Consider the following 144,179-nt stretch of genomic DNA (forward strand, 5'->3'; position numbering starts at 1 on the left):
CTACATCAATCTGTCTTACACCTATACTATAATCAGTAAATATACAATACATACACTATAGGGCCTACAGTACAGACTAATTTTACAAATTACCTCACAAAACTCAGTATCTATACTGTACAAATGATCTATTCTATATTTATTAACAATACTATGCACTGTACTTTTACTCTACATGCTATATACACTATGCACTCAATAATATTACACTCAGTATCTATAATATACTTATATACTAGTAGGCTACGTACATATACTATAATATAGGCTACTGTATACTATCCTACAATCTACAGTAATGCACTATAATAATATATATACTACATTCATACTAAATATATAATTTTCATACTATATAATTTATCCATTAATATCTACTCAAAATAAACTGGCTACACTATCTATGCTATAGCCTTTTCAATATACTATAGCCTATTGCATTGGATACTACATATTAAGTAGCTATACTCATAGGCTACTGCATATCTTTCTTTTTAAACTATGTATCTTACATATCTTTTAAATTATATATACTATACTTAGTTTTTATGCTAGTATAGGCCTACTTACAATAGACATACTAACAGTACTGAACTAATAGTTACTGTATGTAACTATACTGAATTCAGTAGTGTATCTATACCATGTATTTAAAGGCTATTTACTAACAATACTACTGTATGATGTGTACCTTTACTATGCATGCTATTTAAGCTATACTACTGAAATATACTACACTGACTCAGTAAATACTCTTTCAGTGTCTGATAGTGAAGTTACCGACTGACTGATACAAGCCAGACCCGTCAGACTGGTCTAGTGACCGCTTGGTGCCGCCTGTGGGGAAAACACGGAGGAGTTCATTCAAGGCGCTTGAGGAGCGTGGGTTGTGGATACACAGACACACGTACACGAGTATTCTCCCGGTAAACATGCTCCCGTGAAGCTTCTCCAATGTGCCTTCGCGTTTTTCTCTCTTATTTCAAAGAGGTTTTACATGGAGATGTCTGGACTTATTTTACTGCATGGACTGATTCTCGCTTGTTTAACAGTTCACCCGCTTGTGCTCGCCGAGAAACCGGGTAAGTGAACAAAAGGGATTTGGGTCTGATGTTTGGAGATCTGCGTTTCGAGGCGGTTAAGGTTACTGACTGAGGACTTTTTTGCTGTTCATTTGTAACATCCATCGGTACTTTTGTATAATTGAAAGTGCACTTACAACAGCCGCCTATGAGGAGTTACGGTGTTGCAAACTTTGCTGCATTAGTTTCAAAAATTCCGGTTAGAAATAGTGTAATTGGATGAACCATTAAAACAGGATCTGTGTTTGTCTTTTTGCTTACCTTTACCAGCTGGTACATGGTTAAAGTGTTTATGAACAGTGACTACTGTATGTTGCATGTTGCTCCTTTAAACTCAAGCTTTGCTTCCAACCGGTAAACCTGGGCATATAACATGTAAACACATCTAAAACCTTTAAACCTTCTCTTTTTTATAACCTCACATTTTTACATTTTCATTTTAGAGTAGATTTAGTGCTTGAAAGGATAAGTGTCAACTTTGGCTGGTAAGAAAATGTGCTTCTACACACCAGACACAGCAGTTGACACAACATGCAGGCAGTGGCTACCTACCCATGTGGACAACTTTCCCTGAAATCACACTCTCAGTGGACTGCATTGCCATCAAAGTGTTCGGAAACGTGCCTGGATGTTCCCTTGACGGATTAGATAGTGCTTTGACCATGCAACTTGAGGTGATCTACTTAGATGCTCCTATACTACTAATTTGTCATTTAGCCAATGCATTTTTCCAATGCAACTAACATATTGCATGGGAGTCCCCTCTAAGTGGAATTAAGTGTCTTGATGTAGTTGATGGGTCTATCACCTTAAGAAGTTTGAATCAGTTGCATTTTAGCTACCAGCAGATATTTAACCATTATGCTTCATCCATCGCCAAAAGAGCAGCTGTATTCTTAGTTTACTATTATGGAGAACTATCCTATTAGTATCTCTTGGTGGCATTATTGTTGCAATGCAGCATGTGTGATAGTGTGAATGGCTTCAACTAGTGTGAACTGATATTTGATGTGTATTAGGAGATTGTTGCATTGCATGTACATGCAGAACTCTCAGTGTTGTGAATATTTTGTTTGCCGCCCTGGGGCCAAAGACAGCCAGGTGTTCCTGAGCATGTTGAAAGGGGTGGTTTTGGAGCTGAGCTGTGATCTCTTTCGGAATGAATGGAAAAGCAAGCTATTTTTGCAGCAAAACATTTGTTGCTTATTTTGGCATATTTAAAGGGATAGTTCACCCAAAAACATGTGGTCACCATTGGGTACATTGTGGCCCATTGTTTGTTTGTATGTCCGTGATTAAGGTGTGATGTAATTTCCCTGCCACCTCTCCTAAGGTGGGACCCTCCACTTTACATTTTCCATGCATACATTTTGCACAAACCAGCCCTACATCTGGATTTCAGCCGCCACCACAATGGACACTGTGTGTTTGCTAGAATTTATCACTGACGTGATACTACCTAAGGGTCAAAGAAAGCTTAGTTTCCCTGGTTAGTGCACCCTGGCTAACATTCCCGTAGAAACACTGTGTTTTACATGTTCTACAGAGCTATTTATGGGGTATGTCTGTTCATTCTTCATAATGTCATTTTAGAATGCCTTCAATGCCACAAAAGTCTTGGGTCTCTGGCACTGTTATGTGCATACATCAGCGGCATGTTCTTGCAGGGCTGTTGGTGACCCAGCTGTCTGGTAGGAAAGGAAGAGTTGGTGCTGCTGTGTGCTGTCACAGGCATGAGTGCCTTTACTGTGGGAGACAGTGGCATAACAGGGCCATAACATATTAGACCTGTACATCTGGTATGAACATCAGTTTTGTGCAGTCAGATTACTTGTGGACAGCGCTAAAAACTGGGGATGCATGATATACCGGCATCATATTGGTTATCGCCTGATATTTATTATTTTTTTTTAGCGCTATCGAAATATGTTTATCGACCGATATTGGAAATTTAACTGCGGATCCTGCATGTTTTAGATTTAGATTTTGTCATCATATTGTGCTAAATTAAGTGTTAAAGCACTTTCAGGGTCCCTCTGCTATTTTTGAGGACTTATATTTTCTCTCAACCAATATGCTTTTGCCTACAACAGATTTTAAAAGGAATAGGCTTTACATTATAATGTTTTGATGCACAAAGTTTACTTGTAACATACAAAACTATTTATACAAGTTGTTATTGTGTTTTTATGTTTTTTTATCACCCATTTATCGGTTATCGGACAGAATTTCAATATTAATGCATCCCCCTAATAAATACAGGTGTACATGGGGTTCAAAAAGTTTTTTGATCTGATCACTCAAACTACATTTGGAGGTAATTTAAAGATATTGTACCACATGCATTTGTAATGTATTGCATCTGTCCTGATGTGTTTCGGACAACAGTGAATGCCCACTTATTCATCTGTCAATCAATCATTGCGCTTTAACAAGAGTTTTAAACTTTTTAGGATATGTACAGCTTTAGTGACTGCTTTAAAGACAACATTTTGATGGAAATTTGACTTCTGCATGCTGCTTGAAATGTCACATTTGCTTTGAGAGTAAAATTTGGAAGTTAATTTGGAAGCAACAGTGCGATGACTTTTCAGTCTTCTTTGTTTTGACTTAACATGCAGTAACAAATGGTCGACCAATAAGGGTTTTTTTTAACCCTTGTGCACTGTTCGGTCATTTTTTATGATATTCTTTCTTTATTCTTTAATAAAAATGGCACATGGAGTGGCTCAATGCTTGGTTACTTTTCCTGTGTTTGCCATTCGATGAGTTTAGGCTGCGTGACCAAAAAAAGAGACACCTGTGTTGTTCGAGGTTAGATTTGACCGACCATAGGAAATGAATGGGTGAGACTATAACATAGAGCAGTTTTTTTGTTTTGTTTTTTTTTTTTTGGTAATTTGTCAAATAAAATCAGTAATTCAGCCCCAATACAACACACATAGACAGAAATTAAGAGGTGAGACTATGACACATCCACAATGCTGAACATATGCATACACACACAAACACACACACACACAACTTATAGAAGTGTAGGTTTTTACTGTGGTGAAATTAACATGCATTTGCTTATTTTTATATACAAATTAATGGTGTCTTTGAGAAATTTCAAGGTAGATAAGATCTAAATAGCATAAAATCCCCCAAAATGCACAACGTTAGTGTTTTTACTATATTAAAGTTAGTGTTATTACATTTCTTTCAAAAAAAATGAAAAAACGCTTTTATTGTTTTCGTTCAGATTTGACCGCCAGCAATACAAGTGTGAGTCTAAAAATAACAGTGCACAAGGGTTGAATAAGATGTACATCAAATTACTAAAATTGAATGAACACTTAATTATTACATTATTAAAAAAAAAAAAAAAATAAATAAATTCTCCCAAAATATTTGAAAAAGAATATTTGAAATGTATAAGAATTAATTTTAATAGTGGTGCATTGATCAGGAAATTTGCTGATACCAATCACTGATATTTTAACACTGTGATCGGCCGATACCGATCCAATCACCAGGGGCGGACTGGGAAGAAAATTCAGCCCGGGATTTTACATAGAAACTGGCCCGAGGGGTGGGGGGTTGCTGTCCTTTTCTGCATATCGTGGAGCCGTTTTGTGGCGCATTCTGCATAACCCATGGCCCCATTTCATGGCCGGCCCACTGGGAATAGTCCCGGTTCTCCCAATGGCTAGTCCGCCACTGCCGATCACCGATATTTATTTTTAAAGTGCCCATGCCACACTTTTACAAGTTATATGCTGCAGTTATGTTTATGCCCCACACTGTAAATGACATATAATTTACATTAATTGTGAAATGCTAACACTATTAGTACTATTTTCAACAATAGTTCTGTTGTCACTATCAAAGATCATTGTGACATACTGGCAACCAGTAAACACCAGGAGAGCATCACACACAGTAGAGATACATTAAAAATAAGAGAGATATATCCATTACAAGCTCAAAAATATCTATCGGTCTATCACTAGCAGTAACGCACTGTCATAGTAAGTGATGTATGTAGTTACGAATCACAGACCCTCCGCTCAAAATCTGATCATAAGTGGTCACAGGAGACACATTTGAGACATATGTTACTACCAGGTGTAAACAGGACCTCAGTGAACAGGGGCCAAAGTGTGAGACTCTGACACATATATGCACAAATGCACATAAGCGAACACTAACCCCCCTGCGTGGGAGCCCTTAACATGGGCTCATCCACATGGCCTGTGACTGGCAGCTGAAGGTTTCTAACACCCCACCTTTGTGAGCATGTGTGAGCAAAATCACATTTCCTCTCTAATGAGGGTCCTGTCTTATCTCATCACCAGTGAATAAGTCTTCTTTTGCTTCTAGTTACAAAACTTAAGTTCAGGTCTGCTTCAGTAGAGACTGCATATTGTGTTTGGACTTGTCTCAGGGGCCAGAGGCATGTACGTGTTGAAACACTGATTTAATTAAACTTTCTGCTGGCCTTTTTCTGACTAGTGACACTACACAAAATTAAAAGAATTATGAGTGGTTTCTCTAATACTTACCTCGTCTTCCATGGATTCTTAATGCTTGTGAGTTCTGTTCCTCCTAAGTTTGAATTCATCATGGTTCATTGCAACAGTGTGTCTAATGTCATGATCTCTGTTATTTTTCTAGATGATGGTTGTGGTCATTATGTCCTGGGTCAAGAGAGTGGTGTCCTGTCCTCCAAGAACTACCCAGGAACATACCCCAACAACTCGTGGTGTGAATGGCGAATCCGTGTACCCATCGGCCACACGGTCATCCTCAAGTTTGGAGACCTGAACATGGAGAAAAAGGACTGTGAGACGGACTATTTGAAGGTTCTGATAGGATCCTATGGAGTGGAAAATGGTGAGCTGACTGAATCATTGACTTGATTGAAACTGGTGTTTAAATATTAGGTATAGATGTTGCTTTCTCAGATATGAGCTGTTCTCCATGATGGTAAAGAATCACTACCCATTTCTGTTTTAAAGGTGCCCTCTCTAATATCTACCTTAAAGAAGCTTATTTAAAATATTTAAAAAAATATATATAAGTGGAATATTTTAATGATAACAGTATAAAAGAAACATTGTTAAGACTTTGCTCAGGTTGTGATCTCTTTTGCAATGTTGACATATAGAGTTGATCATATGGTGTTTAGTCAGTCTACTGTCCTCCAGATAACATTTCTGTGAGGAAATCTTATTAACTTGCCTCAGATCAGAGCCTTACCATGAGCTGGCATCAGTCACCGATTGATAAAATTGCTGTAAAGGAGGAGGAAACCACAGAATCCAGGATGTTTCGGAATTTATTGTGAAATACGACATGCTGTCAGTTCCTACTTGGCTTCACACGAGTTCCTCGTTTCCCAAATTATGTTGTCACTTGATATCAACCACTTCTGGTATCTTTCTTTAGAAACTGACATCTTTGCTATTTTTTCGTAATTCATAAGAATGCTGCAACCATAGAATATGTATATTAGGACTCTTTTCAACATCTAGATAGATAGGTCCATCCATCCATCCATATCATGCATCCATATACATCAACCATCCATCCATCTTTGTACATCATCTATCCATCCGTCTGTCCGTCCGTGTACATCATCCATCCATCCATATCATGCATCCATATACATCATCCATCTTTGTACATCATCTATCCATCCGTCTGTCCGTCCGTCCATGTACATCATCCATCCATCCATCTATCATTACTCTTTCTTATCCATCCATCCATCCCTCTTTCTTATCCATCCATCCATCCATCCTGTTAAAGTTTCTTTGAGCTCTGTGTCTGTAACCACAAACATGAAAATAATTTAAAAATTATGCGTGAAATAGAAATTTTCAGAAGTTTAAGAGAGTTTGATTTGTACATTGATAAATTATTCATCTTGATAAACTTATGATGCAATGAGCACTTATACAGTTTATATAAAAATACTCCCCTGCAGAATGCAAATTTTTAACATCAAGAAAACAAATTCCTTGTCAAATTAGAATGATATCTTAGTTTTACATGCTATATATATATATATATATACACACACACACACACACACCACCAATAACATTAGAGTAACAGCAGTAGGAATGCACAGTAGAGACATACAGTACAGGGACCAGCAAAACCAAGCAATAATGTTGCTGCATGTGTGAACAGGGCTTGACTTTTGAGGCTATCATCTTTTGGCCCTGTCTGGTATTGCGGATCCACGCCTAAACCTAGGGTCTTTCTTCATTGCCCCTGCAAAAAAATGGCACAAAACACAAGCTGCCCTCTCTTGTCTTGGACCCACAGATGATTAACTCTGGAGGAACCACTTTACTGCCTGTATTGAAGGGCAGGGAGGAGATTCAGATAACACTGTGCGATGGGTCTTTATTAAAGCCAGAACCATCGTGTTGACGACCTCTCAATAGAACATATGGCACCAGAAGACCCTTGAGGGCATAAAACTTCTCACACTTTGTCTGGTTCCTCCCCTGCCAACCTTTTAACCACAAAATCCATCAGTCGAGCCTGAGCCACATCCAATGATCAAAGCGACCAGCCAGGGCATGGCTGGAATTCCTCGCTGAGTGACTCCTAAACGATGGTTGAGATACATTGGATGACTAAAGCTTTGTGCTTGTGCAAAGTTTGACGGTTGCGTCATTCGCACTTCTCAGTGTTTTGACCCTTCTGTGCGTTTGGTTGTTTAAGAAGTTCAGAGTGCTCTGATAATCATCAGAACTTATTAAACACCCTTCAGTCAGAAGAAGTGTCTGAAGTTTTTCACAGGAATCTGTCTTTGGTATCATAAATGATCACACCTACATCTTTTGTGCAGAGCAGGTTTTCCTGATTTAAAATATTTAGTATTTGCTATACAACTGTGCTGTTGCATTGATTTCTTTTATAACTAGATCTGGGTGCAAAATTAACTTCCAAAACTTCATGGTATTATTGCCACAAAGCAATCAATATATAGTTGATACAGATATAGTTTTTGGATTTTTGATGGCTAAACAGCGAAAGCGTCTTGCCAGAATAGAGTCCTAGACTTATGACTATAAAAGAAAAATGGCATCTTATAGTATATTCAATTATAGAGTTAAAAGTTTTAAGATGCACAACAATTACTCAGCTTTTCCTTAATAGAACAATTGAATTTTCAATTTGATTCGCTTTTGTCATTTTTTTTTTTTTTTTATTTATTTTTTTTTTTCAATTTGGAATGCCCAATTCCCACTACTTAGTAGGTCCTCGTGGTGGCATAGTTACTCACCTCAATCCGGGTGGCAGAGGACAAGTCTCAGTTGCCTCCGCTTCTGAGACCATCAGTCTATTCATCTTATCACGTGGCTCATTGTGCATGACACCGCGGAGACTCCCAACATGTGGAGGCTCATGCTATTCTCCGCGATCCAAGCACAACTTACCACGCACCCCACTGAGAGTGAGAACCACTAATCGCGACCACGAGGAGGTTACCCCATGTAACTCTACCCTCCTTAGCAACCGGGCCAATTTGGTTGCTTAGGAAACCTGGCTGGAGTCACTCAGCACACCCTGGATTCAAACTCACGACTCCAGGAGAGGTAGTCAGCGTCAATACTCACTGAGCTACTCAGGCCCCTATTTGGTTTTCTTTTTATAGGATTAGACAATATTTATGTTGTGATATACATCATGTATGCTGCATTTGTTGCACTAAAATGCTAAATATTTTGCTAAGAGTGCAATTGCTAAAGATTTTATCAGTACAATTCAATATGTAAAAGCTGCTCAAAGATATGCAACAATCTTGGACCCTGACTTACACCTTCATGCAAATGCCTCAACATGAATATAATTCCTAATGTAAGTGAAATTTTTGACTTTTCTAGTATTCTGGGAGTACTGCGGTGGTCCAATGCCCAAACCTACTCAGATACACACAGATTCCAGTGAACTGACTGTTCACTTCCGTAGCAGCCAGCACATCTCTGGTAGAGGATTCCTGCTGTCATACTCCACCGAAAACCACAAAGGTAACATTATTTTCAAAGCAAAAGGCTGGTCAAACTAATGCGCAGCACATTCTCGAGTAAACATTAAAAAGATGAATCTGTTGATATCTATTAGTAACTGAAAGGCGGCGCTTCCATTCCTACAGCCGCCATATTGAGCATTGCGATGCCTCAATCAAAATGGTGACAGTAATGGTGCGTTCCAAACAACTCAGAACTCTGAATTTCCCACCTTCTGTTAGAAAATAATGACTGGAACACCGCTCGAAGTCGAACATCTGACTTGTGAAGTCGGGGTAGATCGATCAACGCTGAACTCAACAAGAAGCATCAATTGACATCATTTCCAAGATGGCGGTGCCCAACGAGCATAAGGCGGAGCTGGGTTTTGTGAAACATAAAAACAAACTTTTAAATATTTTCACTGCACGAAATCTATAAACATGCAATATACAAACATACAAGAGGATATTAAGAATAATTTGTGTATCAGTCACTGCCTACTGCTACTCGATAGCCAGCTAGCTAGCTAGCATCTGGAAGACTGTGTATGCCATTATATTTAATGTGTGTACATTTGACTGCAACGTGTGATTGACTGGAAAGCATTGAGGTCGGAAGTAGGACATTTCAACTCTGGGATTCCCACCTCCGACTTTGTCTGGTACGCGGCATAAAGTGGGACTACAGGTGCATCTCAATAAATTAGAATGTCGTGGAAAAGTTCATTTATTTCAGTAATTCAACTCAAATTGTGAAACTCGTGTATTAAATAAATTCAATGCACACAGACTGAAGTAGTTTAAGTCTTTGGTTCTTTTAATTGTGATGATTTTGGCTCACATTTAACAAAAACCCACCAATTCACTATCTCAAAAAATTAGAATACATCATAAGAACAATAATAAAAACATTTTTAGTGAATTGTTGGCCTTCTGGAAAGTATGTTCATTTACTGTATATGTACTCAATACTTGGTAGGGGCTCCTTTTGCTTTAATTACTGCCTCAATTCGGCGTGGCATGGAGGTGATCAGTTTGTGGCACTGCTGAGGTGGTATGGAAGCCCAGGTTTCTTTGACAGTGGCCTTCAGCTCATCTGCATTTTTTGGTCTCTTGTTTCTCATTTTCCTCTTGACAATACCCCATAGATTCTCTATGGGGTTCAGGTCTGGTGAGTTTGCTGGCCAGTCAAGCACACCAACACCATGGTCATTTAACCAACTTTTGGTGCTTTTGGCAGTGTGGGCAGGTGCCAAATCCTGCTGGAAAATGAAATCAGCATCTTTAAAAAGCTGGTCAGCAGAAGGAAGCATGAAGTGCTCCAAAATTTCTTGGTAAACAGGTGCAGTGACTTTGGTTTTCAAAAAACACAATGGACCAACACCAGCAGATGACATTGCACCTCAAATCATCACAGACTGTGGAAACTTAACACTGGACTTCAAGCAACTTGGGCTATGAGCTTCTCCACCCTTCCTCCAGACTCTAGGACCTTGGTTTCCAAATGAAATACAAAACTTGCTCTCATCTGAAAGAGGACTTTGGAACACTGGGCAACAGTCCAGTTCTTCTTCTCCTTAGCCCAGGTAAGACGCCTCTGACGTTGTCTGTGGTTCAGGAGTGGCTTAACAAGAGGAATACGACAACTGTAGTGTCTGTGTGTGGTGGCTCTTGATGCCTTGACCCCAGCCTCAGTCCATTCCTTGTGAAGTTCACCCAAATTCTTGAATCGATTTTGCTTGACAATCGTAAGGCTGCGGTTCTCTCGGTTGGTTGTGCATCTTTTTCTTCCACACTTTTTCCTTCCACTCAACTTTCTGTTAACATGCTTGGATACAGCACTCTGTGAACAGCCAGCTTCTTTGGCAATGAATGTTTGTGGCATACCCTCCTTGTGAAGGGTGTCAATGATTGTCTTCTGGACAACTGTCAGATCAGCAGTCTTCCCCATGATTGTGTAGCCTAGTGAACCTAACTGAGAGACCATTTTGAAGGCTCAGGAAACCTTTGCAGGTGTTTTGAGTTGATTAGCTGATTGGCATGTCACCATATTCTAATTTTTTGAGATAGTGAATTGGTGGGTTTTTGTTAAATGTGAGCCAAAATCATCACAATTAAAAGAACCAAAGACTTAAACTACTTCAGTCTGTGTGCATTGAATTTATTTAATACACGAGTTTCACAATTTGAGTTGAATTACTGAAATAAATGAACTTTTCCACGACATTCTAATTTATTGAGATGCACCTGTATACTCACCATATTTGGCCTTATAATTTTTCCCATTCCCTTGTATGTGAGTGGGCCGTCTCACCCCCTTAAAATGTATCTGATTACATTGTTACAGATTCATAGATGGGACGTCTTCATTTCGGCCAAAATACGGGGTGTCCCGGGTAATATGGGCAACCCTACAGATTCATAAAATAATCTAGGCTGAAATGTTCCACATAAACAGTTAAGATCTGACTAAAATTACCTTGTTAAAAAAACAAAAAAACAACACTTAATTCGCTCGTTTTTATTTATTGAATCCTCCAGAAGGATATGCAGAGCGGCAGGTGCTACACACAACCAGAAACAGTTCAAACTTTGGTGAACTTTATCATATTTTACTTTTGGTGTTTAGAAATAGTATCTATCTGGCTTTCTCCTTATTACCCCAATGTGATTTGGCAAGCTAAGTTTCTGATCACCCAGTATGGACAGTCTTGTGAAAATATATTAATTTGAAGTAAGAAAGTTGGGGAAGTTCTGAACAAGTCATTTTTCAACTTTGTTTCAATCTGTCTTTTTGGGCTATGTAGGAAGTTACAGGATGTTTTCATAGTTCATCAAGCTCTTTTATCAAAAGATGATGTAAACTTTGATTTCTCTTGATATGACCCCTTTAAACTCTCTCTTCATGTGCCTGTGACTTCTTGTCATCTTTTCGTTTTGGTCTTTATTGTGTGTGTGTGAGTGGGCTTTATGAGTGGGATGTGTTTGTTCATCCCAGGCTTTGAACAGGAAGTGGGCCTGTCATCCTGTTGTGATGCTTATGTCCTGTTGTTCTTGTTGTTGTTGTTAAGTCAGTGGATCTGTTTCCTTTTGGAGACACTTCTCATCTGCTCCATTTTTACCCTCATTGTGTGGCCTCCTCTGCTTTCCTCCACAGAGCTGCTGACATGTCTAGACAGAGGCAGTCATTTCCCTGCTTCAAAGTACAGGTAAGTGTGTGTGTTGTGAGAGACTGAGAGTGTGTATTAGCTTGTACGCCTTTGTCGGGACATACCGGTGTGGAAAAAAGTCTGCTGTATGCACAATTCAAACTATGCAATGGGAATGTATCCGATCCATCAGACATTGCATAATTAAAAAGAAAACTTGGATAATGGTCATAATTATGCAGACATTTGTGCTGTTCCAAAACCTAGTGAACTGCCTGCCTAGGCTGCTTTTTAAAGGGATAGTTCACCCAAAAATGAAAATTCTGCCAATGTTTACTCACCCTCATGTTGTTTCAATCCCGTATGACTTTCTTTCCTCAGTTAAACGTGATGCTATTTGGTGTGTTGCGTGCATTTTCTACCATGTAGTCACTTATGTCAGTTACTTACGAGGTTCCTTAGTTGCCGTTTAGACAGAACACATTCTTGGGCTAAAAAAGTTAGGTGCAGCGCAACAAATAGAACAGAATGCAGGTGATTTGATATGCGTTTTTTTTTTAAGTTTATGATGCTGTGGCGCTCCTGCGTGAGATGCTGAAAAAAACAGCGAGACGCGAAGCAACAGTCAAAGACGTCCGTGTAATGCATGTTTACATAGAAAAACAATTGAAAAACCGCGCGTGAAATTTTGGTAACCATTCATTTGCATTGTGAGGACCTACAGAGCTGAAATATTCTTCTAAAAATCTTTGTGTTCAGCAGAAGAAAGTCATACACATCTGAGAAGGCATGAGGGTGAGTAAATGATGAGAGAATTTTCATTTTTGGGTGAACTCTTCTTTCAAAAATAAAAAAGTTATTTTTAACGTGACACAGGGTTTGAAAAATGCAGCACTCCTGCAGAAAACAAAGAAGAAAAAACAGTAAGACACGGAGCAACAGTCAAAGACGTTCATCTAGTGCATGTTATCATTTGAAAAACAATCGAAAAACAACAAAGATGAATGCAAAAATACGTTCAATGTGAATTTAGCTGCATAGATCAGCAGCATGATGCTACAAGGGAGCTGACTAGGCTTCAGAACAGAGCTTCTATCTCATTCTATCACAATGGTTATAATCTTAGTTTTTCATTCAGCTGTAGTATTGTCAACAAATCACTATATTTTTGTCGTCAACCTTCCAGATCCGCTGGCTAGAATTGACTGACATGCTGTGAGCAGATATTTTGCTTTGTTCTCCCTTTGTGTAGGAAGTACTGTCCAGCTGGATGTGCGGTGGTGACGGGAGATGTGTCTGGGGACATTTCTCTGGGCTACAGACATGTGAGTAACATCCCATTGTTTTTCTCAGGTGCAGCCGGCACGCCGTGGCTCATTCTATAGATTTATTAGGATGGGATTAGGTTCGGTACATTCATGTTTCATAACAAAATTATTGAACAAATAACCTATTGTTTTTCCTACTGCATCTCGGTGGGGTCCATTTGAGAAAATAATTCAGTCTGGATAGGTATGCCTGTAATTGCTATATATTACCGAGGCTGTCTGGCTTTGACACAGATACTTGGCGGGGTGCTTCCCAAACAGGTTGCAGATGCTGCCGTGATTCTGTGCTCTGTGGCCAGGAAAAGCCGCTTCTCTTAGCAGATTTTCCCACAGGTGCTCAGGCCTCTGGGGTCTTCACTGAGAATGTTTAAGCGGGCCAGAAGTCGGGGGAGGAATGTGCTAATGGCCCATCCCATTGTCTGCCGTGCATTTGTTGTGACAGGTCTTGTGTGTATCTGAGCCATGCAGAAGCTGTGTGTGTGGAGGGCCTGAGGATATGCAGTGGCAGATCATTTGTGCTGGCTCCATTGTTTTCCCTGGTCACTTAGTGGGCAGTGAAGTCTGAATGGAAGGCGTTTATGTAATTATACATACCTCTGTGGTGAATTTGGGTTAAAGATTTGGATTACAAATGGGAATAGCTGAGCTGTAATGGCTAGTTTGATGTTTGTGTTTGGAAAGAATCATGTGCTTGAGCTTTGAGCTATAACACAAGATGTTAAGAGCTGTTTCTGAAGGCTGTAGCTTTGTGGTTAAATCTCTTTCTGTTTGTGAAAGCTAAGCTTTTTATTCGTGTCATGCCAAATTCTGGTTGCATTGATTATGTGAGGGTAATTGAAAGGCTCTTTTGAACAGAATTTTTTGGTGTTTGTTACATGTGCTTAAATACCAAGAGTAGTGTAAAAACTGTGGGAAGGGAAATTGTTGTACTGAAGCAGCAAAAATAATGTTTAACTACAACAGTAATATTTTATTGGTTAGTTTATAACTATGAATTTACAATACATAAAGATATATAGTTTGTAAGGGATAATGTACTGTCTTTTTTTGCAATAACAACTGACTGACTGTACATTACTCTTATTACACGGCTACTAACCAAATAAATGAATACATGGACATAAAATATTGATTTGCTTTGAAATTATGTAATAATGTGAGAAGAAATAAATCGCTGAACAGCTGAAATCCACCTCCGGTTTGCGTCGGAGTTCGTTACACATCTTATTACAAGACTACTTGCCAAATAAATAAATAAATAAATGCACATGAAACACTGATTTGAGTTGAAATTATTTTATCAGCTTACTTGTAGAGATTGCACAGTGATCTGAGAAGCAGGAAAGATGGCTTGCAAATACCCGGATGAGCGGTGTGATACGTGGATGTGCGGTTGTTACTGAGAAATATCAGACCACTAGATGGTGCCATTGACCAATCAGAATGGAGTATTCCAGAGAGCCGTGTAATAGAAGTATATAACAATCTAGTCTCATAGAATAAATGTTACAATAACTATATTTTTGCAAACTGATTTTTACGTGCCTTATTCTACGTTAAGTCGCAGTTTCCTCTTGAAATGAACCCAAGAAGCTCTACAGCAGCTGTGCATTTTATTCACTTTCGCACAAACTACAAGTACAACAGCTAATTATGATTTACTAAACACTTATTTTTCTCACTATCACTGAAGCACTGCTTTGTTGTGATATTGAAACACTTTTACTAAGTGTTTTACTTTTACTTTTTTTTAAAACAATACACTTTAATGCTTGTATTACAGACCCATCTACATTTACACACTTATTTCACTTCTGCGGCATCTCACCTGATATTATTGGACTTTGAACTCTGTGAAGCGTGCAAGCTGACATGTTAACGAAAGTTTAATAACACCAAATGGTTGCTTCAGAAAATATGTTTTTCAAGTCGAATTTGCTTTTACGACACTATCGATTAGGTTTAGGTGTTGGTAAAGGGTAAGGGTGTCTGTTTTGTTCACCTCTCATTTGTGTTTAGGACACTTCTGGTTAGGTTGAGGTTAAAGTTTCTGGGTTAGGGAGGTACGTTTTACTTATTAAAACCTCCAACTAATATTTACCTTAAAAACCTTGTCTGATTACAATGCCATTTCACTTGCTTTTGGTGCCCCCCACTGGACATTTCACTGGGAAACCGCAACAAAACGTGTAATAAGGCAAGTAATTTTGCTCTGCAGAAAGTTTGCCACAGTCATGTAACGTTCATGAGATCAGTCTGGTATATAAAGTAATGAAAAATTTGTAAAGTTCAGAAATTACAGACAAATCAAATGTAGATCTTAGTTACAGTAAAAGTTTGTAACTAAAAAGTATAATTTACAATTTATACAGAGAAATGCAAAGTGTCAGTTTTGCAATATACAGAGATTACTATGTACAAGAAAAATAGAGATCGTGGCTATAACAAACCTATGACTATAAAATAATTATTTAGCAATTATGTATAATAATAATTACGTAGTTTTGATCTAAAAACGTATAGATCGTAGTTTAAGTAATAGTTTACAACTAAAACAATAATAGTTTAACAGAAGCATGTAACTAAAATAAAACATACAGGTAGTTATTTTAGTAAGTTTACAACTAAAACAATAATAGCTTAACAGAAGCATATAACTAAAATAAAACATACAGGTAGTTATTTTAGTAAGTTTACAACTAAAACAATAATAGTTTAGCAATTGCTTATAATGGCAAATAACGTAGTTATGATCTAAACATACAAATCGTAGTTTTAGTAATAGTTTGCAACTAAAATAATAATAGTTTAGCAATAGTGTATAACTAAAAATTACATAGTTCTGATCTAAAAACATACAGATTGTAGTTTTAGTAAGAGTTTACAACTAAAACAATAATAGTTTATAATTGCTTATAACTGAAAATAATGTAGTTATGATCTAAAAATAAAGATCGTAGTTTTAGTAATAGTTTACTAAACCCCTAAACTAACTAAAGTAAGTTTAGCAAAAGTATATAACTAAATGTTACATGTTATAATGTAACGACTTAAATATAGTAGCTTTAGCAATAGTTTACAACTAAAATAATAGTAGTTTAGCAATAGTTTATAACTACAAATTGACAATATACAGAGAAATACACAAAGAAGTAGAAGTACAAAAACAAAAATCTGTAAAGTAAAGAAATTACTAGATCAGTTGGTTTATAGAGTAACAGTATAAATGAAAACAACTGTGGAAATAAATAACATGTTGTTTCCAACCTTTCTCGTCTTCTTCATCTTGTTGCATTCCCTGTGAAAACGCAGGCCTCAATTGTCATCAATTACAGCGTTACGTGCTGTTGATCTGCGTTCACCTCATAATGCAGGTTCTAAATGTGGGAAAAGATGGTATCAGTCTTCTGTCTATCAGAGCGTGACTATCTGTCAGTATTGTATTTTACCAGTGTTACATTTCCAGACACACTCAAGTGATGGTGGGGAACTCTCCTAACCTCGATCACAGATTTTGTGTGTCTGTGTGTGTGCACAACAAAGACAACAGGTTCAAGACAATGGCTTCAGGCTCAACAAACACAACAAGACCTTAAATGACAATTGAAAACAAGCGGGCACATTTCCACCACGCTGCTGTCTGCTTTGATATGCGAGCGTGGAGGGCTTTAGAGGGGGACAGAGCAGTTGATTACTTCACATTGGCTTTCCTTTAGATCGGGTGGAGCAAAGGACTCTGGGATTAAAGATCAATAATGCCACTGCAATGAGGGTGTGGATCTACCCACCAAAGCCATTTAGACACACACAAACACATACACATTTATCATTATTTTGCCTAAGCTCTAGGTTTGTCAATACCTCAGTACACTCTGTTTTTACAGTTTGTACTAGTCTCCTCCATGCAAACAAATGAAATGGAATTCCCATACAGTGAGGGATATTGTCACTAATATTTTTATTGGTACTTATTACATCTTATAATGTAGATCTCAAAATGTTGTAGAGAGATCCATTTGTTGTTTTCTGGGGGGTTCTTTGGAGTGTAGCTGGAATAAACTTGAGACTGTCTTTTCTCAGATTGGCCGTCCAATATATAAAAGCATTACAATAACCCATTATTACCTTCTGATTTTTCCCCTTTTTCTCCCAATTTGGAATGCCCAATTCCCAATGCACTCTAAGTCCTCGCGGTCGCGTAGTGATTCGCCTCACTCCGGGTGGCGGAGGACGAATCCCAGTTGCCTCCGCGTCTGAGACAGTCAACCCGCGCATCTTATCACGTGGCTTGTTGAGTGCGTTGCCACGGAGACATAGCGCGTGTGGAGGCTTCACGCCATCCACCACGGCAACCACACACAATTCACCATGCGCCCCACCGAGAACAAACCAAATTATAGTGACCACGAGGAGATTACCCCATGTGACTGTACCCTCCCTAGCAACCGGGCCAATTTGGTTGCTTAGGAGACCTGGCTGGAGTCACTCAGCACGCCCTGGGATTCGAACTAGCGAACTAGCGAACTCCAGGGGTGGTAGCCAGCGTATTTTACCACTGAGCTACCCAGGCCCCGGATTAAGTTCTTCTTATGTAAAGCTTTAAGCATTTACATTTGGAAGGATCTGTGGCCCCTTTTGCCTCATCTACTCAAATTAGTGAATTCTGCAAATTTGTCTCTAGTCATAATGCAAACTTGACGTCCACACCCTTAACCGTCCTTACGAGGTCCTTTGCATAAGTAGCTACATCTGAATGACAGTGATAAAGAAGAGTCAGTTAATAAATAAGTACTCCAGTAAACACATTGACAGAAAAATGCTGAATATTCCGGGTTCAGTACAAGTAAAGCTCAATCGACATGCTTTTGTGGCATATTGTCGAAAAAAAGGCAAAAATCGGTTACGGAAAGGCACTTACAATGGAAGTGAATGGGGCCAGTCCATAAACATTAAAATGTACACTGTTTCTAAAGTATAGCCACAAGACGTAAACATTATACGTGTTAACATGATTTAGGTGTGAGAAAATTGCTTACTAACCTTATCTGTGTAAAGTTAAATCCAATATTATTACTTTGTTGTCATGATGACGTAATGCTGGTAAACCCTGTAATCTTCACCCAGTAAATCCTTGATTTTATCACACTAAAATGATGTTAACATGTACAATGTTGTTGTCTTGTGGCTACACATTTTTGAATGATGTATATTTGAATGTTTATGAACAGGCCCCATTTACTTCCCATTACTGTAACTGCAATAATTTTTGTTTGTTTATATAAATGTGGGACAAGTTTAAATTATTTTTGTGGTAATCAACATTATGCCACAAATGCTGCCGATTGAGCTCAAGTTATATTGAACCCTGAACATTATTTTAAACTTTGTTACATACCTCAAATTGTTCATGAGATCTAGTTAGTTGGCTATTGCGTAGTTGTAAATCAAAGGTAGAGACTTCAGGCAGGCCAGATAGATTAGGGCTGTATTTGTGGTCCTGACTGGTGGAAACCAGGTTAATGAAGCATCTCAGTCTGAATGTAGAGCAGCTGTCTGCTAATAAGACACAATAGGTCTTCTGTTACCTCATCAGTGTAATCATTCACAAGTAGCTAATGATGGGCTCAGTGCAAAACACCAGACCACCCCAGAGACCGTAAACACTTTCCTTTGCCACAGTCCATCATGTTGCTCAAGCAAAGTTTAAATTATTTGAAACTTGAAAGCACTGTAGGAATTGTACACTATTCTGCGAATAAATTATTTAATATGAATGAAGTCTGTAGCAGTTCTTTGAGTTGGCTAATCCCACTTGCATCATAGCTGAACTGAGTAGTTCAACTGAAAAAAACAACAATTCCATCATCATAAATACAGTCATGTCACTCCAAACCCACATGACTTTCTTCTGAGGAGATATTTTGAAAAATATTCCTTTCCATTCCACGAAAGCAGACAGAATGACAAAAAGCTCCTTAAAAAGTAGTTTGTACGCTGTTATTCACTAAAAAATCTCCTCTGCCATAGCTCTTCTCAGATCTTCACATTCCACATATTTGTACTTGCCGTGTTGCAATTCACGAGAGACGTGAGATCCAATGGCGTTTGGCGTCAAACATGGCGTGATGCATCATGACTCGCCAAGTTTGAAGTTTAATTTTTGGGTGAATTATTCTATTAAAGTTATTCATCGTACACTCACATTTTTTTAACATTTTATATGAAATGTAAGGTCATAATTGTGTTGAAAGAACCTTTATCTTGTCATGGCCATGTTACCTGGCCCAACCTGTTAAATATCAACTTTTAAAAGGTTGTTTGTGTGAAGGCGTTTGCTGCGACAAAGTACTAGTATTAGCAGTGCTAGCTGAGGAATGCTAAGCATTCACTTTGGCTGTTACAATTACTGGAATTGATGTTGCCTCTTAATTAAATTACAAAGCCCTTCTCACTCAGAAATTTTAAATTAATCTATGTTGTAAGTAAAAATGCATGGTTTATGGTCGATAGAGGCCTGTTTCTGCAATTATGAAATGCCAGAGCAAATTGAATTAAAATGCCTATGCTAGCAGGGTTCATATGAGCATTTTATGGCAACCAAGATTGTGCTTACAAAATCCAAGAGGTCAGAAATGATAATGTAGGAATGAAGTGGTGGAATCCAGTGTTTATTCGTTGTTTGTTTATCTGGCCTCTTGGGTCTGCACAATGTTTTACAGTAACATTAAATCCTTACACAAGCAAAAAAAGTGCCAAAAAACAATAACAATGGTATTACAATTTTTTTTTTAGACATGGAACCATGTTAATACCATGTCATTGATGTTTTAACATGTATCTTGGCAATACCATTTTTTGGACATGTATATATATATACCATGTTTTTTTTACATGTATCGTGATAATATCATGTTTTTGGATATGAATCATTGAAAACATTTTTTTACATTAATCATGGCAATACCATGTTTTGGCCATATATCTTGGTAATACCATGTTTTTTGGACATATATTTTGGTAATTCCATGTTTTTTGGACATGTATCATGGTAATTTGTTATTTTTTTTTACATCATAGTAAAACCATGTTTTTTGGACATATATTTTGGTAATACCACTTTGAAAAATGTTTACATAAAACATGGTATAACCATTTTTTTGGGACATGTATCATGGTAATACCATGTTTTAGGATATATATATATATATAGGTAATATCATGTTTTGTACACGAATCATGGTAATACCATGTTTTTGGGGCATATATTTAGGTAATACCATGTTTTTTGCACATGTAACATGGTAATACCATGTTTTTTTGGGGGGACATATGTCTTGGAAATGCTATGTTTTTGACATGAATCATGGTAATACCATGTTGTTGTTTTTTTTTATTTATTTTTTACATGAATTATGCTAATACCATGTTTTTTGGACCTGTATTATGGTAGAACCATGGTATTATTTGAAGTACCTTGTGGTACCATGAAAATAACATAGTGCTGTACATGATTATAAGAATCATTCAGTAGGCCTACCATGTTATATATCTAAGTATCGTAGTAGTATCATCTGATACGATCACTGTACCATATTATACCATAGTACTGTTTTTTGTAAAAGTATTTAGCTACCTTGGTCATGTTTCGTTCACTGCTGAAATATTTAGAGTAAGACCTAAAGGTTGTAAATGTGCGGAAACTATCTCTTCTTTCTTCTCTCTCTCAATCCCTTTGTTATTGTATCTAAGTGTTGTCTCTACTTTCCATTTCAGACATCAGTTCTGTGTAAAGCAGCGGTGCATGCAGGAGTCATCATGGACCAGTTTGGTGGACCAATCACAGTGGAGGAAAGCAGAGGGATCAGTCATTACCCATCCATCAGAGCCAACGGCATCCAGTCTAAAGAGTGAGTTTTTGTCTCTGAGGTCTTTCTGAATGACAAAAGCTAGAAGCCTTATATTTAGTGTATGCTATATGCTATGTGCCTATCATGAATTGTTTTTATTTTTATATAGTTAATTGTAGATGTAAGGCTGTTTGGGTGAAATGATGATTCTTCTGATTGGACAAAAACACTCTTTTAAGCCATTTCAGAGAAAATACATAAACATTAAGATTATGTATGTATTGAATATGGTCACAAGGTTGCAAAATTGAGGGATACATTTTGTTTAGCTAAATTGCATGGTCTTCAAGGAATAGTTCACCCATAAATAAAAAGTTAATCATAATTTATTCACCCTTATGTCATTTTAAACCTGTATGACTTCCTTTCTAATGCAGAACACAAAAGGAAAACATTTATGAAAATCCTGGTCTTTTTTTCAATTGCATTTGATAGTAACGCCCAAAAAAGCACCAAAAAGAATCATAAAAATAGTTCATACTACTCATACATCATATTCCAAGTCCTCCTAAGGCATGCAATAGGTTTTGTGTGAAACAATTCAAAATCTATGTTATTTTTGGATAAAATCTTGATGTCAGTTGTCATATGGGTTTGGAATGACTTGAGGGTGAGTAAATTATTATTCTTTTTTTGGTAAACTATTCTTTAATTTGGCATCCTACCTCACTAAGTAAAAACAAATAAAAGCATTGTTTTTTGCCAAAACAGTTAGATGCCTGTTGGAAAAATTGTAATAGTCTGTCTTGCAAGTTCTCCTGACAAGTCTCAACATATCTTATTCTTGAACGTGTACTCACGGCCGTGGCTGGTTGTGACCTTGCTTGGTTCCTTCAGCGCTATTGCAGTTATTACTGTTGTATTTCTGTCCTCTTAGCGTGATGGACGTTCCAGGCACTGCCTGATGTCAGGGACACTTTGGATTGTGGCTGTTCTTCAGATATGTCACATGGGAATGAGGGGCAGATTGAAAAAGAATTGGCGATTGCCTCTCATTATAGTCTCTGAGGAGTGTTTGAGATGTTCAATGAGGACTGATTTATTATAAAGACAACAGGCAACTCTCTAGAGCCAGAGCTGCTTCATTGAATCCATTGAAAACCTGGAAACCAATCAGAATGAATCATTACTATACATTAATTAATTTCCTTTCTTACAAAATGTAAGGGGCCATTCACACCAATACAACACATTTTGCATCAATCTGCACTGGCGTTCTATTGTTTTTCTGTGTAAAAATGCACTATACGGTCATTTTTGACTGTTGCAGACTGTTTCTTCATTTCTTTTTTTTTTGTCAGTATCTTGTGCAGGAGTGCTGTATTTTTTAGATACCATTTCATGTTAGAAAAGCAACTTTTAAAGGTGTGCCTCGAGACATCTGCATGTTCAATCTGAAAGGTCCCTTAGACACTATAACCTCTATTAAAGAGCAATGTGTAAAATCTGTCTGATATTTATACCTGGTGATTTGTAGAGTTTGAAGGGCTTTAAATGATACCGCAAATTATTTTGGAAAATAATATTGAATATGAATGTGAATATAACATATAACATTTGGGTGAACAACCTTAAAGGGATAGTTCACCCAAAAAAAAAAAAAATGTGTTGGTGCATTTACTCATCCTTATGTCATTCCAACTTGGATGACTTACTTTCTTCTATGAAATGCAAAAGGACATTTTTTTTTAATAATCTTACATCTTTTCACCATACAATGTAAGTGAATAGTGATTCTAGGCTGTCAAGTTTAAAAAGGACAGAAAAATGATTCTAAATCTCATCAGCCTCTCTTCAAATCCTGAATGTCTGTCCCCTTCAGTTATTTGGCTGGTGGTTGTTCATGAGGCATTATTAGTCATTCAGAGTTTTAGTGAAAAAGACACAATAAAGAGGTCCAAGATTAAAAACTCACTAAAAGTTACCAAAATGTAATTTTTTTTTATCTGTTTAACAATAACTTACAATAGTCAAAGATGATTATTATCTGACAAATTTAAAAAAAAATGTCTCTCGTAACTATGATTAGGCAAAATAAACGGCTTTAAAATGTAATTTTAATTTCTCAAAAGTGTGGGGTAGGACATTATTTTAAAAAAAAGTGAGAGGGACATGCCCCCCACCCCCAAGTTATAATGGTTACTGCGCCCCTGCATTTTAATATTATATTTCTGTCACCAGCGGTTTATTGCTTATATTCCCAGGTTTTTTGTGGGAACAAACTTCAGTATATTCCATTTATTTTTATTCATGCTGTCATAAACCACTTTGCACTGTGAACTCTGCATTGGTTTGCTTAAAGTTAAACGGCATAAAAATAATGAAAAAGTATCCACATCCAGGAAGCCTGTGAAAATGACAGGTTTTAAGTAATGACGGACAGAGATGTAATTTCCTGGCCCATTCCCCTTTAATTAACACCACACTGCTCTTTTCACTGGCCCAGCTGTACCCCATTCATCCTGTCAGAGGGGGAGATGTGGGATGCAGTGAGGGAGCTCTTCTGGAGGCAAAGGCCCACAACATAGCTGTGATTTGGCAAATGAACAGGGTTGACAATGAGAATCTCCCTTTTAGCACCAGTGGGCATTTCTGTCACATGACAGGATGATAATTAATCACTGTACAAATGATCTTTTGAGCCTAAAAAGCTCAGTGCTGACTGATATCTTTCTTTTTCCATGTCTTTCAGTGGCTCCTTGTCTGAAACCCTCTTTACGTTTGTAACAAACGGTAAGCACTTCTCTTTTTTTTGTCTGGTTCAGTGGTGATGATGTGAAATGTACACATATTGGTGTGGGATTAATCCTGTTACTTCCTGGACCATGATGACATTAGTTTTTGCCACCTGCTGTCTGTCCTGCTGCCACAGTGTGTAACAGGGTTTTTATTTACAGATTTTTTTATACCTTTGCAAAAAAAAAAGGATGTGGCTTGAAGGGATAGTTCTCTTAAAAATGTACATTCTGTCATCATTTACTCACCCTCATGTCTTTACAAACCTGTATGACTTAATTTCATCAGAGGAACACAAAAAGAGATGTTTTGAAGAATGTTCTGGGCGCAACCAAATTTTGCGTTCACATTAGGGGTGTAACGGTTCAAATTTCAAACGGTTCGGTATTTGTTATGTTCAAGGGGAATTTTTGTTTACTGCCAAATCCAAAGTAAAAATATTCTATTTGGTAACAGACACTTCAAGAGATTTGCCCTCACTGCTAATCACCATGGTTTTACTGCAGTAACCATAGTTTAAACATTGTAATTGTAGTAAAATCATAGTAACCACATAATTAACATGGTTACTGTCATGGTTACAATACTATAGTAAAATCAAGGTTACTATATGAAACTACAGTATTTCTGTTGTAAAACAATGGTTAATTTTCTTTAGGGTCTTTAATTAAAAACAACCTTCTCTAATACCTGCATTTTACGCTACATGCATCAACATAAAATGCATTTCAAACTCAACTCAACGTATATTCAACGTTAAGAATCTGTACATCACTATAGAAGAAATAAACTTGCTATTAAAATGAATACGAGAATGGATGTCGTAACGTGACTCGAGTATTTTAATCATACGTGGAAATCCCACATCTTCATCAACTTAGAACGGGCAGCATAACACTGGGAATGAACACCCCAAGCGCTTTAGTTCTTGTTTCATGTCTGTCCGAACTAGCACCGAGTGCCTGTTTAAAGACGGAAGGTAGTGTGTTTGTGTGCAGGCTATGTGCTCACCTGCGGCTCTGTGCACTATATATCCTCGGGTGATGTCAGCGTAAATAGCTAATCAAATATCGATGTATTACCAGTATACGGCACTCACGTCGAGCATTGTTTGCAAACAGTGCCTGTTTTGTAAACTTATTTTGACCATCGCTGTTGTAATTTACTACATAAAGAAAAAGTTCCCAGACAGGTTTAGTGTTAACTGTTGTCTTCTACGGTCAGTTTTCGCTTTCAGGTCAACTACTATTATGTCAGAATTTATGGGATAGAGTTTGACAAGAATCTTAATGAGGAGTTTAAAGTTATTATGTTTATAGCAAGCTACCGGACAAATAACACATCCAGTTTAGTGGCAAAGTCATTTGAAGGTAACTCTTATCATCCCCTTGAGTGCTGAGGTTTGTTACCACCACAGTAATGCAAGAATACAAATAATTTTTTTTAACTGGACTGCACACTTGCATGTGTTGGGCAGTATTCACTAGAGGTCGACCAATAGTGGATTTTGCTGACACGATTACTAAGGTGGTGGAAAAGGCCGATAACTTATTAATTGGCCCATAGTTTTTAAAATCGATTTTTTTGAATGGAAAAAAACCAACAACTTAGTATTTCCTTAATATGACGGGGACAGACAATGATGCTACAAGAGTCCAAAATGAACAAAATCCCAGGTGCAGTTTATTGTGCCACCAAAATCCTAATAATAACCTGAAAAAATGATTATTTAGTGTGTAGCGCAGGACTAGACCTGTCGAGACTATTGTGCAATTTAAATTCCAATCACATGTAACTGTCCAAAAAAAAAAGACTGAACAGAGTGTTTGAGTGTGTCATTCAATTGAACTCTGATTGTCACACAAAGCCCCGCTGCGAGTGCTTCTCCTTAAGAGCAAAATATAAATGAGTTTGTGAACGCAAAGGGCTCCGGTTTCACTTTAATTGAACAATTGTGAGTTCACAGTGGTAAAACAGTGGTAATGACACGCAGTGATAGAGGAGCCCTGTGTCATGCCCACTTACTCTATTTCTAAGTAGATGATAGAAGAGGTCTTTCTTCATGTGAAATAAGTGCTCATGGGTTTAATCGGAGAGCCAAAGTAATGTGTGAAAATGAATATTTTACTATTGCATAATTGCTATTCTGCTTTCATACATTTCATAATCGTGACAGCCCTACGCAGGACTTTAAACTACAAACAAGCCCGGAATACACTTACTTATTTAGAGACAATTATTTTGAAATGACGGACACTTGGCTCCATTACAGTGCTTTATATTTAAGTATTTTTATAGCCTATAGAGATAATCCTCCAGCGCCGGTCATAGAGGAACACGGAAGAATAAAAAAAAACTATCTGCAGCAATCAGCATTTTTGCTGATAACTGATAGTTCCAAAAACCAAATACTGGCACTGGTTTATCGGTAAAACCGATATATCGGTCAACTTCTAGTATCACATTTACGTTTATGAACTTGCGCAAAGTATGTTCCTTGCCAAATGAGTTGAGCTCACCCTACATATCGAATGTTCACCTGTGCCAACACTAGCTCCAAAAGTTTACCTTCTCTGTTTGGTTTTACTACCTCTGGTGTAAGTGTGGAAAATGTACTACATCACTTGGACTTATTGACTGTTACTGTTAGCTTTAGTGAAATTAACAAGCCCAGTCAGTTATTATGGATTCATGAATGTATCCTGAGGAATCAATAGCACCATTAATCTCTTCTGGTCCAGAAGTGGATCTGTGTTCAGTGTGGATTGTTGATTGTCCTGACAAGAGTTCTTGGTGACAGTAGGTTGATAGATGTGTGGAAACCAGTCGATGCTCATCAATTGATTCCCAATAATTCAATTAGCTTAAAGCACAGTCTTGCATTCAGCAGTGACTACTAGCACCAAATGAGCACCCTATCCTGACCAACCAACCCCTAACCAAGTCAACCTCCATGACTGTCTATAGCAAAGACAGCATATGGAGGAGACTGACCAGTGACCACTCATGGAAAAATGAATGGGAAAAGTCGCAACGCTCAAAAAAGGAAGTCCCACCTTTCAAAGTTATATCACCTTTTTGGTCTTTTTGCGCTAGAATGGTCATACACATTAGCTAGACCAACCTGAAAAATATAGTTTATTATGAAGTATCTTTACACATTATTTGGGGGTCTTTTTCAAATTCAAAAATGGTGACTTGATATGTTGCAAATGCTTACATGCCAAATGCACACAGTACTTGACAAAATGGTTGATGGTATCAAGTAGGGCTGGGCGATATGTCGAATATTCACTTTATTATCGCAATTTTGTTGGCAATATTAAATAAAGCAATATTGTGAATATCACAATGATTGTAGTGTCCTTTTTATGTGTTTTTTATTTTATTTTGTGCTTTTATGTTTCCTTAAGAATACATAATTGGATTTCATGATCCTTCAGTCTGCACAATTATTAAATAGCATAAAAATCTCAGTATTGTCATATGTGATTATTAAACTGCAAAAGGCTGCAATTAAATTCAGTTCAAGTGCATTGTGAAAGCAAAGCACAGCAGGTTCACAGATTCACGAAATTTCAAACATTTACAACCGCAACAATTTGTTGTACCAAAAAAAAAAAAAAAAAAAAAAAACGTGACACGCTATCAAAGAAAAGAACGAGGTGACAGCATTTAAAGTAAATATTGCTTTTTATTATTGTATTGTTGTATTGGTGCATCTAAATGAAAAAAGATTCAATATCATTCTTCATTGTTTTAATTTACCAAAAAAGAAAAGAAAAACTCTTTTAATGCCATTTCAGAAAAAATACATTATTATCGAGATATACATTCACAACTTTATTAGGTAAACCTGTACACTTACTTATTCATGTGATTGTCTAATCAGCCAATCGTGAGGCGGCAGTGTAATGTATCATATCAAGCAGATACGGGTCAGGAGCTTCAGTAAGTATTCACATCAACCATCAGAATGGGGGAAAAAATTTGATCTCAGTGGTTTCAACCATGAATGTTGGTGCCAGATGGGCTGGTTTCAGTATTTCTGTAACTGCTGGTCTCCTGGTATTTTCACGCACAACAGTCTCTAGAATTTACTCAGAATGGTGCCAAAAACAAAAAACATCCAGTGAGTGGCAGTTTTGTGGGCGAAAATGGCTTGTTGATGAGAGAGGTCAACAGAGAATGGCCAGACTGGTCCAAGCTGACAGGAAGGTGACAGTAACCCAAATAACCACACGTTACAACAGTGCTATGCAGAACAACATGTCGAACATTGAGACGGATGGGCTAGAGCAGCAGAAGACCCCTCCGGGTACCACAAATGTCAGCCAAGAATACGAAACCGAGGCTGCAGTGGGCACAGGCTCACCAAAACTGGATGGTAGATGATTGGAAAAACATTGCCTGGTCTGACGAATCTCGATTTCTGCTGCGACATGCAGATGGTAGGCCTGCTGCAGCCTCAGCTATCTCTTCTTGGCTGACAGATGTGGAACCCAACGTGGTCTTCTGCTGTTGCAGCCCATCTGCCTCATGTTGTGCATTCTGAGATGCTTTTCTGCTAACTACAATTGTACCGAGGGGTTATCTGAGTTACCGTAGCCTTTCTGTTAGCTCGAACCAATCAGGCCATTCTCATCAACAAGGCACTTCTGTCTGCAGAACTGCCACTCACTGGATGCTTTTTGTTTTTGACACTATTCTGAGCAAACTGTAGAGACTGTTGTGTGTGAAAATCCCAGGAGATCAGCAGTTACAGAAATACTTAAACCAGCCCATCTGGCACCAACAATCATGCCACAGTCGAAATCACTGAGATCACATTCTGATGGTTGATGTGAACATTAACTGAAGCTCCATTATCTATATGCATGATTTTATGCATTACACTGCTGCCTCACGTTGTAGGTGTACAGTTGTACCAAATAAAGTGGTCTGTGATTGTATATTGAATATTGTCAATAAGCTGAAAAAAATATAGAGAATTGAGATTTTGTTTACAGCCATATCGCCCAGCTCTTGTATCAAGACACAATTTTGTGACATAGTCTGTTCTAAGACTAGCCTTCTGTCTTAATACATACACAAAATATGTACTTTCCCATCACTGGTTAAGTACATACTGTATAGTTATAGTGCATAGTACAAGGATGCAAATTAAAATGCAGCCACTTCACACAGGAGATCTTTTCCTATCTCCTCCTGAGATTTCTCCCTGTGTTTTCCTAAATTTCCTCTGCACACATGCTGGAGGTGTGGAATGTGGTAATGTTAGCTGAATCGGGGTAACGCACAGGGTGTGTTCATCCCTCTTTGTTTCTCCTTAAAGGAAGTGGGTGCCTTTCCCACTTTGTTCATAGCACATAAGTCTCCTTTTAACTGTACATATGGTGGGTATTTTAAGAGCTCAGGGCTTCCTGTTGAGTCAGTGTACACGTAGCTGAGTTTTTGCTCCACATGTGTGTGTTTTATACTGTCAAATAAATGCTTGACACAGTAATAACTTGCATACCCTCTTGTGATGTTCTTAAAGGAATATTTAACCCAAAAATGAAAATTCGGTCTTATTTACTCAACACTGTGTTGTTTCAAACCAGTATGCTGTTATTTTGTTTGTTTGTGTGTGTGTGTGTGTGTGTGTGTGTGTGCGGTGGGAGAGAACAAAAGGAGAAATTTTGAAAAATCTTTACACAGACCTTTTCCTACAGTAGCCCAAGGGTGCAGAACACAACAACATTAGCAAAGCAAGCAAAAGTTGACAACACAATGGAAATAAACCACAGCAGAACACAATGAAGCCACAACACAACAGAAAGGCCACAATGCAACAGAAAAAAGCCACAACACATCCAGTGTATTTTTCTGTAGTGTTATGGCTTAATTTTGTAGAGTTGTTGCTTTTCCGTTATGTAGTGTTTTAATTTTGTTGCTTCATTTAAATATTGGTTGTGCAATAATACTTTTCCATACAATAACATTGTTCATAGTCATATTCCAAGTCTTTTGAAACTATACAATAGCTTTGCCCGTGGAACAGACAGAGATTTCATTCCAGATAGCGTTCAGATTAAAAAATGATGCCTTGATTTAATGTAATTGAGGGCAAAACTCCATTGGTTTTTGTGAGTCATAAGCGAACTCTGCCTTTTACCTTGCTTTAAATGTCTTTCTAAATGTAATGCTTTCTTTTTGGCAGACTGTAGTAAACAGACTGTTCTTCAGCCAGTGGGCACCACTACAAGCTCGTCATGGCACAATATCAGCTCTGATGGTTCTGAAGTCGACTGGTTTCCTAACAGCACCCAACCAGCCATCTCTGAGGACCCCTGGGCTGCTGGGGTTAATAACCGTCCACAATGGCTTCATATTGACCTTGGAGAGAAGAAAAGGATCACAGGTAATACACATGTAGCCCTCAAAAACTAGAGGCCAACATAGGCAGCTGCCATCTAAGGCACCTCATAAGTGACTGATTTAGAACCCTCAACATAAGCAGCCACACTGCGCAAGTATGGCACTTCACACAAAGCACATGTGACTTAAAGGGAAAGTTCACCCAAAAATTAACATTCTCTCATCATTTATTCACCCTCATGCCATCCCGGATGTGTATGACTTTCTTTCTTCTGCTGAACACAAATGAAGATTTTTAGAAGAATATTTCAGCTCTGTAGGTCCATACAATGCAAGTGAATGGTGGCCAGAACTGTGAAGATCCAAAAAGCAAAAAGGCAGAATAAAAGTAATCAAAACAACTCCAGTGGTTAAATTTATGTCTTCAGAAGTTATATGATAGGTGTGGGGGTGAAACAGTTCAATATTTAAGTCCTTTTTTACTCTAAATTCTCCTTTCTGCCCAGTAGGTGGCGATATGCACGAAGAATGCGAATCGTCAAAAACAAAAGAAGAATGTGAAAGTGGAGATTTATAGTAAAAAAGGACATAAATATTTATCTGTTTCTCACCTACACCTATCATATTGCTTCTGAAGATATGGATTTAACCTCTGCAGTGGTATGGATTACTTTTATGCTGACTTTATGTGCTTTTTGGAACTTCATTGTTATGGTGACCATTCACTTGCATTGTATGGACCAACAGGGCTGAGATATTCTTCGAAAAATCTTTATTTGTGTTCTGCAGAAGAAAGGAAGTCATACACATCTGGGATGGTATGAGGGTGAGTAAATGATAGAATTTTCTTTTTTGGGTGAACTATCCCTTTAACTCAGATTTTAATCCAATAGAGTTTGATGTTAGAATATTGCAAAGCTAATGGTACAATACTTAGCCTAATTAATAAAATGGAAGAAGCCAAAATGTATTCTACTGAACAACCTAAGCAAACATATCCTGCTTTTATATGACGTGCTGCATCATTTAAAATAAATAAATAAATAAAATAAAATATATATATATATATATATATATATATATATATATATATATATATATATATATTGTATTTTGTATTTTTTAAATGTAATATTTTTATTACAATACTTAGTGAGCCCTGACGCCGTACAAAGAAACTTCATTTTGGCTGGCTGTATTCGCAATCTTATTCTTTTGGTCACTACCCAAAGCTTATGACCATAGGTGAGGGTTGGAACGTACACCGACTGGTAAATTGAGAGCTTTGCCTTCAGGCTCAGTTCCTCCTTCACCACCACAGTCCAATACAGCAACCGCATAACTGCAGATGCTGCACCGATCCGCCTGTCGATCTCATGCTCCAACTTCCCCTCACTTGTGAACAAGATCCTGAGATACTTGAACTCCTCCACTTGGGGCAGCTGCTCTCTCTCCCTACCTGAAGAGAGCAATCTACTCTTTTCCGGCATTGGACTACATTGTTTAGTAGTCCACTGTAATTGTTGAGCAACCTCCAGAATGTAGATGGATCAGTGGATTGGTAGCACCCTGTGTTGGCTTTGGTCCCTAAACTCTTTTTGTTCTGGGATTAGATACCAAAACACACGCAATCATGCAAGCGACTTTCCATTGACTTGGTGCTAATTATATTTTCTATCCCTTAACTCTACCTATAAACTTAACCCTCACACAAACTATTTTGCATTTTACAATTTTCATTAAAGACTTTTAGTATGTTTATTAAGCCAGTTTGTTCCATTAATAGCTTAACAAACATCTGCTAATGTCATAGACTTTTATAAAAAATGATTGTTTTTATATAATGTTAATTATAAATAATCCCTAACCTTACCCCTAAAAGAAAGAACTTTTTAGAACTTTTATTAATCAAATTTCTAGTTGAGGATGTTCCTGAATGTCCTCAAAGGGATGATTAGATAGATTTAGCTCACTTTTTTGGACAATTTGTCCCCAGACTGTAGCCAAATATGTCGGAAATACCCGAGGATGGATCACAGCAGTCCTGTTTCCCGAGGGTATTAAGGGGTAATTATCCTTACAAAAGGTCTTTCTCGTGATTGCCTCTGGAGTTTCGAGCTTTATATACTGTGAGCACATGAGCGCAGACCCCTCCCCAACAACTTACTGGCATCTGCATCTTTTGAACAGTTTCTGGTAAAACATAAAAGCACAGAAAGGCCTTCTCTGTGTCCATTCATCACAAATCCAAACCCTCTTACAAAAGCACATTTAAATAAAGGAAGACGCCGGACATGGCGTTTATTTTGAGGCATGCTGTGTGTAATCAGCACAACAGAGCTAATTTCATACAGCTCAAGGAGGTACACCCGGCGCGAGAGAATGCTCACTTTGTCTTCTGTTCGCAATCTTTCTTTCACGATGACCCTGATTGAAACTGACCCGTTTCAGAGTGGAATCTATGTGGTGTTGGCTGCAAGGTTAAATCAGGCTGATGAAAAAGTATCTCTTTTTATATGCAGGGTCAGCACCCTATGTTTACACAATGCTTTCTACAAGCTGGATTACACTACCTGAAGTTATACAGACTTGAGTTGTGGAGTATCGCTCACTACGAGATTTCCTCAATAGTCAGCTTTAAAATATCAAACATGTTTGAAATCCTCTGACTGGATGGAATCGTAGTCTGAGAGTAAGAAGTCAGAGTCTGTACCCACCCATGATATACTATGAAATGTGAAATCTGTCAGCTCTGACAGGCCCAAAATCTGCAGACTGGAGCCGATTTGGCCCGGTTGAAAATCAGGGCTAAAATCTGTGTAAAAGTTGAGTAGTTAATCCAGCCTTAAAGGTGCTATATGTAAGATTGACAACAAGCTTCCACATTCAGAATATTGGAGAGTTGTCTGCCCCGCCCCAGACTCGAAGCACATGCAGGTTGCCAGAATGTTGACACACAAATTAGCCAACTCAGCATCTGTTTTAAAGGATTTCTGGGCTTTAATCTTCCAAAGGCATCTCCAATATTTATCCTTGTTTTACTACACCTCTGGTCATGGTGGTTTTAGACGGATGGCGAGGCTTTTTAGGTCGGTGGAATCTGTTATCTCTGATCCAGTTCGTTTGCTGGCCTCCATGGCTGAAGCACGCAGTGTTGTTTGCCTGCAAGCTTGTTCAAATCTGGCAACCCGGCGGTGTCCAAATACTGTTGGTGAGTGGGCAGTGGGCGGGATCACACAGGCCAAAACATAAACAGAAATTCCGGCCCGGAATGGAAACTTTAAAGTAGAATATACTGGCTGTAACATTGTTATCGGAGAAGACAGTATTTCAACTTAGCATGTTTCCTAATTCTCTAATGACATATTGTGGTCATTTTATGATTTAGTACAGTAAAAATATTACATATAGCACCTTTAAGAGTGCTGTTGTTATCTTTATAAACAAGAAACAAACAATGAAATACTTGCTAGTACAGTGCTAAGAGAACACCGTAAAAGAAAGCAAAAAGCCATTTAAGGCCCTGCATTGCCATGGTCTTATCACGGTTAAAGGGTTAGTTCACCCAAAAATGTGAATGTATCATTTATTCACCCTCATGCCATCCCAGATGTGTATGACTTTCTATCTTCTACAAAACTCAAACGAAGATTTTTAGAAGAATATTTCAGCTCTGTAGGTCCATACAATGCAAGTGAAAGGGTGCCAAAATTTTGAATCTCCAAAATCCACACAAGGGCAACATAAAAGTACTCCAGACGACTCTGGTGGTTAAATCCATATCTTCTGAAGCGATATGATAAGTGTAGGTGGGAAACAGATCAATATTTAAGTCCTTTTTCCTTCACTTTCTCCTTCTGTTTTTGGTGATTCACATTCTTTGTGCATATCGGCCCTTACTGGGCAGGGAGGTAAATTTATGATAAAAAATGACGTAAATATTGATCTGTTTCTCACCCACACCTATCATATCATGTCTGAACACATGGATTTAACCACTGGATTACTTTTATGCTCCCTTTATGTGGATTTTGGTGCTTTAAAATTTTGGCACCCATTCACTTGTATTGTGAGGACCCACAGAGCTAAAATAGTCTTCTTAAAAACGTCATTTGTGTTCTGCAGAAGAAAGAAAGTCATACACACCTGGGATGCCAGGAGGGTGAGTAAATCATGAGAGAATTTTCATTTTTGGGTGAACTATCCCTTTAAGGGCTGCTTTTATAAAACACTGGCAACTAAAATATAACAAAAGGCATAAATGTATTACATGTTTTGAATTAATTAAATGTTATTATTTATAATTATTTTATCATTATATATTGAATAATTTTTAATTGGGGGCCTTTCTCAGCAAATATTTATATATGATTAATTGTGATTAATTTTGTTAATTAATTGGCATGTTATGTAATTAATTCTATGAAAAATGTTAATCGATTAAATAATTATAAATGTAATATGTATAATATATAATAATTAAAATGCATTTCATTATTGTGACAGACAAGTACAGCATTGCTTAGGCCAGGGGGTTTCAAACTGGTGTCCGGGGACCCCCAGGGGGCCGCCAAGGGGCACTAGGCTGTCTGTGGAAATTTCAGAAAACAATAACTGTAAAAATAAATAAATAAATAAATAATTTTAATAACATCCTAATGAAAAAACTATTTTTTTTTTCACACACTATAAATGGGTCTTTGTACATGAAAATATATGCAGTAGATGCCTTTATACTTTAAGAAGGGGGTCCTTTGCAAAAGGACCATCATATTTGTGGTCCTTGGCATCAAAATGTTTAAAATCCCCTGCATTAAACAAAACTTGATATAGAAGGCAATATATTGTTTATTTCCATACCATTGATCAACATCATTGGCCTGCTGTCCATGTCAATCCATTTTGCATTTTAAATCGTCAGTCTTATCAGAAGGTCTTTTCTAAGCTACGCATTACCTGTACAGCTTGATTTGCACTTACTGCCCCCTGCTGAAAACATGAAGGTGATTCTTCAAGCTTAAATGGCTCCGATGATTGGAATATTATTGGAATGAGGGGGCATGAGACCTTAGCAAGTGCCTAACAAGCACCACTAGTAATTAATTTATTAATGATAGTATTCACATTAAACAAATAATATAATTATCAAGTAATGTACGTCATTACCCTAACTGATTTGTTAGAACTTGGCACATTGATATAGAATTCAGTTGATGTGTGGTGGTCACATTTGTGCGCAAATCTGTAGTTTTGCAACCGCTTTGACTGTGGCTCATCCAATCAGATTTTAGAAACCCAACTATTAGTTTTATAATTCACTTCAACTGCTTGTTTAGTTTTCTTTAGATTAATTTTCAACCACAAGAAAAGATGAGATTGTCTTTGGAAAAAGCTACTTTAAAAAGACACTTTGATTTTGCTGCTTTGATTCTTTACTCGGGACTAGCTTTGCTTCCCGACTCGCTTTATATAGTGGCATCTCTTTGAACTGTTTAAGCTTTATTTCCTTTTACAACTCTTACACACTTTCAAGTCATCACACTTCAATTTCAGAGTTTCACGCTTTGAATTGCTCTCTTATGATTGAGGTGGTGTCCTCGCGTCTTTGTGTGATGTAGTCTGTTGATGTTTGGAGGTAATAACAGGCCTTTGGGTCTCCACTCAGTTTGGTCTGTCTGTGCCTGCTAAGAACATGCCACTTGAGTCTTTCCCTCGGGAATGTGGTTTGTAGCCGAAAGAGGCTAGCCACGGTTTTCCGCTGTGATGCACATGATGAGCCGCACTCTGAACTCTTTAGTCTGCATGCTGTCACATTCCTCAACTGAATGAGCACTTACATCACTGTCCAGAGAAGAATGACCTCAGGAGCTTTTGAAGAGATAGTTCTCCCAAAAATGAAAATGATGTCATAATTTACTCACTCTTATGTCGTTCTGACTTTTTTCTTCTATGGAACACAAAATTAGATATTTAGCAGAATGTCCAAGCTGCTAGATAACTCCTTTCCATTCAAGATAGTAAGTCACATGTAAATGATGACAGAAATTTCATTTTTGGGTGAACTATCCCATTCTCAAGACAAAATGTTGATCGTATGACTAGACATTTAGTGTAGTTTTTGTTCATTACTAATACAATAGTGATAAATTATGTGTTTGTTTTATAGGTATAGTGACCTCAGGCTTAACTACTGGGGGCTTTGAATATTTTGTGAAAAGCTACAAGGTTGAGTATAAAGAGAGGAATCGCTGGCAGACATTTGTCCAGTACAACAGCTCTGAAGATGTGGTAAGACTCTTTTTATATAAGTACATTATTTTGAATCATTCCTTTTAGTTTTTCACCACCTGTTGTATTATGTTTTTAATACACAATGATTTCTTTTCTCTCAGATTTTTGAAGGAAATACAGACAGCTTTCACCAAACACGCAACACCTTCCATCCCTCCATTGTAGCACGAAGTCTTCGTGTCGTACCTCAACAATGGCACAGAATAATTGCCATAAGAGTGCAGCTATTGGGCTGCCCTTACGTTAAACCCATGGCAGGTGTGTGTGTGTGTGTGTGGAGAGAGAGACCGAGAGTCTTTCTCTTTTTTTCCATTTCTCAATAAAACTGTTCACTAAACCTAAACTTCTCTCTATGTAGTGAATACATCTTTTCAGGTGACGCAAGAGGCACTGCCTACACCGACCATTCACAATGATATGACGAAGGCAGTGGCCTCTCAGGCTGACCTCGGTACAGTTTCATCACCAGTTCACCACACACTAATCACAGTGCAAGCTGAGTTTTTACCACTTTTGTTTTGTTTTTTGTTCACTGAATCTCTGACTTTTTTTTTTTTATCTCTTTCCCCAGTTAATCTGTTGTTAATAATTGTGCCCACTGTTTTGCTTGGGGTTTTGCTTCTCATTGGAATCTGTGTGGTTAAAATACTGTACAAGTAAGTACATTTTATTACATTTTTAATATTATATTCTTCACTTTTGTAGCTTTTAATTTTTTACATTATAATGTTAAAGGTGCACTCAGTAAAATTTCCGTTTGTGTTGCGCTGTTATCAGTCAGCCATGATTTATTCTGCAAGTGAAAGCATCCAGGGGTTATTGAGATAAAGAAAATATTCTGCTGGTCATGTGATCTCTAGATGGCAGGGCTCATTAATGTTTATATGTATAATGTAGTGTATGTATTATTACTCTTCATGGGAGTGTACATCACTGTAAAAAAAAAATTCAGATCACTATTCTACTATTAATATTTCCTTCTGGTTAAAAGTTTAGCAATTTGCAAAAAATACAGAGTGCACCCTTAATCATTATATAATAACAATACTAAGAATGTTTCTAATAATATTAATATTATAATGTTCTTATAATAAGGATAACTAGATAGGTCAATGGGATTTTTCAGATATTTGATCATCCACTGTGTGAAAACTGTAAGTCGGATCATTTGTAAAAGACACAGCACACTATTCCGGAACAGTCTGAAGGTCTGTGCCGAGTTTGGTGGATGTAGCTTGAAAGCGAAATTAGTGTTAGAAATTTTGGTCTCGGTTTAGACAAAGATTGTAGAATTGCGGAATGTTTGTCAAGCCAACATAATACGTTTACACTATGGTTTCTTGAATTTTTAATGACCATTTTCACTCTATCTGTTTTGTTACTGTTGTTTTAAGACCACTAGATTATGGAGCCTGGGTAGCTCAGTGGTAAAAGACGCTGGCTACCACACCTGGAGTTCGCTAGTTCGAATCCCAGGGCGTGCTGAGTGACTCCAGCCAGGTTTCCTAAGCAACCAAATTGGCCCGGTTGCTAGGGAGGGTAGAGTCACATGGGGTAATCACATCGTAGTCGCTATAATGTGGTTCGTTCTCGGTGGGGCGCGTGGTGAGTTGAGCGCGGATGCCGCGGTGGATGGCGTGAAGCCTCCATACGTGCTAAGTCTCCGTGGAAACGCGCTCAACAAGCCACGTGATAAGATGCGCGGGTTGATGGTCTCAGACACGGAGGCAACTGGGATTCATCCACCCGGACTGAGGCGAATCACTACGCGACCAAGAGGACTTAAAGCTCACTGGGAATTGGGCATTCCAAATTGGGTAAAAATAAATAAATAAATAAAAAGACCACTAGATTACTAGTAAGGGCTTATTAAATTACTCCGTTTTGATTGGCTAATATTTTTGCATGTGAAAACTACCAGTGTATTTCACATTGTTGTTCATCAGGATGGGCCATGTTCCTAAATACTGAATAAGCATCAATAAATATAGGCGGTCATATGTTAATAAACTCATGGTTTATTAACATATGACTATTTAATTATAAAAAAGCAACGAAAATCCTGTTGTTGTTGTTGTTTTTATTATCAAGGTTCCTACGGTCATGGAAAACCTGGAAATATCAGGGAGTTGTAAAATTGTGGTATCCTAGTTTGGAAAAGTCTGGGAATTCTTAAAAAATCATGGAAAAGTCATGGAAATTTCCATAGAGAATATAAATGTTTTCTAAGTTATGCTGTTGTGTAGAGTGAAACATGCTCGCACGTCATAGTGATTTCTGATTTGTGAGTGAATCATTCTTTTGAGTCAATACATAGGTCAAAACGGTTCACAAATTGTTCTAAATGATTCAGTAGCGAATTGGTCTGAACAAAAATAATGTTTTTAAATCTCTATCCAGCAATCCCAAATGACCGAAAGGGTCATGGAATTTCATTGGTCAAAAAGAGTGGGAACCCTGTATTATATTTCCCCTTTAAAGTAGCAAGGATTAAAGCACAAGTTGGCAAGTATTTTGTTTGTTGTGTCTGACGTGTGTATGTTAACAATCACTGGAGAATAGCCGGCTTATCACAGTTTAGTTACTGTCTGTTAGAGCCATGTTATCTAACCCAACAGATACTTGTGCATGCAACAGTAATTCCCAGTCTGCTCTAATAGATATTGCAGCCACCATAGGCTGATACGAGCGAGCCCCTTGTGGCTTGTTGTGATTCCTTGGCAACACATTGCTGTGGTGTTGCAATTAATAAAGAATGGACATATTGAGGGAAGAGGGAGATAACGGAGCATTTAGGTTCAAAGATCAGTGTCCGGGGATGTGGCAGTTGCCTTAGTCCCTTGAGAGAGAGTTATGGGACTGTAGGATGGTGAGGAAATGATGACGAATGAATACAAGCCTCCTCTTGTGGTGTTTCAAGGGAATACTAGGGTTTTCTCCTAGTCTGAGAGTGATGAAGTTTCTGGAGATCCTAGATTTTGCCACCTGTGTCTCTGACGCTGGTGTTTGTCATTGTCCCACAGTAAGAAGACAAAGGGGAACACGTACGGCTCTGCAGATAAGAATCACACAGGTCAGTGAAAACACCCCCTTATTCCTTTAAAATTACCTGACTAGAAAACACTTGAAAAATTACAATTTTGTCAGTTACTCACCCTAATGTCACTCCAAACCTCTATAACTTTCTTCAAATGGCATGAGGGTGAATAAATGAAGACCACATTTTCATTTATAGGTAAACTAACTTTAACATTGCTTGCGTAATGATATAAAATGCAGAAAATCATGGACAAAACTTGACCAAATCTGGATTTTGGAATGTAATTTTTGTTTTGGAATGTCTTTTTTGCTTCCTTTAAGTCTCCACAAAGAATTTTTAGTCATAATGATGTATCCCCTCTTCCAAATACACTCATGTTCGGCTGTTTCAGACATGTATAATTTAAGGCTCAGCAGCTTGACTAGCACAGGGATAAAACCAATCTTTCACAGCCTGACAGTTTAATGATTCTCATTTACAGGCTGTTGGAGACAGATAAAGCAGCCCTTTGCCAGACACCAGTCCACAGAGTTCACCATTAAATACACCTCTGAGAAAGACCCCATCCACAAGCTGGACCTGGTAACCAGCGTCATGGCAGGTAGAGATTGAATTCAAAGCACTTTTTTAATCTAATTTCTTACACCTTCTTTCACTGTATATCATTCAGGTGCGATATGACAAGTTTTTTTTCTGTCCTTACTGATATTGAAAATGCTGCTCCAAGTGAAAAAATCACAGCCAATCAGAACATATTTGATGTTTAATAGAGCGCAACAGTACCCGCCCACATTTTCAGCTGTCTTCGTTCCGGAAGTATTATTCCCTTTAATCTTTTCCATAGGGATTTCATAGAATCTTTCATAAAAGGGTTCTAAGCCATGAATCAAAGGTGAACCATTGCACCATTAAGGCCCAGGTATACTTCGTTTTTCTACGTTCTGGATTGGATCGCGCCCAGTCGACCACGTTGTCTTTCAAAGTATACTTTTCCCTTTACAAACTTTAAGCAAAAAAGTATTTGAAAATCAGACAAAATGATAGAGATACATTAGTCTGGGAAGTGTTACAAAGCTATTTCAAAGGCTTTGGGACTCCAAAGAACCACAGTGTGAGCCATTAGCTCCAAATGGAGAAAACTTGGCACAGTAGTGAACCTTCCCAGAAGTGGCAGACCTTCCAAAATTCCTCCAAGAGCATAGCGATGACTTATCCAGGAAGTCGCAAAAAACAACAACCAAGGAACTGCAGACCTCTCTTGCATCGGTAAAGGTCACTGTTCATGACTCCACTATCAGAAAGACATTGGCCAAAAATGCCATTCATGGAAGAGTGGCGGGACGAAAACCTCTATTAACCCAGAAGAACATTAAGGCTCATCTAAATTTTGCCAAAACACACCTTGATGATCCTCAAACCATTTGGGAGAATGTTCTGTGGACTGATGAGCTGAAAGTGGAACTGTTTGGAAGACGGGGTCCCGTTACATCTGGCATAAATCAAACACAGAATTCCACAAAAAGAACATCATACATACGGTCAAGCATGGTGGTGGTAGTGTGATGGTGTGGGGATGCTTTGCTGCTTCAGGTCCAGGGCGACTTGCAATAATTGAGGGAAACATGAATTCTGCTCTCTACCAGAAAATCCTAAAGGAGAACATCCGGTCATCAGTCTGTGAGTCAAGCGCAACTGGATTATGCAGCAAGACAGTGATCCAAAGCATAGGAGTAAGTCCACGTCTGAAAGGCTCAAAAGAAGATAAATTAAAGTTTTGGAGTCGCCTACTCAAAGTCCTGACTTGAACCCGATTGAGATGTTGTGGCAGGACCTTAAACAGGCAGTTCATGCTCAAAAACCCTCCAGTGTGGCTGAACTAAAGCAGTTCTGCAAAGAAGAATGTGCCAGAATTCCACCACAGTGTTGTGAAAGACTGATCTCCAGTTATCGGAAGCGTATGGTTGTAGTTGTTGCTGTTAAAGATGGCACAACCAGCTATTAAGTTTAAGGGGGCAATTCGTTTTTCACATGGGTGATATAGGTGTTGGATAACTTTTTTGCTTCAATAAAAATATATATATATAGACAACTGTATTTTGTGTTTGCTCAGGTTGCCTTTGTTTTGTTATGTCGTTTGAAGATCTAAAACAATTTAGTATTAAAAATACACAAAAATAGAAGAAATCAGAAAAGGGGGCAAATACTTTTTTCACAACACTGTACTTATTAAGGTCTGGGGACATGATTAATTCATATAATTTTTATTTTAAAATTGTATTGCTTCTAAACTGAATCTCCCTTTTCTTTTTCAGCCGAGTACCAGCAGCCACTTATGCTCGGTACGGACACTGTGTCTAGAAAAGGCTCGACGTTTAGGCCAATGGACACTGATGCCAAAGACAAGGACAATGAGGCTACCTCTCACTACGACCATCTGCAGACAGGGATTCAGTACGCCTTGCCACTGACCAATCAGGAGCCAGAGTACGCCACGCCCATCATAGAGCGCCACGCCTTCCACAAAGATCCCTTCCATCCAGATCCCAGCTACAGCGTTCCAGGGGTGGTACTAAACAAAAGCCCGTCTTTTCGAGTGGTGGAAGGCAGTAATTCTAGGAAAGTTGTGGGAGGGCTGGCTGGGGGCTACCAGATGCCCCAGGTCAAAAGAGACAGAGGGAATCACAAAGAGGACATCTATGACAGCCCTAAAATCCGGAAGCTTGTCATGCAGAACGGGAGTTGTTCAGAGTACCAGAGACCCCAGATAAAAGCCCCAGTGCAGGAGTGCTATTCGATTCCAAGAGATTGCATCAGATTGCCACTCTCTGGACCCAGACCGGACCCAGAGGGCAGTAGATCAGACCCAGAGGGAAGCAGCTCAGACGGAACCTGAGCAGAACCATACTGTGATTTGCCTGATTGACCTGATTGAACAAATTCACCTCCAGACTCCTCTGTTAATTTATTTGTGTGTTTAGGGAGATTACATTGTTTTGTACCTTTTGCAGTAAAGGCAGTATGGGATGTTTTTAAAGGAATGTTCCAGTTTCAATACAAGTTAAGCTCAATTGACAGCATTTGTGGCATAATTTTGACTACCACAAAAAAAATTAAAAAGAAATACAAATATTTTTTTATAAAAAAAATTTTTATAAAAAAAAAAAAAAAAAGAAAAAAAAAGAAACTTGCAGTTACAATAAGGCACTTACAGTGGAAGTGAATGGGGCCAGTCCGTAAACATTACAATACACACTGTTTCAAAAGGATAGCCACAAGACGGTGGGAATTTTTTTATTTATGGAATGGACCCATTCACTTCCATTTTAAATTGCCTTACTATGACCATATTTTTTTGCTTCTCCATTTAAAAAAAAAACAAAAAACAAATTGTAATCAACAATATCCTGTCGATTAACTTGTATTGAACCTGGAACTTTCCTTTAAGCATTACTTTCTCTGCACAAAATAACAGATGCTGTCAGTTTATGTATTTAACTGTTTTGTATATACTGTACGATGAAATATCTGAAAGAACCTTTGATTTTCTTTTAAACTTTTTCTTATGTTCATTTTGAGGGAGTGTTTTTATAATTTCATTCTCTACTCTGAGACAAACTGTGAATGTGAGCTAGATTTTCCTGTATTTTACAATGAGACCACCATCTCCATGTTCTCAGATTCTCTGAATGTCCAGAAGAATCAATAGATTGAGATCCACAGGCAGACAATGAGAATGTCCTCCAGAAGCATTTATGAAGCAGATATCCCTCTCCCCTGGTGCATGTTGGGAGATGTTTGGACCTTCGTGGATGGAGGAACTCAACTGTGCAGTTACATTTCTGTGCCTCTTCTAAAAGGTGTTGTAGGCCATGTCCTCAGTAATACGTTTTAGTTTGAAAAAGCTGTAGTTTCAAGTTTACGCCACTCGTTTTAAAAAAAAAAAATTCATAATTTTTGTTTGAGAACACATTGATTTTGCTACGTTTACACCTGTCATCTACACAGGAACAGCGTTTTCCTCCGATGAAAATGTTTCCGAAAATCCTCTCCATTACCGCATACTTTGGAAAATGTTGACATTAGGAAACTGAAACCGTAGTTCATACGAGAAAACAAATTAGTGTGGATGTCGCCTAATCCGTTTAAGTCTGAAACCTCAGTTTTCAGTTTCCTATCGTCATCATTTTCCAAAGTACATGGTTATAAAGAGCGTTTTCAAAAGTCCCCCTTTTTTTTTTTTTTGGTGGAGGAAAACGCTGTTCCAATGTGAATGACAGGCGTAAATAAATGTTTTTAAGTGAAAACGGATTATTGTGGACGTGGACTTAAAGGAATATTCTGGGTTCAATACAGCCTTATGGCATAATGTTGATTACCACAAATAGAACTTTTGACTCGTCCCTCATTTTCTTTAAAAAAATATATATAAAATCGAGATTACAGTGAGGCATTTACAGTAGAAGTGAATGGGGCCAATACGTAAACGTTAAAACACTCACTGTTTCATAAGTATAGCCACAAGATGTAAACAATATGTGTTAACATGATTTTAGTGTGATAAAATCACTTGCTAACCTTTTCTGTGTAAAAGTATATCCAGTTTTACAACTTTGTTGCCATAACGACGTAATGTTGTAAATCCTAAAAACGCTGAATTATTATTTTTTTCTTCCCCTATTTGGAATGCCCAATTCCCAATGCACTCTAAGTCCTCGTGGTGGCGTAGTGATTCGCCTCAATCTGGGTGTCGGAGGACGAATCTCAGTTGCCTCCAAGTCTGAGACCGTCAGTCTGCGCATCTTATCATGTGACTTGAGCGCGTTACCGTGGAGACGTAGCGTGTGTGGAGGCTCACGCTATTCTCCGCGGCATACACGCATAACTCACCACGCGCCCCACTGAGAGCGAGAACCGCATTATAGTGACCACGAGGAGGTTATCCCATGTGACTCTACCCTCCCTAGCAACTGGGCCAATTTGGTTGCTTAGGAGACCTAAGCACGCCCTGGATTCGAACTCACGACTCCAGGGCTGGTAGTCGGTGTCAGTACTCACTGAGCTACCCAGGCCCCCCAAGTTTTAACAGCAAAATTAATGTGTGCTTTTATAAAATTAGAAGCTTCACATGTCTGCCTTTAAACCCTTCAAAAACTGGCCCCATTCACTTCCAATGCAAGTACTGTAACCTCGATTGTTTTTTAATTTTTTTAAAATTTTTTTTTAAAGAAATAATTTTTTGTCGTCATCAACATTGTCACAAATGCTGTCAATTGAACTTGTATTGAACCTGGAATATTCCTTTAATTGTATCCATGTGCCGCCACAATCTGTGTCAGCTTTATTTCTGCAAACAGAACAGTAAAATGGGTGAAAATGTTTCACGTTGCCTAACACTGTATCTAACACTGTAAGCAAGCATTGCGACATGACAAAACTTGGTCAACGAAGCTGGCTACACTGTAAGGAGCCATTGAGACCAAATCAGTTCTTGCTCTTAAAAAAAGTTAGATGCAGCCAAAATAAAAAACTTTAGCTGCTTGCAGTATAGACAGATTTGTTGATTTTAATGGAAGCTATCTAGTTTTGTCCAGTATCAACAAGTTTAGATTGGCGTAAGGGTTTTTTGTCTACTTTAGATTCTGCTGTAAAGTCATTGTCATCCCTTGATGTCACGGTTTAGGACATCCTTTGTTCCTTGTTCAAGTGGACAATTAAGTTACTACAAGCAATATCAGACTGAAATGTATTATTTGGTCCTGTTTTGTTCATTACTTTTTTTATTATTAAGGATAGGATTTTACAGATGTACAGTTTTGAAGTTAAAAAGCAAGACTATAGAAATGTTACGTGTGCTGACTATTATATTTTAAAGCATCTTAAAGATCTGCGAATTTGCTGCTGTATTTGGGGGACAATCCCTGTTAAAGATTACTGACTGGTCTTAATTTCTGTGAAATGTTTTGGGGATTTGCTTGGTGGACTGATGGTTAATATTTGATATGCCAATGCTGGTGTGTTGAAGTGCTGTGCCACTGAGAATCTCAGTGCTGTGTTTATGCTTGTCTTAACCCTGATTAAAGCACCAGTAGTTGAACCTGCCCTGTGAACGTCTCCTCGCTTTAAAGAAATGTGCATGTCTTGGCAGAACCAGAGGGAATGGGGGTGGATCTGCATGAAGGGATTATGTAAGTTTTCGGTGGAAGCAGGATGACACATGAGAGGTGTCCCAGAAAGTCCCTGTGTGTGAGGGGAGGTGAATGGGGGCAGAGTGAATGGAATGTGACAGTGGGGTGTTAGTCATGGGGTAACAGCTGATAGTGACCCCCTTCCAAATCTACTGTGCAGGCCAGGCTAATGGACCAGTCGTTCATCCATCAGACCAGCTAAAGGCCATCTTAGGATGGTTTAAGATTAACTTTCAGCGGGCTAATACGTTAATAATTAACAACAAATATTGTCACTGTATAATGTTAAACAGATGATTAGTTGCATATTCATATTGAAATGTCATTGTATATATTTTCATATTCATATTTGAATGTAGCCTACATACAGTATCCGTTAAGCATTAAAAGTTCCCTAATAGTCTATTTTATGTGTGTTAAAGGAATAGTTCACCCAAAAATGAAAATTCTCTCATTTACTCACCCTCAAGCCATCCCAGATGTGTAAGACTTTTTCCTTTGGCTTAACACAAATTAAGATTTGTATAAGTATTTCTCAGCTCTTTTGGTCCATACAATGCAAGTGAATGGGTGCCAAAATTTTGAAGCTACAAAAATCAGCATAAAAGTAATCCATAAGTCTCCAGTGGTTAAATCAATGTCTTTAGAAGTGATATGATAGATGTGGGTGAGAAACAGATCACTTTCATATTCTTCTTGTGTTTTTGATGATTCACATTCTTCATGCATACCGCCCCCTACTGGACAGGGAGAAGAAATTCAAGCAAAAAAGTACTTAATGTATCTATTTCTCACCCACACCTATCATATCACATCTGTAAATATGGATTAAATCACTTGAGTGGTATGGATTACTTTTATGCTGCCTTTACGTGCTTTTTGGAGCGTCAACATTTTGGCACCCATTCACTTGCATTGTATGGACCTGCAGAGCTGAAATCTTCTTTCGGCTGCTCCCTTTAGAGGTCGCCACAGCAGACCATTCGTGATCCGCATATTTGACTTGGCACAGGTTTTATGCCGGATGCCCTTCCTGATGCAACCCCCAGTGGCTGGGGGAATTTCACTCACACCTATGGGGCAATTTAGAGTCTCCAATTCACTTAACCTGCATGTTTTTGGAAACCGGTGCACCCGGAAGAAACCCACGTGAACACGGAGAGAACATGCAAACTCCACACAGAAAGGCCCATGATTATTTTTATTGCCTGTTTTTTGTTTCTGGTATCGAGATATGTAAAAACTTCTGAAACGAGCGATTCAGATGAAGAAAAACCACCATTTTAGTTTTTTTGGGAGTAAAAATACATTTCAGGCTCAACTTGTGTTGTTGTTGGCTGTCATAACTCAGAGTAGTTAATGATATCACCGTAACTAAGCTCGGACCATCTACACACTCAGGTGAGGCACTGTCAATAAAAAACGGTCATCTGAACTCTGTGAAGTAACGGCACTATACAGCCACATATTTTTTGTTTTTGTTTTTGACCATTTTGCAATGTGACACTCTAAACATCACATTACACGCTAAGAATATATGGTGATGGGAGTGAAAACATTGGAGACTGGAAACTGAAAACAGTCAAATCATGGAACACTTCCAAGTTCAGAAAAAAGGTGGATTGACCTGTTTTATGTGACGTCACTGTATGACCGCGCCGCCATGATTGTGACCAAATTTCATATACCTTCAATGTGCTGCACTGTGGGATGCAACAAAAACCTTCTTCAGGAGTTAAAACAAGCTCTTACATTCACGCATACAGGATCATCACACGTCACAATCATATGTTTTTAATACTGTGACTAAATCAGACCAGAAAACAACAAAAACATTTGTAACTTCTGAATGAGAGATGTTTACGGTGATGTGCCGGTGGGCATGTGTACTCGCCGGTCACACATCAGACCCGCTGCCGAACGGATATTAATCGTGGATAAAATATCTTTAAATGTTCACGAAAGTTCAATTTGGCAACATTTGTGCTGACCTCTATGAGCTTTTCCTTGGACTTGGCACGGATCAAAAGGAATTTTTGATGTTTTATTTGATTTAGTTTATCGGGTATTTTTCAATTCACCGCCATTGTTTCCTTCCGCTGACGGTCACAAATATGGCGGCTGCGTTAAAAAAAAAAGTGACGTCACTGAAACAGGTCAATTGACAACCGTCAAACTGACCACGGGCCACTGCCTTTAAATGTTAAAAAAAATTTTTTTATAGAGAATAGTGCTAGCTGTCACATATTCAGGTGTAATATTTCATTGCACATATTTCATTTATATTTTTCAGGGAATAGGGACATTTTTTTCTGCTTTTCATTTATTTTATAAGTCGATTACAACACCTTTAAATAGCAAATCTTACAATAACTAGGCTTAGCTTATGAATATTAATAAAGTCAGTGCAGCCTGCAGTCACTTGCCCTAATTAATATTCATGATTGTAGGACTCCTTAATACGATTCGTCAGCTGTTTCACACCCATTTACCAACGTCTCCCCTTTAGCCAATCTGTTTGGCGTAGTCTCTGGCGAATGTCACATTACCTAATTATCATTAATGATTCATAGTAAAATTCTAGTTTGTTCTGGGCACTGCTGAGTTGTCATCTCTCTGTGTGCACATAAAGTCCAGTAATGACCTTTTACTCCGTCTACATGTAAGCTGACAGAATTCTTATTTCTGAGTGGATTTAAACTAAATGGAGCGTGTTCGTGTTGGGTCATGCAATGTAAGTGAATGATGACCAGAACTTTGAAGGTCCAAAAAGCATGTGGTTTAATCCATGTCTTCAGATGTCATTTTGATATGATAGATGCGGGTGAGAAACAGATAAATATTTAAGTCTTTTTTTTTTTTTACTATATCTCTCCACTTTCACTTCCACATTCTTATGTTTTTGGGCAATTCACATTCTTCGTGCATATCGCCACCTACTGGTCAAATGTGGAGATTTATAGAAAAAAAGGACTTAAATATTGATCTGTTTTCACCCACAACAATTATATTGGATTTAACCATGCAAGTCATATGAATTACTTTTATGTTGCCTTTATAGGCTTTTTGGAGCTTCAAAGTTCTTGCCACCATTCACTTCCATTGTATGGACCAACACAGCAGAGATATTCTTCTAAATAAAATTGTGATTTCTAGGCCTGGAAAAGTCATGAAAATGTATTTAAAAATCTTACAAAGTCATGGAAATGTCAGTGAACTTTCCAGTTATGATCAGCTCTAAAATATTTCTTCAGCTAGAAATTGCTGATTGAAAGTGTGATCACTAAAAATGTGCCTTTTTAAAATAAAAAAATAAAAAAAATAATATATATATCCTTATTTCAGGAATCATGAACGACTGGAAAAGTCATGAGAGAGAGAAAAAAAAAAAAAAATGGGGAAAGTCATGGAAGTTTACTGGTTAAAAAGAGCTGGATTCGAGCCCTTTCAAATTCTGTCATCATTTACTCACCCTTGTTCCAGAACCATAATATGATTTTATTTCCATTCTTTGCAATGGCATATAAAAACGACCAGTACATTATTCAACATTTCTTTCGTTTTCTACGGAGTAAAGAAAGTTGTACAAGTTTAAGACAAAATGATAAGAGAATTTTCACTTTTTATAAAAACTTAAACGGCTGCTTGAATTTCTGTTTGCAGTACTGCCCCCTCAAGTTTATAAGAGGTACTGCATCAGTTATTAGAGAAAATTTGTCAAAGGTTGCTTAACTGTTTAAAAAAGGCCCTTGTAACAACACCCCTTCAAATCAGCAATACTCTGAGCAAGTAAATTTGTTTATTTAAACATTTAATATCCTACATTAACTACATGTGGAACATTCACAAATCTCCTGTTTCAGAAACACATTTCTTCTGACACTAAAACAAAAATTTGTGTTTTGAAAAAATATATTCAAATCCCAGTAGAGAGAGGAAAAAAAGGGAAATGGCCAAAAAGATGGATATATTTGACCTGCAGCTTAAAGTTGCATCTGTGCTGTGCCATGCACTGGCAGTGTGGGAAGCAACTGGTGCCCTGCAGGCGCACATCACACCCAAATAAACACCACCCTGATAAACTAATCAGTAACAAGAATATCAAAGTAACAACAATAGTCCACTGAACCAGCCCACATACTGATAAGAGAAGACCATATGGCCAAATGAGTTGATTGTCCCAACTGCCCTCATCTACCTAAAAAAAACATATGTGAAGACAACAGTGGGGTGATAAATAACAGACTAACAGTGTGTTTGTGAATAATTTACATATATTTTATATTATATATAGCACTTAGGCTACACTTAAGCATGTTTGGGGAAGGTTTTTATTGCTATACAGCCCATATCTTTAATTTAAATATAGTATTCAGTGTACAGACAGTCAGATTAGTGCATATGATGACTCAAGGTGTTATCATATAATGAACACCTTTCGTGGAGAAGATCTTGAGATGCAGTCGAAGATGCTACCGAGAAATAGATGTTCAACAGGATGAGAGTGAAGCATATTATGTTAAATAACTTAATGGAAGGAAAGCAACACTGATGATTATAGAAACCTCTTTTAGAAACCTATACAGTAATGATTACAATTCACAGATTTTAGGCACTAGCCATGATAATAGGGAAGAGAGTTGTTAGAATCCTCTAAAGCTCGTAAAACAATGCTTGTACCCTTCTTTAGTTTTTCTTCGTAAAATATAAGGAGTAAATTGGCTTGATTAAATACATTTAAATGTGTGTTGCTCTCTAACAGTGCAAGTACATTTAACCCCTAACTAGATAATATCGTAATCTCTTCCAAAGACACTTAATACAGTTGGTTCCTTGGCACTGTCTATATGGACACTGTTCAGCATAGAAGTTCAAAATACTCTTCTGAAGATACTGTATGTAAGGGTGAATGTCATAAAAAAGTGAAGAAATATTCAAGTCATATCTCACCCTAAAATCAAAATAAAACAGGAAATTATACAGGAATTTAGTTGTTGTTGCATTGTGACATTATTTAATGATAAAGGTGCTGTAAGCGATTTTTTTCATGGAAAGGTATGCAAAAAATGTTACTACTCCCTGAAAGATATTAATGAAATAAGTGTCATGAGATATCTCACCGGTCTCTCTGACAGCTCTAGACTCTGTAAACAGCAAACAAAAATGACGCTTTCTGCCTGTCAATCATTTTGCGCATTCTCATAGCGTTGTAGCTGCAGCGAATTATTGAGGCATGGTGCCATTTTTATGCCATGTTGCTCATAACAGCTGTCGGTTGAGGGCAATATTTTGCTGTTGTTTTTGACAATCTTTCCTGCTCGTGTCGGTCTCAGTAAAGCTAATTTGGTATCTTTGGAGTGCGGGGTTTTGGAAAAAGGGGTGTGGCTAATCCAACGGCTCAGCTTGTGGAAATTCTAGAACGGCTAAATTCGCTTACAGCACCTTTAAAGGAATGGTCCGGGTTCAGTACAAGTTAAACTCAATCGACAGCATTTGTGGCATTATTTCTTCCCCGATTTAAACAAAAAAAAGCAATAAATCAAAAGCAAAAATCACGGTTACAGTAAGGCACACACAATGAAAGTGAACGGGGCCAGTCTATAAACATTAAAATACTCACTGTTTCAAAAGTATAGCCAAAAGATGTAAACATTATACATGCTGACATGATTTTAGAGTGATAAAATCACTTACTAACCTTCAGTGTAAAGCTTCTATCCAATAAAACAGCTTCATTGTCATGGCAACGCAAAGCCGTTAACTCTGCGAACGATTTCATCACTCTAAAATCATGTTAACAAGTATAATGTTAACTATTTGTGGCCATACTTTTGAAACTATGTGTATTTTAATGTTTATGGACTGAAGCACTCACTTCCATAGTAGGTGCATAACAGTATTCACAAATTTAAACACACATTTTTTTACAGTATGTTTACTTTCGGTATACTTATAGTGTACTTACCCAAGAAAGTACTGAGTAATTTTAGGTAATTACATGTCCTTAATATGGGTTAAGGTTAGAGTTAGGTTTAGTACCTAACAATTACTGTAGATGTTGTAATTATACAGTACATAAATGTAGAACAGTATCGTAAAATAAAGTGCTACCGAAATCATTGTGTCTGGACAGGATTATTTTCATTACTGTATTACAGTAATAAGACTGAGTAGAGAATATGGGGACAAATATGCTTAATTGTCTTGAAAATAATGTAAAAACAAATGCACAAAAAATGCACAAAATCTTATGGGTCCTAAACAGGCTTCATTATCTTTATGTAAAATATTATTTCTTATTTTATTTTATTTATTTGTTTTAGAGTGTAATATGACGTGGACAATTCTTCTTGAGATTTATTCATAACTCTTTAAAATTCACTCTAGATTATTCATCTCATCCACCAACTACATAGCACCCGGAAAACTGTCGGTTTTTGCTTTTGGACTGATAAGTGAAGAATTCAGAGAAATATAAAGGACATATGGATGTGAACCTTATGACTGCCCTGTCTGCAAAACAGGAAGTAACATTATCCTGTTTACCTTTGCTTTAGAGGATGGCTAAGCAGCACTGACTCACACAAGTCTAAAACGGAGGTCAAAAACTAGTGGTTTTATATGAACACACACTGAGTGAACAGTAATTCATTGCTATATCCATCTACTTTAGTTGTACGAGAGAAGAAGTCTGAACCCTACATTTCAGTTCAAATTCAGCTGAACTACAGAGGGCCATTAGAGGAACAGTTCACCCAAAAAATGAAAATTCTGTCATTTACTGCCCATCATGTTGTTCTAAACCCATATGACTGTCTTTCTTCTGTGGAAGAAGAAAGTCATACATGATTTGGAACAACAAGAGGGTAAGTAAGTAGTACAGAATTCTCATTTTGGGTTGAACTATCTGATTAAATGCACAGGAAAATTACACAAAAGAGGAAGTTATACCATATACACTACCGGTCAAAAGTTTTGAAACACTTGACTGAAATGTTTCTCGTGATCTTAGAAATCTTTTGATCTGGAGGCGTATGCTTAAATGTTTGAAATTAGTTTTGTAGACAAAAATATAATTGTGCCACCATATTAATTTATTTCATCATAAAACTAAAATGTAATTTAAAAAAAAAAAGTTTTTGAAATTGATGACATGGACCAAATAATAAAGAAAAGCAGCCAATAAGTGCCCAACATAGATGGGAACTCCTTCAGTACTGTTTAAAAAGCATCCCAGGGTGATACTTCAAGAAGTTGGTTGAGAAAATGTCAAGAGTACATGTCTGCAAATTCTAGGCAAAGTGTGACTACTTTGAAGATGCTAAAATATAACACAGTTTTGATTTATTTTGGATTTTGTTTAGTCACAACATAATTCCCATAGTTCCATTTATGTTATTCCATAGTTTTAATGACTTTACTATTATTCTAAAATGTGAAATAAAATTATAATAAAGAATGAGTAAGTGTTTCAAAACTTTTGACCGGTAGTGTAAGTCTTTTTAAACCCATCACATTACTCGTCTTAGTTAGCTCTTTATTTTCCCCCTCAAGTGTTTCTTTGCAATTAAACCGAGATGACGTGAATTTGCAAACAATCCTTTGTAACGGCTGAGTATCAATAAGTCCTCTCAGTGTTTCTCAGTGGTTCAGTCCATCTCAAGTAGATGTCAACGCAGTCTATTCTCCATACGGCATAAAACGAGGAAATTCCATGTTTAATATTATACAGTACATGTGCCGTTTTAATCTCTTTCTCCTATCCATCTTCACGTCTGATGCTCCTCTACCTTCTGCAGGATCCTTCTCTTGTGTCTGGAGATCTAAGGGGAACTCTCGGTAGACTCTGCTGTCTTAGAGATCTTGTCCTCTGAAGAGCTCTCGCTGGACAAGGCCGTATCTCCATTCTCTGTTCTATTACTTGCTATGTGATTCCCCACAGCTGTAGGGGGAGAAGAAAAGCATGGTCAGAGTAGAGAAAGTCTCACTGAAGTTAATATGAAATGAAAATTCAAAGGAATCAAATAAGACCCTATTTACTTTAATACATGTTCCTGGTCTTATTGCGAACCATTCATTGCTGCACATTAGTGCAAGGAAAAAAATCATTTGCTCCGCCACTAAAAAGACCCCAAATTCCCAATGGATACAATCAAGTCATGGACAATGTTAATACCAGGTGTACAAGGTGCCAGTACACTAAGCATTTAGGGTTGTTTTTGATTAACTGTTATATTTGGCCAGCGGAAATCAACTTGTTCAAACACTTGCCTTGTAGTGAGGCGGGGTCAGCAGTGCCATTGTTGTGACTGGCTCTTGATTCCTCCTCTAGTTCGTCCAGATACAGGCGATAACGATGACCACTGTCATCTTCATATTCCACGTTCTCATCATCAGAATCCACCTCTGGAGCCACATAAACCACTTCAAACTCAATTTCTCCCCTCTGCAGAGAAACAAAACCCAACTCTATGAGTGTCTGGATGTGTGCATCTATGCATGCGTGTCAGTTCTGTTTGTTATGCATGGTAAATATAACCTTCGCTCCCCTGAGAGCTGTCATTCCCCGCTTTTCAGTTCTGTTATATGCTGCATCTGTCATCATCGCCTAACCTTCATGTTGATCCAAACCTACTTAACATTCTTTCTTCCATAGAACACAAATGGAGATGTTAGGAAGTGTGGCGGGGTGTGCAAGAGACACAGTGGGTGTGGCGTCAGGCCTCTGAGAGCTGTTTTATTTTAAATAAAACAACATAAAAAGTCCAAAAAGGGGGAAGTGAAGTGTTCATAAGGGAAAGTGTACAAACAGAAAGGGCAATCTGGCATTCTTGTGATGAATGGGGGCTCAGTACAGGTTGGGGAGTGTCCAAAGGAATGGTCCAGGACATCTCCTCCTAGGTTCGCGGCATGAGAGGTGGCAGCTTGTCCAGCGGCTCATGCTTCCCTGGGGCCACAGCATGTGAGGGGAAGGGCTGCCCAGCATCCTAGCCCATCAGCCGCAACCCCCTGCGGTCAGTCCCGACAACACATCTAACTTGCGCTGGCACACTACCCACTCCGTTCCTTGACATGCGAGGATGCCAGTGGTGCATGCACTTTTGGAGATAGAAGCTGGCTACCTGAGGAGAGGCTAGCTCTGTTTTAATGGCAGTGGTGATGAGGCTATATTCACCTCAGGTGCGCCTCATCATTCGCTGCCCAAACGAGGCTTATTCCCTCCTCTCTCCTGCCCACTCCAATTGTGAGCCTGGCTGAAAAACGGCCTTTAGAGGCCAGGCGACAATGACGAGAGGGAGGGGCATGTCATCCCACCAAAGTAGTAACTGGTGTTGTCAAAACACCAAAAGTTCAATAGTTGGTACTGATACCAGTAAATTTTCAAGGTTCTTGATACCAATTCGATACCACAGCAAAAATATGCTTTTTATGGTATTTCGCTATTGAACACACTCCTTTAGCCTATTTAAAAAGTTACATTTCAAATGTAAATAATAAATTAAAACAAATGCATGTGTCCTTCAAGTGTTTCTCAATGAAGTATGCATTGCTAAAGTGTTTTAAAGTAGGGCCCTACTGAAAAGTTGTATTTTTTCCTAAATCCTGAGTTTTCCATTTTATTAAATTTTTTAGAATTCCATGTTTTAAAGTTTAATTTAACTTCATAATCAAAATAGTCTAATCAAATTAATTCCTAAAACTTTTAACCAATGAAAATAGAGCAATTATTTTTCAACATACCATTGTAACTTTTATTCAGTATCACACTACGACATGTCACAATTTTAATTTGAATAATTTCGCATTTATTTTTTTCCCCAAATGATGTCAAATTTGTGTGTGAGCATTTGGAGCAGTTGTGTGTCAGTCAAGCAGAGTGCGGGTATCGAATTGAGTAAGTGCTCCGTACTACCGGTACTGCAAAAACACTGGTATCGTGACTACTTTTTTAAATTTAAGTACCGACTTGGTACCGAAGTACCAGTAATTTTAACATCACTAGTAGTGACTGAGGCCTGCAATCTGCCTAACATCTTTTGTGTTCCACAGAAAAAAAAGCAAGCCGAACATTATTTTTGGGGGAACTATCCCTTTAAAGGGGGATATTCTTTTCAAATTGCTCCCATTTATACTTCAGGAGCCCAATTTAAAAGCATCTTAACATTTGGGTGGTTCGCTGCAGGTGTGAGAATGTGATTTAAAACAGTTAGGTCACACGCTAAGCTTGATGTGACAGCCCCCTCACTGAGCAGCAAACTAAACCGAGTGTCTGTTTGAGCTCAGTGTGTGTATGTGTGTTTCTCTCTCACCTGCTGTGAGAGAATGGTGACAGCCTCTTTGTGCTTTGCATCTCTCAGGTTGATGTTGTTGACGGCTAAGATGGCATCTCCCACATGCAGACCTCCGCAGCGCTCTGCAGGCTGGGTGGGGTGGATCTCAGAGATGAGGATGGGAACTCCGTGCTCTTTACCACCCTGCATTTTTACAGGAACACACACATCAAATCAGGACTTTGATCTTGGAGCACACTGTGAGTCATCCATTGATGTTTATGATAAAACAATGGCTAATTTAGAGTATACAGGAAAAGGTTGAACTTACAGTGATGGAGATGCCAAGGCCCTCATGGTCTTCTTTGGTTAGAACCACTTTGCGTATAGGGCCAACTCCCTGAGTCTTTTTCAAAGAATCTGTGTCCTGAGAGGTAGATGCACGGAGTTAAGTATTCAAATCAAAACACCAGGCATGTCATTCTCTTGGCTATGGACCTTATTCACAGCAGCACCATTTTCATTTTTACGGGAATGAAACGAGGCATTGAGGAATAGACTTACAGTCTCTTTAATGGGTTGAACTGTTGTTTAAAGTGTTTCGGATCATTCTGCTGAAATAAAAAACACCTTTCCAAAAAAAATCTGTAGACAAGAACCTCCAGAAAACATGAGTTGTGGAAAATTAGATGTGATTTAGGACCTTTATAACCAGATATAGGAATCTTTAGGCACCTCTCAATTCGATCCTATTCCGAGAGTCACAATCAGATTCCAAACGTTTCCTGACACATCTAATTTGATCTTATTGATTATTCTTCTATGCAAAGGCAAAACATAGTAACTTTACATTTTGACCAACTATAACCAGGTTTTGAGAAAATTGCAGTAATTACTGCAATTACTGGAGTGGTGGTGGCGTAGTGGGCTAAAGCACATAACTGGTAATCAGAAGGTTGCTGGTTCAGTCCTCACAGCCATCACCATTGTGTCCTTCAGGTTGCTCCAGGGGGATTGTCCCAGTAATAAGTGCACTGAAAGTCGCTTTGAATAAAAGTGTCTGCCAAATGCATAAATGTAAATGTAAATGTAATTACGAAATCCACACTCAATACTATTAAAACAACACACAATACAATATAATAAAATTAAAGCAATATTCCGGGTTCAATACAAGTTAAGCTCAATCGACAGCATTTGTGGCATAATATTGATCATCACAAAAATTAAACCTTCAGTTGACACATAAAGGCAACAAAGTAATCCTTAAGTAGTGTAATTCATGTCTTCTGAAGAAATGTAATCAGTTTTGGGTGAGAACAGACCAAAATGTAACTCCTTTTTCCACTCTAAAACTGCAGTCTACAGGAATGACTGCCAATGAGACTGCTGATGTCAAGATTTACAGTAAAAAAGGATGCTACCTTTATGTGCTTTTTGGACAGGTATTCTTCTAAAAAATGTACTTTGTGTTCTGCAGAAGAAAGAACGTCAGACACATCTGGGATGACATGAGTGAGTAAATTATAAGAGAATTTTCATTTTTGGGTGAACTGTCCCTTTAATGGTTTACTTCCCAAAGATTAGTTAAGAAATGATTTATAATCATCTAAGGAAATTCATATGGATACAATGGGGATCAAGTTTATATGTCCTTTGTCACTTTACCCATATTCACCCTATGTTATAAAATGTACAACATTTACAATCCAAATTAAACATGACAATGCAAATAGATAGCGGTAACAACAAGACTGCCCTGAGAAATGTAATGATGTTAGACATTTTTAAATGATACCAGTAAATGCTTCTGCTTTGGCAGTCATGAAAAATACTAAAACTAAATTAAAAACTAACTAAACTGAAACTGAGAAAACAAAAACGAAATTAAAACTAACAGACAAACTGTGAAAACTAAAACTAATTCGGAATGACAGATTGATATAAAATAGAAATAAAAACCAAATTAATAATCCAAAACTATAATAGCACCAGAAACCAGAATCGTTGGAGAAAGTATCGTGATGCATCGGTGAATAGATTTTTTTCTCCCACCCCTACTTTATACAGCTTTATACAGCGCATGCCATTGAAGAGACTGTAAGTTTGTCCCACACAGCCTCATTTTCATTCACGTCAAAAATCAAAAATGGCACTGCTGTGTATAAGGTCTATTCTCGGTTTACTCTTATCTTCCTTGAAATCACTAAACTAGCTCACTTTCAGTTGACAACAAAGATATCATGAATTTGTGCTTACATGCCCCACAGGTGATGGCAAGGACTTCTTGGCATCATTGCGCCCCCTGCAAGCTCGGATGACTGTTTTATGGCGGTGCAGGTGAATCTCAGCTTCAAGTTGGTTCCATAGTTTGTCATGAGCTGGCCCTTTCATGTCTCTCCCCAGCAACTGGATCTGCTGCACCCTGAAGAAAATGACAACAGCATTCAAGCTTTAAAGTGAAACCACCTCAGCAAAAATGATTGTTTTCCAAACACCTGAACACTCCCCCAGTCTTCTCTTGGTTAGACAAACAGACGGTCCCATCCCAAACTCACACCGTTGGTTAAGTCAGTGTTGCTCTCTGCTTGGTCGGGACGCTCAAAGAAACAGCAATGTTTTGAAAGTGTTATGGAGCTACAATGTTTACACTTTTTGGGGAAATCAACCTACAAATGGATTACATATAATTGTCTCTGCATATTAAAGTGGGAGAGGAAAAAGTAGTTTTAAAATAAAAAAAAAATTCCACACTTCAGCTATAACCAACAACAGATGCGTGAAAATGATCAGCTGCTTTAATTTTCTCTTACCTCCCAGCCAGCTCCTTGTCCAGATACTTGGCTGCCAGTCTTGCTCCATACACTTCTGCCTGTAGTACCGCGATGTGCCTGCGGAGGGCCTCATTTTCTTTCTTGAGCATCTTGACCTCTGCCTCTAACTTGACCTCCTTTACCTTTTCTTTTTTACTGGCCTCCAATTCCTTCTCCTGTGAAGCACACAAAGACAAAAGGCGAGTGGTTACACAACTGGACCTCTTGCGGTGTGTAGGACGTATGAACGTCTATGTTGATGACTAAGCTAAGTAAGACAACTGGGGTAAGTATGAGGTCCCAGTAGAGTCATTTACTGGAAAACAAGACAAAAGTTTTGCTAATTTTTTGAATGGCATCTCTGCATTTGTTACAAACCACAAATCCTGTAGTAAAACAAAATCTAGCAGTTAATCTAGCACACAAAGAACATACTGTAATTGCTTAAGAATGTTAAAGTAGACAGCAGAAGCATTAACAGAAAGAATTAGACAAACAGAAACAAAAAGCGGAGTTAGACTAGACACACACCGATGGAAAACAATGGAAAACTTACCATCTCTGCCACTGAGGGAACAGGCTTAAGGTTGAGAAGAGAAACAGAGGGTCAAAGGTTAGAGTGGCAGTGTTAAACAGGAAGGCACATTTAGCATCATCAGTCTTTACTTCAGCAGCGTTAAGTCAGGAAGACAGCACAGCGCCAACCTAACCAGAGCCCAGTTAGTATTGATTACAACTGATCATTAGTGATGTCCGACTCTTGAACGAAACATTCTTTTGAGCCGATTATCAACAAGTAACCGGCCGAGCCGGTTCACAAAAACCAACTGAATCGAACTTTAGTTCCGGGTTGATGACGCAAAACACACAGCTGGAGTACTTGTACTGGCTACATAGCACGTTGAACTGTCCAACTCTAAAAGAAACGAAAGAGCCGGTCTCACTAACTACCTAAGCTTCCAGAGGATTACGGAGGACTTGCTTTGTGATGTGGCGTTAATGACAGTAACCGAATAAAACATACATAATAAAACTACAAATGTTTGTTTCTGTGCTATTTTTAAATTATTTAAAAACATATTTGCAAATGAAGGTCTCGAGAATTGAGTAGGCATTTTTACTCGATGATGTTACTAATACAAATTATTTAAAAAAATGAAGTTTTCTAGTTGTGTTTGTATGTGATGGACATTTGAAAGAAATCTGTATTTCATTAACTTGTGTGTCAGCAACAACATACTAAAACGACACTAAACGCAGACGACTAGAAACCCGAGTCCTGAGACGAGTTTGAAATGAACGGGTTGGACTCATCCAGGCTAGGTGGCTCTTATGAGTTACTAGACCGGTTACTGAACCAAAGGACTTATTTGAAATGAATGAATCAAACCTACAGGCAGAATCGAAAGTCAGCTTTTCGGTCGTGTCTGACTCAACATGTCAGTGTAGGATATTCGACACGCAGGATCACAAAATGAAACACTGATAACAATAAACACCCTTATTATTATAACTTAACTGAATACAAGGTAAGAATCAGCCATATTTGTTCACATATGGCTTTATTTGAATGTTTCAGCGTGAATACCACGACACCAGGATGTTAGAATTATGTACTAGTGAAGTCATTACGTGATAACGTAAAAGAACCATTGAATCTGTTTTTTGAACTGGTTCATTGAAACAAACCATACGAAAGAACCAGTTCGCAGAAATGAATCAAACTTCCCATCAATACTGATCAGACAATTAATCAAAAACCTCCTAAAGAACAACTACTCCTATTATTACAACAATACGACCAAATGTCATAGCTACACTACACCACCAAAGGAATGTGGACTCCCTTTCTAATTAGTGGACTTGGCGAATCTAGCCACACCCATTGACTTGACAGCTGAATAAACTGAAGCATACAGCTATGTAATCTCTGCAGACATACAGTATAAGTCAGTCTGTCATATTTGTGCCCTCGGCTACTCTAAGTCATGGTACTTTGAAGTGAAGAAGTCTAGGACCAACGACACAGAAACTTAAAGACAGCCGAATGCTGAAGTGTGCTGAAGCGTAAATGGCATAAACACTGTCTGTCTTCAGCTTCAAAACTCACTGCAGAGTTCCAAACTTCCTCCAAAAGCAACAAACCAACCAATTTGAGAGCTTCATAAATGGCTTTGCATGGGCATCAGACTAGGCTGACTGTGCACAATGAACAAAGTATTGGCTGGACCTTGACACTCTTGGACTCTGGAGGTGTGGAAAAACTTTTAAGAGTGAAGAATCATGTTTACCCATCTGAGAGTCTTATGGGAAAGTCTCACTTTGGAAGATGCCAGAAAAATGCTATGAATGAATAGTGCCAGAGGAATAATGGTGTGCAAAGGCAAAATGCAGTAATTACACATTTTGTCGAAATTAAGCAATGACCAAACTCAGGTCTCTTAGTCCCTATTAACAACTTACATTAACATGTGTTTCATATCCAAATAAGTATCTGGATATTCTACAGCTGGATTGCATTTCCACCTTGCACTCAAATGCATCTCCACAGTGATCGGATAGATCCGATCAAAGTTGCATGAGCAAAATGGAAAACGCTACTTATGCTTTACATCAGAGGCTGTGGTAACTGAAAATTCTCTGTGTTTTAGTGAATTAAAAAACAAACAAACATTGAGGTATAATTAAAATGCTTTCTTTAACAATCAGGGGTTTTCCTTCATTGAACATTCTTTGGCAAATATGCTTCTTATTTGAAATGCACAATATATATATATATATATATATATACACAGTATATATATAATAAGTGCATTACCATGTGTGTATGTACAACACATTTGCCTGGACATGTCTCTTTTCTCAGTTTCAATATTTTGCCTTTGTAGGGCAGGATAGTGGTCTGGGTTTTTCATTGGTTTCCACTAAGCCCCATGTTCGAATGAATGGAAATCTAAACCTACAGTGCACACTGACCATCTAGACCTTATACACTTGGTGGTTTGTTTGGCAAAGCCCTTTCCATTACAATAGTCCTATGCACAAAACAAGTTCCTAGTTTGTCAAAAAAAGGTTTGTTGGGATGGGGGGGTGGAAGAACTTGATAAACCTGTTCTCAAGCCCACTCAAAACCAACATTCAACTAGCTATGGTCAAGCTAGTCTTAATCACTGAAAATCACTGCCAGGTCCTAATTACACCTCAATGGAAGCAATTCCCTCCAGCAAGTAGATTCCCTCCAACATCCAGTGGAACGCCTTCCTCAATTCCATTTTAATCATCAGAGATCAGGTGTCCACATACTTTCAGCTAAATAATGAGCAAATGTTATCTCCCTGCAAAGATAAACCCTAATCTATGTACCAAAACATAGTAGCCTTTCTGTTTAATGCCTATATTGGCAGCATCTTAACAAATAGGGCTCCTTACATGAAGCTAATGCGCTGTTAAGCAAAATATGATATACTCTAATAAAACACACTTTAGGAAAGAGTTGTGTTGTGCCCACCATCCTGTCCTTGATGGAGTCAGTGTCCACTGTCTGGCCTGCTTTGGCTTGGAGTTTGAGCTGTATGGCATGGAGTTGCAGAAGCTGTTCGTGAACCACCTCCTCCACGACGGCCTTCTCTGCCTGCACATCTATCAGCTCTGACCGCAGGTCTACCAGCTGAGCCTGAAACACATACACACAGAGTATTAATAACTGGGCACCCATGAATCATACTCAAAATGAGATTCAGTGCCAAGTCGAACAGTGTCTATGTATGATCTCAGCGTTACACCATATTATTAAGTATTGCACCATCTTTCGCCCTCTCCAGAAGTATAGTCAGATCATGGAAAATGAAGACGACTGCTGATTGTCAGTGTCCATTTAAATAAAAATACTTAATTCTAGATATTTTTTTTAATGTATTTATTTATTTACATTTTATGGCTTTTCAAAGAATAGACAACACTCTATAGCAGTTAAGAAACACTGCTTAAATGAGGAAATGGTGTCCATGCCATAGCCTTGTAGTCATCAAGGTGTAGTGTTTGGTTGCTTAGATGGTGGTTCAGATTGTTGTTTTTTTCTTTTACAGCCGTACCTATCCAGCAAAAATTAAAACCCTTGTTTTAGTGCAATGGTTGGTTGACAGGTGAGTTTGTGGTCCTTTGCTGTTGTCACGAGAAACACGAGAATGCATCGGATTGCAAAACAACTGATCACCTGAGACGGATGGGAAGGTTAAGTGTAAATGAGGCCAATGTGTGAAATTCTGAAAGATGTATTTGATGCTTATTACATCACATAGAAAGATAACAAGCTTTTGCTTGAAAAACATGTTCTCAGCTGACACACCCATTAACGATCACAGCCAAAGTGAATAATGAGAGCCCGTCCCCATCTGATGGCCCCGCCATTAGAAAGCAGCTCAGTCCTCCTTTATCTCAGCCTCTTAAGTAGTGTAGCTGCGACAAAGACAGAAATAAAGTCCTCTCATAAGAAAATCACTCATTTATTTATGTGCCTGGCCTCCATTGGACAGCCAAGGTTAGCTGAAGGACTCTCATATTCAGCAATAATACAGCAGAGGATTTCTTTTATCCATTAGCACTGTTGTTGTACTGAAACAAGAGAAGCAAGTGGTGAATCTGAACCCAGCCACCCCTTGGAATACTTCAAATTCCCTCTGCATTCTCTCTTAATAGGATCTTACACAATCTACTTTAAAATGCAAGTGAATAAGTCAGTTTACTTTATAACTTTATTCTACAGGCAAAACCGAATATCTCCTCCTTGGATTAAAAACTTAACTGGATTTAGTGACTCAAAACTGAGATACCTCAAGGGAATTCAGTGTGCGGGAGGTAGCCTATAACCGGAGAAAAATGCCTCATTTTTGCTTGACGAAAACTTTAATACAGTAGCAGCCTTCAGAGACATTGTTCTGTTTAGACATTTGGGTGGGTACTTTGGAAATTACCTCACAGAACATGAAATCAAAATTGACTCCATTTGCATAATGAACATTCCTGGTTTTATTGTGCATGATTCACCAGTGCAAGTCATTCCAAAGGAAAAAACTCTGGTGTCATAATATTTCATCACAATGTAATTGCTTGCTCTGTCTCTGAAACCATTTTCCTTTTTGTCTGATGTCACCAAGGCCACTTAAATTGTAGCCAACTGGAGCCGGCTTTGTTTCAATTCCTTCAAAACTGAATTAGCAGCATATTCTGGTATAATGCCTTACCCTACATTTTTTTACATATATATACTTGTTTCACTCTGAAATTTGTCACATTATGGAAGTTAAAAGGGTTGCAGATGTTGTTCCATGCTGTCTTGAAGTAATGATGGTTGACTTCCCAAAAAACTAAAAAATCAACTGTGTTACCATGTTTTTTGGATATGGTACCATGAAAATACCAAGGGTTTTGGGCTTGTTCCATGTTCATACTAGTAATATCTATTGGCCAGGTATCAATATTTCAATATTTAGCCATTTTGCAATCATCAAATAAACAGAAGTGTTAACTTGCCCTTGTGTCAGTTCCAAAATCTACCAATAGATTTGTCAATCGATAGTAAACCATTTCTGTTTTCAAGGTTTTTTTTTTAAGGGATAGTTCACCCAAAAATTTAAATTCTCTCATCATTTACTCACCCTCATGATATCCCAGGTGTATATGTCTTTCTTTCTTCACCAGAACACATTTGAAGAAAATTAGAAAAATATCTTAGCTCAGTAGGTCCTTCAGAAACGAGTGGATGGTGATACGACTTTTGAAGCTCCAAAAAGAACAGTCAGTCATCATTAGTTAGGTCTGCCGGAACTGAAAACACTTCCCTTATTCTTTAACCCTGCTTTAAATTGAATGGCATCTACGCTAATTTTATTCTATTTCTTTCTCTGTCTAATCCTTGGGATTATATCCCGTGGTTACCTGAGCCTGCCAGATTCATCTCTTGTCCTGCCTGATGTCCGATTCCCACTGTGTCGCTGAGTGATGATGACCAACTGCAGCATGTGCCAGCCAGACTTCACTTCAGTCTACTAACACAGACTTCACAGTGAATGAATTGATGCAAACTCAAAGACATGGGATTCTCCATGAGCCACTGTCTGATGCATGGACTCAGGATGGAGTTCACCAAAATTACCTGCCATAAGCTTCCAACCAGACTGTGATGCTCCTCACTGAATGATATCTATATCAACTTGGTCAAAGGAGGGACAACACTCTCTTAAACTACATAGAAAATGAATTAACCACTATCAAAAGCCTTCATCAGCCAAAATCAAAGGACAATGCATCTACGTGTATTTCCTCAGTTAATCCGGGATGACTTCAAGGACTTTAAAACTTAAAGTTCATATAAAATCATTTTGTTTATTCATTGACTCACAACACTTAATTAGTTTAATAATCTTAACCACTAATAGTTCTAAACATAAATAACTAATATTGGCATTATATTCATTCATTTTCTGTTATAGCATAATTTCATGTACAGCTGCTGTGAAACAACGGCTGTTGTGAAAAGCGCTATACAAATAAATTTGACTAGACTTAAACGTCATCCATACGACTCCAGCTGTTAAATTAATGTCTTCTGAAGTGACACAATTGCTTTTGTTGTGAAAAGATATTGAAGTACTTTTTTAAATAATCGCTTCTGGTTAGCAGCAGCTATGCTGCATAGCAGCAGTGTGATGTTATCGTGTTGGCATGTGAGACACACAAAACTGAGGCACATGTGACACACCTGGAAGAGCAGCGCTGTTTACAAGTGAGTAGGAGGAACGCTGTAGAGAAGCTTCACTGGTTTCAGTTTAGATCTATATTTATCTGTTTCTTTACTCACAATAGTGCGCTTGTGTGCTTATCCTAGCTGTCTCAGCCGAGAGGAGAACATGAGATTACGTCAGTAATATGGCAACGCGAATACGTCATACGAGATACTGCTTGATCTCCATCCTCTCATGAAGCTTACCGGAAGCGATGATTTAGAGTTAAAAATTACTTAAATATTGATCTTTTTCACACCAAAAGTGATCGTATAACTTTAGAAGACATTAATTTAACAGCTGGAGTTGTATCGATGACGTTTATGCTGACTATCTGTGATTATTTGTGCTTCAAAAGTCGTATCACAATCAACTTGCATTTTAAGGACCTACTGAGCTAAGATATTTTTCTTCATATGTATTCAGAAATAAAGTCATACACACCTGGGATATCAAGATGGTGAGTGGAAAATGTTTAATTTTTGGGTGAACTATTCCTTTAAGTTTGAGCAAATTTGATCAAATATTTTAGGATATGTGCTCGTTTCACTTAAAAAATGCTGTATGCAACTAGGGTTGCAACAGTATGAGATTTTCACGGTACAATAACCGTCTCAGAAAATATCACGGTTTTACGGTATCATGGTATTACACAATTATTATTATCAGTTACAATAACCCTTAAAGGAGTGAATTATTATTATAATTGAAACTTGAAATAATTTTTTTAATTTGAAGTATATGTAAAAAAAAAGTCTCCCTTTTGAAAATAAATAGAATAAATAAGAAAGCTAACAGAATTATAATAAACCGGATTATAAACATGATTATATAACATATTATATAACTAAAGCATGTTAGTTTACATGTTAGCATAGCATGTTAAATTAACTACTAAATGAAAAATAACGTCAGCTGTGTGAGCTTTTAAAGTAATGTCCTATGATTATTAATAATCAACATATACTGTAGGTGCGAGACAGCGCAGCCAGACTGCTCCTGTCTGTACCTTTAACTCAGTGGTTCTCAACTGATTTTGCTTCAGGACCCAGATTTTACATTGGAAATCAAGTGGCAACCCACCATAGTAAAAACATAACCTGTATTTGATGTATCCTGGGTTGCATTTCCTTTTATGTTGCATAGTTTTGTTCATGGTTTTCAAGTACAAGGACATGCATCAAGTGACATTATTTTTGTTGTTGATGTCAACAACAAAAGCGACCCTTTTAAAAATTGAAGAGTATATTTAATAATTTTATATTATTTTTAAATAATATTTCTTAAATAATAGTAATAATAATAACAAAATATAATATTTATGAAAAAATAAGTACTAGCTGAAACACATCTTGAAACTTTAACTACAACTGCCACTGTTGATATAAAATGAGGTCTAATAGATTCTACCTTTAGATTATTTCATATGAAACTATAACATTTTGTCAAAATATAACAGTTACTATTACTCATGTAAAATCACGAAACAATTTTGTAAAGGTGATGTATAATAATAAAAAAATAAAAAGAATTAAATTAGCGCATAACACAGTATTGCTCTTTTCCTCCTCAGTGCTGTTTGGCATGTCAGGGCTGCCTACTGTTTGAGAGGTTCGACTTGACTTCCTCCGTAATGCTTTAAACTAGAAAAATCTCACTAGAATTGAAATTGGTCACATCAGTTTTTAGGTCTGCGCTCTGCAATATCGAGGGAAGCCCGGTTGTTGCACGCGCGCGTCAGAGAGCAGAGCAGATCATTAGCGCGAGCTGGTTCCATTACACTTGTGCGAAAGTGCAGATGAGAAGCCTTTAGCTGATTGTGAGATTATCATTAAATCTGCCTCGGCAGTTCTAAACAGGCTATCACTTGGGCAGCTGCCAAAATATCTTCAATGGGAGAACCATGGCATTGTTCTTTCCCTGCTGTCCGCAACCCAGTCCGAATAGACCTGCGACCCACCAGTTGAGAAACACTGCTTTAACTCACACACACACACACACACACTTATGTCAGACCCCCTCGCCTCACTTCTCTCTGACATGTTCTCCGCTGCATGTGTTTGTGTGGCGCAAGTTGACGAGTCTGACAAGCAGGCGAGGAGGAAAGGAGATGCGCACGCGCAGGTGAGATTCTCCGTCCGGTTGCATTTTTCTCTCAATACCCCTGATAAGCAAATGTACATGGTATGATAACCGTCAATTTTCATACCGTGGTGTACTGTGAAACCTGTTGTTGAACTGTTGTTCAATTGTATTATGTATATCAGCATTTATATCGGCCATCCAGTTCTCTAAATATCGTTACCGGCCAATGGAAAACTCATGTCGATCAACCACTAGTTAATACCAAGACATTCTTTTAAGCATTTTGGAGTACGTGACCATGTTTACATGCACTTAAGAAAACGGTTTATCCCAGGGTTTTTGCAGAAAGCGACATCCTGAAACGTCATGTAAATTAGAATGCTGATTTCCTTAAGCCGTTTAAGGGATTAAGAGAAAGCGGTTTAACACAACTAGGTTTCCTTCCCCCGAAGAACGCGGCTTAATGTGGCCATGTAAACACATAAGCGGCATTCAGATGGGTGTTTGAAGAGTGCGCGGGGGTAGAACAGACCGGGATAACAAACGTCATAGGATGGAGCACAACAACAAGTCAACACAGTGGATGGAATTCAACATTTCTGGAAATCACAAACACTATAAACTATACCCATTTAAACAAGCAAAAGTAAAATATCGACTGTCCCTCACATTCGCATATGCGCTCGTACGTTGGGGAAATCCCTAGGTTTTACGTACACCACTACTGCGTCGCAATTCAGCTGCAGGTTGCTATAGGAAGTGAAGGAAACAAACACAGCAACAACTCTGGAATATCTGGAAATAAAGAGAAGCAACGGAGAAAAAAATACCAAAGTCCTTCTCGGATCCCATGTTTGTTATTTAAGCGTTGGAGGGAAACTACGCTGCTTTACAGAGCTGTGAACCTGTCGAATTTTATTGCCTCGAATCAAGTGATTCCTCCATGGCAAGCAAGATTTATTTCCCTTGTGGAAGATAATACTACCTTTTAAATTGGACAATGAGCTTTGATAAAGAGCCATTAACAGATTTGAAAAATGGTGGGAAAAGCAGATTACTCAAGCTAGTCTCCTGAGAGGCCTGAAACTGTCAACACACAGCCAGGACGTCAATTATCAAGATTATACAGAAAAATCACAGGACTCACTGGAACCTTAGGTGCTACATCAACAATACATTGTTCAGATTTGACCTGGTACATAAATGTCCATGTTTTACTGTTAAGTGAAATTACATTTTACATTTATGCCTTTTGGCCGCTTAGTGAATTCAACATTTTACAAGTAGGTGTGTTCCCAAAGGATTCAAACCTATAACCTTGGCATTGCTAGCGCACTGCCCTACCAGTTGAGATGAAGAATTAAAGTCAGTGATTCTGCAGTTTAAATCCACATTTCATTAGGGACCTCTTATGTGATAAACTATAGGGGGTATTTAGACTTGGTCACTTCATGCATTTTAACTGATCGGATTGCTATCTGATTAGATTTGCACATTCCATTTACACTAGGCCAGACTGTGTCTCCGCCAAACAGATAAAAATCAGATCCTCAATTCCCGCACTATATTCAAATAAAACAGAGTTCACTTTCGTGATAATGCTAAAGCTGGGCAGAAAATCTAAAAGATGTGATTTATTACTTGATTTCAAGTGACTCTGCGTGCATGTGTGTGCTGTGTATTTTTCCCCTCTGGGCTTGTCTTAGGTAAGATATGTACATGCGTTTCAGCTAAACTCATTGTCAGTGTTCAGTTTCTTTAGCGATCTGATCTGCATCAAATAAATGAAGAAAAAAGTTCCGTCTCTCTTACAACGTGCAATCATTTCTTAATTTGTATTATTTATTGCACGATGCGAGCCCTCTGCAAATACTCGGTAACAGCTGTTATGTTTCGCATTTTCCCTATGCTGGCGTAGCGCTGTTTGGGCAGAGTAAAGTCTTAGAGGGCATTGACACTTGGTCTTTTCATGATCGTATAGCTATCCAATCAGCAAAAATGCAATAAGTGGGTGTAAATACCCTCACAGTCAAATAAAACAGGAATGACCAGTATCTGGCCGTAGCCAGTTTAGCAGGTTTAACAAGCTTATATAACCTGGGCTTCTAGTTTTCCAGCTACATCAAGGTTTGCATGCTGTATCTTCGTCTATATCATGCTAAGTATTATTTCCAGTGGGCTCAGGAAATTGCACACTTAAGGACTGCTACCAATCTGGCCATTTTTTATGTATGTGCCATCTACTGTAAATACAGTCATCTGTCCTTTTAATTACAAAGTCCAAAGAAGGAAGATAGAAACAATGAAGTAAGAGTCAAGTGCATGGATATGTGCATTCATTTCTATAAACACTTGCATTATATATCAGATAAAGCCTACAAAAATGTGGATACTTTTACAGTACTCTGTTCCTCGAAAGCTGCAAGTGAATGTAGCATTTTGGATCCGCCTAATCTCATTCTCGAGCAAAAAACTGCCATGCGTTAAAGATCACTGGTTTGCATTCTGCCACAGATTTACATTTAGCCTTTAAGCAGAAGCTTATATCCAAAGCAACAGATATAAGGTTGAAATCTTCCTATTTAGTAGTTATAAAGCCTCATGTTGCTCAAAAGCACTGCACTGTCAAATAATTCCATCAAATAATTTGGTGTAATAAAGTCACACGAAGCTTCTCAGTTTGTTGCATGGACAACGAAAGTTAAATGCACTCAACAAAAGATGCACTGCTTGCTATAATCCATATATGTTAAATATTTAAACATTATAAAGTAGGTTTTTACAGCTGCTTAAGGCTAAATAACATACCATTATTGAACCATATAGGGCAACACAATTCAAAACTTCAAAATATGCACTGTTTAACATAATTTATCCATGCATAATGTTATAAACATAACCCTAAACTAAAAAAGCACAGTGGTACAGTGATGGTGTCTGATGAGAATACCATGATACTGAATGAATGCAATGTTCATGTAAATGCATGGTACTATAAGGTACTTAAAAGTATACCATGGTAAACACCTGTCCAAAAAAACATGGTGGTACATTTTTGTTAGCGTACTTAGGTAGGTAGTTTAAAATCTATCCATGTTAATGCATAGATTAACTATTTCACAGTAGTATAAAAATTATCCATTTAGCTTTAAACATTCAAAACATGATGGTGCCTTAAAGTCAACAGTTAAATGAACAACAACTTAAACTCTGTTTGATCTAGAGTCTCGAGACTTTAAAGAACAAAAAGAAGATCGTTTTCCACTCACCTCTAGTTTGTGGTTGAGCTGAAAGATGGTTTGAGATTTATGACACAGCTGAGCAAAACATGAACTGAGGCTGGTCATCTTTTGACGGCCCTCATATGTGATGTCAGCCTGATCCGGGTCTATTTCTCCCAGCAACAGATCCACATCCACAAATGCCTTATCAAACTCTTTCTCCAAAACTTCCAGCCATCGGAACATGGACATGCCGGAGCCGGCACCCGCAGCAGGACCAGCGGAGAGGGCCGAACCCGGAGACAGAGCACCGCCAGCGGCCGCAGACATGTTCAACACCAACACGGATACAGGAAGAACACACAAATTACTCTATTTTACTCTTTGTCCCGGCGAGATCACTTGGCTGTAAAAAGTTGTGTAAATAACAGGCTTCTAAACGGATAGATAGTGAGAATGACAGTTGTGGGAGAGCTGTTTTGATAAGGTTTTTTTCCGAGCACGCATCTGACCAGGATGTCCGAAATCAAATAAAAGTCAACAGCGTGGATCGATTAGTAGAGTCTGCCACACGAAGAGTCTGTCAATAAGGAAAGCAGTCGATAGACGAGCGAATCAATTCGGGAAGACCTCCTTGGAGTAAATTTGCTAAATAGGAATTTACAGCAGATATTTTTTTCACCATCTTAGCCAAGATGTCAACCTTTCTTCTGTTAAAAAAAAAAAAAAAAAAAAAAGTCTTATTAATTTATGGAAGATTGATTTTTTTTTTTTTTTTTTATCCATAACATGATTTATTTCTCATAGAATTGCAATATTAACACAGGACAGTAAAGTTCTGTAAAAATAGTAAAGCAATAAAAAATTGCAAAATTCTTTTGATACCCCTGAATATTGTGTCTTGTTTTTCTTTAATTTATTCTATTTGTATGGTATTTTGAACATGCTTAACATGCATGCTGTCTAAGAAAAAATGAATTTTCAGCAGATAGATTATTTGTGCCATAATATCAATAAAGTTTTAGCTGTTTTATTGATTGTTGAACAATACAATTTATTGCCAGATTCGTACGGTTTGCTTTTATTTTGAAATTGTATAGGAAGAAATATATATATTAGCCTAAATTGGAGTTAGAAAAAAACAAAATGAATTATGAATAATAAAAATAAGAATTACATCAATAATAATAATAATAAATCATTTATTGTTTTATCAAAACAGTTTTAAACCATACAAATAAATTTAAACATTTTATGAAACAAACTATATATTTTTATTTATAGTTATATAAATAATTGTATTATTAAGTTATTATAAATATAAATGTGTACTAATATACACATACATAAATTATTACAGTTAACGCTCAGTATGAGTTCTGTTGTCATGAAAACATTTAAATATTGGGGTTGGGGAAAGAAATTAAATATTTGAGGAAAAAATGGCCTTAAATCATATCAGGTTTTGTCTAAATGCTGAATACATTTATTGAAATCTTTATTCAACTCAAAGTAAGGTGAAATTCTTTGATGTGCATTATTAATCAGATAATGCATCAGTTGCTGCATAAACCAACGTTTTTTCTTTTCTTTTCTTCTTTTTTTTTACAGTCAAAGCTTTTTCATTTTTATCACCTTATATAGACAGTTATTAGGCCTATTAGGCTATAGATCAAGATAAAAGTTAATCTGTGATCTAAACACTTTAAATTTTGAGGACATTCAGATGCCAAAGACAGCTGAAGCCATTTTACATTCATTTATGTTTCAAAAAGCTGCCTTTGTAGTTTGTAGCTAATCAAACAGTCCAAAACTATTGCATGTTTGTATTTTAGATTTTAAAGCTGCATCTTATCAAGGCACTATTACTGGGTACAAAAAGAGGGCAGAGCATTTATGCAGAGGAAATGCATTTGTTTAAGAGAAACGGCAGTAAACAGTTTATCAGCAAGTTTCTCACATTGGCAAACAGACAGGACAATCTATTGCTGGAATGGCAGTTTCTTGTCGGTGTCAAATGTTGTTTTCAAACCAAGATAATGATCTAAGCCATTGTTCCAAATAAAGCAGAGGAGTCTTATTCTCACATGTGTGCATCTGCCTGAGCTATATAAGCCTTGAAACCTCAAAATGCTGCTTCAGCACAGAGATCCCTAAAGCTGCTTTCTAATAATGATGATATTCTGCCTTCTGTGTGTCTTGACCTACTTTCAAAATGTTCACAGCAGCAGCCACTCGTGTCCAAAAAACTGTATCTGTGAACAAGCAACCTCAGTACAGTGCTTCAGGGTTCAATCTGTACCACATGGCATTTCTAAAGACGTGAGGAAAATAAATCTGGGATACAATCATCTCAAGGAGCTAAAGGTAATTTTTGTTGTTTTATTGCTGTTAAACTGTTGTTTAACCATTATTTGCATGTGCTCGTTTGATTCAAATTACATGAAATTCAAATGTGACTTTTTTTTTTTTTTAGAATAAAACCTACTAAATATATTCATGAATTTATTTATATATTCATTCAGCCATGTTCTTGCAGTTGACCACTTTTTACTATGTGGTTTATGAAACCAATTTTGCTATTTTTCAAATACTAAATTTTTGTGTAAATTGTTCATAAATCCATACTTATATTTAATTGTTGTCTTAAATTAGATTGGTTATATATATTTTAACCAGATTTTTATTTTTTATTAATACATGAATTTATTTGTGACAAAATAATTAATTTAATAATAATAAATAAAAATAAAAAACCTGAACTTTGTTGGCAAATGTTTATCACAGGGGTTTGCCGGAATGACAAAGCTCATTCAGTTCAAATAAATAATATTTCTATTATTTATTTATAGGTCAGAGATTTTTCTGGTCTGCCAGGCCTTGAAGAAGTCATTCTGTCATCAGGAGGGGTTGAGCAAATTGACGCCAATGTATTCAGATCTCACGTGTCATTAAGAGCTCTGGACCTTCAAAAAAACAAGCTTCACTACCTTCCCTGTGGCCTGCCCTCTGGTCTAGAGATCCTCCATCTGGGTCACAATAGGATAGATGGCCTGCAAGAGTCTTCCCTTGAGGTCCTCAAGAAGCTACGGATCTTGAACCTCCAGAACAACCAGATTAGCATCTTGCGTGCCAACACCATATCAGCACTTGAAAAACTAGAGTGCCTCTATCTTGATGATAATAAAATTGAGTCAATACAAGGTACCCTCAGGTTGCCCTTCCTAAATTTACTCAGCTTGCGAAGCAACAGGATCTCCTCAGTACCTTCAGCATTCATCTCCTCACTGAAGCTTCTGAAGACCTTAGATTTCTCTTCAAACCACCTTACAAAAGTTCCAAATGATCTTCCTCAATCTCTGATTCATCTGAATTTGGACATGAATCAGATCCGAACTTTGAGGAATCGTGACATGTCCCAGCTGCAAAACCTTGTAACTCTTTCTGTGAGCTCTAATAGACTCGTATCAGTGGATGGGGGTCTTCGACTGCCCAGCTTGTCTGTGTGTGAGTTGGCAGGGAACCAACTAAGAATGTTGCCAGGCAGGTTGGCCTCTAAACTTGAGAAGCTAGATTGCAGGCAGAACAATATCCAGGAAGTCACCTTTCAGCAGCTAGCAGGGATGAAACAGCTTAAACATCTCTTTCTGGAGAACAACACCATCCGGAGCTTTGAAGCCAACGCCCTGAGGAACTGCATCCAACTAACCAACCTGGCTTTAGAACAGAATCTCCTCTCTGCTATTCCTCACGGGTATGAAGATTCTTTATACAATTTAAATAAGGGAATCAGTGCACATTGTTGACATTATCAGCTACTGGTATCATTAGATTATCAGCATAGGTCTGATTTTTGGATTAAATACTTGAAAGCAGATGATATCAGAGCTTAGTTCTTCCAGTTCAAACTATGCACAGTTCCCTCTGCCACGTTTTAAAAGTACTAAACAAATAGAGAAAAATCGTATGTACGGTACATTAGAATGTTTCAATGCCCAATTTCATTTGAAGCATCGTGATTACACTTAGCATGAATGGAATATTTTGTATAAAGTATTATTCCGGGTTTAATATAAATTAAGCTCAACTGACAGAATTTGGGGCGTATATGTTAAATACCACAAACATTTATTTTGACATCTCTGTCCTTTTCTTTTTTCTGATTAACATTTATTTATTGATTCACATAAATAACAAAGAAAAGCAAAACAAATATACACAGAATCAACATTTAACCCCCCCATTACCCCTCCCCCTCCCAATCCCCAACCCCACCCTGCCTCTCAACAACATCCCTGTATAACATGATTATAGACACACACACACACACACACACAATATATATATATATATATATATATATATATATATATATATATATATATATATATATATATATATATATATTTTTTTTTTTTTTTTTTTTATGTGTTTATCCACTATATTGATGACTGCCCCTAAAATTCTTGGATCTTAACACACCACCAAAAACATGGGTTGTGTCTCCATTCTGACTGGCATCACCAGCAGGTGGGTGTGTCTTTAAGACCAAGCCTATACAATCTAGAGGGGGTCCACTAGAATCGGTGTAAAATCTTGAATTGCATAAGGCGCACCCTTGCAGCTCTAGATGCAGACTTGACATTTATTAGAATCCTAGCCCACACTCCCTCCTCCAATACCAAGTTTAAATCTTTCTCACATAATCTCTTGACAGAAGTTAAAGCTCCATCCCCCAGACTCTGAATTAGCAGGGAGTAATACACTGATGCCTCATGACCTTTTCCAAAAGCAGTAATCACCATTCCCAGAGTATCTGATGCTTTAGGAGGGTGTATGCTACTCCCAAAAATAATACAGAGCAGGTGGTGCAGCTGTAAATACCTAAAGAACTGAAATCTGGGAATCCCAAATGCTGAACCAAATTTCAGGATCTCAACACTCCACTCTCATATATGTCACCGAGTGTATTAACCTCCCTCACAGTCCACTCTGACCAGCAGAAAGGGGACATATTAATACATAATTTTGTGTTCAGCCATATGCTCGAGGCAACATTTAAATAAATGTCCGAATTAGACACTCTGGACACTTTTGTCCATACCGAGTGCAAATGCGAGATAATGGGGTGTAACTTAACTTCTCCGATTAGTTTGATAGAAAGGCATATAGGGGCAAGAAATTCCTGTTCAATACAAAACCTGGGAGGGGCTCTTTCAGATGGAAGCGACCAATGAGCCAAATGTCTGAGACCGAAATGCATAATAATAAAACAAAATCTTGGGTAGGCCTAGCCCACCTTTATCAGTCGGCCTATGCAACTTACTGAAATGTAATCTGGGACGTTTGCCATTCCAAGTGAAGGACTTCGCTATGCTATCAAATTGCCCGAAATAAGAGAGGGGGACATCTATTGGGAGAGACTGTAGCAGGTAGTTGAATTTTGGAATACAATTCATTTTGATAACTTTAACCTTACCAATCATAGATAAATGTAATGAAGCCACCTGCCCACATGGCTCGAAAACATTTTTATTAAAGGGTCAAAATTAACAAAATCACACAAATTTGCTGGGAATAAAATACCCAAATACTTAATGCCCTGTTTGGGCCACTGAAAGGTGCCCGGCTGAAAAGCCCTTACCGGACAGTACGCTGTCAGAGACAAAGCTTCGGAATTAGACCAATTAACTCTGTATCCTGAGGACTTCGAAAAGGAATTAATAATTCTGTGGAGGCAAGGCATAGATCTAGTAGGGTCGGAGATGAATAATAAAATATCATCTGCATAAAGCAAAAATTTATGTGCCACACCTCCTGCCACCACCCCTGGAAAATCATCTTCCTTTCTTATCGTGGCTGCTAATGGTTCCAGGGCAAGACAGAACAATAATGGGGATAGGGTGCCCCTATCCAGAGTAAAATAATCTGAAATGAATCCATTAATTTGTACCCCCCGCTAATGGGTGTCTATAAAATAATTTAATCCAACCAATAAAAGTATTCCCGAACCCGTACATTTCCAAAATCTTAAAAAGATAATCCCATTCTACCATATCAAATGCATTTCGGCGTCAAGTGAGATGGCAGCGACTGGAGTCATAGGACAGGATCATTCGCCACTGACCACATGATATTGATGAAACGCCTAATGTTATCAGAAGAGCTACTGAATAAACTCCACCTGATCTATATATATAAGAGATGTCATAACTTTACTTAATCAGTTAGCCAAAAAATTTTTACAATATTTTAACATCTAGCTGGATCAGGGAAATTGGACGGTAACTCTTACACTTGCTTGGATCTTTGTCCTTTTTAAGAATCAGACTGATCCGGGCATGCGTCATAGTTGGTGGAAGCTTTCCATTCTTTAATGATTCCATATAAACTTCTAGCAAAATTGGAGCCAATTCTGTAGCATAAGATCTAAAAAATTCAGTGGCAAAGCTGTCTGGCCCCGGAGACTTGCCTGTAGGCAAGGCCTTAATTACCTTGCCAAGCTCCTCCAAGGTTATCTCAGAATCAAGAGAATGTTTTTGCTCAGCAGTCAGTTTAGGAAGTTCTACTGGTTTCATAAAGTTTCTAAAATTCCTCATCAGTAGATGAAGACGTGGAACTATATAGATCAAGATAGAATTCTTTAGAAGCATTATTAATATCAATGGCTGAGGTAAATATTTCACCACCAGCAGATTTCACTGAGGGAATGGTAGAAAAAGACTCTCTCTGTTTTATATATCTATATCTGTAGTTTTCCTGCCTTGTCTCCCGACTCAAAGTATGACTGTCTTGCCCTGAATAGCCAAAACTCCACCTTCCATGACAAAATAGTATTATATCTATATTTCAATCAGATCAATACTCTGAGGCCATCAGATGACATTTGGTGCTTCAGCTCTGCCTTGGCACTTTCAATTTTCCCTTCCAACTCCACGAGTTATCGTACTTTGTATTTTTTGGTGAATAAGACATACTGTATGATCCGGCCCCTAAGAACCGTCTTAAGTGCCTCCCAAGCCATGCCCACAGAGGATACTGAGGACCAGTTGGTCGCCATATAAACAATTGATTTCAGCCTTTAACATTTGTTGGAATTCAGGATTTTGCAAAAGGGATACATTAAAGCGCCAACTATATGATTTCCTTTTCTCCATATGTGGCAACACCTCTAAACTCACCAGGGTGTGATCTGAGACTAAAATGTTTCCCACTGAGCAATCAACAACAGATGAAATAAGGGACTTAGATATATAAAAAAAAATCTATTCTAGAATAAATCTTATGAACTGATGAAATAAATGTATAGTCCCTACCAAATGGGTTCAAAAGTCTACAGATATCCATAAGACCAAGATTTTTACACAACCTGTGAAGCGTCACTGTTGCCCTAGTGGGCTTACACACATTTGCTTCACTATGATCAAGGACTGAGTCCATCAAAATATTAAAATCTCCTCCCAATATTATATCATGAGGGGTGCCAGCTTGCAACATCCCTTCAAGATCTATAAAAAAGCCCTGATCATCAACGTTAGGTGTGTATATAGTAGCCAAAATAAGCCCCTGAATTTCTGCCAAAACAATAATGACTCTTCCTAATTTATCCTTAATCTGTTTGAGACATTTGAATTGTAGATGCTTACTTATCAGTGTAATGACTCCCCTGCTCTTACTTGAGCCAGCACTAAAGAAAACATGTCCACCCCATATCTTCCCAAATTTTTCAGCTTCCTGCGGGGAAAGATACATTTCTTAAAGAAACACCATATCATATTTCTTATGCTTAAGAAGAGAAATAACCTTCCTTCTTTTTATGGGGTGCCCCAACCCATTCACATTCCATGTGGAAAGAGACAGTCCACTCATATTAACATTTGACATTTTGACATAATAGAAAAAATTGTTTGTGTGTCAAAAACAAAATTATAAAGACCACATTCCAACATTAGTGCAACAATCAAACCCCAAACTTCCCCCTGAACCAAACAAACAGAAAAAAGAAAAACGTGCACATTAACTCCAGCCAATAGGAGGCATAAGCAAAAAGAACATGCATATTCATCCACACAACTGTCCCGAAGGAGTGTTACTTCACAAAACAAACTCCAGCTGCTAGGCGGAACCAGCACAAAAAGAAACGAAAAAGACGCTCAATTTCCTCAGACAGTCAAGTGAATGTTCAGTGAGTCGGTCCACTCGGCTGCAACGTGAGTACTACAAAATAACTTACGCCACTAACTTTATGAAGGACATCGCTTGCTGGTGACATGTGAATATTTTACGCCCATCCTTAGCATCTATTCTCAATTTGGCCAGGAACATCAGTGCAAAAGCGACCTTCCATTGATGTAAGAGTTTCTTGCATTCTTTGAATCGATCATGCTTCTAACTTTCGAATTCACTAAGTCTGGGAACAAGAAAATGCTGTAGTTCTTCCAAGAAAGCCTTCCTTTACTCCTTGCCTCGCGTAACACAAAATCTTTATCGGATGATCTCACAAATTTGGCCAGAATTGATCGGGCCTGTCTCCCTCAGCGGATCGCCGAGCCAGAACCCTGTGAGCTCGCTCAATTTCCAGCTTATGGCCTGTTATGTCGAGCAGACTCGGAAAGAGCCCGTCCAGGAATTTCACCATATCCTGACCTTCTTCGGCCTCAGGAATTCCAACAATACGGATGTTATTCCACTGGCTATGGTTCTCCAAGTCCACCAACTTCTCCCAGACATGCTCCAAATCCACCTTAGTCGCAGCGGATTAGCAGATAATTCCCTCTCCGATGACTCCAGTTAATCGATCCGTTTCTTGACATCTCTCACTCTTGTAACCATCTCAATGAATTTCGTCTCCATGACAGCGATCGATCGACGTATTACAGCAAGATCCTCCAAGTCAGCAACGACCTTCATCAGCATTGCCGACATGTTCGACATTTCTCACCGAATTTCCCGCACTTCCCCGAACAAATCGGCTCGCGGTCTGCTGCTCGGGGGTGTCAGCTTGAGAACGTAAGTGTCTTTTAATGTCTCCAGAGCCCGAGAATTTTGAATTCTTTGACATATTGTCCTCCTAGAACAGTTATGGAACAGAGTGTATCAAACCTCACCGGTTTATGACATTAATAGTATTAAAACTAGCAAAGTGCACAGAGCTCGCCGTTCACACGTCCGAACCTCGCATGGCATCCATGTTCCTCCTTGTCTGTTCTTTTCTTAACACAAATCCAGGTTACAGTGAGGCACTTACAATGAAAGTGAATGGGGCCAATCCATAAATGTTAAAACGCTTACTGTTTTAAAAGTATTGCCATAAGAATAATATGCGTGTTAACATGATTTTAGTGTGATAAAATGGCTTAGTAACCTTTTGTGTGTTATTATATAGTGTTTCCAACTTTATTGCCATGAAGATGATGCACCATAAACTAAAAAAATTAACATTTCTGCCTTTAAACCTTCTAAAAAATTTGCCCCATTCACTTCTATCGTAAGTGTCTCACTATAAGCTCGATTTCTGCTTTTTTTTTTCAAAGAAAAAGATAAACAAGTCGAAATTATTTTTTGTGGTAATCAACATTATGCCACAAATGCTGTCGACTGAGGTTAACTTGAATTGAACCAGTTAGATTCTGTTTTTAGTTAGAAAAACAGTTTAGATTTATAATATCAAAAATATCACAAATAATAACTGGCTATCGATATTAGCCAAAGTATTTAGAATTTTAGTTTATATAATTTTTAGCATACTTAATTTATAAACCCTAAAAGTTTCGAAAATTTTTATTCATTTCACAATGGATCAAACTTTTCTAACTGCAATCTTAATCTAATCTTAATCTAATTGTAGATTTCAAAAGCCTATGAAACACAATCCATCCCATACCATATTTTTTTGGCATACTAATGGTCCTTATCACGATGAATTTAATGAAATCCAATGATCAATTGGTCATGCTAGACAATAACGCTTCAAGAATCTCTTTATAACTGTTTTCACTGATAAACATTCGTGTTTTCATATTTATTACTCTGCCAGGCTTCCCGAGACTCTGGTCCGTTTGGATCTGAAGGGGAACAGCATTGAGACAATACAAGAGCGTGAGCTAAGATCTCTCAGACGACTGCAAGTGTTAAATATACGCAACAACAAACTCTCTACCCTACCTGCACTCAACCTGCTACCAAAACTAAAACTGCTGTATTTGGATGGAAACCCATGGCAGTGCAGCTGTAAACTCCTTAAGGTCAAAAAGGAACTTTTAGCACAGGATGTGGAAATCAGCCCTGATATTTGCAGCGAGCCTGTCTATGCATCTCTTGATGAATGGCGAGCGTACATATTAGCACAAGACATCTGTGAGGAACAGACCGAAGATTCATTCTTGGAGAGCCAAGCTAAATTCACAGACAATGAGGAATATGATGATTATGATTTGTAATGATCTCTGATGATATGTTTTGTCTATGGTGTCTCATAACTTAATAGAATAAACAATAAACAATCACATTTTATGTAATCTTGACCTTCAGTACAAGTAAATCAATTATTAATTAAGAGCTTTGAGAAGAAAATGTATTCAGATGTGCCATTTTTCATAATTTACTCACCCTTATGCCATCCTAGGTGTCTATGACTGTCTTTCTTCAGCAGAACACAAATTAAGATTTTTAGAAGAATATTTCAGCTCTGTAGGTCCACAAAATGCAAGTGAATGGGTGCCAACGTTTTGAAGCTCCAAAAAGTATATAAAGCCATCATAAAAGTAATCCATACGATTCCAGTGGTCTAATTAATGTCTTCTGAAGCAAAACGCTGGGTGTGTGTAAGAAATAGATCAAAATTTAAAACCTTTTTTTTACTAAAAATGCTCACTTCCAGCCAGCTTGAGGTTTGAACGTTGACGAGAATGGAGTTCAAACTGCCTTTCGTGTGACGTAAGCGCGTAAGCCTCCACTGCAGATATATTCAGATGTAGATCCCTTATTAGCAGCTGTTTTATTTGTGCTACACACTAACGAGTGAGGCGTCATATCATTAATTTTGCCGATGATTCGGTGATCGTGTCTCTCCTCAGTAGTGATGACCCTGATCATAGCTCTGTAGTGGAAGAATTCACAGATTGGCATTAACATTAATGTATCTAAAACTAAAGAGATGACAATAGATTTTAGGAGGAACCCAACAGTCATATCCCCTGAAGTGTTTAATGATCAGCTGTTGAGTTTGTGCAGCAGTACAAATACCTTGGCACTGTCATTGATAACAAATTGACCTTCGAGTACCAGGTGGATGCTGTGTGTAGAAAAGCCCATCAACGTATGTACTTTTATCGTAAGCTTCAAAGTTTTAATGTTGATTATACTTTTATGAAAATGTTTTATTCCTGTTTTATTGAATCTGTCCTTACGTTTTCTTTTGTCAGCTGGTACGGGTCACTTAACATTAAAAATAGAAATAGATTGCAGTGTATCGTTAAAGTGCGCAGCAAAATTGCACTCACGACTTTGAATGACTTAACTCATCTGTACAAGGCCCAGTCAATTTTGGGTGATTCTAGCCACCCCCTGTCCAAGGAGTTTAAGTTGCTTCCGTCTGGATGCAGATATAATCTGAAAACGTGTAGGACAAATAGACTTAAGAGCTCATTTGTTCCAGCTGCCACTGGCTTTTTAAGTAATTCAGTGTGATTTTTTTGTTTATGTTGTATCTATTGTCCATTTATTAATGTTTGTTTGAAGATTTTGTGTTTACTGCTGACTGTACGACAAATTGCCCCTCGGGGACAATAATGATATCCTTGACTTTGTTTCTATGAACCGAGGTACTTTTTCGACACAAAAGGAATTTATGTAGCGGTCTGCGCAAGGAGCTCGGTCGGAGGCATCTCCTCCACTCACTCACTTGCATTCAAACCAATTCAAACAGCTCTCCTTGTTCACCGTTCCAAGATGGCGCTGCAGCTGACGTATTCAAAACAGCCAAATGAGGCATCTATCTATGATTATCTATGCTCCACTGTTGTAAACAACACTGCGCTTCCGTTTTTTTTTTTTTTGTATTTCATGCTTCAGTTCTCGCGTGAGCTTGCCAACACGCTTGACCTCTATCCTAGTGAATTTTTTGTTAAAAAAGTTTTAAATATTGATCCATTTCTTACACACACACCTAGTGTTTTGCTTCAGAAGACATTAATTAATCCACTGAAGTTGAACGGATTAGCTTCAAAAATTGGCACCCATTCACTTGCATTTTATGTACCTACAGAGCTGAAGTACTCTTCTAAATATCTTCATTTGTGTTCAGCAGAAGAAAGAAAGTCATACACATCTGGGGATGGCATGAGGGTGAGTACATTATGAGAGAATTTTCATTTTTGGGTGAACTAACCCTTTAAGGGTCACCAAATTCCCCTTACAAAAAATTACTGTTACATACCAAAGTACAGTGATGGTATCAGATGATAAAACCATTATTAAAACAACAACAACATGGTAATACCATGGTACTATTTGTAAGTGTAAACTGACTTCTCATAGGAATATAATATATTTTAGAGTCCAAACAATGTACATGATTTCTATTCTATTTTATCTAGTTATAAATATTTTTATTTTATTTTATTTTATTTTATTTTATTTTCACAATGCTGGTACATATAAGTCCACTAATGGCTGTGCTCAGTAAGTCTTTATAATCCTCTTATCAAACTGGTTTACAAATGTCCAATAAAACAATATTTACATATAACTTGAAAATCTGAAAATGTATATTTAAAATACAAAAAATACATTAAGGTTCATTAATTTATTAAACTTACAGATATTTCATGTTCTCATTTTACAGTTGCCGGTACGGCAGCCAATCACATTTTACCATCTCACGTAAGACGAGGTCAGTGTAGAGCTAACTATGATATGAGACCAGTCCTCAGTCGTTCTTTTCCTATGTATTACTAGGACGCGATCTACGTCATAACTGATCCCTGACCAGCGCTTAGAGCGACACATTAAGCGCGATCTGTCAGCCGTCCAATCAGAGAGCTCCATGTCACACAGCAGCGGGTTCAAAGTGTATAGGTTGGCAGGATGAAGAAATGGCAGCCGGCACGCTGCGGTGTTGGCAGTGACCAAAATGGCACATTCTTCAATATATTATCGCTCACACCTCTACGGCTGGCTTTAGCATGAGGAATTTACTTCAAACGCCGATAGTATTTAATAAAGAACGCGTTTAAGGACTGTAAACCATGGCCATACTGTATGAGGTGGCGTGGCGGTTTTTACACGCGCTGCTTCATCTCCAGCGCGCGCTGTTCACTTGGTTCCGAGTCCACATTTGGAGGTGGAAAAGGACTTTGGTGGGGATATTACTGCCCCTTGCCCTCGGGTTTCATAATCAGAAAAAGACTGCACTCGTGGGCAAACGGATCAGCCGTCGGGTTCGCTGGTCAGCTGATGGAAGGACGTTAGAGAAGCTGCCGCGTCATGTAGGGCTGTTGAACACTGAAGAGGAGATCCACTATACTGACATTGCCAACCTGGTGGTGTGGTGCATGGCAGTGGGCATCTCATATGTCAGTGTGTATGATAATCAAGGTAAAGACTAATCGGAATTCTTGTGCATTGAATTCATATGAATGAATCATGGATAGGGAAGTGAATTCCAGACAGTCACCTGCTGTTTCTTAAACACTCTTGATCAAAGTACAAAGTTGAAATTACACTTTTTATTATGTGGTTTGTGGTCACATCTTTATCAGAACGTCAATACCTTAAAAATGTTTCACCTTTGCCTACATGGTTTGTGTGGCTTGTCTAACATGTATTATTATGTAGCAAAATCAACTGATTTTGTGGTGAAGCTCATGAATAACTAACTGCTTTATCAAAATATATGTTATTATTTTGTGAGCTGAGAATCAGGGCAAAATAACCCAATTATTTGCAGTAACAAGCTTGTTTTAATCCTCAGCGTGGTACTGTAATACTCAAATTCTCAAAATGGCAGTGAACATTAAAGCTAATTTCTCCTTTTATTATAAAAGTGGATGGGAGGATGTGTCTGTCCTATTTCAAAACAGTCTGTTTCAGCCCAACATATTTCTCAATGGAAGTAGAGGGAGGAGTGGATATTGTATAGGCTATAACCTTTGACAGATGTTTTGTAGTTGTCAAGGTGTGGACACTTGCATAGAGATTCAGATTCATGCAGAACTAAACCACATTATATTCTCAAATCGAAGTTAACGGTTTGGCCTTATTTTTTGGCTAGAAAGTGAACTTCTGTTTTCAATTGATGTTTTGGCCACCATGTAAGTAATTCAATTGAGAATCACTTCCATGAATATCCCTCCAACGTTAAATGGAGATTAAAATACATTTCATAGACTCATATGACGTGTTCCTTATTTAGCCTTAGATATTTACAGTCTAAATTTGTCATCTGGGAGTGTGAGCTTGCTAACAACATTTTTAGTTTAACTTTTGCTATATTCAGATGAAGTTCAGTGAGTCCATTTTTCTTTTTCTTGTTTTTTTTTTTTTTTTTTTTTACAGTTTCCCCAAGTTGGTGAATGAAGAACAAAGTGTTTACTCTGAAACTTGTCTTTAGAGGGTGTGGGATATTATTAGACGTTTTTCTTCATTGTCATCTTGTTTTCCAGGTGTGTTCAGGAGGAATAACTCCAGGCTCATGGAGGAGATCCTAAGACAACAGCAGGAGCTACTGGGAATGGACAGCTCCAAATACACAGTAGAGTTCTTGAAGAATGGTATAGACAAACAAGAGCATCAAGGTGAGGTGCTTCATACCTGGAAAAAAAAAATTCAGTTGCTCTTTGTTTGAAACGCCCAGAGTGGGAAGAGTCTATACAAACAGGTTGGATCAGAATATTTCATGACTGCAGGTTTTGTCTCTTTATGATCTTGGTAATGGATCATAGTTGCTAGGCCTAGTTGTTATGACCTTTTGTCTCTTTTCATGTCTTTGGATAAGATTCTCTACCGACTCTGTGGATAAACATGGAAGCTTGTTTCATTGCATAGTTCTGCAGTCTGGAAAAGATTAGTTGCTGCCAGCTTCTCTGGTTAGGAAATGTTCTGTTTTTCCAAATATGCCTTGAGCAAGTCAGCTGTTGAATACTCCTTATGGAACCTAAACCAAAGCGGCACGGAGGCCCCGTTTACACCTGGTATTAAGATGCATCTCGGGTGATCCGTTCACATGTGGTTAGTCAGGTGAGACACATCACTGTTTACAGTTGGTCACTTAAATGTATCTCCTGTGACCATTTGTGTTGGATTTGGAGGGGAGAGTCTCTGGTTTCATGATGACATACAGTACATCAATAACTTTGTCAGTGTGTTACTGCGTGATAATGAACCACAAAAAGTCATAAAAGACAAAAAAAGTGCGAATGAGACCTGCACGCTCTTTCGCCCAGATGCTGCTGAAATTTAATCTAAACACAAATGGAAAATTTCGAGCAGAATTATCAATTGTTTTAGTGGATTACCTGTATTTACATGAGCTTCAGATGTTCGTGCTTCTCATCTGTGTTGATATAAGACACTAAAGAAGGTCCATGAAGTTCTCGTGTCTCCTTTTTAAATATTCCAATTGGACTGTTCCTTTTAAAGCCGCTTGGAACCCGCAAAGTTTAAACTCTTGTTTTAGTGCAGTGGTTGATTGACAGGTGATGGGTGGTGCTTCACTGCTGTCCGGGACGCATACAGGACGGATTAGCATTTACACCTCAAATGTGATGTGGTCGCATGAGTTTTTGACTACATTCGTATGTGGTGTTTGTGTTCCGATTTTAGACACCATTTAGATCTGTATTTAGCACTGACCACATACTGTATGATTGGATCACCAAAAAAAAAAAAGGAAATTGTTGGGGGGGCCTGTGTAGCTCAGCAAGTAAAGATGCTAACTACCACACCTGGAGTTGCAAGTTCAAATTGGGAATTGGGCATGCCTGGCTGAGTGACTCCAGCCAGATCTCCTAAGCAACCAATTGGCCTGGTTGCTAGGGAGGGTAGAGTAACATGGGGTAACCTCCTCGTGGTCGCTATAATGTGGTTCTCGCTCTCGGTGGGGCACGTGGTGAGTCGTGCGTTGATGCCGCTGAGAATAGCGTGAGCCTCCACACATGCCGGGTCTCCGTGGTAACGCACTCGACAAGCCACGTGATAAGATGCACGGATTGATCATCTCAGACACGGAGGCAACTGAGATCCGTCCTCCGCCACCCGGATTGAGGCGAGTCACTACGCCACCATGAGGACTTAGAGCGCATTGGGAATTAGGTATGCCAAATTGGGGAGAAAAGTGGGGAAAATCCCGCCCCCAACCCAAAAAAAAGGAAACTTTTTGAACTGTTTGAAGCAAAAGGAAATGCTGCAATAAAATAAGCCGTGGCCTCCCATTATACCGCTATACACCAGTTGCAGCATGTAGGCCAGAAACATACTTGATGCAGACTTTTGCGTACACTGATACATGCGCTTGGCCAACATGTTGACAATGCGTGGCCCGGTTGAACATGCATAACATGCGTTGTTTTGTTACTGTTGCGGTAACAAACCTCAGTACTCGAGGGGCGATATAGAGTTAGCTTTAAAAGTATGCGTCTTTAACCTCCTGAGACCCCCGTGTGACTGCTCTGTGCATTTTCCATTTCCCTTTTGATTTGTAACTAGTAGGACCTAACAAACAAGCAAAAAATAAATAAATAAAAAAAATAATAAATAAATTTCTAGAGCAAATAATTTTCCTAACAGCTGGACTAAGTTGTGAACTTTTAAGTAATACCAAGCTATAGAAAGTCAGATTTGTTTTCATCAAATAGTTTGTCTCCAGGAGTGTTGGTTATTCATGTTTTTGAGACATTTACATTACAGCTGATTTTCTCTAAAGCTGAATTAATAATTCTTATTAAAAGTAATGGCCAGCTTCATCAAATCACTGCAAACCATGTTAAAAAAAATTTTGCATTATAAAATTGTGAATCTATGTACTGATTATCATTGTTCCATGTCTGTCAAACATGTTGAGTAGTCCAAACATCATCTGCAGCCTGAAATGGGACTTTTGGTCAGATTTTAGGAGTGAATGCACTTAGCTGCATAGAAAGCTATAGGATGTCCCCTTGCTTCCTTGCTCCCTATTTAGTGAATGACTTAACCTCCAGAGTGCTGTCTGTCTGCACTGGTCTCAGAACTGTTAAAAATGCACCTTATTTTCCATCCTAACTCCATATAAAGCCTCTGAAAGCAACTTTTTTCAGCTTTTTCATGAATACATTTATTCTCAATGTGATGTATAGTAAATATATAGGAATGTATTTACTAATGTTAATAAATGGAACAGTGATAACAAAATAAAACAATATCAAAATGTATATTATAATGAATTGAAGTGACCCACAGATGTGTTGATGTTGAAAAATATTCAAAATAACTAACATGGTTTTTTCAACCTTTGAGGGAACGTGGTCCTAATTTCAACATATGTGGACTTGAATGGATTTTTTAAAGCTGCATATCAAATGAGACGCTACTCTTTACAACCAAACAGGTTTCAATCAAAGAACTTCAAAAGGTTTCTTACTAGAGGCACTTTTGTTGGCGTTGCGCCAGTAGCAGCACTTCCTGGAGATCAACTTCATGCTGTTATGTCACGTGACACGGTGCTCCAGAAGTTTAATCCTTAAATGACAGTGAAAGAGTCTTGCAAACAGTATTCAGTCTGGTTTAATTCATTTAAATTATGCGTTGCATATAGTGAAGCCAAAATACAACGTCCACACATGTGGACGCAGGGTTGCACGAGGTTAAACTGTGTTATTATTCAGGTAAGTTGCTATAAATGACTTTACCTTACTTGCTTAAAACTATTCACTTCAAACTGTTGCTCCGCCATGGCAGTAGTTGACTTGTAAGAGAAAACTCTCCGTAGAATCGGACAGTTCACACTAATGTCAACAATTGCACCCTTTTAGGTAATGTGTACTTGCTAGGGCTGCTAGGAGCACCATGACAACCGCCCCACTGCAGTGGTGGACTGCCGCCAGCGGAGATGTGCAAAAGATGCAAAGGCATCGACTTGGAAGATCTTGCGAAAACCTGAAATAAAGTAATGAAATAATAGCATATGAGTATTAGATGCTTTGTTACTGTGTTGTCGATTCTTCATGCTAGACACTGGCCTATTCACAACACGAGTTACACATAGTGCCCAACTTGTTCAAGTGCAGCTGTGCATTAGCTTTATTGTCTGTGCAGATACATGCAATTTAGTACAAGCTCAGTTGTGCATTTGCTTCATTGTCTGTGCAGATTTAAGTGGTAATATTTTATGTTGTTGATATAGCTGAATGATGTCATATTATATAAAGGATGCATTTGAAAAAAAGGTGATTAACCCACTAAGCGCTTCAGTTTATAGCAGTTTAGCAGACATTAGTTTAAACTGTCCACTTCTACATTGAATTTTCTCTTTCAAGTCAACTACTGTCATGGTCAAGCAACAGGTTGCAGAGAATATTGCTGAGCATTTGCAACTCAGATGGGGAAATCCTCAAAAAACTATGACTGGATCGTTTGTTTTATTCAAACAAGATTTTTCTTCTAAAATATTGTTAGTGCATTGGTAATATCTTTCAGTGTTCTTTATTTCTCATCATGTTTCTGTCAGCATTATGTTTTAAGTAGAATTGTTTAATTATCCTCATGATGCATGTTTTTACATTTCATCTTTGTTAACGGAATTAAAAAAAACTCCTCATAAATTTGTACATCAGTAATTGCGTTTACTCAGGATTATTACTATTTATGAACGTGTAGACTGTACGGCTGGAAACATTATCATAACCCCAGTGAGCCAAGGTATGACTGAAAGGCATTTAATTTGATTCTGATTACTGATATTTACTCTTGATAATAGCTAGAGCTAGTTTAGCTCTATTAACAGATTTTGACTTTCTGTAATATTTATAGTTGTTGATGTTTAGACTACATGTGACCATCACTATTGGTGCAATGACAGACAGACATTTTAAAACCAATGCAAACCATTTTTATTTATTTTTTTGTTTTATGATATTTTGGGTATTTTACGACTGTGTTTTAGTGCCACATAAAAAAAACTAAATCTACACTCTAAAAAATGTTTAACTATGGGACAGAACACATTTTAGGCTAATTCAACCCAGGTAGTTGGGTTGTTCATTTTAACACAGCAAATGGGTTGTTTTTCAACCCATAGGATGGTTTCATTTTTACAAAAACACTGGGTTAATTTTCTAGAAATAAATGGGTTAATATTTTCAGGGTTATTTTTATCCTTTCAAAATGTCAAATCTACCTTTTTTTCCCTTTTTCTCCCAATTTGGAATGTCCAATTCCGAATGTGCTTTTAAGTCCTCGTGGTCGCGTAGTGATTCGCCTCAGTTCAGGTGGCGGAGGACGATTCCCAGTTGCTTCCGCATCTGAGATCGTCAACCAGCGCATCTTATCACGTGGCTTGTTGAGAGTGTTGCCACGGAGACATAGCGCGTGTGGAGGCTTCACGCCATCCACCGCGGCAACCACGCTCAACTCACCACCTCCCCCACCGAGAACGAACCACATTATAGCGATCACGAGGAGGTTACCCCATGTGACTCCCTAGCAACCGGGCCAATTTGATTGCTTAGGAGACCTGGCTGGAGTCACTCAGCACACCCTGGGATTCGAACTAGCGAACTCCCGGGGGCATCTGTACCACTGACCTACCCAGGCCCACAAATATGCCACATTATAAAAAAATATGTCAACATGGTATCTCCTTTATTCTTTTATTAATAACATTTTTAAGTACATGTGCAATAATAATTACATTTTATCTCAAAGATTCAAGAGCTTAGAATAAAACTAAATCACAGATTTCATTTATAAACAGTGCTAAAGCATTCAAAACAAACACAATTTTATTTATTTAAGTTCAGGAAGCTGCCATTCAATTAACTTCTCCTGTACAAAGCAATTCATTCATGTATAATCAGGCCACCTGGAACATAAAAACACAGAGCTCCATTACATCAAACAGTTATTTGTATTTATGATGTATTATTAGACCATATCTCCTTATGTGTTGACTTAATGACATAATTAATTCTAGCCAGCACATTAATTCAACTTCAAAATATGATAAAAGCATGTCGATATGATCTGTGTCTGTCAACTACATTAAATCCTACTTAAGTCTTCAGTTTGACCTAAATCAGTCGTGTAGTAAGTGACGTTTTAGATTCAGAACGGCACATTTCACAAAATGGTAACGATTGATAAATAAAAAGACAGATACAAACCTTTATTTCACCAGAAAAAAATGCTCCAGTATATCTGCTTATGAAGTGCTGTCCCTCCTGAAGATAATCCAAAATGCCCGCGACAGATAACTCAGCAACTGGGTTGTTTTGACTCAGCACCGCAGTAAGACTTGAGGTGGGGGATGGGCAACTTTGACTGTTTACATGGACACAAGAAAGTGTTCAGAAATGTATTGCGAGAGCTGCTTAAGTGGTGTATGTTGTGCATGGACAAAAATCTTATTTTAATCATCTGAAAAAGCAAGAAATGCGCGTTTACATGACATCAATCGTGTGGCATGTACCTTCAGCTTAAAGTAAATCAAAGCTAATTAAGCTAGCAGTACATTTAACATTTAATGTCATGTAAGCTGGCCTGTTTTCGCACATTGTTGCATTTTTAATGTACAGTAATGGTTTTATATATAAATATATTGATACGAACCTTGTTTCTCCAAAAATTCAATAATCTGTCCGTGCTGAAAACCGCTGCCTCCACCTGAGGCGAATTCAAACAGCCCACGTGCGCATCAAGTAACTCAGCGCTGACTCGCTGAGTTGATTTGACCCAAGGAACTGGGCTGATGCATTGGGGTGGGGTGTATTGATTCAACTGTCAGTAAAAATGACCCAGCCATTAACCCAGTGGTTGGGTTACACAAAACTACCCAACAACTACCCAACACTGGGAAAATAACCCAATTAAATGACCCAAAAGGCTCAACCCAGCGTTTGGGTAGAAAAAAAATAACCCAGCTTTTTTTTTAGAGCGTAAGATTTCGAGAATAAAGTCATAATATTTTGAGAATGAAGTCAAAAAGTTGTAGCATTACGAGAGTAAAGTCGTAATATTTTAAAAATAAAGTCAAAATTACAAGAATAAAACAATATTTTGAGAATAAATTGTGAGGAAAGTAACATCAAACAAGGCATAAACATGCCTCATTTCTATGTAAATTAGGCTCATTGTAGATTGCGCTTCATTCACAAAAATTGCCTGCCGCAATTTAGATTTTACCACCATTAAAAGTATTGAAAAGTAGTAAAAGTTAATTTTATTTCAGAGATGTTTGTGAACATTTTCAACCCATCATATCAGCAGTAATTCATCAAACACTCATGAAGAAGGACAGCGTTATAGCTTGGCATATATCCAGATGCGCTGTGTAGTCAAGCACACATTTTTGCAGTTATTGAATTTATTCAGAGGAAGGCTACAGGTGCACAGTGGCTAGAACTGTAACCAGATGATCATTCATATTTACATGGGTCTAAAATTCAGTACTGATGTCCGTCATTTTAATCCTGTTCTTTGTGCATCTTTGCAGGTCCCAGCCAAAGAAACAAAACTTTAGGCTATGTGAGAGCCTTCATCGCGTGCATTCGTTACATGCATTTTTTGCGTCACTTTCATTAATTTCTGTGAAGTTGAGAACTATTTGAAACCCTGTCTTACTAAAGTCATCATTGTTTCTATAATTAAATTCTGTAATAGTTAATACATTTTGGCGCTTTGGCAAGGTTACAAACAAATCCCATGTTTGTCAGTATTTCCACATTGTTTTCATCTTGAGAATACAAACTCCTGGACACATTTACATACAAGCACCTTTGGACCGGACAGCTCCCATAACACTTAAATATACTTTAATGAGTGATCTGCGTGCTGGTTTGGGAAACAGCCGTTACCTTAGTTAAGATGATCGTAAACGCATAAGTTGCAACGTTATTGGGAAACCCAGACATGGTCTGCTTTTTTGTTGGTTTTTGCTCTAAAAACAATACTATAACTAAGGGCTTACCACATTCACTATGAATGAATTGTGCCCGGTAAATGCACTATTTATTAACACGCTACAGACCACTCTGTCTGGACTGTACGTGTCCACTGTGATCTAGACACCTAAATCATCTCTTAAATGTTCCGAAAAAGTGTGCTTGTCTACACAGTGCATCTGGATAGGCTATATGCCAAGCTATAATGCTCTTCTCTATCATTTGATCAGTTTTTGATGAATTACTGCTGATATGAGTTGAAAATGTTCACAAACATTTCTTTTAAATAAAATTCATTTTACTGCCTACTTTTATTTGTGGTAATAGCCCAAGGCTTTTTTTGTGAATGAAGCGCAATATACAATGAGCCTAATTTACACAGAAAGGAGCATGTTTGCGCCAAAAGGAATGACAATGCCTTTTAAATAGTCAAGACGCAGCACAATTTCAGTGCTGATTGCGCCTGCTAAAATAGATTGCGGGTGGTTAATGAATAAGAGGCAGTTTTTCTACTGTTTAGTGAATCTGCACAATGTCTTGAAATGGATCTATATAGTTCACAGCAGTTAAAATTATTTTTCGCTTCTTGAGTGCAAGCTTGTATCTCGTGCCTCCCTTGACAGGCGCCCACAGGTGTGCTAACTCCTGTACTAATGCATGCCTCATTCATGAACAGAGAGCTCTCATAATGTTATGACTTTATTCTCGAAATTTTTACTTTATTCTCAAAATATTAGGACTTTATTCTTGATATGGTAGATTTGTTAATTTTTTTTACGTGGCACCAAAATGGCATCGCTTAACGCCTCTAAGTAAGTCCTGCCTTCTCGCACACCAATTGGTCGATTATAAGAGGCTTGCAGCAACTATTGGCCAAATTCCTGCCTGTCAATCTTTCCACGAACGCGCAGAGCGCTGTTGTGTTCGGCATCAAACAGTTGCTTGACAGCAGCAGCAAATGACAGCTGAGTCAAACAATGCCCAAACGAATGTGCAAATTTACATTTCGTCCAGGTCGAGATCCGTGGGAACCAGAATGTATGACATGTACAGCTGGCACTAATGTGTCAGTTGCTAATAAAGGTGCAAGTGATTTAGAAGCACACATTAGCTCTGCGAAGCATAAAGGGTCAGCAAATGTGAAAGTTCATCAGGTAAATTAACAGACTACTTTTTGCGACCAGGTAAATTTATCACATTGCTTCATTTTCCATGGCCATTCAAAATAATAGTAATAGTAAAGGACGTTACGCTCATGGCATCAGATATTTTATTTTAGTACATGGACATTCAAAATAATGTTGGAAATTTGTATTTATTTATATATATTTATGTTATGCTAATAGATCTTTCACTGTCACTCTTTTGAACCCTATTATTCCACCCCAAAAAAAAAAAAAAAAACGAACTAGGTGGTTGCCTAGGACACCAATGCATAAACACCCTTGCCACAACATCTGCCCTAACTTATTTTGCATTCCAAACCTGGAAATAGAATAGGGTCCATTTGGAAAAGAAGTGGAAATGGAATTTGGAGGCTGGACACGAACCTGTTCACATGTATGAACACCAAAGCTGGATATGTCTGGAGCACATGGACTCATTTTATCCCACACAGGAAAAATAATTGGTCATTGCAGTCTTTGAGATTAAAATAGCTTTCCAGCGTTGCATTGGCTTGTTCACAAGGTGTGATATGATTGCTCAATTTACCTTGATCCCATCAAAGTCTCATATTAGTACCTATGAATCTAATGAGGTTTGCACACTGGATGTGTCTGGCAGACTACACATAGCATCCTAAAATTTGAAAGCATTGTTTCTATTAAGATCGCACACTGCCACCGACGCTCTGCGTCTGACTGACAACTCTCCCTGTTACAACATTCGGAGGCTGCTCCAAACTCAGATTTCTCTTACACTCACGCAGTTCTCCCTTACATTACATTAAATTTGACCCAAATCTTCAAGTGACAGTAACCTAGTTTCCATCCACTTTTCGCTCTGTTTTGTTATCGACAAAGTGAAAATGCATTAAAAAAATAAAATGTGCATTTGTTTCCATCCAAATGGCCTTTTATAGATAAAAATGGTTTGTGTGATGTCATGCTTGAACACTTTTTCACATTTGGTTTATCGCAAAAAAAATCTGCCCTTAAGCCGTTTCCATTCATAAATGTGTGTATATCGCTTTCGCCTCCCAGATGTCCCTAATTCTTTCCCAATCGAGGTTTTGGTAAAATTGGGAGAGTATTAAAACATTTCATTAATATTAGCCAGCTTACTGTCATTTTAATTTCACAAATAAATGCAGTCAGAAGAGGAGGAACTGGCATCAAATGGGAGCAGTTGCCCTTCTGATAGGACTGTAAAATTAGTTCCGATGTTGCGCCTGTCGCAGGTTGCCACTGGTTCCGACCCGAAAGCGAATCGTCATGACCCTGTTCAAGCTGGCAACCTGCACCAAGTAGTGCGGAAAACTTTCGGTCTTGGTATAAGGACCATCAATCGATGTGTATATGCTGTGTGCACCGCTATTAAAGAAAAATTGATGCGGTGTATAATCAGGGTTTACAATATGATACATTACTGATATTCAATAGACTATTTTGAACAATCATCTAATCTAAAGCATTGCCATCACAACTGCATTATGTCCCGTATATTTGTCCAGCAACTTTTAACGACTAACTGAACTCGATTATCATCTAAAATTAATTTTAGCGTCATAATGCAATTTACATGAAGCTCAGCAAATGTGATCCGAGGTAAAGAGGGTTAGATTTAAAATATTTAAAAGTTTTAAAATGTTCAAAAGCTCGTTTTCTGAAAGTGAACTCAGCATTGGACAAATAGTTCTGATAGTCTATAGTCTTGAAAAAAGTGTAGATCGTGTATACCTTGTCGTCATGATTAACACAGGCTAACAATTTGGGTAAATTCTGTCATGTGACAATATATTTTTGCATTAATGCCTATTTTCTAGACAAAGGGTTTCCAATCCGTTTTTTCACAACATTTGAAGTATCGACTGAGTTTATGTGCTAGAGTTAAACGGAAAAATATTATGTCAACACTTGTGAAATTTTAGCGATAAGTTTCGTTTCCATCAGCTACATCGGTAAACTTTATGATGCGCTACACATTTTGTAGCAAAAAAACCTTTGGATGGAAACATAGTAAATGATTGTTGACTTCAGCCTATACTAGAAAATACATTGTAGGTAATTTCTTTTTTTGGTTTGACAGCTTGAATACAGCTTAGGCTATAGAAGATTATAGAATGACATAATAAACATTGTTTCAGTTGCCAGCAACTTTTGTAATATTGGAATATTTGCATTATTTCTCCTGTACGATAACAGCTAGGTGATTCAATAAAATCACTAACCTGCAAACTCATTACTTTTTACATTCTTAATGATTAGATTTACTGTTTTGGATTGCCACCTACATTCACCATACTGAATATATTCTGTGTGTGATACCTGTGCCTTGTCCTATCCGCGATGCAGCCTGAATGTAACATAATATCTATTCAAAATGGAATACTGTAAGTATTTAAGGTCTTTAAGGTTTTTTTTTTCCACACTTGAATATACCCTAATGTCATGTTTCTTTGTTCTGTTTGCAGTGTTATCTTGTCAGTCAGTGGTAAAGGTCTTATCTCCAGACGATGGACAGCTCAGTATTGTCCAGGCAGCACAACAGCTCTGTAAGGCCGTCGAGCGGAAAGAGAGGACATCCAAAGACATCAATGTCACTGTGCTTGACTCATTACTCAGAGGTGAGCTGACAGCATGCTAGTCTGCTGACCGACCATCAGCACAAACTAGCAATTAATTATAGCGACTAAATGGCCATTCCTGTCATATAAAAGTGTCAGAAGAGCAATTCAAATCACACATCAGTAGAGGCTTTCTGAATCAGCCGAAAAAATATGTATACATATTCAGTAGTGTTAATTTTTATATTGTGTCTGAATCCGAGACCCCCGTTTCTTTCATGCTAAGCAAACAAACTTAGATTCAATGCAAAATGGAACCCAAGTCTACAGCAAAACATCTAGTGTGAAAATGGCATGTGTGTTTTGACAAAACTTTCAACAGCAGGGAAACACGTTTATGAAATCTGTCTCCTTTCACTGTTAAACACTGCAAAAAAAAATAATGTGCTGTTCTTCATGAAGCAACTGAGTGCTAATCTTTCTTTTATATCTATTGCTTAGATTACCATCCAGCAAGCTTAGAAGCCCCTTAATGACCCTTTCAAATATGCTATCAACTTGTGTAATATTGATCATTGCAAATAAGAATTTTTGCATTATCTCTCCTGTATGATTACAGCTAGGTGACTCAGAAAAATTATTCAGATTTTGCTTCAAATGTTTTGTGCTGGGATTCAGATCTGTGTGCCAGCACCCTGTGTATACTGTAAGTTCAGAACACTAGAACAGCTGTTTCTATGGTCTCAGTTCCTCGAAGTTAGTGCCTCTTTCTAAAAAAAAAAAAACATGTAATCATCTCAGTATCATAGACTCGTCCTTCTAAATCCTTCAGCCTTTACTCTTAGGCTTAAAGAGCTGTTTTTCCTTTCCACTCATGCTTGCTTTTTTTTTTTTTCTCCTCTCTCCCCATTCAGAGACAAAGAACATACCTGATCCAGACCTGGTGCTGAAATTCGGCCCTGTGGAAAGTACACTTGGCTTTTTGCCCTGGCACATCAGACTAACAGAGATTATGTGAGTATGTTTATATGTGGATGCTTTTGAGCAAGCACAAACTTTTTATCTCTTCAGAGTGTGTACAGAATACAGGCCAGGCCTTGGATTACAAAGTGTATGTGTTTCTGCACTTATTTGCATTCTTTAAAACATTTGTAGTCTTGCTGCGCACCTTCACTAACAAAAACTTACCAGACAGTATCATGGTATTACCTTGTATTTTTTGACATGTACCTTGGAAATGCCATGGTTTTTTGGACGTGGTTGTACTATCAGGGTTCCCATGGTCATGAAAAAACTGAAATATCAGGGAAATTTAAAATTGTGATATTCAGGCCTGGAAAAATCTGAGATTTCTATAGTGCATATCTATTTTTCTTGTTCTGTATGAACATGCATCAGTGCATATGCTGGCATTTTGCCTGTAGAGTACACTTGAAGCCTGTTGTGAGATTATCAACACAGATTAACCGATTAACGGCTAAACCTGTTTGTGCTGCCTCACTTATTTCAATAAACTTTTTCATATGCTGTAACAGTGCACAGGAAACTGCTATCACTTTTTATACCATGTGACCATCAGCGTAAAGCATTTATTTAATATAAGCATTGCAGAGGCTCATTAACAGAACTGTAAATCAGGCTAGCAAAAATCATGAAGAGAATATGCATTGTGTACAGCCTTAAGTGTTTTAAGTGTTAAGTGTTTCTCTGGAATTCCACTAGATGGCAGTGTGTCCTTGTGCTGTTGTGCTACATTATTTATATATTTATCAAACTTGATCCTAAATTCGGTTTCCCCTCCATACATCTTGAAACATTTATAATCTTCGAAACTATTGACTGTTTAATCTGGACTGTGTTTACGTTTGTGAGCTGTTATTTGATCTTTTGTTTCCCAACTATTTATTCTCTCTTGCAGTTCATTGCCGTCCCACATGGACGTCTCTTACGACGACCTGTTTGGTGCACTTCAGTTATATGCATCGTGTGAGCAGCGGTTGGGAAAGTGAGGAACTGTCCACAGAGAGTACAGAAGGAATTGAAAGAGAGAGAAGGGATTTTCATCCCTCTCTTCATGTTTACAGTACAAGCACTGGAGCGCCTGCAATCCGCCTGGATCAACTCTGCTTCTCTCTGTCTAGGCCTGCCAAGCGTCTCTCTGTGTGTATATGTGTGATTGTACTTGTATGATTGTATGTGTGTGAGCCTGTAACTGCACATGGAGCGGTGCTTTGGTCACTTGAAGGACACAGACGCTGCCCTACATTATGCCTACACGCCGGCCGGTCACAGAGAGGATCTCCATTTAGCCTGAAGAATGTTAGCTATGTGGTGTAAATTTACTGTAAATGTTTGCTTTTACAATAGCTCTGGACACATCCCTGGCGCTGACAGACTCATTCGAATAGGTAAGGCATGCCCACGCCTGTGCACTGAACTCTACGGTGTGGTCTACAATTGTGCATCTTGCATAGCGTGACTCTACAGCTTGCGCTGCGAGTGTTCGGAGAGGATGTACATTACAGAACTTTCAAAATTAACTTTCCGAATAAAAACGCTTTTAGACAGCTTGCAGTGCAAACGGACAAGAATTTTCCATTCGACAATATCCTGCATGCGGAATCTGTCTTATTCCAACATTATGCTCCCATCAAGGCTTTGCAACTGAGCTGGAATTGGATATGTGTGGTTTTGTGTGTTTATTTGTAATTGCGTTGTCTGAATGTGCGCTTGTGTGCCACAAATGACATTAATCAGCATTAAACCCTGAAGTCTGTAATTCTAAGAGCATACATTGATTGCTCCACATTGTTCCCCAAAAGCTCTTGCTGTTTGAGTTAGCTCATGGTGCTAATTATGTTTTTTTTAATTTTTTTTTATTGGTCATCAGTAAATATTGTTCCATTCTTATTTTGTTATAACATGTTTAAAGAATGTTTTTTTTTTTTCCTCAATCAATAGCTCTATGGATCAAAAACGTTTCTTGTTAATATTCCGTGAAGCCCATAAATGGTTGAAAATCCTTTTTTAGGCTTTACACCGTTTTGCTCATAACAAAACTCCTTAAAGAAATCTTGAATATGTAATTTACAAATCACCTTTGGCAGGGTTGTGTAGCAGTGTCCAGTGTGAATGTACAATAAATGTTACTGAAACCCAAAGAAGTTTGAGTCTAAGCTTGGTTGTATGCAACGTTTTCGGAGGGTTTAAAGGCATAATTTTATAAAAGCACATTAATTCTAATAAAATTTGTGGATTATTTAAATTGTTGTTTGTAACGGGTTCACACGATGGACAAGGAGGCAGCGGGAACTGGCTGAGCAGTCAACTTTAACTTTTTAATGACACAGATGAACAAAACACAACATAAAACTGCTTTCCAGCATAACACAAGCGCACACACACGAACACTGCTGCGTGCGTCTCTCTCTCTTGAACTGGCGTCCCCGGCTCCTCTCTATCCCTCTCCCAGCTGATTGGGCTGATTCAGCGCCGGGCATTCATTGTTATGGCCTGGCCACGCCCTCCTCCTCGTCACCTTGTTTTACTGCCATTTTAGGGTTTATGGTGTTATGTCGCCAATGCACCGAAGTTTATAAAATCTGATTTAGCTTTACGCAGAAAAGGTTAGTAAGATATTTTATCACACTAAAATCATGTTAACATGCATATTGTTTACGTCTTGTGGCTATACTGAAACAATATTTTAATGTTTATGGATTGGCCCAATTCACTTCCATTGTAAGTGCCTCACTGTAACCCAGATTTTATTTATTTATTTATTGAATTAAAGGAGGGTTATGTCATAATTGTTAAATTGTTCATTGTTGTGTTAATCAACATTATGGCACAAATGCTGTTGATTAAGCTTAATTTGTTTTGAACATGGAATATTCCTGTAATGTAAGCACAATCATATGTCTAAAGTGAATGTCAGCAGTGGGACAAAAAAGTAGATTTATATCAAAATAGCAGACTTGTAGTGTAAGTTCAACATAGACCTATTAATCAAACAACGAGAAATCAACTCTCGGCCTTTGGCCGAATAACATTAGTAGCTTTAAAGGTGCAGTATGTAAGATTCAGAAACTCTTGTTATTAATGACGCCTGTGGCCGTTAAGTGACCTGTAGCCAGCTACCCGTTGCTCGTGCTCACGTTCGTGCACACACTCCATAGGGATGCGAGCGAGCATCGGCCAAAACAATGATGTAATGTACAAAGAGACTGAATGTGATTCACCGGCATCATGCTGACAGATGAGGTAGCATAATTTAAATTACACAGTTATGATTGTTTTATTACAACTAAACTAAAACTACTGATCAGCTAACATAGCATACTGATACACACATACAGCTACATACTACCAAAGTACACCAGACAGTTTACTGTTGCACTGCACTGTTATGTTGCACTGTTGTATGTTTTGTATGTCATATGTTGTACTATGATCAAGAAACCAGCGTATTTGCTTAAATTTATCCTGTATACCTGACTTTTAGTATAAAGAGAAGATTGTTGAAATTATTTGAAAGTTAAGAAGCAAGGTAGCTTGCAATTCGTCAGCGTTAGCAGGCAAGATCTAGTTATAATTACACAGATCAATCCTTATGGCACTATATTTCACATGCTTTGCAGTTACGTAAGTTTACCTGTCCTATAAGAAGAACGCCAATTCAGGGTCGGTTTTGATCCCCAAAACTGAACGAAGGTCCCTCCAGGAATCAAATGCCCTGCCGATGTTCACTCTAGTTTTCGCTCGACCACGATCACGTTCCCACATAGCCAGACAGGATTCAGTAGATAAATGTTTTTTTTGTGTGTTTTTTTTTTTTTGGCTTACTCAGAGTTTGTGAAGGAGTCGGTGTTGTGCTGGGAGCCGTACGTTTGCTGGATTCCATCTCTAAGATAACCTGCTGTTGCAGTTTGTTGTCGCTGTTGAATAGCGGAAGAGAAGCTATTACTGTATGAGGCAAGGCTCTCGCGAGCACACATAAACGTCACATCCTTTGGATTTTCCCAGCAAAACCGACCCACTCCCTTTGCATGAAAATCAGTCTACAGGCTTTAATAGGCAACCTAGGAAGTCCAGGAAGGGCTCATTTTTTTTCAGTTGCATTTCAAGCCGTTCACACATTGGCAAAAAAAAAAAAAAAAAAAAAAGGCGAATATTACATGAAAAATTGTTACATACTGCATCTTTAAGTATCAATCTTTTATTATACAGCGACCACTAATCTTAAGTGGTTTTGTTACATTTCATAAATTATTTTAATTTACGGAATGCTCTCTTGACTACCTGAAAGGCTATTTATTGCTGTTATAAGCTTCAAGAACTATTTTCTTAATGCTGAAGTGTGTAATGTCTGCCTCACCGAACGGAATTGGAAAGATAAAATGTTTTCAAACAGCTTTCCGAATATGCAACCATCCCGCCCCAAACTCGCGCCATTTGCTGAGTCGATGATGATGTGTTGGGCTGGAAGGAAAAAGCATTTTTATAGAACCACAGAGATGGTGTTTAGTTTAAGAAAATTAACCTACACATGGCTTACTTTCAGTTGTCTCTGCATGTTAAGCTGGGATAGGAAAAAATATTTAACACTGGAAAAAGTTGCACACTTCAGCTTTAATGTGGTTTTTTGTTCTATTGCTTGCAATTTGCTTTATTCTTTATTTCTGACTCTTGTCTTGAATAATTAGGCTACTTGATAACTTTAAACAATATTTACTCTTAATAGACTATTTTGTAGAAGCTTTTATTTTTGTCACATTATACATAAATTTTTTGCTTATACAGTGAATTCTTTTTTTTTTTTTTTCTTCCCCCACATATCCCAGCTAAGCTGGGGTCAGAGTGCAGGGTCAACCATGATACAGCACCCCTGGAACAGATAGGGTCAAGGGCCCAACAGTGGCATCTTGGTGGTGCTGGGGCTTGAACCCCCAACCTTCTGTTCAGTAATCCAGTGCCTTAACCAGTGAGCCACCACTGCATTGAAATTAGTCCTGAGAATCGTCAAATTGCTTTCATATGTTAGCGAAATGGACATTTTAACTGAAATATAGGCCTACCCAAGTTAATCCGAATCTAACTGAATTGAGAGCTTGACAATCAGAACCAAATTGAATCAGGAATTCTGTATCGATACCCAGACCTATAATGCTATCCCTTAATCTTTTGTTATTACAAATCCTTCTAATCACATTTGACTGGGAAGGTCATGGAATTTCATTGGTCAAAAGATGTGAGAAATCTGCATCAAGAACCAAGCTGTTTGGTGCCCTAGATCATTAGCTTTCTGTTTTATAAACTCATCTGTTTTAATCTTAATTCATACTTGTAGCTTCGTACCCATCTGAGTAGATGTGATTTTTAATTGGAACATCAAAGCTGAAGGATGGGGTTGTCATAAATTCTGCCTTTTCTTATTAAACACCTCACCATGTCATAAAACGCAACTTTTGAAGTGTTTCACACATGTAGGTCAGTGCAGACAGAACGTGTTATGAACATCTGGGCCACCGATTACATCCTGAGACTTATTCATTGCTTCTGTCAGCTGTCATTTACTCCTTTTGAGGTCCAAGAAGAAAAGCATACCAGCACTGCTCTTGCTTTTGTATTTTAGGTTGGGGGTACAGTTTATAAAATGTGCATTCCTCTTCAAAGTTACAGCCTGTGCTGTAAACAACTCCCTTATGGTGCCCCTCCATGGACATTAGGAAAATGGAGCTCTCTCATGCCCATATGGCCAACAACATTTACCGCTTTGGCCACTGGGGGGCAGTGTTTTGCATTTCGGGAACTACAGGTTTAATTTTATCTAAAGAAAATTCAACCTAGTGTTTCCGATTTCACTGTGAGGTCAGTCTGAAGAATATGTACCCAGTTGCTCTCTAAAATTATTTGTGTGACAGTCGACTGGATCAGTTTAAGTATGTTTTAGTTTCCACTTTAAGCTGAAGAATGTAACTTTTTCTGTGTTAAAATACCTTAACCTATCCCAGTTTAATATGCAGAAACAACTATAGGTAAGCCATTCATAGGTTAATTTTCTCAGAAAATGTAATGTTACTCAACCAATGGCATGGGTTAGGGGTGGAACTATCCCTTTATTTGACCAATGGCAGACGGGCGTATTCAGAAAACATTGGTTTGAAAAAATTGTTTAGTTTTGCAATTCCCTTTGTTGGTGCAGAAATGCCACGGGGGATGGGGGAGGTAACCCCCCCCAATAATCAAAACGAGCAAGTACAACCCCACACCCCCAATATTTATACCATGATCAAACATGTAAATGCTAAATATTTTACACTGCAACCCCCTCAATGTTCAAGCCAAATCTACGCCCTTGCATACCTCAGCTTTAAATATGGTTATTTCCATGTTTTCATAAGGGAACTTTAATTATGGATTGTTGTTGTAAACACAGAAAATACCTCGGATTGCATTTTTGAATCCTGTTTCTCAGTCATTTGTCCTCCTTGGAGTTTAGAAAGTTCGCATCAGCCAGATTTGCCGTCGCTCTTCTAATGAATTTCTCTCTCTCTCGCTCTGCCCCCACCCCCCATCCTGTGCACGCGCAAGAACCACCACCTGTTGCTGATTGGCTGGAGTAGTGTTGTGTGGATCGGTCTGATCCACTTTGTTTTTGTCCCATTTACAGAGCCAGGGCTGTGTACAAATACTAGATTTGTTTTTTTCAGCCCACCCACAAAACGGACATCTAGCAGACTGTGAGGAGATATTTGCAGAATTTGACAAAAAGTGTATTGGATTAGAATTTTCTGAGTGCACCTTTAACTTTAATTTGGCTCTAAGGCTTTAGACTTGAGATGCAGTTTTGATATGTTCGAAATAATTCAGTTTTATGTTTCCCTCGTTATTTTTAATGTATTACATGTTTTATTTGGGAAAGCTTGCCATCTTTACTTTTTGCTCATTTTCATACCACTTGGATTTCTTTTCATTTTTTATTCTCCAAATGTATAAACAGACAGTCAGTGTGTGTGTGGTTCAAAAACTGCAGTTGCCTTAAGCCTCTTACAGTTGCTAGTTATATTCTCTGCCTTTTGAGTAAATACATTTTTTTATTTTTAATTTCATTTTCAAATGTAATTTAAAATGTACCTCTTATGTTACAGATTCTTTGTAAAGAACTATAAGTTGCAACACTGTTGTACCTTTTTTTTTTTTTTTTTTTTTTGCTAAATCTGAGCTCTTGGTTGAGCATTACAGTATCAAAATGGGCAAAATCTCCAATTGTTCTCCAATTGGTCCCAGGGGTTGTGCTAGGGTCAGTGGACATTCGTGGCTTAGCCCAGACCTCTGTGGATATGGGGCCATACTTTGATGAAATATCGGAATATAATACACTTTATAATACAAATTTGAATGCATCTATGAGGTGTCATTTATATAGTAAACTAAAAAAGTCTCACTAACTTTTGTCTCAGCTTTAGATACTCTCAAAGATCAGAAATTGTATGCTTTTAACTAGGGCTGTCAATCAATAAAAATGTTTAATCGAATTAATTACATGGTATGCCGATTAATTAATCGAATTAATCGCAATTGATCACATATATAAATATTTGCTTAGGCCCTCAAATAACAATAATTCAATAAATAATGATTAAATACTCATAAATAGTTATATTTAATTCATTATAAATAAAATATATATTATAAAAAATAGTAATATAGATCATTAAAATGCATTACATCATTGTGGCACACGAGTAAAGCATTAAAAAGATGGTAACACTTTACAATAAGGTACTATTTGTTAACATTAACATGAACTAACAATAAACAATACTTTTACAGCTTTTATTAATCTTTATGTTAATTTCAACATATACTAATACATTTCTCAAATCAAAAGTTGTGTTTGTTAACATTAGTATGTGCATTATGAACTAAAATTAACTTACAATCAACGATTGTATTTTTATTAACTTTTATTAACAAAGAATAAATGCTGTAAACAATATATTGTTAATTGTTTGCTCATGAATAGAACCTTATTGTAAAGTGCTACCAAAAAGACAATTCAAAAAGTGGCTTTAGTATGCAATATTTTGTTAATTTCGATATTACTGAACTTATGTCATCTGCCTATCATTGGCCTACAGTTCACAAAATCCATTTTGCAATAGAATTTGTCAATCAGTCCGAGATAGATTTATTATGTGGGCTTTTCTAAGGGCACATCAATGTACACCTGCGTCAGACAGTTTTGGAGCATCTTGTTTGCGTCACATCATAAACGTTCCGTTTTTAGGTCGCTGTGTCAAATTAAACAGTTTCAAGCTTAGAAAAACACGTCTTGAGATCCCTGCATTCGTATTTGTGCTCCATCAAGCTGTGTTTGAACGCCCAAACAAGTTTGAAGATGTGTCCATCTTGTTTTGTCTGCTGTCGGTGAGTGGGGTTTGTTCTCTCTATAACTGCATTGCCCAAACAGCTGAAGTTTCGCTTACAGCCCCTTGGAGAAAACAGGTTGTACTCCAAGCTTGAATTGCTCAGATGGAAGGAATATTCCTTATCACGGTCCGGGGACATGATTACTTGCGTTATTTTTTGTAACGCGTTATTTTTTATATAATCGCACTGAATTAACCTGTTAAATCTACAGCCCTATTTTTAACACATATGAAACACTATGCGATTAAAAATGAAACACTATGTTGTCCCTTTCGGACATACATCGTCGGGTGCTTAAGTTAATTTGCAAAAAAGCAGGTTGTACATAGGCTAAATGGTTACTAGAGATGAAAAATAATAGCTAGATCTGCTAAAGTTTGCTGGGTTTATTGCAACGTGTATTAATAAAGAGTTTTGCTAAAAAAACAAATGTCCTGGCTCGTGACTTTAAAGTTAGCAAATTCCTTGAGTACATCTGTAGGGGTGAGCGGGGGACAAACTAACGCGGGGCTAGTTGTAACACACGTTTTAAACCGGTTTAAACTTTTCCACACGCTTGTAAGACGGAACTTCATTTATCAACTTGTTGTCATATCAACACTGTGTAGAGAGAAAAAATTCAGAAAAATGCAAATAATCTTGAAAGATATAACCAAAAGTAAATTTTTAAGTAGCAAAAGTAAAAATTCACAGTTTTTCTTTTTTTTTTTAAACGAGGCAAACTTGGTATCATTTTAATTTCCAGTCTGTTAGCATCTTGCATAGTCTTAATTCTTAATTAATTAGAAGTGACTAGCTGTGTTACAATGTGTCCCAGTTAGAACAAACTATATGCAATTCAGTGTAGTCAGATATGTAATTTACATAATTCCCCTTAGTGTGTGTGTGTGTGTGTGTGTCATCAATCCATGCATTATTTTGGCCAATGCTGTGGCTTTGTTGTGTAGTCATTGTCAAGTGTCTACTTATTGCTATATTATATATGACAAAGTTAATAAATGGCTTTTATTGACATAATATTTTAGTTTATCTTCCATTTATTTGAATTAGACCAGATATAGTTGTAAGAGGGAATTTTAAGCTGTCATAACGGTCATGTTACAATGTGCTACGGGGCATGTTGTAACATTTCACTTTCCTTTTTTTTCCAGGTAGATGGCAAAAAAAGTAAACACTGTATTCATGAAACAAGTCCACATATTTGTACCAGACGTGTAAAATTAATGTGAAAAAAGAAAATTGCTTTGAACCCCAAGTGCATTTACACAAATTTAAGAAAACCAAAAAGTGTTATTTTGTGCCCCGCTCTCCCCTATATATTACTCCTTGTTTTTTAGGGTTATATATCTAAATATTTGGTACTTACTGCATCTGGATAGACCAATTCAACACAGTTTCCAAGACACACAGCAGCAAGCTCTCTTCTTGCATGCGCACACAAAGGCAACATGAGAGTTGGAAAGCAGCTGCCGACAAGACAGCGCGTGGGTCCTGAACTGAGTTTGTATTAGGTGTTATCAATACCGTAAAGACAGGAATCATTCATTTATATATTACCCTAAATTTAAAATGTAATGTTAAAATAATAAAATGGAATATATTTTCATATCAACTTGATAAGCACTGGTATTTCTGACGTCACTACAAAAAGATGATCAAAACATTCATGGCTCATGCCTCAGTAGCCCAGCCCTGGAGCTGCCCATGATTGATCCTATGGTTTTACTGAAATATAATCTTTTCTTTATAAAGAGAAGCAAAATTCAAAGCAAACAAACAACTAAATATCAGTGCTAGCTAGAAGATGATACTGTATGAGGATTATTATTGAAAGTGGATAAGAATTTATCCGTCTGGTAGACTGACCTTTAAAGTGTGTTTCATGGTGGTCTTTATAAAAATACTTATTATTGTAATTGGTTCTGATATAAAAAATAAATAAATGTAAAAAATATAAACAGCTCAAGAGGACATTCAGTCAGTCAGTGAATTGCATTGACTGAATCTCTAGATGATCCGCCCCCCTGTGGATAGTAAGATAAATACTGCAGCAGCATTCTAACACCTTGAGTAGAAACAAATCATTTGATCACCCAAGCAAATTGAGGTGCTTTGCCAAACCCTGAATTATCATTAGGATGTTTTAGGAAATGCACAACTGTCGGGATGCATTATTGGCTGCGTAAATCCACTCAAGGACTTGCTTTATGAGCTCTGTATTCCTTTCTTTTGATTTGATTTGTGCTTATATTACAGACGCTGTCAGGTCGTTCTTTTCTAAAGGAGTGTTTTTCTCCCGTCGGTTGACTAAGTAGTCATGCTACAGTCACAGCCCTCAGCAAAGGTAAACAGATAAAGGCTTCTGTATAGCGGCGTGCTGCAGAGTGCACATTTTAAATGGATCTCTCATGCAATAGCCTTTCAGTCAAGAAATCGATTGTAAGTCATTGGATATGTTCAGAATATCATACCAACATACTGTAGGCCTACTACTCTTACTATTTCTTCAGTGTAGGATGTATACTGTTTTTCTGTATGCGTATAGAATTCCCAAATGACCTACTACATTTGCAAAATGTGCAGCATGTAACAGAGCATATTATTATAATATATTATAGTACATGTTTTACCAGTGACCGATTTTTACTGACTTTTTTGGAGAACTCTTTAAAGCGTCAAATGCACCTTACATGACCCTATTGCTAGTTGGTTGCAGTGAGTATTTGGGGGAAAGGGCTTTTTCGTTCAAGAGAACATTTGGACCAAACTGTGCAGTGCAAGATCAGTCATCAATATTTTTGGTCCCTTTTCCTGAAAGAGATCAACAGTACATTTGTCACCTTTACATTTGTGAAGGGCACCTTTAGATTGCGCCCCTGTAGCCCACGTTCTGTGCACGTCAGTGGCTTAGAGGCTTAAAGATATGGACTAAAAGCCACAAATCAAATGTACTGATTACATGTGATCTTTAATAATAATATTTGAGTGACTCCAGCCAGGTCTCCTAAGCAACCAAATTGGCCCGGTTGCTAGGGAGGGTACAGTCACATGGGGTAACCTCCTCGTGGTCGCGATTAGTGGTCCTCGCTCTCAGTGGGGCACGTGGTAAGTAATGCGTGGATCGTGGACCCTCCGCCTGCGGAGTCTCTGTGGTGTAATGCACAACGAGCCATGTGATAAGATGCGTGGATTGACAGTCTCAGAAGCGGAGGCAACTGTAAATAATAAAAAAATTATAATAATATTTGATTCATGCGGGCTAAGATTGCAATGCTGTGTAAAGATAGAGAACATGCTTCTAACATGCACTTTGTCTAAAAATGAAATCGTATTATTTTTTTGGTTGAAAACTCTATTTTCCATTTCCTAACATTATTGTTTTTCAAAGTATGCCATACTAGAGAGCGATTTCTAAAGTTTCCATTTTCAGTGGAGGAAAATGTAAGATCAATGTGTTTTCAACCAAAAACAAATTAAAGGAATAGTTCACCCAAAAATGCTAATTCTCTCATCATTTACTCACCCTTATGGCATCTCAAACTCATACGACTTTCTTTTATGGAACACAAACTAAGAGAGCACGTGTAAAACGCTCTACGCATGCGTCAAATACGAGAGAGCGCAGTCAAGCTTCAAATCATGATCGTGCCAAGGAGACTGCAGATGTCAAGATTTTGGTCTGTTTCTCACCAAAAACTGATCGGATAACTTCAGAAGCCAAAGATTAATCCACTATAGTCCTATTAATTACTTTTATGCTGCCTTGATGTACTTTTTGGAGCTTAACCTCATGTGACCCCTGGACAGGGTATTTTGGCTTTGCTACATGCAAGGCATAATTTGAATTCATTTAAACTGGCTGAATATTGTTCACAAGACTCTAGAATGTCATTTAAGGGTTAAACTTCTGGCACACCACATCACGTGACAACAGCATGGAGTTGATTTCCGTGAAGCGCTTCTACAGGTGCAGAAAGTGCTTCTGGTAAGAAACCTCTAAGTTTTTTAATTGAAAGCTATTTGGGTGTAAAGAGTAGCATCTATAGTTTCATTTGATATGCCACTTTAAAAAAAATTCATTCATTTTTCGCATGTCAGCGCGTTGATAAACAAGATGTCCACATATGTGGAAATTGGAACATTATTCCCTCAATAGTTGAAAAAACATGCTAGTTATTTTTAATATTTTTCAATGTTGGGTGTGGGTCATTTTGCTTCATTTTAATATACATTTTGTTCTTTTATTTTGTTATCACTATACAATACGGTTCTATTCATTAGTAAATGCATTCAAATACAGTTTGCTGAAAAGTTTGCATACCCTGGCAGAAATTGTGAAATTTTGGCACTGATTTTGAAAATATGACTGATCGTGCAAAAAAAGGATAGTGATCATATGAAGCCATTTATTATCACACAGTTGTTTGGCTCCTTTTTAAATCATATGATAACAGAAATCACCCAAATGTCCCTGATCAAAAGTTTACATACCCTTGAATATTTGGCCTTGTTACAGACACACAAGGTGACACACGCAGGTTTAAATGGCAATTAAAGGTTAATTTCCCACACCTGTGGATTTTTTTAATTGCCATTAGTGTCTGTGTATAAATAGTCAATGAGTTTGTTAGCTCTCACGTAGATGCACTGAGCAGGCTAGATACTGAGCCATGGGAAGCAGAAAAGAACTGTCAAAAGACCTGCGTAACAAGGTAATGGAACTTTATAAAGATGGAAAAGGATATAAAAAGATATCCAAAGCCTTGAAAATGCCAGTCAGTACTGTTCAATCACTTATTAAGAAGTGGAAAATTCGGGGATCTCTTGATACCAAGCCAAGGTCAGGTAGACCAAGAAAGATTTCAGCCACAACTGCCAGAAGAATTGTTCAGGTTACAAAGAAAAACCCACAGGTAACCTCAGGAGAAATACAGGCTGCTCTGGAAAAATACGGTGTGGTTGTTTCAAGGAGCACAGTATGATGATACTTGAACAAAAATTAGCGAGTTGCCAGAAAGAAGCCTTTACTGAGCCAGTGCCACAAAAAAGCCCGGTTACAGTATACCCGACAACACCTTGACACACCTCACAGCTTCTGGCACACTGTCATTTGGAGTGACGAGACCAAAAGAGAGCTTTATTGTCACAACCATAAGCACTATGTTTGGAGAGGGGTCAACAAGGCCTATAGTGAAAAGAATACCATCCCCCCTGTGAAGCATGGTGGTGGCTCACTGATGTTTTGGGGTTGTGTGAGCTCTAAAGGCATGGGGAATCTTGTGAAAATTGATGGCAAGATGAATGTAGCATGTTATCAGAAAATACTGGCAGACAATTTGCATTCTTCTGCACGAAAGCTGTGCATGGGACGCTCTTGGACTTTCCAGCAGGACAATGACCCTAAGCTCAAGGCCAAGTTGACCCTCCAGTGGTTACAGCAGAAAAAGGTGAAGGTTCTGGAGTGGCCATCACAGTCTCCTGACCGTAATATCATTGAGCCACTCTGGGGAGATCTCAAACGTGCGGTTCATGCGAGACAACCAAAGACTTTGCATGACCTGGAGGCATTTTGCCAAGACGAATGGGCAGCTATACCACCTGCAAGAATTTGGGGCCTCATAGACAACTATTAGAAAAGACTGCACGCTGTCATTGATGCTAAAGGGGGCAATACACAGTATGCAGACTTTTGAACAGGGGTCATTTCATTTTTTCTTTGTTGCCATGTTTTGTTTTATGATTGTGCCATTCTCTTATAACCTACAGTTGAATATGAATCCCATGAGAAATAAAAGAAATGTGTTTTGCCTGATCACTCATGTTTTCTTTAAAAATGGTTATGTTTAAACATATATTACCAATTCTCCAAGGGTATGCAAACTTTTGAGCACAACTGTATATTTACTATGCATGTTCACATTTAGAATCAACTGGTTCATCCAAAAGCTGATAAATGTAGCTTTCAGAGACTTTATATAGAGTTATGATGAAAATAAGGTGCATTTCGAACTGTTCTGAGACCGGTGCAGACAAACAGCACACTGGAGGTTAAGTCATTCACTAAACAGGGAGCAAGGGGACATCCTATAGCATTCTATGCAGCTAAGTGCATTCACTCCTAAAATCTGACCAAAAGTCCAGATGATGTTTGTACCACTCAACATATTGGGCAGACATGGGAAAATGGTAATCAGTACATAGATTCAGTATTTTATAATACAAAATTTTATTTTAACATGGTTGGCAGTGATCGGATGATGTTGGCCATTACTTTTAATCAGAATTATTTATTCAGCTTTACAGAAAGTATGCTGTAATGTCTGTACCGTCTCAAAAACAGGAATAACCAACACTCCAGGAAACATAATAAACAATTTGATGAAAAAAAAAATCTGACTTTATAGGAAAACTATTAGCTTTAGAATATTTTTTATTTTTATTTTTTTTGCTTGTTTATTAGGTGTTAGTTACAAAGTCAGCAGTCACGCTCAGGCCTCGGGAGGTTAAAGGTTTTGGACCCCGTTGACTTGCACTGTATGGAGAAATACATCATACATCCACCAACATTTTTTTGTTTGTATTTTATCTGACTTTGAGATGCCATAATGGTGAGTAAATGTTTAGAGATGATCATTTTTGGGTGAACTATACCTTTAAGGCTAGAGTATACTTTTTCCGCATGCCATTCCATTTTGTGCACGGTCGAGAGCTCAGCCTTTCAAAGTACACTCTTTTGACCAAGCCATACGGACGTGTTTGACACACATCAATGCTCAGGCACATGCGCTGATGACACGCAGAGACTCAGACTGTCTGCGTGTCTAGAAAAACAAGGCTGCATACGTATTTTCTGCGTGTACTGTGCTAAAGATAAAATATGCATCAAGTTGAAAACCAAAGTTTCCACCTGTTTCCTGAATGTGGAAGTGTTCTACGATTCATAATGGAAGCCCATTGTTTTCCGGTCTGCGTTGTTTTCACTTGCATTGGCATTTGCTTTTCGCAGATAATGTAATGTTTGGTGCATTAAATTTGTAAAATCGACAAATAAAAAAAAACATGGCTCCATAGTGCAGATCCTTTACAGAGTCGCAATGAAGCAATGGCCCGAGGTTAGTTACGTTGATGTCATTAATTACTTCGAGTTGTTGTGACAGCCACCAACTACACAAGCTGAGCCTGAACTCATTTTTACTCCACCTAATGCTTAAAATGGTTGTTGTTCTGTATCTGGATAACTCATTTTGGTAGTTTTTACCTTGCTTCTTATGGAGACTGGAAACAGAATACAGTCCAGCGGTAATCAGAATCATCATGGTGCCAAGTGGTTGGTCAGGAAATCTTTGTATACTTTTGGCCTTTAGGGTGGATGTGGCCTTAGGTTCCATGTTAGGTGTGCTCTACATAGAAGAATCTATTCCAGCTTCAAAACAAATAGATAAATATAAAGCTTGATTACGGACAGTTGATCATGTATGATCCAAACATCATTATGCCAGATCTTTGCTTGTCAAGGTCCCAGGGAGCAACATCCTTTAAAAGTGTTGGAATAAAGGCTGTCCATTCTAAATACAAGAATTCTCTGATGGTTATGATTGCACCTGCTGTCTGTATAATCTCTCTGAACAAGCCACTGACCCATCAATGTGGTTCAGGCTCAGAATATATTCTACACTGCAGTTTTCACACATGCAATATGAGAGCGAATCCTGTCCAGCAGGCTGGCCACTGGTTTCCATGACAACAAAGGGGTGATGGGTGGGCAAAGCCTGTATGAAAACAGTACTTTCTCAACCTAAACACTGCCTCATATTGAACTTGAAGTGGATGTTGATTTAAATTATTAAGTGTTTTAAAAGCAAATTAAGATATAACTTGTAAACCAGGCTTTGTTGTACAATTCTAAGCATGCCCATTAAACATGAAGATATGTTGCGATTAAAGGCTATCGATTTATGGATTTTGGGCCAAAGCATCCATAGCTGTTCTTTTGGCACACTAACAAGCATCTGAGCTTAGACGTGTAGCCCTCTTGGGAACGACTGACCGATCGTGTGCTGTCTCAGTTGACATCTCTGTGCACAGGGACTTGAGGAACCTGCAGTGTTTCCTTATAGCAAGATTACATCCTCTGAAGATAAAGGTAGTGAATTCATTTCATTTTCTTCTTTTACGTTTGTTTGGCTTTAGGAGAAATTGTTTTTCTGCAAAAGAATCAATAACAGGAGCCTAAGAAGAATCAATAAGAGTATATCTCTTTCTTTGTTTGTTTCTTTGTTTCTTTTTATCTTTCTATGATTCAAATAATTTCATTTTTATTTGTTCTGTCATTTTCAGGCAAAATAAAATAAAAATTAATTATTTCTTTCGATTAAAATAATTTATTTTTTATTCGTTCTGTAATTTTCAAATAAAATAACAAAATAAAATAAATTCTTTCTTTAGATGATTAAAATAATTTATTTTTTATTCGTTCTGTAATTTTCAAATAAAAAAACAAAATAAAATAAAATAAATTCTTTCCTTCTTTCTTTAGATGATTAAAATAATTTGTTTTTTATTTGTTCTGTAATTTTCAGATAAAATAAAATAACAAAATAAAATAAATTCTTTCTTTAGATGATTAAAATAATTTATTTTTTATTTGTTTATTTTCAGATCAAATAAAATAACAAAAAATTTATTTCTACTAACTTGGAAAAATAGAGTAAACAACTAATAAAATAAAAATGCAAATTTGAAAATGCTAATTATTTCTACTGCAAATAACTTAAGTTGCCCTTGAGTGATAATATTTCATCTTATTCATGCAAACTGCATATTATCATATTAATTGCTCATTTAATACAGGTATGACAATCTCTATTTTAAACAGATATGTTCTCACATTCCCTTACCAGTTACGTTATCCTTTACTAGTTTTAATTTTTGTGTTTCGTATAACTTTGCTATTTTTATGCTGATGCATATCATGAACCTATTGCCTTATCAATCTGACATAAGTAGAGTGTTGGAAAAATTAATCAAGAATCCCAAATACATGTTTGATTCCAGTTATGATTAACATAATCTACTCTACCTGTTAACAATTACTGGTTATATGTGTGAATCATTTTTTTAATTTTTTTAATTTTTTATTTCAATGTATCTGGGTTTATAGATTGTTTTTAAATATATTTAAAGATGCTTTGTGGTGAGGGCCGTTGGACAGTGCAAGCCTTATAAAACTACACACAGCTGCTCGTAAGACATTATTTTGAATGCACCCGATGGAAGAAACTGTCAAAGTGGATCAGGGGAAATGTTTGTGCTATGGAAAGAGCTTAAATCAGAGTCTTATATTTTTTCACTTGTTACTTTAAAGAGTTCTTAAAAATTCTGTGTGGTGTCCCAACTAGTCATTACTGACAGCTTTTGACCTCAGCGTGATCTGTGTAGAGTGATTTATGTTAAACTGAATAAATGAATAAGCTTTCTTTGCCCACTACTTCGAGTAAGCTCTTAAAATGATTCCCATAGCTCAACTGGTGTAGCATGGCACTGGCAAGGTCATGGATTTGATTCCCATATATGCTGATAAAATGTATAACTTAAGTGTAAATTGCTTTAGAGAACAGTGTCTTCCAAATGAATTAATGTAAATTCCAAGGCAGATTACATTACTGAGAACAATAAGAGATCAAATAAATAGAATCTCAGGCCAATGATTACTATATTTTTAGTGATCTATTAAATTAGAGTTGTTAAAAGTAAAAAAAACAAAAAACATTCTTAGACTGTTATAAGTTTTTGAGGGACTGATTCTCCCTTGCTCTTGTTTGAATGAATCTGATATTCCTTGCCAGCTTTTTGTTTTTATATACATATTAAAAAAAATTTGAAATATAATTCCTGGGTTTATTTATTTATTTCTATCCACATTTAATGCTTTTATTTATTCATTCAGTATGTTATTCTAACATTACATTTATTAGAGTATAGACCTACTTTATTTTACATTTAATAAATGTTATATTCATTTATTACAGTATCTAATTCTATGCACAATTTCTAATCATTGTCATTCAATTGCATTATTTAGAGTGAATAACAAATACATTTTATTATGAAATATTTATTAAACCTTTTAATAACCTTTTAAGTACTTCTTGATTTAATTGTTTTAATTATTTCTATATACATTTATTTATGATTTCATTCATTCATTGATTCATTTCCATGTATTTACATTTATTTATCATTCATTTTATTCGTAAATATAATACGTTTACATTTATTTACTAGTGTATTTTATTTTAAAATTCGTAAATATTATAACATTTATTTTACATATAATAAATGTTCTATTTATTTATTAAGGTATTTTATTCTTACATTTCAATAAGCATAATTTTTCAATTACTGCATTGGTTGGAGTGTACCGTTGGAAACAGTGACCTCTAGCGGTCACAGTGCGCATTTCACTCAAAATCGCACCGCCTCCCAACAATCACGGCAGTCCAGCTCTGGCTTTCAGAAAATGCTCACCGAAACGCCGGGGAACCTCTGCTCACAAACCACTCAAGGAAACAGGTGCATAATCGTTCACGAATCTGTAACATCCAGCGACCTATAGGACCCTCCAGCATCTCTCCTGCATCACTCACTGGAGATATATACACCTGTTTACTCTCACCTGCAGGATGGAAAGCTGAAACTGTCGGAATAACCAAAGAATGATTACTGCTTACTGATCGATCGCTTTAGTTTCCAGCTTTAGACATGATTCCCGAGCATCAGAACCATGTTGTCACCACTATTGAGACTATTCCTTCAGAGACAGTCACAGCATCTCCATCTGTGTTTCAGAGGATGAAGAAAGTGTTCACCAGGTAAGAGAAACTATCAAACGATCATTTGGAAACGTCTGATCAGGATGTATGGGAAGCCTGTGTCTGCTCTTCCATGCTTGCAGAAATTCATTTTACTTTGTCGTGCTCCGCATGTATTAAATTGTTCATTTTGCAATTGCATTTGGTTTGTATGTTTGCATTATTTTTGTGTGCAAACTGAGCCCACTTGTTTATAATAGTGGATCTATATGTGGTAATATTGTAAGTCAATGTGTTGAATAAACCTGGTTTGACTTACCGAGTGTTATTAGTTATACAGAGGTGATGCTATTCCACATTTTACCTTTATGAACCAAAAGCAGTCTTTATTGTTCCAAAGAGGAACGGTGGTCTTTTGGCTGTTCACCCAAATATGAACATTGTTTAACAAAATGTAAAATGTATTCACCTTCGTTACCACTTTCTTTATTCTGTGGAACCAAACATGAGATATTTTGAAGAATCTTTGCGTAGGTCTTTTCCATGCAACAACAGTGCATTGTGTTGACCAAGGCTGCACAGCTCTAAAAATGACAAAAATCATCAAAAAACACAGTAAAAATGTAGGCCTGTCTGTTTTAATGTTCTTATGCTTGTATTTGTCATTCAGTATTTTATTTGTACATTTATGAAATGTTTACATTTATTTATTAGATTGGTTTATTTTACATTGAATAAATATGCTTACATTTATTTATAACAGTATTTTATTCATACATTTGATAAGGAGAATTGTTAAATCGCTGTCAGGTCTTTTACATACAACGACAGTGTCTTCTAGTGACTGACTTTTAAGCTCCAAAAAGGACAAAAAACCATCAGAAAAGACTATAAAATATATTTATTTCAATTTTTTCCCCCATGCTTTTATTTTTCGTTCAGTATACTATTCCTAGATTTTAATTCATGTTTATATTTATGTATTAGATTATTTGATTTTACATTTATTTATCAGTGCATTTTATTCATGCATTTTATGTGCAGAATTTCTAAATCACTATCAGGTCTTTAACATTCATCAACAGTGCATACTAGTGACTAGCTGTAAAGATAAAAAAAAAGGACAAAAACTATCAGAAAACACCATAAAATTACATTTATTTCCACGTTTTTATACTTTTATAATTTCGGATATAATTCTTACATTCTATTATTATTTACATTTAATGTATTACATTATTTTATTTTATATGGAATACATTTGCTTATTTTTATTTATAACAGTCCTTTATTCATACTTTTTATAAGCAGAATTGTTAAATCGCTGTCAGGTCTTTTCCATACAACAACAGTGCATTCTAGTGACTGGCTATCAAGCTTAAAAAAAAAAAAAAAAAAAAAACATCAGAAAATAACGTGTTTTTATTTATTTTACTTTTTTTTTGCTTTTGTTTTTATTATTCAGGATTTTGTTCTTACATTTAAAAAAGGTTTACATTTATTTTACATTAAAAAAAATGCTTATATTTATTTATAACAGTCTTTTATTCATAAATGTTATAAGTAGAAATTTTAAATCACTGTCAGGTCTTTTCCATACAACAACAGTGCACACTGCCACTGCTTACCAGCTGGTAATCTCCAAAAGCACAAAAATGAGCAAAAACCACCATAAAAGTAGTCCATATGACTTTTCAATGAACCAGTTGATCTGGTTCACAAAATCAGACTAAATGATTCAAACTGGACTGATTTGGTTCCCAAATTCAACTCACTGGCTCCATGATCTGGTTGCAGCGGTTCTCTTGGTTGTCATTTTTGAAGCTTGATAGCTGTTGTCACCATGAACTGTCTGGGTATGGAAAAGACCTGCGTAAAGATTCTTCAAAATATAATTGTATTTTTTCTTTTTTGGTTTTAAGAAAGACAGTCATAAGGATTTGGAACGACATGAGGGAGAATAAACGATGACAAAATGTATTTGTTTATTGGGTGTGTTGTTCCTTCAATCTGTACAATTTAGTTCACAGTAAAATTGACTCAGCTTAAATTCAAAAGCTGTTCGTGAAGAATGTGCCGCAGTTGTGGCTATTCACAGAGAGGATCACAGATTTTCTCTTTTGTAAAAGTAGTGATTCACTGTACTACGGTTACTGAGAGGTCTTCTGGAGAAATGCACACTACGACTCTTTTGTCTTGTGGTGTGTGCGACCATCGATCTCAAGTGCATACTGGCATCAGAGGAATTCTCTTCTGAACGCCCATTCAAGTGCGGCCCCACAGAACCTGTCGTGTACTTGCACACAACGAAAACCCATTTGGCCCAAAGAAACTCCGATCCAAGCAAGTCAGGTTGAAAATCTCCACTTGATTAGCTTCCAAGATGCCAGAGTTCATGTTATGGGTGGAGGCCAGTATCAGAAATTAACTTTATTAAATGGCAATATTTGCCCCCAGTTGAGTATACTATATACTCTATATACCATAATGGAATATGTGATGAAATATATCATATGTTAAATAATGTCACATTTGGAGGCATTTTTGCCTTAAGCCCTGGCTAATTTTTTATGCTGGTTGCTACAATAATTGGAACATTCCACCTTTACACACATTGTGCAAGTGTTTATGCATGCACAGAAGTGTTCTGGTAGTCCTAGGTCAGATGACTCAGGCTGCCTATGGTCTCTCTCTCTCTCTCTCTCTCTTTTCCATCTGCTGGTGCTTTTTATCCCAGCCACTTGCCTTTATCTCCCAGAACAATGTCCCAGGAGGTGGAATCTGTGCAGGGGCAGATCGGGTTGCACGCTGGCTGCTCCTGGGCCTATTGTAAACCTGCCAAGAGAGGAATCTGCTCTTGGGGTGAAAGTGAGGCCTGTTCTTGTTTCCGAGGAATTGCTGCACAGTCAGAGGGATCTGTGAACCAGTGGTATGCCACTCTATTGAAATTAACATTTTCAGTGATGCTTGCAAAGGCGAGCATCACTGTTATCTAGCGGTGGGATTCATGATATAATATAGATATCTATGTTGCGATTTAAAATTGCGATTCTTTATGTAAAGCATGTCTTGCTTTTCAAAAATCTAATATAATGCATTCTTTTACTCATTTGTATAATTTGTGTATACTCGTTTGTTCACAAACAATGGTAGGCGTGATTTTTTTTTTAGAGGTCGCATTTTCACACTAAAATTTTATTTTTTACTACACTTATAGTTAGGTTTAGGGTTGGGGTTTGGGTTAGGGCATAGAGTTAATGAAAATATGCATCCCTGTTGACCGTATGATCATCTACAGTACTGTGCAAAAGTTTTAGGCACTTGTGAAAAATGTTGCATAGTGAGGATGTCTTCAAAAATAATGACATAAATAGTTTTCATTTATCACTTAATGTCATACAAAGTCCAGTAAACACGAAAAAGCTAAATCAATATTCGGTGTGACCACCTTTGCATTTAAAACAGCACCAATTCTCCTAGGTACCCCTGGACACAGTTTTTCTTGGTTGTTGGCAGATAGGATGTTCCAAGCTTCTTGGAGAATTTGCCACAGTTCTTCTATCTATTTCAGCTGTCTCAATTGCTTCTGTCTCTTTATGTAATCTCAGACTGACACGATGTTCAGTGGGAGGCTCTGTGGGGGCCATGACATCTGTTGCAGGGCTCCCTGTTCTTCTATTCTAATCTTTTCTATTTGCAAAAGTAATGTTTGGGAGTCTAACATTTATATTTCCTATTGTCACACTAAAGCTGAAGATATAAATAACCATCTTAAGACAAAAGCTTTTGTGAAACATCTTATGTGCCTAAGACTTTTGCACAGTACTGTACAACTAAATGTACAACTTGCTTCTGGCGCCACTCTGTGGACATTTCACCCATAAACTGACGCTCACACGTGGCCCATATGTTTAACAACACTTCCAGCTTTGGCCTCTGGGGCCCCACCGAGAGCGAGAACCACACATTATAGCGACCACGAGGCGGTTACCCCATGTGACTCTACCCTCCCTAGCAACTGGGCCAATTTTGTTGCTTAGAAGACCTGACGCGACTCCAGGTGTGGTAGTCGGCGTCAATATTCGCTGAGCTACCCAGGCCCCCAATCTGTAGTAGTTTTGAAAAATCCCTAAATCTTAAGTATGAGCCATTGTATTAGTGATGCTTGCTATGTATCCAGATAATTATGTAAGTGCCCCGCTAAATTAGAGCTTCTGTATTGTTTTATAAGCTTAAATGCTTCATCAAATTTAGCATGGAATTTTAGATCGAGTTTTTGACTGTTTAATGATGATATATATTATGATATAAGATACTCATATTTCATTATTTGTGTTTCAATAATCTGATAGCATCATGAGCATGCATAGTATAGTTCATCATAATTAATGTTCTCTGCCTCTATGATCCATTCCAGACTGCAGTAATGTAAAAGCTTGTTTGGATGGAGAAGGTGAAGAGATCAGATTAAATTTTTCAGGATGCTGTATGAAGCATAATTGGACAGTGAATATAGGAAAGGTTAAAATGACACTAGTAACTCTTGTGCATTAGATATTTGTCTTTCATATGGCTGTGGAGACCAGCTCAACCAGCATGCAATTCCCATTGCATGGCTGATTTATGCTAGTTAGTGCTGGTTTGGTGCTGGTCTAGCTGGTGTATCAGCATAGTCATGATATTAATCAGCAAAACTTACCTTTTTAACAAAAAAGATGCAATGAAAGTGAGTGGTGACTGGCTAACATTCTGCCTAAAACCTCCTTTTGTGTTCCACGGAAGAAAGTCATACGGGTTTGGAACAACATGAGGGTAAGGAAATGATGACAGAATTTTCATTTTTGGGTGAACTATCCTTTTAACAAGGTATTAAATATGCAATGTAATTCCCTGAGGCACCTATGATGGTATGTAAAAAAGAGTTTGTCCTCCATTGCCTTTATTAGAGTCATGTTTTTGTCCTTACCTGATCCTGGGTAAAATTAGTTGATAAGAACCGACATTGCCTATGGTTGAAACTGTGGGTGCAGTAGTGTTCAGCTCAAATCTTTGTTTCAGATGGTACACAGTAATTACTGGAAATTGTGCCAGTCCAGAGTGGAGACGAACAAAATGTGTTTTTGGGTGAAAACGGTTCTTTTCCCTGACTCATAGATCAAGATAGACAGCTAAGCTTAATCTAATCAAGTTTTGTCTTTGAAAAAGCCAATTCTGTTGACTATATTCAGACTATATTCTTTTGTAACTGATCAACCCATCTGTGTCAGTAGTTGAGGATCTGTGGCATATGGACCGGTAAAAGCAGACGTTTTGGGTAATTTTTGGAAATGTCACTTTTCTTAAAGGTGAAGTGTGTAATTTCTGCGCCACTGGTGTTACCCAGTGAAATTGCAATAATAAATTAAATAGATTTCTTGAACATTCCCCCTTGTATTTGACTGGTCAGACAAACAGGTAGCCCCGCCCTAATCTCAAACCATTGGTTGAGCCAGTGTTGCTCTGTTGGGTTGGTCAGAATGCTCAAACAAACAGAGCAATGTTTTGAAAGCGCCACAATGTCTCCGGGGAATCAGCCTTTGAATGGCTTACTTACAGTTTTCTCTGCAAATTAAAATACTTTAACTTTCAAAAAATATATCACACGTCACTTTTGACTTTAAAGGAAGCTTGATTGTTTTAATCAGCTCAATTGATAGCATTTGTAGCATAAAGTTGCTTATCACAGAAAATATTTTATATTGTTTACACAGAGAAAAGCTCAATTTTTGCCCTTTGTAGCCTTCAAACCAAAGTTCTCAAACTTTTACCACAGCACAGAAATGTTACTGCTAGTTTACAACAACCACATGGATTTTTTTTAATTAAATTTAATTTTATTTTTTTTATAAATATGCCTCAGAAAACTTGGTGGAAAATGCTTTTTCATTTAACAGCCTCTTTTAGCCTTAGAAATAATAGGCTATTTGTCATGTCAACAGGAATTTTTCAGAATGCACATTTTCAGAGTTAAGACGTAATGTAATCCCTGAAGAAAGTGGCTCCTTTTCTTAGCAACCAAGAAGAAATACTTGGAATGTGCATGGCTCATTGAAGAGGAGGGTGGGCTGATGTTATTGTTCTGGTGCACCAAAGCCATTCACATGGCAGCGTGGACTTCCTGCGTCTAACAGCGCAACTTTGTTCACATTTCCTGTGGTACCATTACTGCACACACTGAATAGCTGAAATCTTGTGAAATGTTAAATGAAACGTGCCATCCATCTCTCTGAGGAAAAGATTGAAAATAAAAAGTGTTATGCAATGTGCTGAGTTTTGAAATAATCCTCTGAGAAGATGCTACAACTATTACTTGAGATCTTAGTCAATGGATGATTCCAAATTATGATTATCAGATAAACTACAAAATGTAATTAAAGGAATATTCTGGGTTCAATAAAAGTTAAGGTCAGTCAACAACATTTGTGGCACAGTGTTGATTACCACAAAAAAATAATTTTGACTTGCGATGTAATTGGCTTTTTAATCATGTGGCGGTAATCAGGTCAGAGTAAATCACATGGCTTGAATTGGCAGGAGCTGTTAAAATTGAGTTAACATTCAGTCTCTGTTATGAAATTCTCCTCCTGATAATGAGCCTCATAGTTTTGTTCACAGCTTTATGCCCATTTATTGCTTTCTGGAACATTCATTAGCAATTTAATCCAGACATCTTAATCAGCTTTATTTCTGCTTAGCAGGATGCTCTTTAACTCCTTCCTCAATGCCATGTCTTAATTTCACTTGTTCAACAGCAGAATGATGTGAACGTTAACGGCTAATACAACAGATGTATAAGAGGGGTTACACATAAATACTCAAGTGTCTTTAGCAATGTATAGACCGTTTTATGTCCCAGAATATGATTTTTATTAAAACTAATACATTTTGTTATATGATGGTCACATTAAAACTGACTTGGAAACGTATGCATGCCAATGGCACCTACACCACTGCTACTTTTCGAAAGTATTTTATATAGAGAGTTTATTACGCGGCTCTCTGGAACATTTGATTCTGGTCAACTTTCATGTCCATTTATGTTTTTATTTGGCTATTAGTTTTGTAATAAGTGAGATAATGAACAGTCATATGGTCATTTTTGCAATATAAACACTTAAAGACGCAAACTGAAGGTGGAATTCAGTTGTTTCTGGAGACTCTGCAGCCTCTTCTCACATAATGATGTAATTTCACCTCAAATCATTATTTCATATCCATGTAATTATTTATTTGGTAAGTAGCCATGTAATTGTGGGATAATCTACATTATTTTGGGATAATGACCGGTTTACTGTAGATTATCCTGTACTTATGTGTTACTCTTGTCCCAGACCAAGACTTCCAATCTTAAAATATGATAATTCATTACAGCAATATTAATTATTACACGTTTACACTTTTATAACTCTGTTAATATAAATAAAGAGTGAATTGCGAATAACCCGTATTAATATTTATTGTGTGAAAATAACTGATATAAATTTGTATACAAATAACAACTAAATGTGGCATCATTTCCTCAACTGCTTATAATAATGTTATTAATAAAAATACATTTTTTAATCAATTAAAAAATGAGCTAGTGTACTTGTTTACCAACAGTGTCAAGAAAGCTTAAGATAAAATATGTGCAAAATATATAAAATAACATGTGATGTGTGAAGAAAACAATCAAGGAGAAAACTGGTCAAAAGGTCAAAAATGAGTTCTCCTGTGACGCATGTACAGGTATATACACTGTTGTACATTGTTAGTACAAAAAATTAATAAACAAGTGACAGTGTGAAAAGTGTGTTTTGAGAGAGATAATTGTTCAGTCCACAGTTCCAAGAGTGCCTTTAGTTGAAGAAACACTGGCACATTAATAACCATTTTTACTCTTTTATTCTTTTTTTTTTGTGTTGGTGTGAGGTGTAAGAATAGCCAAATATCACATTTGTGCCCACCATCAGGTCAGGAGAATGGAAAATGTAGGAGCATTTTTCATTTCCAAACTCAGCAGTTGGTTTCACCAGTAAATCTTTTGGAGTGCTTAGGTTACAAACGTGTGTGGGCCAGCATCAGCGATGAGTGTTTGAGGTGGTTTGCCCAGACATGTCGGCTCCCCAGATCATTCATGGATCTGTTACGACTAGGCTAACAGCCAGTTTTATTGTTAAGGAAAACTACAATGAAAACTAAATTAATTTGATTTGTTTGACCGACTGACCAACCAACCAACCCACTCCTCAGAGAATGTACAATAACATAATTACATTTTTGCAAACATGGCTGATTATGACTTAATAAACACTTATTTCTCACACTATTACTCACACAGTGGTAGGGCTCAGTGATAAAAATATATTGATATTTATCGGAAAAAAAATATATTTTCGATAATGATAATAAACTTTCTTTTTTAATATTTTGTCTGTATTCTACATCTACACAATCGGATCAGGTATGTGTTGCTAAAAACTCAAGCAGTTCAGCAAAGTTATACACAACTAGCTAACTGAATCACAGCCAGAAGGCTAGCGGCTTCATAGCCTTGCTGTCATGGAAACTGGAAATGAGCCTTGGTAGCTGCTAGCTAGCTATCCAGCTAATATGATATTGTTTTGTTCCGAACAAGAGAACACTGACAATGCAATACAGTTATCGACTGAACATAACAGCAACTCCATAATCAACACCATTGCTGTTTATTTAAGTACTATTTATAAAAAAAATTAAAACAAATCATGATGTATAGCACTGTCACAGGCAAGAATTTGTTTCCTCTTCTTGTGATGTCTATTGGTGGTCAGTAATCCAGTTTATGGTGCATTACCACCACCTACTGAGCTAGAGTGTGGAGCGTCACAAGAAAGTCATTTAGTGGAGTCAAACGACCGCTGAAGATGATAAAATTGGCAAAATATAATTGAAAAGCGATGACACATCATATGTACAGTAGGATTAAATCCTGTCTTCAGTACTAAGAACGTCTTGCCTAACTAGCTTGAAAGAGCGAACTCAGAAGACACGAGGGTATAAAACGCATCTTTGCGAGGTTTGAGATGTGCTACGATACATAGATTCAAAACCCTCTTAATTGTTTTATTTTTTTGGAGGTGGGTGATGACGTCAAACAAGCCCACAAGAACATAAGAATGCAAAAAGAATGGACATTGAGAAACAATATGTCCGATTATGACACCATTACACTCGCTTTTGGCGCCTCCCCGCTGGACATTTCACTGGGAACTGCTTGCAAAACATGTAATGAAGCACGTATTTTCATTTTGCAAAAATGTTGCCATAGTCACAGTAATGTTCATGGTATCAGGCTGAATAAATGACCACAAATACATTTTTAGCTTTTGATACACGGTATATTAACATTTTAATCTTTAAACATGAAAATGCCACAACACTAGATGGCCCTGAGAAATGTTATGCCGTTAAACATGTTGAACTTATATTTGGAAATACTTAACGTATACATTGGAAAAACTAAAACTAGAAAAGACCATATTACCTAAAACTACACTAAAACGTTTGAAATAATTGAAAAATAAAATAGAAAAAAAAATCTATTAAAAATTCTAACATACAGTTACCCTGCTTTGAGGTAACGGGGGAGCTGGCATGTTTTGACAACACATGCAAATCAAATATAACTGAAAAAAGAAAGAACAGAAAATCTCTTCCCCTCAATTAATTGCCCCTCACAGCGTTGCAGCAAAGTCAAATATCATCATTCGCTTGATGTCTGATTCCCTCCAGTGAGACGTGATTAATCAAGGTGAATTCAGGAGTGACACCTCGGTGTGTCAGTCTGCCTGTGAATGAAGGATGAGCTGGATTCAATTTGTCTCCATACGAGCCACTGGGAAACAGGTACTTTGATATGAGAGATGGAGTACTTAAAAAGAGACCGTGTGCTTCATGATAAACGTATTAATCTCCCCCAACCCAAAAACAATTGCATCCTAGGTCACGACTTAAAGGGGACATAATCAGCACTTTTGTAGCATTTCATTTTTTCCCCCAGATGTCCATTTATAAAGTTATTCAAGGTTTCTTGCTACTAAAAACAAAGTTTTAGTTTTACAAGACCATGATTGTGCACTCTCTCTCTGACCTCTGGCTGTTTTTGCTACTGTACCTTTAAGAGTTCTATGTAAATGACCTCTGAAAACCTGGAATTCAAAATCACATTTTTCCCTTCAATAAACAAAGTTTTAGGATTTTGAAAAGTTTAAAACAAAGAAATGTAATGAAATAAAATGTAAAAGAAATATATTGAAGATTAAATGCTGTGCAAGGAATAAAAGCAAGAAATAAAAGTATATATGCCAAAATTCCCTGTTCTTTGCCCTAGTATTCTCATGAGGGGTCAGTGACACAGCTGTACTCTGTAAATGTTGCGTCAGTTTTAAAGCTGGTCGTAATCCACACTGACAGCCACTTTTCATCACTGTGATTGGAGTGATATGGAAGGTCTGAATCTTTCTCATGCATCACTTCCCTCTACTTGAAAGCACTTGAGCTGCTCTGCCTGATGACTGGACTGATTTTGGTTATTTCAATGTTGTGAAGTGGCATTTTTTTGTGGTGTTGTTTGATTTACAGTACTTCTGAGGAAGATACTTGAGGAAAAATAAAAGCTCTGAAATACCACTGAAAGTTTTGGCAAAGAAAAATCTGTTTTCATTAATGTAGTAGTTCACCAAAAAATTTAACTTGTGTCATTTACTGACCAGTTACTATAGTTTCAAACTCATATGATTTTCTGTCTTCCTTGGAACACAAAAGGACATATTTTGAAGAATTTCCATTTTGAGAATTTTTTTTTCTCCATACTACAAAACATATTGTAACCAGGGGTGGCCAAGCTCCAAAAAGGATAAAAAAAAAAAAAAGCAATGTGAAAGTACCGTAAAAGTAGTCCATATGACTTCTGAAGGCATACAATAGTTTTGGGTGAGGAATCGACCAATTGGAAGTTTTTAATCACTGAAAATCATATTGTCCACCTCAGCTCTCAAATCTCATTTGCTTTCTTTGTGTATTCAAACTTGGCCCAGATTTGGTGTCAGTGGTGCCAAATGGCATTGGTTTTCACATTTCCCGTAACCAGTCATGGCACGGCAAGTTTTAATATGCAAAAGTATGAATGAGATTTGAGAGCTACGGCAGAGGGCAAGATTTTCAGAGAACAACGACTTTAATTTCAACGACTGTTCCTTGCACAAAACATCTCCTTTTGTGTTCCACAGAAGAGAGAAAGTCATACGGGTTTGAAACATCATGATGGTGAGTAAATTATGACAACATTTAGATTTTTGGGTGAACTATTCCTTGCTTTTCCTGTGTTTTGAACATGAACCAAGTGCCAGAATGTTGTTCTTTGTGATAACACTCCATGTCTGGGAAAACACATTTTATTTTGTTAAAAAAAAAATAGCAAGAGAGAGAAAGGAAATGTTTGCCTCTCTCCACCATCACCAGGGTTTGATTGAACCAGTAATTTTGTGTTTCTAGCATTACTTTAAAAACTGCACCTTTAAAAGATTAAAGAAAGCAAAGGACAGACAGAAGGATTTATCATGTCTTAGAGAGGTTAATTAAAGGGCTATGCTATCTCCGTTTGTCTTGCCACAAGGATTGCATGTTCATTTCCTCATGTTGAACTGGAATGCACTCTCCATTTCCGGTCCCCTAGTGTCCAAGAAACAGACATTATGGCAAAGCCATTTCAGTGGCATCAGTCAGTATCCACCACTAGTGCCAGATAGCACACTGTCAATGCAATGAGACATCTGTAGAGTCAAACACCTAGCTGTTTACTCATTCTTTATCATTTTAACACCCAAATTGTTGGATTTTGCATAGGAATATCAAGGGTGTTCCTCTCAAGGCTATGAGAATATTACATTTTTTTTTTTTTATGGAATTCACTAGAAATTAATTTCTCATAGCGCAGTTTATTTATTTGTGCTGTCTGCATTGTTTAACCACACATTTCACAAGGTGAAGCCATTAAATTTTGTGCTGAACGCTGTTTGCCATGCTGTTCGCGATCTGGCATACTTTACTGGGACTGTATAGCATCAATCCATCTGCGATCCAGGTACCCGAATTGGCTCTTTAAAATGTTGAAAGTGCTTTAGATTTCACCATGTGTGTCTGGAGATATGCTGGTTAAAACACTGCACTCCATTAGAAGATCATCAGTGGAATTAATTAGTGCTGCAACAATCACTAGAAAATGAACATAAAACTCCCTTTTGGTTGAAACTCTGTTTATCGGCTGATTTCAGTGGCCAGAAATACTGGCGGACTGGAAAGAGAAATTTTAATTAAAAACCGGCCCAAAAGTTGGTGAGCGGGGGGAGGGGGGGAGGGGGATGTCGCGGCCCCCTTCAGCATATCGCGGCGCCATATCGTTCGACCCCATTTCGTGGCGGGAAAAGTCCTGGTTATCCCTATGGCCAGTCCACCCCTGCTGCAACGTTAACTGCGGCAAGCAAATATCGCTTAGTTTTGTTAATGAGGTGCAATCTGTAATGAGTCATAGATAATGAGGCGTGTGTTTGCTCTTAAAAGAACGAAAGTAACTTAATTTAAACATGGCGCAGTACTACTTAAGTGCATTTAGCACCTGGTTTAACTGGACTGCGGGTGATTAGTGATTTAAGACGCAAGTTTTTGCTCTGAAATATGATGCACAGTAGTGGCTCAACTGTGTAGTGAATTCGCCCCTTTTACTTCAGAAAGAAATTAGCATTTCTACTGACATGATCGCTAGAAAATGTATTCAGACATCTCTCTTTTTTTTAGGGATGTCCCGATACAATTTTTTTGAGAACGAGTAGGAGTACGGATCATTTCTTTTTGGTACTCTCCGATACCGAATCCGATACCTGTTTTGTTTTTTTTGTTTTTATTTATTATTAGTATTATATCTTAATTTTCTGAAATGTATTTAAATTTTATGATTAAAATGGTGTTTAAATAAATGAATTAATTAAAACTTTAATCAAATAAAAGTATAACAATTCATTTTCAACATCATATTGTATTATTTGTTATCAAATGAAGTGCTTGTTATAAAGAACCTCACAGCACAATTCAAGATACATCAGAGTTATTTTTGTTAAATAAAGTGCTGCATAAAAGAACATCACAGATGATGCGATATTACTTAAATATAATAAAATTACTATTGTTTTATTATTATTATTAGTAGTAGTAGTATGGTGAATATTACATAACTATACAGTAGTGAGCTGTTTCTGTTGTACTGTTTTCCCTTTAAATGTATTTATTTATTTGGCCGAGCTTTTATTTTGAAGTGTTTTTGTGTTGTTATTACCGCGGAGCTCTAACGTTATGGCGATAGCTTCTTAATCCGGAAAAGCCGATTGCAACTTGATTCTAAGTGTTTATTAAACCACAAAAGGCTGCTGTTTAATGAAATTAATATGTAGTCTGTATGTGCGTCATGCTAAAAAGTGAATTAAAGCTCTGCCTGCTCATGATGGTGTTTCCCGTTTGAGTCAAGGAGCGTTAAAGGTACGAGACACAACTCCGGCTCCACACATTCACAAGTGCTCACATTTTAAGTGCTGCACATGCAAACTATATATTTTTCTCAATAAACACAGCTTTTGCTGTTAAATAATCTCACTAGGATATAACATGATTTTAATTTTTGTGCTGAAAGTTTACATTATAAAATTAATATGTCAGATGGTATCGGATTTTGGTATCGGAGCATTTTTACGAGCACGAGTACGAGTGTGTGTTTGCTCTGAACAAAGTGATAATAACTTCATTTAAATGCTCACAGCAATTTCTACACATTTAGCACCCGCCTGGTTAAACTATATTGCGGTTGGTTAGTGCATTAGAATATTTTTGTACTGAAATATGGCACACAAAAGTGCTGCAGCTGTTTAGTGAAGTGGCCCCTTATGTCAGAAAAATATGAGCATTTGTACTGCTATAATTGTTAGAAATGTACGTAAACATCTCTTTATTTAAAAAATAAAAAATGCGTTTACCAGTTTTTCCGCAAAAGGTAATAGCACATCTACATTTGCGCTAAGCAAATATCGCTCACTTTTGTTAATGAGGTGCATTTTGTAATAAGCCTAATTTACACAGAAAGGAGGTGTGTTTGCTTTGAAAAGAATGACAATGACTGAATTTAAATACTCACTGTGCAGCGCTGTTTCAGTGCATTTAGCATCTGGTTAAACTGGATTGTGTGTGGTTAATAAATAAGATGCAGGTTTTTATGCTGAAATGCAGTGGCGCAACTGTGTAGTGAATTTGCCGCTTAATATCAGAAAAATGTAAGCATTTCTATCTGCTTTAAAAAAAATTACAAATTAAAAAAACTCAGCCAAGCCCGGTCTTCAAGTCAAAGGTCATTATAGAGAAGATGTGTCCCTGAAGATGGTAGAAGTCCAATTCTCCAGACCTGTTCCCCCATTTAGCAGTGTCTTCATGACTGCCAAGGAGTGATGTAAGGCCAGGGACATCCGCACATAATCAAGGCATTGATCCGACTAGGGCTGTTTGAACATTTTCTCCACACATCCAGTGCTCATGAAGACTAGACGCTCTCAATGCTTTTTTAAGTGTAAAAACTAAGGCATTAGAGCGTTGGTACACTTACTACAGACTGACTGATTGCAATATTCTATGATTGTATCCTTTAATCTATTGAACAGCTTAGATTATTTGTATACTCTGCAAGCCATGATATATGTTAGTTATAATATACTGTACTGTATGTTTACCAGTGTTCTTTAAAATACATGCTTGTCACATTTGCTTGAATTTTAACTGCACGTATTTAGATGTGGAACAAAATAACTTACAATAAATCTACATCTTGCCACTGTTTGAAGGCACATTAATATTATTAAAATGTAGTTCACGTTTCATGTTCATGTGAATGAGCGCACGCACATCACCTACAGGACGGCCACAGATACCATCAAATGTGTCGTTCATTCATAATATGTGGTTGGCAAATTATGCTCTTTGCCATTTACTAGTTTCTTCCCATATCTAATTCAGTAACCCATTCAGACCCCAATTATGTTCAAGGGACACAAAAAATATGACCATGCTTTATTTCTACTCCAAATTCACCCATAAATGAAAATCAATCAAAAAAGAGTTGATGGTAATGTTTTAATAGTTATTTCTTATGTCTACAATGAACATTGGTCCCAAATTATGAAATGTTTTGCCTTGTGTCACATGCCACCATTGCTTTATTTCAAAGGAAGGTTTGTTGTTCAAAAAGTATAAATGTGTGATATGACACTCATATCATAGTTTGAATAATTCTTTGTGATTTTTGTGGCACCAAATGACAAAAACCTTTAAAAAACAGAAGAATAGTGATGTCCATTGGAAAGAACACACGGTCTGAAGGGTTTACCTAATCAGTGATTGATTTTCATACCACATTTTCATTGTCAGTGCAGTTTTTCCCCTATATGCATTCAGGAGCAGCGCTGCGCTGCTGCCGAATTCTCATCGCCACTGTTTATTGACATTTCACATGGTTCATTAATATCCATGACGCAACGTAACACTTGCTAGCACCAGTCAGTTGCACGCTTCTACTGTGTTCAGTCAAATGGGACACCTGTATGAAGTGAAAGGGACCCCACCATATACATGCACATATTCACAGAGATGTCATCAAAGACTGTTCACGAGTGCGTACACATACGCAACAGAGAAGCAGGAGACCCGACATGATACCTCTTCTAGCGGAAAGTCTTTTACTCTGATAACTTCTCTGGCAAAGGTAATATAGGGCTCCAGACTGCGACTAAATGGTGGCATCTTGCAATATTTTTTCCCGCTGGTGAGACTTAAGTTTTTTTAGGTCACACCTGTGCGACTACAGAGTTTGCCAACTCTCATTGTTTATGCGCGACGCGTCTGTTTTCTGTTTCATATGAGAAAAACAGAACGTAACAGCACTAGCCACTACCCATATCAATGAACAGAGCAGCGCCAGTGCAGAGCAATCTCACCCACGCAGCGCAAATCATGATAAACAACGCTGTGAGAAACGTGGTGCAAGACGTGAAACTCATTTGAATTTGGCTGTGGAAAAACCCTGTGAAAACCCTTAGTGTCTCTTGCCTTGGTAATTTAATGAGTTTAAAACCATGTTTAACGGCACACCATTATAAACAACACTGACCAGAACATAAATTATAAGGCTGTACAATCCACACATCACCACCCTAACAAAATTGTATCTAGGATTTACTATAGTAACGCTTACTGTGTTAACAATTGTATTTTGGCAGATGTGCAATGTGTTATATTTATACTAAATATTTGTATATTATTTATATAGTCCTATTAAATAATTAATTTCTGTTACAATCATGTAAAATTCAAAAAGTTTCTATTGTTTTTATAGTTTCTAAATGTATAGTTTCTTTCATTTCATAACAAAAATGCTATAGTTTTGTTGAAGTTACTTACTATCGTAGTAAGGAGCCATGCTTGGTTTTACCAGTGACTACCTGTGATCTAGTTGCAAATATCACTTAAAACTATGGACATAATGAAGGAAATATGGTAACTTTTCATAATTATTATGGACCAAGCAATCAGTTTTTCTTCGGTGTAAAATCTGTTCTAGAATCTGCTCTTTGATGGTAGGAAAATGTAATTGGCTTTGTTTGCCTTCAGAAATTCAAAGAGATGACTGTACTTAATCAGTAGGATCACATGCAGAATATTTCAATTTAACCTTATATAAATTAGGTAGGCCTATATATAAATAAACTTTTTTACAGATGTTACTGTTGCATCAAGTCAAAATCAATGCTATACTGTCTGTGCATTTCAGTGACAAAATAAAATGTATAATAATGTCACTTTTTATTAGTTTCTAACATTAATTATTTTATTTTTTTAAATTAAGGACAAAATATATGTATTTTTCCACAGTTGCTACCAAATCAGGTGCTTCTGTAGAACTTGGTTGCACCAGTGCAACTGCTCTCATATGTTAGTCTGGAGCCATGTATGTTCTGTTAAATAGGTTTATATTTTCTATTGAATCAGAAGAATCAGAATCAGAATGAGCTTTATTGCCAAGTGTTCTCACGTACACAAGGAATTTTCTTCTTTTTTTTTTTTTTGGTGATAGGAGAAACAAGTGCACACAGAACATTAAAATGAGACACAGAATATAAAACAAGGTAAGTGTATAAATAGACATACAAATTATAGGACATATAAAAGAATGGCACATGTGCAAGTGGTAATGTATGTGCAAAGTAGGGGTATGTACAGTTATTGAATTAAATATGTGAATTTATATATGTACATGAGATATGTTTTTACATTATTGCACTTTGGGGGAGTCCTGAGGCAGTTTAATTGTTCATGTGGAAAATGGCCTGAGGGTAAAAACTGTTTTTGAGGCTGGATGTCCTGGTGCTCAGTGCTCTGTAGCGCCGGCCAGAGGGCAACCGTTCAAAGAGGGAGTGGGGCAGGGTGTGTGGAGTCCAGAGTGATTCTACCAGCATGTTTCCTCACTCTGGAGATGTACAGGTCTTGGAGGGTGAGCATGGGGGCACCAATAATCCTCTCAGCATTCCTGACTGTATGTTGTAGTTTCCTTCTATCTGATTTGGTGGCTGAACCAAACAAGACAGTTATAGATGTACACAGGACAGACTCAGTGACGGCCAAGTAGAACTGTGTCAGCAGCTCCTGTGGCAGGTTGAACTTCCTCAACTGGTGAAGGAAGTACAACGTCTGCTGAGCCTTTTTCACAATGGAGTCTATGTGGGTGTCCCATTTCAGGTCCTGAGAGATGGTAGAGCCAAGGAACCTGAATGACTCCACTGCTGCCACAGTGCTGTTCAGGATGGTGAGGGGGGAGTGCGGGGGGATTTCCTGAAGTTCACTATCATCTCTACTGTTTTGAGCATGTTCAGCTCAAGGTTGTTGTGACCGCAACAGACTGCCAGCTGATCAACCTCCCAGCTGTATGCAGACACGTCACCGTTGCAGATGAGGCAGATGACCGTGGTGTCAACTGCAAACTTCAGGAGCTTGACAGTGGGGTCTTTTGCAGTGCAGTCATCATGTACAGGACAGTGTTGAGAGAACGCATCCCTGAGGAGCACCAGTGCTAATAGTGAGGGTCCCGGATGTGAGTTTCCCCAGTCTCACTAACTGCTGCTTATCTGACAGAAAGCTGGTGATCCATCGACAGATTGGGGTGGGCATGGAGAGCTGGGTCAGTTTGGTTGAGAGAAGATCAGGCATGATGGTATTGAATGTTGAACTGAAGTCCACAAATAGGATCCTTGCATAAGTCCCAGGTCTGTCGAGGTGTTGCAGGATATAATGCAGTACCATATTGACAGCATCAACCACAGGCTAGTTTGCTCTCCAAAGGGCGGCTCCTGAAGCCCAATAAAATAAAATGACAAAAGTCCATGGTGGAGCTGGTGACCAGGGAAGTGGCTTCAGGAAGTGAGCAGGTCCGGAGGCCTGGGAGGCGGCTCCAGGAAGGGAGCGAGGTCCGGAGGCCAGAGAGACAGCTCCAGGAAAGAGACAGGGTCTGGCGGCCAGGAATGAGGATCCAGAGAAGGGGCAGCCGCTGGACAGTGGTCTGACTGGACATGGAAGGCCGCTGAGCAGAGGTCAGACTGGACTTGGGCAGCTGCTAGACAGGGGTCAGACTGGGTAACAGTCTCCATGGTCAGGAGCGCTGGCAGCGGCAGGGGAATGGCCTCCGTGGCCAGAAGCTTTGGCAGAGACTGGGTAATGGCTATGGTATCATGAGTTTAGGGGGCAGAGCTGCAGGAGGCGGAGCCAGAGGCGGCTCAGTAGATGGAGCCGCAGAAATCTCAGAGAATGGAGTTGCAGGGGGTGGAGCTGGAGGAGGCGGAGCCACAGGAGGCTCAGGAGGAGAAGCGGGCAGAGCCGCTGGAGGAGAAGTGGGCGGAGCTGCAGTAGGCTCAGGGTATTGAGTTTCAGGAGGCGGAGCTGCAAGGGGCGGAGCAGGAGGAGACTAAACCACTGGAGGCTCAGGAGGAGGAGCGGATGGAGCCACAGGAAGCGGAGCCACAGGGCTCTCAGTAGGTGGAGTGGGCGGAACCACAGAGGGCTCGGAGGGCGGAGACATGGAGGGCTGAGCATCAGAAGACTCATAGGGCAGAGCCGCTGGAGGTGGAGCGGGCCGAGCCGCAGGAGGAAGAGTCTCAGAAGAAGGAGCGGATGGAACCGCAGGAGGAGGAGCGGGCTGAGCCTTGGAAGACTCTGGGGTGGAGCTGTAGAAGACTCAGGGGGCGGAGTGGACGAAGCCGATGGAGAAGCAGGCGGAACCACTAGAGAAGCGTACTGTCGAGGGGTCTCCGTAACCACCGGAGCTAGGAGCAAAGGGGCCTCTGTCGAGGGGGTCTCCGGAACCACCGGAGCTGAGAGCAAAAGGTCAGCCCTTAAGATTTTAAAGAGAAAATCTTGAAGAGACAGACGATCACAATCCAAAGGGACCAGTTTCCTCACATGGCCATTGAGTCCAAACCAGAACATAGCTCTGAGGGATCTCTCATTCCAGTTCAGTTGGGCTGCCAGTTTCAAAAATTTGAGGCAGTACTCATCTGCAGGAGTGGACCCTTGGGAAAGTCTCTCAATCAGTTCTGCTAGATCCATTTTGTCTGGTCAGTTCTTCTGTCACAGTTTGTGCAGTGATGAGGCAAGAGAGTGAGATCCAAATGTAGAACTTTTAATAATAAACAAAAGAAGAGAATACAACTATGAAGGTTAACATAAACTGAACAGCAGTATGCTGGCTTACTGCGCTCTACATACAAACAAGAACCGACACTGGAACAAGGAACAATATATATACACTAGGGCTAACAAAGAGACAAGGAACACCTGGAGTACAATTAGGGTAATGGATAGGAAGACAGACATAAGAGGAAGACACAATACTTCAAAATAAGAGCCCTTGGGGGAAACATAAGAATGACATGACATGACACCATCTATAATGATTATAAGGTCATTTTAAGCTATTACTCCACCGAAGTGCGTAAATATGGGTCCGGCCTTGCAGGCTCGTGGACATGCGCACAGCAGCACCGCTGCTGAAAAAATCCTAGGGGAAACACTGCATTGTTAGAATCATTACATGTTACTGTTACATTGTTTTTGTTTTTGTCTGTCTGTATATTGATTTATGTTCATTTATTTTAATATCTCTTATTTTCTCTCCTCACTGCGTGTTTGTTATCTCAGTTCTCAAAAATACTGTCATATGGACAAATATAAATAATTTCATTTGCAGATATGAATACATTTACAGATATTATGGAGGGATTTTATGAATAAAACATTTAATATTTTTTCATTGTGACATTTTTTAGGACACATTTTACTATGCAAATTTTATTACTGTAATGCGTCCAGACGTTACACTTTTATAATTCCCATAGTTTTCAATCATGATTCTCGGTACTATAACACAGTCGTTCTTTTACTATATTAAAAATATGCTGCTGTTCAATAATTTTTTAATATTTAAAATCTGTGAAAATTAAAGACAGTTCCAAGGGCGTACTACTGTGATGTACTTTGCAATTTAAATAATATATCATTGTATTCACGTTGCGGTAATGAGAATATCATAATGACAAATCATATTGAAAAATATATATATTTTTATTTTTTTCCCCATTGCGGTAATGAGAATTTGGGGGAAAAGTTGTGTAACTGTTATTAAAATAATGCTACAATGTAAAAAATCTTAATGGCCCAAAATAGACTAATTTTGTGTATGCAAAATATCATTTCATATTTGTTTCTTTTAATTTTAGAGTTAAAATAGGACCTGGACATTTTCTTGACAGGTGTCGTGAGAATAATCAACTTGCTTTTCACTTGGTATACTCATAAAAAATTTCTCACGTCTGATTCTGCCCTTATAAATCCTAATTTGCTCCTTTTAACGTAAAAAAAGGAAAGAATTTAGGATCAAATCTGATGCATGTATTATAAATGAGGCCCCCGGTCTTTAAACCTGATATTTAAATCCTCCAGCAATGGGCCAGCCCCGAGCGTTTTCCCAAGTTGCACTTTGCAGAAGTATAGGCATCTTTTAGCATGCACGATGAGCACTTCAGACTCTGTTAGCCACATCCCAGCAAAGCAACAGAGCTAAGCTAAGCAGACCCGGGCAGTGAACGTAGCTTCACTGATGAATAGGGATCTGTGAGCAGAGTGTGGGGGTCGGATCATTGACTTGTGGAACTCATTAGCCCACCTAGCAAACCTTAAACTCTTAAAATCTTAAAATTTTTATTCTTCAGTGGTTTTCTCTTTAGCCCTGATGTATCTGATGGAATGGCTCCATATACTCCCATTATTGGTTAATGAGGTTTAGGCTTGGCTAACTGGGTCAGGCTTCAAGAGCCACAGCTAAAGACCTTCGGCCTCTCTCAGGAGTAAGTGTGAATCAGTCCCTTAAGGTATAGATTAAGAGAATAAGAGAGAAAAACGAGGAAGAAGGATAGGTAAATATAAATTGTAAAGTAGGAAAAATTAGACGGACATAAAAAAATAAAAATAAAAACATGTAGTCGTTTTTTCAAAACAAAGAAACGTTATAGGAAAGTAAATGAAGACTGCTACTTACAGTAGGCTTAAAAATGTATCCAAAATAATCACGAGGAGAGGTGCTCATTGCCACATGGGTTTATTGTCAAAACATCAAATGCCAGTTGATAGCAAAAGAGCAAGGCACTCCATCTCCAATGCAGAGTTTATTTAATAGGCAACAAAACATTAAAATGCCCTGACGAAGGAAGATAGTCTGCCGATATGCATTGGCTTTTTAATGTTTTGTTGCCTATGAAATAAACACTCTGCATTGGAGATTGAGTGCCTTGCTCTTTTGCATGAAAGACATTACCTAATTATGATGATTTTGTTCTCTTACTGTGATATTGGCCATGTTAACAGGTCAGATTTCTTTGCTTCACAACATTTTTAGCCTTTTTGTGCAAACCATGCGTCAGCTTGAGTGCATGCTGTCATTAAGATTATTAAACAGAGACATTCCAAATACCTAGAAATTCTGAAATTCATGTTACTTTATCAATTCAACTTCTCACTCAAATTGTAATGCTAATAAAATCATTTTAGTGGAAAAATTGTGTAATAAATTAGAAAAATGCAAAATAGGAGCATATCATGACAAGTTGAAATGATATAATGATATGGCGAAATCATATGAGTTAGCTCGTACAAAAACGTATGACTTTTATTCCCATAGAAATCAATAAATGAACCAACGAACAATGTTATTAAGATTTTTTTAAGATAAATAATTTTATATCACAATAACGATTAGCGATTAAAGTATTTTATTCTGGAAAATCAATAAAAATGGGTTTATATATAAAATAACCATTTTGGGGGCCTGGGTAGCTCAGCGAGTATTGATGCTGACTACCACCCCTGGAGTCGCGAGTTCAAATCTAGGGTGTGCTAAGTGACTCCAGCCAGGTCTCCTAAGCAACCAAATTGGCCCGGTTGCTAGGGAGGGTAGAGTCACATGGAGTAATGTCCTCGTGGTCGTGATTAGAGGTTCTCGCTCTCAATGGGGCACATGGTAATTTGTGTGTGGATCGCGGAGAGCAGCATGAGCCTCCACATGCAGCGTCTCCGTGGTGTCATGCACAACGAACCACGTGATAAAATGCGCAGGTTGACTGTCTCAGAAGCGGAGGCAGTTCTTTATAGAGAATATATAAATATCTGACAGGAAACATAGCCGGTTTGTTTCCTAATATTTAACATAATTCAAACAGAATTTTAGTAAAGGTGATAATGTTTAGTTTAAAAACCCCTATATTTTGACACATAACAGTTTTGTAGCTGTTTTCCTGGTCAGTGGTGGTTAGACTGTTAGGATGTCTAGCTGTTTGATTTTCTAGCACAAAAAACTAAAATGTTGACCCATAAGTTTTGTGGACTTTGCTGCGAGTGATCCCGCTTTGCACTCTCCTGTGTTTGGAGAATATTGGGAAGCCTGCTGTACTTTTCGTACTCCAGAGATAGCGAGCACAACACTCACGTGAAACACAGATGCTCGTGTCAGATGAGAAGCAGATTTAGCACTTATGAAGTGCTGAACGCAAGATGAATTTCATAAAAATTTTAAATGCCGGAAAAACCCTATCCATGTCTCTTCAGTTCTCTCAGTCTCACGTGAAGCCTTGCCCGCTGATAGATACACAGACGCCGCGCACGTGGAAATTTACATATCACAATGTACACTATATAGCAAAATTTTGAGCGATTGACACTTTATATCATCACCATAATATATATCGTCATATTGCTAAATCCTACCCAAATCTAAACCTAACCATTATGTCTAACCCTTCACCCAAACCCTAAACCTAAACATTATTTTAAAAGGAAAATAACCTTAGAGTACCATGGAAGAAAGATAACGTCTGGGTTTGGAATGAGACAAGAGAAGTGTATTACAGGTTATTGACATACATTCACCGAGCACTTGATTAGGAACACCTCTACACCTACGTATTCATGGGATTATCTAATCAGCCAATCGTGTGGCAGCAGTACAATATAGATACGGGTCAAGAGCATTAGTTAATGTTCACATCAACCATCACCAGCCACCTGTGCCCACTGCAGCCTCAGCTTTCTGTTCTTGGCTGACAGAAGTGGAACCTGATGCTGTCTTCTGCTGTTGTAGCCCCTCCATCTCAAGGTTTGACATGTTGTGCATTCTGAGATGCTATTCTGCTCACTACAATTGTACAAAAGTGAATATCTGGGTTACTGTAACCTTTCTGTCAGCTCGAACCAGTCTGGCCATTCTTCGTTGACCTCTCTCATCAACAAGGCGTTTCCATCCGTAGAACTGCCGCTCATTGGATGATTTTTTGCCACCATTCTGAGTAAACTGCTAGAGACTTTTGCACGTGAAAATCTCAGGAGATCAGCAGTGACAGAAATACTCAAACCAGCACGTCTGGCACCAACAATCATGCCACGGTTGAAATCACTGAGATCAAATTTTTCCCCATTCTGATGGTTGATGTGAACATTAACTGAAGCTCCTGACCCGTATCTGAATGATTTTATGCATTGCACTGCTGCCACATGATTGGCTGATTAGATAATCGTATAGATAAGTAGGTGTACAAGTGTACCTAATAAAGTGGTCACTGAGTGTACATCAGTCATTAGTATTGCATAAATAAAATGGAATAAGTAACCAAATTTGTTCACAGACGTTTACTATCTTAAAATAAAATGTTGAATAGGAGGCTAGGTAAAATTGGATGCTTTTACTGTATCGATTTTAAATTCTGTTTGTTGATTGGTTGGTCTCCATAGGAAAACAAATAATGCCTTTTCGAACAAGCTAAGTCTTAGGATATCTTGCAATTTCACCATCCCATACAAATTATTAAGAGAAAGAGTAAGAAGCACATTTGCCCCTCACCCTCTCTGGCTTGTTCAATAAGTGCTTGTTCTGTTCAGACATGCTGTGCATATGGTTCATGAATGGATGTTTGTGAGGAAGTGATCCTCTGAAATATCAGCCCTCTCCTTGTGAGGTCATGAATGTGGGAACAAAGAGGAATTATGTGTATGTGTGAGAGAGGATGTCATAACACACAGGGACCCATCAGTTTTGCTCATTATGGGTATTTTCAGACTGGAAAATATTCAGAGAGCTCAGTCTTATAGAATGAGGTTCATTTGAATTCAAATCACAAATGGCTAATATAGCACTATGTTAAAAACTCCATGGAATCCAAATGGAAATTGTGTAGCTTTTAGTGCATGTCTGTTAGCTTTGAGGCCATCTATATGCTTGTGTACTCCAAAAAGTTGATAAGACTTAATTTTAGGAGATGAACACATTTAAAAATGTACAGTATTTCTCTTTCAGTAAAACTTAAAAAAACTGACGACTCATATTGAACTCTGGAGCTCTTTCACATGTATCTGATTAGCAGTCACAATTGGAAAATCATGGTTGAGTAGGATAATGTAGTTTTATCCATTTATAGGCTATATGGTCCATATTTATGTTGAAGCAAATAGTATGTGTGAGAAATCGTCCTGAAACATGTTCCTTGTTTCTGTGGATTGTATGCTATCTCTGGGCGTCAAATCTATGCTAGTCATGGTAGGATCATTCAGGATAAATCAAAAGCCTTTTTCAATCCCTCAGCAACTGATTAAACATTCTTTAGAGGTAGGGTTTGAAAAACTGAAATGTTATCACCAGATAAGAATGAAATGAGATGTTAACATGCAACCTTTTTTGTGGACAGTTAACTAAAGAGTGCCACCATTGGGTGTGGAGGATCATGAATTATGTCAACCTGGTCTCATAGAATCATGTTACTATAACTACATTTTTGAAATTTTTTTACGAATCATGGCAATTTCCAGGTGAAATGAACACTAGTGGAGCTAAAACAACAACTTTTATTTCCTTTCACACAAATCATGAGTAAAATGGCAGACTGAATTAATTAAGACTTAATTAAGTTGACGTAAAAAAAAAATGTATTTGTTTGAGAAAATAATTAACTCTCTTTTAGCGCCACACAGTGGACATTTCACTTCAGAACTGCCGTGATACATGTAAGGAACCATGTAATATCATTTTGCAAAAATATTGCCTCTTTTCATGAGATCAGGCTGAATTGTGTATTTCTATTTGTCTTTCTAACTTCCTGTTTGATGAAAAGGTTTGCTGTGGCATTGCTTGTAGGAAATGCTGGCAGATTCCTTTGCTTGAAGACAGATGACATGGTTGCATCTTGTTGTTTCCTGCCTCCAAAATATGCTGCCTTTTTAAAATGTGAGTCTTAGAGGATGATATCAGTGTCACCCTGGCAGGCGTTTCAAAGGTTCGACTAACTAAGAGCAGGTCGGAAAAAAAGGAATTGGAACCAATTTGCATGTACCCCTCCTATCAGTGCACAAGGAGTTATTTTTAGAAGCGTTTTCTGGTGAAGTTGCGAATTCAGTTATTTTGAGAAAATGCCAAGGGCTGAGCTCATCTCAGCTTGCGTCCTCTCTTTTCTGCTTCATCTTTAATAGGGTAGTACTCCCGCCAGACCCGAGTATTGTAGGCCGATTCTTTGGCCTTGGCTCCCGCCGTCCGATGCCCCTCGGAGATTGTAAAGTGGCTGAATCCCAAAAGCAGCGGCAGAGATTTTGAAGGATGATTATTCCTGTGGTGCTGCGTGACCTGCAGGTAGATAATTCCCGTCTGAGCTGACGCAACTTTACCGGCTAATGCCCTGGGGTTTTCATTTGTTGTTGTTTTTTTTTTTTTATCAATAACGCAACTTCACGTATCAGCATCAATAGTCTGAAAGGGTTTCATTAGATGTATTGTGCTGCAAGGTCAGTTAAAGACAAAGGTTTTTCTTTCTTTCTGCTTTGACTTATTTCTGATTGCATCAGGAAGTTTGGGTGGGGTATATCAAAGGGCCCCTCCCACTTTTTCAATAGAGAATAGGTGTTCGTTTATGTCACAGCCATGAACCATGATTTGCTACCACATGGCCTCAAAAAAATCTAATCTTAGAGAATGCACACAATGTCCATAGGAACACTTTTCCAGGATATTTATTAAGAAGCCAAAAAAGTGCCACTGATGACGGTGTCATTCGAAAACAATTTGTTTTTGCACTGAGCTCTGTGGCACTTT

The 144,179-nt window shown here is 37.7% G+C and overlaps 5 protein-coding genes across 10 annotated transcripts in view; 4 read left to right on the plus strand and 1 right to left on the minus strand.

Annotated features, from left to right (window-relative positions):
- Nucleotides 1-901: 901 nt before the first annotated feature.
- On the plus strand, nucleotides 902-46,004 carry LOC127416046 (discoidin, CUB and LCCL domain-containing protein 1-like). Of its 3 annotated transcripts, none has more exons than XM_051655152.1 (15): nucleotides 902-1,082; nucleotides 5,742-5,960; nucleotides 8,975-9,118; nucleotides 12,257-12,308; nucleotides 13,501-13,573; nucleotides 21,350-21,483; nucleotides 24,176-24,216; nucleotides 30,422-30,622; nucleotides 36,746-36,867; nucleotides 36,972-37,128; nucleotides 37,229-37,321; nucleotides 37,442-37,526; nucleotides 39,894-39,943; nucleotides 40,392-40,511; nucleotides 42,223-46,004. In XM_051655152.1, the coding sequence occupies exons 1-15, from the start codon at nucleotides 998-1,000 to the stop codon at nucleotides 42,801-42,803; spliced, it is 2,157 nt and encodes a 718-aa protein (XP_051511112.1). In that variant the 5' UTR covers nucleotides 902-997; the 3' UTR covers nucleotides 42,804-46,004. The 3 variants fall into 3 exon arrangements, with proteins under 3 accessions (XP_051511112.1, XP_051511113.1, XP_051511114.1); XM_051655153.1 differs by having other exon boundaries at nucleotides 39,894-39,925; nucleotides 40,389-40,511; XM_051655154.1 differs by lacking the exon at nucleotides 8,975-9,118.
- Nucleotides 46,005-49,880: 3,876 nt separating this feature from the next.
- Nucleotides 49,881-71,827, minus strand: LOC127416055 (Golgi-associated PDZ and coiled-coil motif-containing protein-like). 4 transcript variants are annotated; one of them, XM_051655168.1, is made up of 9 exons: nucleotides 71,313-71,827; nucleotides 62,688-62,852; nucleotides 59,736-59,759; nucleotides 59,180-59,355; nucleotides 58,626-58,791; nucleotides 56,698-56,793; nucleotides 56,406-56,570; nucleotides 54,367-54,541; nucleotides 49,881-54,037 (listed from the first exon to the last, which is right to left on the minus strand). In XM_051655168.1, exons 1-9 carry the CDS (start codon nucleotides 71,592-71,594, stop codon nucleotides 53,919-53,921), a joined length of 1,368 nt encoding a protein of 455 aa, XP_051511128.1. In that variant the 5' UTR covers nucleotides 71,595-71,827; the 3' UTR covers nucleotides 49,881-53,918. The 4 variants fall into 4 exon arrangements, with proteins under 4 accessions (XP_051511128.1, XP_051511126.1, XP_051511130.1 ...); XM_051655166.1 differs by having other exon boundaries at nucleotides 62,661-62,852; XM_051655170.1 differs by lacking the exon at nucleotides 59,736-59,759.
- Nucleotides 71,828-73,429: 1,602 nt separating this feature from the next.
- LOC127416052 (nephrocan-like) lies at nucleotides 73,430-81,772 on the plus strand. Its single transcript, XM_051655161.1, has 3 exons — nucleotides 73,430-73,631; nucleotides 74,117-75,018; nucleotides 81,301-81,772. Exons 1-3 carry the CDS (start codon nucleotides 73,437-73,439, stop codon nucleotides 81,701-81,703), a joined length of 1,500 nt encoding a protein of 499 aa, XP_051511121.1. The 5' UTR covers nucleotides 73,430-73,436; the 3' UTR covers nucleotides 81,704-81,772.
- Nucleotides 81,773-84,332: 2,560 nt separating this feature from the next.
- LOC127416070 (dehydrodolichyl diphosphate synthase complex subunit nus1-like) lies at nucleotides 84,333-100,069 on the plus strand. The gene is made up of 5 exons (XM_051655189.1): nucleotides 84,333-84,860; nucleotides 85,928-86,059; nucleotides 97,029-97,181; nucleotides 98,036-98,135; nucleotides 99,040-100,069. The coding sequence occupies exons 1-5, from the start codon at nucleotides 84,512-84,514 to the stop codon at nucleotides 99,128-99,130; spliced, it is 825 nt and encodes a 274-aa protein (XP_051511149.1). The 5' UTR covers nucleotides 84,333-84,511; the 3' UTR covers nucleotides 99,131-100,069.
- Nucleotides 100,070-117,066: 16,997 nt separating this feature from the next.
- The window catches only part of slc35f1 (solute carrier family 35 member F1), a 121,064-nt gene continuing 93,951 nt past the window's right edge, over nucleotides 117,067-144,179 (plus strand). The window contains exon 1 of the mRNA XM_051655174.1: nucleotides 117,067-117,427. Coding sequence (XP_051511134.1) covers nucleotides 117,318-117,427 — 110 coding nt within the window. The 5' untranslated portion in view covers nucleotides 117,067-117,317. The remainder of the gene's footprint in view (nucleotides 117,428-144,179) is intronic.

Source organism: Myxocyprinus asiaticus, chromosome 25, assembly GCF_019703515.2.
Source record: "Myxocyprinus asiaticus isolate MX2 ecotype Aquarium Trade chromosome 25, UBuf_Myxa_2, whole genome shotgun sequence".
NCBI lineage: Eukaryota > Metazoa > Chordata > Actinopteri > Cypriniformes > Catostomidae > Myxocyprinus > Myxocyprinus asiaticus.

Excerpts from the sequence above, each read along its gene's own strand:
- LOC127416070 (XM_051655189.1), top strand. The coding sequence starts at position 84,512 with ATGGCCATACTGTATGAGGTGGCGTGGCGGTTTTTACACGCGCTGCTT. Across the intron at positions 84,861-85,927 it reads CAGTGTGTATGATAATCAAG|GTGTGTTCAGGAGGAATAAC; the intron begins GTAAAGACTAAT and ends CTTGTTTTCCAG. Across the intron at positions 86,060-97,028 it reads AGACAAACAAGAGCATCAAG|TGTTATCTTGTCAGTCAGTG; the intron begins GTGAGGTGCTTC and ends TTCTGTTTGCAG.
- LOC127416055 (XM_051655166.1), bottom strand. The coding sequence starts at position 71,594 with ATGTCTGCGGCCGCTGGCGGTGCTCTGTCTCCGGGTTCGGCCCTCTCC. Across the intron at positions 59,760-62,660 it reads CAACACAACTCTTTCCTAAA|CCTGTTCCCTCAGTGGCAGA; the intron begins GTGTGTTTTATT and ends CTCAACCTTAAG. Across the intron at positions 54,038-54,366 it reads TGACCCCGCCTCACTACAAG|CTGTGGGGAATCACATAGCA; the intron begins GCAAGTGTTTGA and ends CTCCCCCTACAG.
- LOC127416052 (XM_051655161.1), top strand. The coding sequence starts at position 73,437 with ATGATGATATTCTGCCTTCTGTGTGTCTTGACCTACTTTCAAAATGTT. Across the intron at positions 73,632-74,116 it reads ATCATCTCAAGGAGCTAAAG|GTCAGAGATTTTTCTGGTCT; the intron begins GTAATTTTTGTT and ends ATTTATTTATAG. Across the intron at positions 75,019-81,300 it reads CTCTCTGCTATTCCTCACGG|GCTTCCCGAGACTCTGGTCC; the intron begins GTATGAAGATTC and ends TTACTCTGCCAG.
- LOC127416046 (XM_051655152.1), top strand. The coding sequence starts at position 998 with ATGGAGATGTCTGGACTTATTTTACTGCATGGACTGATTCTCGCTTGT. Across the intron at positions 30,623-36,745 it reads AGAGAAGAAAAGGATCACAG|GTATAGTGACCTCAGGCTTA; the intron begins GTAATACACATG and ends TTTGTTTTATAG. Across the intron at positions 37,527-39,893 it reads GTGGTTAAAATACTGTACAA|TAAGAAGACAAAGGGGAACA; the intron begins GTAAGTACATTT and ends ATTGTCCCACAG.